The sequence below is a fragment of the Helicoverpa zea genome, chromosome 15, assembly GCF_022581195.2.
Source record: "Helicoverpa zea isolate HzStark_Cry1AcR chromosome 15, ilHelZeax1.1, whole genome shotgun sequence".
NCBI lineage: Eukaryota > Metazoa > Arthropoda > Insecta > Lepidoptera > Noctuidae > Helicoverpa > Helicoverpa zea.
Genome location: NC_061466.1, coordinates 3,592,124 through 3,736,302, shown reverse-complemented (window position 1 = coordinate 3,736,302; position 144,179 = coordinate 3,592,124). Strand labels below are relative to the sequence as shown.

Below are 144,179 nucleotides of genomic sequence, written 5' to 3'. Positions count from 1 at the left end.
TCAGCTGAATCCGGTTAGACTGGAAGCCGACCCCAACATAGTTGGGAAAAGGCTCGGAGGATGATGATGGTATTAAATAGAGAGAGCTCCCATTTCTTATCTGCACTTTGTATCGGGGCTTGTTTTTAAAGCTACAGAATCCTACATTACCTTCCTCACGCTTAGCAGCGCTTGCGAGAGATAGATCCTCATTTCTTCTAGGATTAAGTTTACATATTTTGCATCAGAAAAAATAATTAAGGTCTACTTAATACTACTCACTCAAAGTACTTTGTTTTAAGGCCACCACATTAGTGGAAGATAAGCTAAACTATGTTTATGAAAAAATCCTGATATGAACTCTATCTGTAACTTTAAATGATAATTAATTGTTCCACTAAAGTCATCATTTTTGACATAATGTTCAAAAAATTATTTAGATGGCACCTTTTTAAATTTGGCCGAGAACTATTAATTTTCCTTTCATCAAGGTAATAATTATAGTTGGATTTTGATGTGGCACGGCAAACTGACAAACACTATTGAAATGTCTATCGAAAAATTACACTTCGTGTTAAAATATGGTGAATTACGGAAAATACACAACTCCATCTGTTGAAATAATAATCCTCTATAAAGAATGTATGGTAATATTGTCATTTACCACCTCGCTCCTTTGACAAATTGATGATGTATTTTATTTACCACAGATGGAGCTACTTTAACCTTGGCTAAACAAAATTTTCATTTTTTTTTTCTTCCGATGTTACTTATAAAGGTGTGATTTTCGGTGTAAAGATTAATAATAGGCCGATCAACTAATATAAGTACAACATTCAAATGTACAGTTATGACAAATAGATTGCGTGTCGTAATATTTTACATCTTGAATTCACAAAATTAATCATATCTTTTGATAGAGTGAATCGATTTCGATGAAACAAAAACTAAGTAATACCCCAAGTTACGTAGAATTTTTGTATATAAGCATTGTCTGCATTTAATTCGTAGATTTTACGTGAATCCCGAACAAACAAACAGATAAACAGACAAACAGACAAAAATGATGGAAATGGGTTCTGTTAGTTATCCTTTAACATGCTGGCTATTTTTTTTGTCAATTTCTTCAATGTACAAAAATTACTTTTCTACAGATTTATTATATGTATAGAATAGAATAATTGTCATGGATCTATAATACCTACATATTTAAGTTTTCCCACTTAGTTTTGTTAGTATTAACTAACAGCCAGTTTCTTCATCAAAAGTAAAAGCCAAAGTAATGTCTAAAGTAAAAGTAACGGTCAAATTATTTTTTTCTATTGGTTTCGCTGTCACTTTAGCCTTGAAAAAACGAATTTGACCGTTACTTTTACTTTAGACATTACTTTGACTTTTATTTTTGATGAAGAAACTGGCCGTTAATGAGCAAAATGAACGGCATTAAGAAAATTCGATATCCATTAATTAAACAAAATTAAGTAATAGTCAATAAAAGGAAACTATTCGTAATTAAAACATTACAACCCCCTCAACTTCAACATTCACAACATAAACTGCATACTCCATCCACTTACTCCTCTGTCTCAAATAACATGGATACGCCCATTCTACGTGTCCATACAGTCGCTGGACATATCTCATAGCCAACATACTACGGAATATAATCGCGGAAGCATTTCTGTGGGCACGGTCTTATGACGTCCACTTCGGTTCGAAACTGAATAGAAATGGAAAAGTTGCCTCAGAATATCTGGTGTCGCAACTCGCCTTTTTGTTAGAACTTAGTGGGAAATAAATTTTTTGTTACCCGGAAATTCACTTATCCTTGAAAATTTGTGTCTCTTATCTAGATTTCATAATTTTACTTCTTTAGATTTTTTACTAATTTTACTTTTATTTTTTTCGGTTGAGTTGCTTATTAAATATTGTTGTTGTGATTTTGGTTTTGATTTTTTAATGAATAGTATACAATATAGGTGGACAGACAGACAATCTGATAAAGGTCGCCGGAAGACGCTGGATGTAGGTCGCCTCCAACAGGTATCTGTGGAGATCTAAGGGGGAGGCCTATGTTCAGCAGTGGACGTCCTATGGCTGAGATGATGATGATGATAGTATACTGTGTTAAATTGAATATTATTCGGTCACAAAGAGAGGAATTGTTTTAATTGTTTGCTTCAAAGGACAGAAAGTATTTATACTATCCAATTTTAACTGAAAAAAATATCAAAGAGAATTCATTACTTTTATTTATTTTATTTACAAATTATGTTATAAATTAAAAATGACACAAGCCTATTTTTTTTTTTACATATGAAAATAATCTGCTCTTTTGAACGATATACCTACCTATATTTTTTTATGGATTATTAAGCCATAAGTTATTTCCTTTTATAAGTCCCACAAGTAACAATAAGTGAGAATATAACCTAAGAGTTCGTAGTTGGATTTCAATCGCGGTGACATTTTTCAATTGGAAACCGTCGTTGCCGACCGCGTAGTACTCGTAGCAGTGACGTCACGTACCGCGTAGCAAAATCGTAGTATAGCCTACGAAGTTACTACGCTTCTAAGCCATATATTTTATTGTGTCTTTTGATACACAATCTCGATGATTACAGTATGATATATAAAAATAGTCCTCTAAGCTTCCTCCTACATTGATAGTCCTATTTTTATCTCAAGGCTGAACCTCTTTCGCCAAATATATTCCATTCCACAAAAGCATTTCAGTTGAATGAGCATTTCAAATACGCATTACGAACCTACTTACTCGCGAACCTAAGATAACATTATAAAAGAAATATTCTATTAAGGTTCGAAAACAGGCTTGCGAGGTCTTTGAAAATGCCGTTTGCCATCAAACAGGTGTTCTTAAGTAGCAATAACGTTTTACCCTCTATTAAATCAATTTGTCAGTCTATTAACCCTACTTTTGCTTTCCTGTTATATTTAAGAAAATGGTTCAGGAATAATATTGTGGGAAGGAGTGTTCTTTTTTATAATGTGGATTTTACATAAAGGTCGCTTACAAATGTTTGTATTTGATACGCAAAAACTGTTAAATCGCTGAATTTATTCGCGTAATGTCGAAATGTTCAAAGGGAAAGACACGAGACATTTTGTTCAATTCAGATTTCAATAATACTACCCACATTCCATTTTATCAATATCACATTTCCATACCTAAATTTAGTATCCTTTTTTTATATCCAAGAATAGATTTTGTAGTTGTTATGATTTCATATTACTCAATCGATCCTGGCCTGAGAATGAAAGCCGCTAAAATAACAGATTTAAAAAAGATTTTATTAATCATTCAAAGAACAAATATCTTTTTAAATTGTTACATTTAGACAAACACACAATCTAGTACTCAAGAACGACAACTAAGACAGTCAAACTTACTACTAGAGTAATTAATGCTAAGTGTTCAGTAACACCGTTTGGTTCCCGGCTGAGTAACCCCGCCCCTTTGGTGTCGTAAAGGGATTAGACACCACCAACCCCTGGGGAACTCATAACAACCACGTGAACAGTAATCGACCTGCTTGCGAGGTGATTATTAGCTTCTGGTTGCGTAAATAAGGACCAGAGTGTGTAAAGGACCAAAATGAGAAAAGGACCAGAATAGTATGTCAAGACCAATGACCTGGAGAGTGTTTTTTGTGATGTATGTTAGACAATGAAAAGTAGTGAAGTATGTAAGCAAGAAAGAAAATACTCATTCACTGAATTTGATTCACGCAATTTACACAAAAGATCTCTTTTACTTAAATTACTTCTTACGAAGAATATTCACATTAAAGTCATATGTTTAATGAAATCACTTGAAAGGTCCAAATCTTTCGATCATTGATTTTGATTTAGCTCAATTAATATACGTAGTCATTGTTTGTCACATTATGAAGTCATAAGTATTTAAGGCCTCGTTCTATCCAAAGAAGTCATGAAGTGCTCACTGTGGCAAACCTTAAAAGTAAAACAAGTGAAACAATAAAGACTTTAGAACATTCTAAAAAACAAAACACAATCCCAAAAAGACCGCTTTCATCTTGAACTTGCTCACAAAAAAGTACCCAAGCAATAAGTTCCTCTGTTGCTCACAAAAAGCGAGATACAGACGCCAGCAACAGACGGACTGAATCAAGTTTAATGATATTTTATTTACCGCAAAGATTACTTAGGAGCTTATAAATAGAAACAGTAATCAATCACTTGGTAAAGGAACAAATCAATCATACTTGCCTCAGTAATTGGATTACGATTGCCACGAACTTCCTTTAAGAGTGACATCGAAATGTACAGTAATGACTGGTCAAAAGTAAAAATGGTATTTTTGCTATTTTTGTTTGGAATCGCTACCAATTTTTTGTGTTTTTCTGAATCGATGTTTCCTCATGAATATAAAGAAAATGTGAAAACATAACTTCATTTTCTTATTCCAAGTCTTTCAATTTTCAAACGAGATGTATTTCTTCTTTATTCTACGTAGCAATAACCTGTAATTTAATTCATTTCGCAACTTGAACTAAAATCTTTGATATTCTATAGTACTAAGTTAATTAATAAATGCACATTCAATTATATTAAAATACCATTAATGTGCACTTTGCCAATGTAAGTTTATTATTCTCACGAAGCATATTTTCGTATCATCTCTAAAATGGATAAGCAATATTGTAGGATAAATCACGAGGCAACATTAATTAAATGTCATAATTGGTTAATAATGGCTTGGCTTGGATACCGTTTATTGCATTGCTATTGTACATACCAAGCGATATTCGAACAGTTATAGGTAAGGATATCTGCGTCAGTGGAAGAATAGTACGAGAATTCAGATATGTGTAATTGTGTATAAATAATCATTATATTAACTAAATGGCTCTGATTATTACATTAGTTTTATAATCTTGCTGCCAGTTAATCGAAAATCTTGATATGTATACCTACAAACTATATAGCGTTGCCAGATTTCTCTGTTCCCGAGGTATCTATTTCATCCAAATCGTTTCTTCAGTTTTTAAATAAAAGTGGTTACAAAAGGTTATTATTAACGCAGAAGTGAGTAGTTAAAACTCAATTTTGAATTACATAATATCAGTAGTTGCTAGCTTCCATCAGCATTTTCACTCGCATCCAGTAGACTACCAGTAGTCTACTGGATGCGATAAAGCCTTCCTGGACCTAGATCACCATAAAGCCTTCTTCTGAAAGTATTTATCAAAACGAACCAGTAGTTCCGGATATTAGCGTGCTCAAATTGCTCAAGTCAACAGCTCTACAATATTAGTTTAGGATTAATTACAGGATGACAAAATCCTGAAACTAGTAATACCAATTGAAATTAACGTAGTTAGGAAACCCGAGGTGGGTGTTATAATGTCTTGAAGTCAAATATACTTATAGTTCGGCCATTCAGAGAATGCGTTCCTGACACGTCGCGATTGAACTGACGACGTAACTTTGCAATGGCGTTGCAGTTACGATAAAAATATTTTTGCTGGTTGTTTACCGTTTTAACAATTGAGGAGCATTAAAACAACATTATTATATCAATAATCAATGAATGTTATAATTCAGTCAGTTCAATCGCGACGTGTCAGGAACGCATTCTCTGAATGGCCGAACTATAACTGTTTATTTATTCAGCAGCTAAGTTGCTAGTTTAAGTTATAAGTTTATGAGACATGTTTTCCGATATCGACATCTCTTGAGGTTGCTCTGTAGAAGTTGGTAGGGTTGGTGCACAAAAACTATATTCTAGGTTTTCAAAAGTGAGAGAAAGTCATAACGAAATTGACTAAACACAATAAGCTCTTCACCATATAACGCTTAACACAAAAATTGTTTGCATATATTTCTTTCAAAATGCATAAAGAAAAAATAAATAGGTACGGATTTTACCCCACCTCTAACAATGGAATTTTTGTAAATATACCCCGTACAAAAAATTGCAGTGTAAATTTTCAAAACTTTATCTACACACTTTATCTACATCAGTTGTGCCGCGAACACTTCACCACTGCTACCGCTGTCGGATATCTGTCATGCAGCGGCTAATACGACCGCGTACTATAGTTGGAGTTTTTCTAGGAATTTTTACCTTAAAACTTAATAATGTCAAGCTCGGTTTTTGGTCAAAGGATTTGACTGTTAGGCTCACGGCAATTATTTCATAATGGTTATTTCAAATGAAGGCAGCTTGTGTCGTCTGCTAAGGCGTTTCAAATGCACTCCGTCACTAAATATTATGTCTTTGGAGTTGAACCTTGAACACACAGATTCGAACCTTACAAACTATTTTCAGTTTTGTGATAATATAAAAAAATATGTATCTTAATCTATTTTTAACCGACTTCCCAAAAAGGAGGAGGTTCTCAATTCGGCCGGTATGTTTTTTTTTTTCTATGTATGTACATCGATTACTCCGAGGTTTATAGACCGATTTACGTGATTCTTTTTTGGTCGACGCGAAATAACTGCCAGTTGGTTCCATAGTCATCAGGTCAGGATCTGATGATGGAAACCCTGAGAAATCGAGGGCAACCTTCGAAAGTAGTAGGCATACATAGGGTAAAAACTTGACACTCAGGTATATGCCTGAAAGCACTATTCAACAGTGAAGGTTTGGAGCTAACCTGATGATGGAGACCAGAGAGGGTCGAGGGAACTCGACAACTGAATATGTAAACTACCTCGTGTTTGGGCTTATATTATTTGTATTGACAAGACCTTTGCAACAGTGAAGGTCTGGAACTGACCTGATGATGGAGACCAAAGAAGGTCGAAGGAATTCGACAACTGAATATGTGAAATACCTCGTATTTGGGCTTATATTCTTTGCATTGATGAGAACTACATAAAAAGATTGATGTATTTACATGTTGTTTGGGTGAATTCACAAAGGAATTACTGTTTATTTTATGCTATAAGGAGAATAATAATATTTAATACCATATTACCAAGTAGAATAATGTATAATACAATAGTTGTAAATAACGTAGTTTTTAAAATAATGTTAAGTAAGTTCTTAGCTATCGTATTAGGATAAGTCCTGTGATGATAGTTTTAAGGTGGTTTAATAAATAAATAAATAAACTTTCCACTTATATGGATAGGGACAACTATTCGTATCACTGAAAAGCTGTAAATAAAAAACTTTTTTACAAAAAAATTAAACCGACTTCCAAAAATACTAAAAAGCAAAAAAAAAACTAATTTTAGGTGCATCGGCCTAAAAGTTGGTGGCAAAATTAACTTAGTAACATCGATTAGACACCTACTTCTAGGCCGATGCACCTAAAATTAGTTTTTTTTTTTTTGCTTTTTAGTGTTTTTGGAAGTCGGTTTAATTTTTTTGTGTTTAGAGTACTAATTGAAAAAAGAACAGTTTCAATTAATTTAATAGTCTTTTATTGACACAAACTTTTCATCCAATAATTGTATACATTTTCAAAACATCAACATAATACCAATATCTCCTTTGAAGTATTTGGTATTCAATTAAAGTGAAAGTTATTCGGCCGCCTCTCTTTGCATACTAACGAGTCGTTACCAGTAATCGTATGCCGCGGTTAGGCCGGGAGCTCGTTAATCATAAGAATTTGTTGCTAAGGATAACATTACGGCCTTACATTGTAAGCTGAACCGAAGTATTATACGCTGATGTTTGCACAGGTGGTCCATATTTTTACATCGCGAAGCTCCGGAGATTATAAAACGGCTTTGGTATATTCTCCGCTCAATATTTTAAGCCGATAAAAATAAGTGAGAGGCTAATGGAATACTCATTGTTATATAATCGATCGTTTCGTTGTACCTTTTTCATGCCTTTTTAATGTATGTACTTTAGAACGATCATAGACTTTACTTCAGTAGATTAACCTCCGCTGTATGACTTTTTTTAAATTGAAGACATCTCAAAATGCGTCCTATTAAACCCTTTTTCAATCTCTTTGTTATAGGCATTTAAGTTGATTTTTATTATTTTTACGACGTCGTCGATTAGTTGGAACGAGATCGGTATTAAACGATCATCATCTCAATAGTGCTCTGAATCGACATTAAACGCAAGATGGCGTACTAAAAGTGCAGAGCAGTAGCTTATAGGAGAATGAGTAAAGAGAACTTTATTGAAGAAGATAGAACACTTCATACAGAAGCAAGTAAATAGTGAGTTTAACTTAGTTGTCATTACGTACCTATTTCTTTTTAGTTGAGTTGTTATGGCGTACAAATACATATATTATACTTCGGCCGTTCAGAGAATGCGTTCCTGACACCTATCAGTTAGTCACGACTAGTGATGGGCACAACATAACACTGAGTTCGTTACCGTTCCTTCAAAATGAACCGCCGCATTATTTTAAGATTATTTTCGTTTTAAATTGGCGGAATCATTTGTTTTATATTTTAGTTATTTAAGTGGAAACCAAAAAAAGGTAATATTCATATAATAAAATTGTTTTATTTATTCTTTGTTACAAGTACATTGAATTGAATGTGCGAACAGAATATTAATCAGACTCCGATTTGCTTGAGGAGGTGGTGTCTTCATCATCATCTTCGCCTACATGTATAATTATATTATTATCAATAACAGAATCAATCCTGATATCTCGGTCTAACAAAAGCCGGGTAATCAAATAAAAACAGATCGAAAACACTTGAAAAACGTGGTCTATGCGCACGAAACGACAACGGACGACTGTTTTAGCGTCACAAAATGGCGGCCCATAACGCCATTTGGGGTTACCATTTTTAATCTAAGTATAAAAATTCGGTTTGGTCATAGTTTTATTTTTATATTTCATAAACGTTATAATTAAGTCTTATAGTCCATTATTTTCCAATTCTTAAAAAGAAAATCAAAACGTATTATTTTATATTATAACTGTATAAGAACAGATTACGATACTTGCCTGTTATTTTTAGCACAGCACTACAAAATATAAACCGCTGACATAACCTTGTAATAGCGCAGTATAGATTTAGAAAAATATTGTTTACCAAGTTATTTGACACTCAGTTTGGCACAAAATTATAACATTCATTGATTATTGATATAATAATGTTGTTTTAATGCTCCTCAATTGTTAAAACGGTAAACAACCAGCAAAAATATTTTTATCGTAACTGCAACGCCATTGCAAAGTTACGTCGTCAGTTCAATCGCGACGTGTCAGGAACGCATTCTCTGAATGGCCGAACTATAATATCATTGAGGACTGACTGATGTGTTAGGCATAAAAGAGTTTGCTTAGAAGTAGGTACCATTGTGCTACCACAAAAATCTACAAACTTAGTTAAGCAAACCCCAGCTATCGAGTTATCTTCGTAGCGGTAACAGGACAGTGTCATTTGCTGCAATTCAACCCCACCTCTCGAACGCGTCGCCTGCCTCGAGGTACCTCGGTGCCTCGCTGCCTCGCCTCGTGCCTCGGTTCAGGCCATTAGCACGGTTTAATGTGGCCTTTTATTAGTTTAATAAATGTCTATGTTCTCGCCAGCCATGTGTGAAAGCGAATTTTTATTCGAGTTTTTGTTTGTTAGGAATGTCGTTTTAATCGCTTTTGCAGATGAAGCTATTATCGTTTCGTTTATGGAGGCAGTTATGCAAAGGAATTTTCTGATGGTTTTGAATATGAAACTTACTGTTCTTGTGAGTTCTGCAGCGTAGTACCAAAAGTAGATTTAAGTTTAGAACAGATTATATATTACTATCTAAGATAATACAAGACGTATCTAACTTACTCTGTCGTCTACGTAAGGACCTCTATCCACATCGAGGCTTCAAAAAGTCTGACATCGCCCACCGCATTCTGCAAGCGTAGCGATATTTAACTTTGTGTGCCAGTACCCTCCAACAGGACCTTACAAAAGGCTCATGATGACGCAATGTGTGTCTATATATTCCATACATAAAAACCACAACTTCCAACCTTTAAAAATCACTTATGCAAACCAAGTCTCCTGCTTTACATACACACACTACATCACCAAACTCCTTTCTTCTCTCCGCACTCTTCCACATTTACATCAATACCACAAATTGGTTCCGAAAAACGTCAAAACACAATAGAGGAACATTCAATTATCTGATAGGAGTTCCGAACCTATTGTCCGGTGTTCGGGTCCTATTCTCGGTTCCTTTCAAATCATTTCGTCGCATAATGTCCGTGCCTACATATTATCACGTGTTCGGCACGTTGAGTATTTCTTGCTGATTTGTATGGTTAATTGTGGGGATTTATTTTTGTTAGTATGATAGATTTTGCTCGCGACATCATCAATGTAACTTCAGCATGCAACATCTCTTTATAGATAGGAGTTACTTTTTGTCAACGTTGCCAGTTACCACCTCTATTCATAACAAATCTCATCTCAAACTAACTTAGTGAAAATCGAAATTGCAGCCAAGTCTGAACAAAATTCTTTCAGCTGGTTTTATGTGACAGAACACGAAACATTAACATATGCAAACCTTCACGTTAATAAATAACAGTCATGTAATGAAGTGAGCTTTTCACAGAATATTGTTTATATTATTGTTTCATTAACTGAACGTTTACTGAAAAATACCTGAAATAACAAGAGTACTGATACACAGTTTAAGCTTTAACACTACACCGAAGTACTGTAACAAAGCTTCATATTGTATTGAAATATGCATACAAATATTTCTTAAATATGCATTTCTGGTCTTCAATTGGAACACATATATATTTTAAGAAAAAATCTCTTTAGAGTACGAGTACAGACGAGCTTATTTATACTCCAAGAAAAAGGTAAAAAAACAAGAGTATTTTCTCTGAACCAATTTGAACGAGAAAACCCAATTTGAAATTTATAAAAAAAACACGCATTCTCACTTTCGCCTAAAAGCTTCTGATACAGACAGTTCGATGTCCTCACCTGTTTACCATAGATAATTAAACCTTTCAATATAAGGTTCTATCAAAGCTAGTAGAGTGCTCTTTTTAATTAGGACCGATAGCGATCGGCCAGTGACGTCACTCCAAAGTAGAGCATACTTTAGCCCATACTGGTAGCAAAATACTCTTCTTTGTTTACTTTAAAGCAGGGATCAAAGGGAAAGTTGAGACTAGTTTAAATTTGATGTAGCTTGCAGCTTATTTAGGCTAAGTTGCACTTGTGTTTCTAGTATGCGGGGTCGATATAACCAGAATGGTTTTTTTGAGAGATTGTGCATTTTCTCTGGGAAAAGACGTTACATAGACGTTTTTTTAAGTGAATTAGTTATACGCATACATAACTAATTGACTTATGTAATTCAAACCAAGAGAAACATTTTCATAAATTACTGCGCAAATATAACATGTTACAAAAATATAAAAAGCTACCAGTAGGTACTGTTTATTAGAATTTAATGTGCAAAGGCTTTATAACCTAAACAAAACCTTTCACAACTTTATAATACAAATATGACTTTTATTACCCAGTAACAACATATGACTTGAAAAAATACATTACTTTTAGATTGAACCCCATAAACATCATTTGAACTTCATAACCTCTGGACTTCAACGAATCTTTCAAAGACGTCACATTCACAGATAGCAATAAATATAAGACTCATAATAAACACTAATAAACAAAACAAACTAAGCAAAGAAATTACATAAATGAAGTTTTGCCAATAAACAAGTTTAATTAAAGTGATTATTACCGACTCGTTCTTAATACTGCAATATACTTCATAATTATGAAAACGTCTGGCCATTCGACGATGCTCTTAGTTTTTATTAACTTTAGGAACATTTGATACCTGAAAGTCTTACTTGAAAGTTTTAATGTAGGTATTAAAATTAATAAGGGGTGTTTATGTAGCTACCTACATCAACCGTATACCGACATTATAATGATGAAGAAATTATTAAAGTACTGGTAGACGCTTCTCACAGGAACGACTGGTCTTTTTTCAAAAAAATATCTCTATATGTCTTCTTTTAATCGGGGTAAATAGAATAGTTTTACGCCACCCGGTGAAACCGCTCGCCGAAGCTAACACCTAGCATTCAGATCATTCTCAAGATGTCACAAATTGATGATGTCCTCCTAGCCGATTATCGGCTACGGCGGCTGTTCTCATGTAAGGAGATTAGCCAACTACCCACGACACGACCAAAGACCGAGAGATCAGGCGCAAGACCGACATTTACGTGCTCTCCGATGCACGGGTGTATCAATCACCAGCTTCCAGGATCCGGACTGCTTTGTGAAAGTCTTCTAAAACCCACAAAGCGATTTCGGCCCGACTCGGGAATCGAACCCGAGACCTCGTGCTCAGCAGCCACACTTGCGACAGCTAGACCAACGAGGCAGTTACACAGAGGTGTCACAAATTATTGATGGAGTAAGTACCTAATCGAAAAAGAAACATAATATTTCCCTCTTTCATTATTTTTTATCCGTCTTTGCATAGAGTCATTTCATTATAGTATTCAAACAATAGTCTCACTAACAGTTCACCTTTACCCATAACATTGAACTCTCAATAAAGGTTACCTTCTGTGTCGTTCTATCAATAATTAAATATCAGATTGCCAAATGAGAACGTCCGGTGTCATTGCCCGAGATCTCTTATGACGCATACCTTACTTAGAAAGGGCATGAATACATGGATTTTACTGAAAATACACCTTTTATAGAATCTTGTCACGTGTCGGGAGAATCATGAGTGCGATTCATCATAGAAATAATTCCAATTGATTTTTAACACACGTCACGTTTTATCTGTTCGCACTGCTTGTATAAATACTAGGAATATTTTATAAATTATTTGAAGAACGTTTTTAGTAGTTGATACGAAAAAAAAAATTGAAAATACTAAGGTGAATTCTGATTCAAAGATCACAAAAAAAGTTGGAACTTTGGATAGAGAACTGTACAAACTCTAACCTATTAAATTGTACAGTTGTATGAAGATTATGGGTAGCATCACAAACATTCCGACATCACAATTTGTAAACATTTTACAATCAAACAAATAATTTTGTTTTTAAATCGAGCCACAAATTAATTGCGTACTTGAGCATAAATAATGTCATTTTTCCTTCACGATTCATCGCTTCGTTGATACAAACATCAGAATCAAATTTTAATTATAATAACTGCCTCAAGGCTGTTGACAATTAGAACGAAACTGTTTTCCATGTTTTTCTTTCATTTTTCCTTTCTACCGTTCTTTATTATTTACTTTTTTTTTTGGCCTTCGGCGCTCATCAGAATACAGGAACAAATTAGTGACAGTGTCTTGGAAGCCTCGGGGGACAAGCCTTGGTAAATTTTGGTTTTGAAACATGAATTTCTTAAATTTTGATAAGGGTGTGATCCCTTGGTGGGTGGATACTGCAAAAATGGAGCGCCACCGCTATGAAATAAAACGGTCAAGCGTGGACAAAATCTTCTTTTGAAACTGCCACAAAAACTCTTAAATCTAGATATTATAAGAAAATTGTCTCATTCTAACCATATTGTAGTTGGCTAGCACACATCTTCCCATATTTTTTTTATTATATTGCAATGATGACCTCCTCTGCTTATCACGGGGCTCATCGATAGGATAGATTTGACTTCATTACCATCATCATCATCATCATCTCAGCCATAGGACGTCCACTGCTGAACATAGGGCTCTCCCTTAGATCTCCCCGTGAGATTGACTTGTGTCGTCATATTACATGATCAGATTACCAGACCCAAAAGTAGGACATCAACTAGTAACTTTTTTAGTATCAAGGCAAAGGGAAGTTAGTTAATGATAAAAGCTTTTATCACACTAAGTAACTCATATTAATGGACAAAAGCATATTATGTTACAATAATTAATGTACTCTACGAAAATAGTTGACCTAGTCTATGAATAGATTAGTCTACTTCTGGGGTAAAAGCTTTGTTCCGATTTCACGGGTTCGAAGATAAATAATAAATTGAAATATCACTATTATTTTCTTTATTATGATTAAGTTATTATTTTAAAGCACTTATTTTAAGAACTACTTACTCAGTCATTACCTATCAATAAAATTAAACACTGTGCTAAATTAATATAATTGCTAGACAAAGGCACAAATTAATTTTGCATTAAATACTTTTTTGTACTTTACACCTTTTCTATACATATTGCGCTTGAATGCCACCACATAAAAAAGTAAAAGAACAATAATAATTCTGAATTCAAAAATCGACTTTTCGATCACACTTCGTAATCAGCCAGTGTTGATCAATAGCCCATTGATTAACAAGCCATTGAGTGCATCTTCAGAACTCACTTCAAAACATTGACCGGTAGGCAACTTAGTTGCAACGCCATAATTATAATTAGGTTCAATCATAAACCATCAATATTGCCAGTTAGCTGTTGCCTCATTAACTTTGTCAAAGGGCCAATTTGTCCTGTAATTACCTGGAATGCAATATGCCATATTATGCAGTAATTATTTCAATAAGGCTGTAATAGGAAGTATTTTGTGAAAGAACATAATATTATTTATCTGTATCTCATCTCATTCTTTTTGAAGTTAGTGTTTTAGCTCCCTAAAAGAAGGTCTGATTGGTTAAATATTGACTGAATTCTCATACAGATTCTAGATTACAATTATATCAGTAAAATTGTAGTGGTATTCGTAATGATTGATGCATACAAGACGTCTGTCAAAATATATCATCTCTATGCTAACTCTGCAAAAAGCAAGTAGCAACATGTAGGAGGAATATTACTACGAATGGCCAACAAATTGCAATTAAAACATAGATTTTTTTTACATAAATCATGATTTGTTGCCCTACTTTTACTCATTTAAAAGATTTAGCTTATTCAATAAAGATACATTAAAAAAAGAGGTGGATAATCAAAACTGGGAATAAACTTAAAAATAAAATATAAGCTCCTTAGCATTATGCAAATGTTATGAAAAGCGTAGTGTAAGAGCCTGCCATTTTATGAATATTCATCTGGGAGTCATTACAAAAGTTTTTTTTTCGTCCGTTCGGCTTTTTACTGGCCAGCTATAAATAGAATTGGGAACTTTACTTTGTAGGTAGATTTTTGATTTTAATGAAAGTGCCAGTATTGGTTTTGCCTAAATTGAAGCTGTGGGTACATTGGTTGGTTCAGAATAGATATTTTTTTTTTTCCTAAATGGTTTTGGTATTAGATGATGATGTTTATTGACGATTTTTTTCTTAAGTAGCAGCCAGAAAATAAGTGAATACTTATCAAATTATTGTTACTTATCAAATTACAGTTAAAAACGTGTTTTTCCCCTATAATTCCAAATAACTATAAAATATTACTACTTTCGAGCCCAATTTATTTAGCCCAACCTATATATTAAATAAATAAAATTTGTATAAAATCCAAATTAATTTACGCATCAGAGAATTACGTCACGCTTAACTGGCGTTAAAATTTTAAGCATTTTTCATAGGCTTGTTTGTAAAACAATATCGGCCTGTTTTTATTACTTCCCTTTTTATAAAACAAAAGAGTTTGGCTTACGGCTGAATCCTAAACAGATGCCTAATTAGAATTTTTGTTTCATTTTTGCGACCTACTTATTTTTTTAATATATTGTTTTTAAATATCGTTTTGGTGGAATTATTTTCAGAGATTTAAAATATTTTTTAACTATTGGGCTTTTTTTTCGTTTCAATTTATTTATATGCCAAGGCTTGTCATGTGCAGATTGCTGTTTACGTAACAGTTCATATTTTCAATATTATTTTTTTCATCTGTTTTTTGTTGTCAGCCGAAAAAACTGCTGGACAAAGGTCTCTCATCAGCTGTGGGATTTACCCATACCTATAGCCATGGGAATAACAGATTTTACTAATGGAATAATCTAGGCTAATATATTTTTCACAATGACGTCCTCCTAGCCGATTATCGGCTACGGCGGCTGTTCTCATGTAAGGAGATTAGCCAACTACGCAGGAAATATTATACTGCACGAGCATTTGCGCAGACACAGGTGCACTCACTATTCCTTAACTCTCATAGCCCGATGGGACGGTAATCCGACACGACCGGAGAGAGATTTTTTCACAATAGACTGTGTACAGAAGTCATGCCATAGAAAAAAAATCGTTCCTTTGATGCACCATATTATAAAAACATATAGATTAGCCGGCTTAACTGTATGCAGTTTTCAAACCCACCAGGCCATATATGTAGACTTAAAACTACAAATAAAAAGTTCGAAATATTGTCATAGAAGCTTTCAGCGCGTTCCGAATTTTATAAAACCTCTGGATTAGCTATAGCCACAAAAATGCAATTGTTTTTGTTGTCAGCTAAACCCAATATTGATTGATAAGCTCTATATATTTTTTTAAACTTGCACAAGGCTTAGTTATTTAAATAACGTAAGACAAACACACATGCACGCACACACACAAATATTATAATCATTTCGATCAATAGGTAGTTATCAAATGAATTAGAAGTGCGGGTCAAAAATAACTGAGTATAAATAAGTATAGATCTTCAAAATCAGAATCTATGAATAGGTACTTACATTAATTAAGTACATTACCTAATAAATTATTAGATCAAATAAGATATTGGCGTGATTACTTATGTAGGCTGCAAATTACCAATTTTCTCATGATAACTTATGTTCAGAATAACAGATAAATAGCAAAACTTATCTACTTATATCACATAAATATGTGTGTAATATCTTAGTGGGTTCCCGCGGGAATAGTCGAGGAGACATGTTCACAGTCGGAGAGCTCGCGAGCTCGCACCAATTTGTTCTAAAAGGCAGCCCACAAAGTGTTTCGACTTACAAATTGTTATATTGTAGACTATATTTTTATTCATTTTTATGCACAGTTCATATAATTGTTGCAATGTTTTTCTGTTTCATTGAATAACATCTACGAGCTGTTTCTAAGATAAATAAGTCTGATAAAAAGTTTTACAGAAAACATGTATCAGCCCGCGATTTCTGCAAAATTGCTGGAAAGTCACCTCATGTAAAATAATACGCTCAAAATTATGTTACTTGCAAAGAAAAATAAATATTTTGTTTACTCAAGAATTCACCTAGTTAAATCTATTCAATTATTTTTACAAGATTTAAAGATTTGAATTGAACTAACTGGATTTTTCTCAGAATTTGTTTGTACAATCCTCTTGTCAAAGCAACGGATTAACTAAAACTAAATCCGATTCGCAGACATAAAAGTGAAAGACTATTTGTAAATAAAATCTAAAAATATTTGCTGTATTGATTATGGCGGATTATATTAAATCGTTGAATTCTAGATTTTAGAAAGTAAAATTGACCATTTTGTTACAATGTGACCACAATGTTTATCACATTAACCTGTTTAAATATACTGATGTCCTCCTAGCCGATTATCGGCTACGGCGGCTGTTCTCATGTAAGGAGATTAGCCAACTACGCAGGACATATTATAGTGCACGAGCATTTGCGCAGACACAGGTGCACTCACTATTCCTTAACTCTCATAGCCCGATGGGACGGTAATCCGACACGACCGGAGAGAGATCAGGCGCAGGACCGACATTTACGTGCTCTCCGATGCACGGGTGTATCAATCACCAGCTTCCAGGCTCCGGGCTGCTTTGTGAAAGTCTTCTAAAACCCACAAAGCGATTTCGGCCCGACTCTGCGTCTTTGGTCTAGCTGTCGCTAGTGCGGCTGCTAATCACGAGGTCTCGGGTGTTTAAATATAGTAAATATGCGACGCTGTGTGCCAATTTTACTATTTACTGACCACTACTTTTCGTCCACAGCACCACATGCATTGTACCACAAATCATCGATACAAAACCTCAGGAATAGTGCGGTTCTAAAAAAAATAAATGAACATCGTTTTACAAATGTAAAGCATTGAAAACATATCTGGGTACTAGAGTATACTATCATACTAAACGTCAAACATTTTTTTTGTTAGTTTCTTCGTGCCCTTAAGCCCGATTTAAAAAATTCTTTCACTGATGAAAAGCTAGACTTTTACCGAATAACATAGGCTATATTTCCTTGTTACAGTCAGTAGTTCCCAAGGGAGGTGAGCGAAACCGAGGGAAAACAGCTAGTTGATATATATATAGATATACCGCTGGTATTTGTGTACATATGATGATGATAAAATCCAACATAACCATGGTAAAAAAAAACCTAATACGAATGCAAAAGTCAAATCAGATAACAGTTCGAAGATTTCCCGCTTTACATCAACCGCTTTAATTCAAAATGAGGTAACATTACACCCTTCGCATTGCAAACTAGTCGAGTGCAGACAAAATGAAATTAGAGCTCATTTAATATGGCCACACCGCTCCCGGCGGTCTAAGGCTACTTAGATTACTTTACCACCGACAAAGTTTATCCAAACCTAGCCTTTCGTTTCTTGATTACCGTAGCGTAAACCAACTCGCTGTGACGCACCCAAGAGATTTTTCTACCGCAGCCAAGGCGGAAAATTATTGCTGAATACCCGCAAGTTAGTCTGTGTTATCCAGAATTAATGTGTACGTCTTCTTAGTAATACCAGTTCTTGAGATGGTAAATAGTGTTGCTTTTGTTTTTAAAGCTATGGAGTGAGTTTGTGGTTGACTGTTCTAAGTTTGAAATAGGCATATACTTACTCATGTTTGTGTATGAACGTGACTATAATGCTGGCCATCACTGATTGCCTCCACTTATACAACAGGGATGAAAAAGACAATGACAATAAGTTTGATTTAATTGCCACCGAAGTAAAGTTGAACACTTCCGAATTCAGTTCTACAAAAATAGTATAAAAATAATAATCATGAAAATTTAAATGTGTTATAATTTACCGAATTGAGAACCCCTTATGTTTTAAAGGAGTTTATTTTCCCTATCCATTATAGTACCTACTGAAATGACCCGTAACCACATAAATACACATACATGCATACGTGTATGTATTGCAACACAAACAGCAGCTGTCTGCAATGTTGGTTCAATCGGGGAATCGAAACTGTGACCAGCAAACAGACACACACCGCTGTGCCACTTGAGTTGATTGGATCACAAATATATATGGTACACGTACTTAAAGCTAACAAAATATCATATTTATGTGGCTTTTTTACACTTCAAAACATGTCAGGATACAAGGGAGGTCAAAAATAGTTTAAAACTTACTTTTTTGCTTTAATTTGCATTATTTATATAAATTATTTTCGCCTTTGTATCATTAATTCAAAAAAGTGCTGATTTATCAGCAAAATCAAAAATAAACTTTTTGAACATATCTCAAAGGCGGATTACCTTAAAACATACGATGGTACTGAACCAAAAATTTACCTCTAACACGGAATGTACCACGAAACCTATTAAAATAAATCTTGCAAACCGCTTACATTGGAGATTCCAACTCTACCGTGAGATTGAAAAACTATTTCGTAACGTTTGGAAAAAGGTGGGAATACCTACTGAGTTTCGGCAGCTTAGAATGTTTTCACACTCGCGCATTTCCCGCGCGGCAACGCTCGGATCGTACAGGCTAATTAACAATTGAATAAACAACTGACAACTACCAATGGAGGTACAAATGATGACATTTGAAACTGCTCAGACACTTATTTCCATACTGTTTAAACTCAAGTTCAAGGAAAACTTAAACGATCATTTTTCTTAAAAACTGTTTAATTTGAACCTTGAACATGAAAATTCTCTGCACCTAAACTGTTGTTTTAACAAAAACTGACGTTTATGTTGTCAGTGAACTTGCACCTAAGACGTAAGTAATATTTTATTTGTCACTTTAAAAGTACCGAGCCGTCTATGAACGCCGGCCCTTAGAGCTTTCAATTGCAGGAAAGTTTTGGGCCAAAGTGGACGTAAAGCGTGGTGAACCACTGGTAGAGTGGTCCGAAGTGCCGAATGCCTAGCTCTAACAACGCATTAAGCTTGTATTGTTCCAGCCCGCGGTTTTTTGAAATTCGAATTTAGAATTGCAGTTTCTTTTGTTTTATTTTTATTGTGTGTTTCTTTTTTTAACATGTAAAAGACTTTTTTGTTTTTGACTGTTTAAAGGTGTGTTTCGAAAGCTAGCTACCGACTGTAACTGCCGACCGCACTTGCAGACTAAGAGCGACTGCACGTGCTGCTGCCACTTCGATCCCTTACAGTTTCATGTATTACATACTAACCAGTAGTGAAGCTGCGGTAGATTTCATAAAACCGCAGCATGTGCGATCGGCAGTTGCAGTCGATATGTAGAAGTAGGATCCGGTATACATTTAGAAGTATCATCCTCCGAGCCTTTTCCCAAACTATGTTGGGGTCGGCTTCCAGTCTAACCGGATTCAGCTGGGTACCAGTGCTTTACAAGAAGCGACTGCCTATCTGACCTCCTCAACCCAGTTACCCGGGCAACCCGATACCCCTTGGTTAGACTGGTGTCAGACTTACTGGCTTCTGACTACCCGTAACGACTGCCAAGGATGTTCAATGACAGCCGGGACCTACAGTTTAACGTGCCATCCGAAACACAGTCATTGGTGTCTAAGATATACTTAGAAAGTACATACAAACTTAGAAAAGTTGCATTGGTACTTGCCTGACCTGGAATCGAACCCGCGCCCTCATACTCGAGAGGTTGGTTCTTTGCCCACTAGGCCACCACGACTTACATATACATTTAGAAGTATGTAAGTTCATATTTAGGTCCCTAGTGATACGCTTTTTGTGTCACAAAGAAAATCACTGCAACATCTATCTACAACAACATATCAAACACGTACATAGTAACAACAACACTATTACCTACGATCGAAACCCCCACCAAATATCATTTGCAAGCTAAAACTATCCCATAACGATAATAACCGTTATCATAACTGCTATAACTGTAACAGTTAACGTTGCTGTCTTAAATAACGTTACGTTAATTAAATATTGCACGCGAAACCCGTGTTAGTAGTTCAACCTTCTTTGTAAGTGAACGGAAATGTCTTTTGCTAGTCTATGGTTTTTGTAATGGCCTATTAGATGGTAAGTGTTCTAAAGTGGCTTAGGACGGTGTATACGTGACTTCATTATCATGCCTCTGTATTTTGAACTCCTTGGTTCCAATACAATCTTATTAAAAATCTTGTTATCCTCTACTAGCCTGGTAGACGCATGGTAGACTTGACATATGCTTTTTAAGTAAAACTAGTCGTTACTGTTTTATAGGAACCAGGCATATGCTCAAACAGACAGATGGATAGGTACATACATACGTAGGGAGTATTCACATAAAGCAGTTCAAAAGGTATACAGATTAGTACCTTAGTGTCCAGGTAGTAAACCTTTTCTCTACCGTTTCGTGGAAAACCAAATAACCGTAAACGACTTAATTCCGATTAAAACCGTCCATTATCTCCTCAAATTACGTTAATTACCAAATAAAATTAACATGCCATAAAACGAGCTGTTTTCGGTTACCGATATAAAAGCTGTTAAGGCTAATATTACGCCTATTATATTAATTACTCATATCGCATGATTATCTGCTAATTAGCTTTGATTGTTCATCATTGCGAAAATAACTAAATATCGTATATACAAATAATTTTACGAACATTCATTCCATTGTCGAACCTATGTATCATGTATACCAATCATGATGAATGGGGCCTACTAATTGTAAAAGCATTTTTAACATTCAACCATTTGACTATCACAAATACCTACACAGTACGTAGGGTACGTTTATATGATACGATAGATCTTAGTGTCCGTAACCAAACGAATCCTAGCGTCAGATTCTTCTCAAATCCGCCAGGAACCCTGTTCCTACATTACATATTCATAATTGTTGTGTGTATTTGTACTGCCTCGTTGGTCTAGCTGTCGCAAGTGCGACTGCTGAGCGCGAGGTCTCGGGTTCGATTCCCGAGTCGGGCCGAAATCGCTTTGTGGGTTTTAGAAGACTTTCACATAGCAGCCCGGAGCCTGGAAGGTGGTGATTGATACACCCGTGCATCGGAGAGCACGTAAATGTCGGTCCTGCGCCTGATCTCTTTCCGGTCGTGTCGGATTGCCGTCCCATCGGGCTATGAGAGTGAAGGAATAGGGAGTGCACCTGTGTCTGCGCAAATGCTTGTGCACTATAATATGTCCTGCGTAGTTGGCTAATCTCCTTACATGAGAACAGCCGCCGTAGCCGATCGGCTAGGAGGACATCATTCATAATTAAATTAAATATTTTAATAGCAAGTTATGATTGTCCAATTTGCTTTTAAAGTAATATACACACAAACTTGTCAATCTTATATATTCTATTATATTATATATTCTAGCTTATATATTCCGACTGGACGGTTAATTACTACGCAAGTGTAAGTAAATGAGAATTCTATGAAGCGTAATACAACAATAGAAATGTCACAATTACTGTATGAAATCACCCGGAACGGCCGCTCCACGGACCCTTTAGAAATTATCAATAACCGTTTCAAACAATCACATATTGGTTTGTTACCACAATTATCCCGAATGTATCGTACAATACCGAATGTGAAACTGGAAACATTGAAACAAATGAATAACACATAAGTAAGATATTGTTCGATGTTATTGAACGAATATATGACGAATATCGATGTAACTCGCTCGATTGTTTTGTTTAAATCGAGTATTTCAAAAATATTAAGCGGAATTCGTTTAAAGATTATCGAGTTGTTTTTTTTTTGGTATTAGTATTTTCAATCGTTGTTACTTTAACAGTTTTACAGATTTACAGTCCCATAGGGATATAAAGCGATTTTTTAAACTATTTTTCGAACTTAATCGTGTACTGTTAACATACTGAATCTCTAGTTCAAAAGCAGGCAATCAAAAACACATAGAATATAAATATTAGAGGTACATTTGTAGGTACTACAATTTCTCCAAACGACAAAGTTTTGGACTTCCAAAGTTTCGGAACCTTTTCATAAATACGTTAACAATGCCTAAAATTTGATCTAGATGTCTACATAGGTATTTTACTTTGATAACACTCAGGACACTCATATTTTGCACATTTTGACTTTTACTTTGATATAGAGAGAAAAATCACTGTCAAAAGGAATTGGTAACATATCGAATAGTACTAGAAATACTATCGTCCTAGATACAGAGATTGTATAAGTGACGTCATTCATATAGGTCAGGTGCACACGTGACGAATAGGAGGACAAACCAAGATAAGTATCATTGAAAAATGCGTCACTATCTGGTACTTTAGATCATTATTGCAGTTTTGTACCGCCTCATAGCATATCACTTATCTTGTCTCCCTAAACTTCCACAAATATTTTAATACCAAAATACCTGAACCAATAGCCAGTCCCTAGTTTTAGCGAGCAATTCTTGTAATAGATACATAATAAGAAGAAGAAATAAGAAGATAAGAAAGAAGATTAAATACATTTCCTTCATTCCCTATCAGTTTATAATCTTAGCGGTTCAGCAGACTTGAATTCCAAGACGCCTTACCCCAAGATGCTAAGTCACTACTGTTTGTCTTCATCACGCCATCACGCTCCCTTTGTGTCAATTTCTAGGACGTATACCGTACATATTGACTCTGAGCAAAGAGCACCAACAATTCTTAGTAGTGCTCACGAATTATACGCTGCAAGTGAAGATGCCCTATGCACTACCATTGGCTTCAGTCTGTAACTTTGTTACTTGATATTGTTGTTGTACGTAGGTAGTGTACTATAGGTCAAGTGGTATTGTGTGTAGAAGAGGCCTTGTCGATACTTAATATAATAAAGAGAAAACATTATGTTGTCTGTTTGTTTGTTGCCTAAAGGCTTCGAAACTACTGATCTGATTTGAAAATTACTTTCACTGTTTGAAAGATACACTCTATCCGGGTCATGTCGGCTATATTTTATCCCTATTAAAATGGCTAGTTGTGTATTTAAACCGTATCGCGTACAAGAGACCCCTTTTTATTTATTTTTTTTACGGAAAATCATAAAATAACTACTCCCGCTGTGAGCTAGCAGCGTGAGGACTCAGACTCTTACTGACTAAAACCTATCATGTTCCTTCTTAAGCCCTTTATGTATTAGGAACGCGGTAACTCTCTCAATCCTGCAGCTGTATAAGAGACCTTCCAGTTAATTTTTAATATCAGTTTAATACCTACTTAACAAAATATTTCAGTTCTAATCGACCAGTACATGTTTTTAATTAACATTATGCTCATGATCACTCTACTAAGTAATATAATATTAATGTCGCTAAAATTAGTTCGCGTCAATTACAAAGCCAGGCTAAACCTATATTTTACACGCCAAACGGAGCCAAATTCAAACGGAAAACATAATTAACTCTATTAATTAGATAAACTCGATTAATTTGATTATTATTATTAAACATACAGGCTTTATTAATCCAACAATAGATGAGTACATTTGTGTAGAAATAACTTGTATAATTTTGATTTTATTCAGCCGAACTGCACCGCCCATTTTGAAAAAAAAACTAAACAGTAAGAGTACACTGCTAACTTTTAGTCATCCTATAGTTTGTTTGGGCTTAGAAATCAGTATGAAGATGAATGGAAGTAAACTCGTAACAATGATAAAAAAAGTGCTTGCCAACCATCGGATAAACTGTAGGCCAACTGTTAAGTCTGCAGTGTGTAAAAGAATATAAAGATGCCATATACCGAAAAATATACAAAAAAAAGGTTTTATTCAAACACCTTATCACAAAAACATGTAGCTAATTCATGTACCGCATGCCGAATTACGAGTACCTAATAAAGATGAAGACGAAACTCACTCTGGGTATATCTACTCTACAATAGGAATATTTCCCATTGAGCTGAACCAATGAAGTGTAAACTGGATAACACGAATGCCTTCACGACTAACAAAGGATTCCTTGTTACCTTAAGCTGGGTGCACAAGGATTGCAGTGTTATCTCCTTATAGAATAACGTTTATGGATACTTTCTATGTATTTAGATGGCAGCGTCTGGCGTTGATATTTTAATAAAGGCTGTTTGAGTTCTATAGCAGCTTTCGGTAAGGCAGGCTATACAAGACATGCTATTTGTTTCAATATTTTCAGTATTTTACGCACTAAATTGCACACTTCTTTTTCCCACCAAAAGGGCGGACGTTTTGGTGACTGTCTTTTTATATATTTTTGACGTCAAAAAGTGTTGATTCTCAGTCTAGTTTAACTTAATGATTTTGACTTGTATTCGGTGTCATTCGTTTTCGTGTATATCTTAAATACTTACCCATTTTATGAGATAGACATCAAAGCTAAGTTTGTCTTTTGGACACAAGATCTGACGGGATTCATTCCCTTTATAGAGACGAATTAAGTACTGTTTGGCTTTGTTTATATTAGCCCTCAAGCTTCTAGTCTAAATAGTCGGTCCCTTATTATTGTTACAGTTAAAGCTCATTTCGTTTATGTAAATTACTATAATTTGTTCATAATCATGATTTACAATCCATCTTCTATTTTGAACAAAATTAAATCTCACAGAGTTTCTAAACTCATTTCCCAGTTCTAAATACAAAACCACACGAAAATAGCAACACCGAAAATAAAAACGCAAATAAATCAATAACATAATAAAGATTACAGGTCGCCGCTTGCGAACTTCCCAAGTGAAATATATTGAAGTTTGTGCGAAACTTCTGGCAATAGCAAGCTGTTAATAAACAAATACTCGCTATTCGATCAAGGAGGTCGGAACTCGAAGTATTCTTCCAGTTTTCAATAAACTTTTAATGGCAAATATGATTGAAACCGAAGTTTTGGCGAGCGGCGACCGTTACTTCCACTGAATTAATGACTTGTGTATTTTCTTGTAAAATTGATATTGGCGTTCGAGTTTATCAAAAAAGTTTTGTTACGGTTATATTTTTCGGAAATAATCTTTGTCTCGTGAACATTCTGTTTTGGAGAACAATTATTACTTTATAAAACAGATTTGAAGTATCAAAGTGATAATAACATAAATTTTTCGAAGTCGGTTTTGAAAAAAGGTTTTCTGATCACTTCAATCCTGTTTACTGTCAAAAGGAATACGAAATTCAAACAGCACAAGGACCAATCACTCCAAATTACTATATCGCACCCCTAATTCTAACATTTCAATCTCATTATCGCCTAACCGTCTCACGAACACCGTTGTGCACTTACCTTATAACTAAATGACAAGCTCCCCAGTAACAACATAGCAGACAACACCGTTACCAACCAATTTCATTTTATATATGCATGCAAAATGCATTTTTGGCGGAGCATGGCCATACTGATGCTTTTAAACCCGATATATTGAAAAGCTGCCGATAAAATCTTTCGCTGATACTCCCAGCCTTGTTGTGCTTCTCGATGCCATATTTTACGATGGATATCAGTTTCCTAGATATTCTCCGGTTTTTGTAGTCGAAAAACTTAAAGACCTGATACTTTATGATAAGATCATATTGACCAGCTACATTGTGCACAAAAAAACACTCAAGCATCTGAATTGAGAATTTCATCCTTTTATTTAATTTGGGTCCATCAACCATTGTTGCGGCACTGTATATGTGTAAGCAATAAAAGATATAAAATTACATGAAATGTCTCAAAGTCCGTTACAGATGAACTCAGGATGCGATAGGAAATACTTAAATTAAATATAAATAAACCTTACTTGACATTATAGTTCGGCCGCTCAGAGAATGCGTTTCTGACACATCGCGATTGAACTGACGACGTAACTTTGTAATGGCGTTGCAGTACGATAAAAATATTTTTGCTGGTTGTTTATCGTTTTAACAATTGTTGAGCATTAAAACAACATTATTATATCAATAATAATCAATGAATGTTGTAATTTTGTGCCAAATTGAGTGTCAAATAACTTGGTAAACAATATTTTTCTAAATCTATACTGCGCTATTACAAGGTTATGTCAGCGCTTTATATTTGTAGTGCTGTGCTAAAAATAACAGGCAAGTATCGTAATCTGTTCTGGTTGATGGTTCTTATACAGTTATACTTATAATATAAAATAATACTTTTTGTTTTTCTTTTTAAGAATTTGAAAATAATGGACTATAGGATAACTTTTATGAAATATAAAAATAAAAGTATGATCAAACTGAACGCGCGAAAGAAAGTAGCATTTTTATATTTAGGTTGAAATTGGTAACCCCAAATGGCATCATGGGCCGTCATTTTGTGACGCTAAATAGTCGTTTGTTGTCGTTTCGTGCGCTAAGACTAAGTGCCCTGCCTCATTAGGACGCCAATGACGACGTCGCCGGCTACGTATCCAAGCAGTTAGTATTGAAATGTATGGAACGTCGCAACGTCGCCAAATTGGAGGCGTGGCCACGAGCTACAGTTCCCTATGTGGCTTCTGGCTACCGTGGCAACTTGGCGACGCGACGTGGCCACAGTAGCCACTATAATGTACACGGTAAAGCGCACCTCCCTCACACAGTCGCCAATGTGGTCGCCAATTAGCTTGCAATTTCTTGAGCGACGACGTAAACAATTGACTGTCGAGACGCCATGGCCACTCGACTTGGCGACATTTGGATGCCAGAAGTAGCCAGACCTGTGCCGCTTGCGACGTCGCCATGGCGTCCCAGTGAGGTAGAGCTCTAAAAACCTGATTTTGGAAGGTTTTGACCGAGATATCAGGATTGATTCTGTTATTGATAATACCTAATATAATTATACACGTAGGCGAAGATGATGATGAAGACACCACCTCCTCAAGCGAATCGGAGTCTGATTAATATTCTGTACGCACATTCAATTCAATGTACTTACTTTATTGCATAGAAATACAGATTGTAACTTTGTAACAAAGAATAAATAAAACGATTTTATTATATGAATATTACCTTTTTTTGGTTTCCACTTAAATAACTAAAATATAAATTTTAAATGATTCCGCCAATTTAAAACGAAAATAATCTTAAAATAATGCGGCGGTTTATTTTGGGGGAACGGTAACGAACTCAGTGTTATGTTGTGCCCATCACTAGTCCTGACTAACTGATAGGTGTCAGGAACGCATTCTCTGAACGGCCGAACTAGAAAAAAAAATACAAAAAGTTATTGGAAGACTTTAAATAAAACAAAGCAAATTCATAACCCAGGTAAAATGTGAATTCTATTAGTTTGATCGATTGCATGCTAATACTGGCTGATTTAACTACAAATTGGTATTCTACGAATAGTAGGCAGACTGCGTAGTTCATAACTTTAAATTCAATAGAAGTTTCAAATTAATTACTAAATTCTATGGAAACCTAGAAGTTTTGTCTCAATATTAGTCTTTGCAAATAATACCGACGATCCAAAGTGTTGCTCCTCTGCATAATATTTGCATAAATCAATCCTAAGATACGGCCTTAAGCCGTAGCCGAAGGAAATTTACATTTCTGTATTTAAAAAGAAAGAAAGCAGTAACGTTATCTTGCCATATTAAATACAAAATACTTGGTACAGTATATTCAAAAGATATAAAAAGAATATCAAATATATGCGTAAAAAACAAGCAAACATCTTTCTCATATTTGGAAAATCTGTTGAAATTGAGACGAATTTATATGTTAGTCGATATTTTCCCGCGGTCATACTCGCGTTCCGTAGGAGCATTTCCCGCTCTGCGATAAAACATAGTCTATGTTACTCGGAAATAATGTAGCATTCCAAGCTTTTCAAATACACTCAATAGTTTCTCTCTTTATTATTTGGTATAACCAACTACCTACTTATTAGTACCATTAGTATTTCATACAGGATACACAAAAGTCCTCGCTTAACTTACTTCCTTATCTGTTGTGTGGTCTGGTGTGACGTGACCTTTTCTAAGGACATCTTCAATTAGGTCAGTAAATGTCATTCGGACATATCCCGTCCTACACAGTATGAATCTTTTATCTTGTGTCCTTTACTAAGGCTTTTTGCAGCCCTTGTGAGCTGTCAATATTATGATTTCGTACGTCAATACAATAACTAATGTCGATGAGTGGACTATATTTAGATAATCATTGGAGATTATTACCCTCAAACTTAGAAGAGATGGAAATTTCAAATTAATTCCTTGAAAAGTTCTATGTTCTAGATCCTCGTCGGCTATTAAGTTAAAATAATACTTTTAAGTTACTTCCCGATTTTCTCTATACTTCTCTATTTTTTGAGCCCCATAAAAAAGGTTTACAAGGTTTACCCATAGAGTACTTTGTAGCCTCCTTCACAATTCAAACTCACCCTGTTAGCTAAATTGAAAATGGAACGCATTTCATCGAACATTCAAATTCACATTTACAGTGGAAATGGAGTATCAGAATTGTAATACAAAATAAACATATTCTTAATTAATACTCCTTTTATTAAGCGACCAGAGTGTATAGAGAGCACGGTTACAGATCCCACGAACGCATGTGTTCCAAATTTAAATTTGGTGCAGAACATTCAATTTTATCGAGAATCGAATCAAAGTTTAATTCGTTTTGTTTGGTAGGATATATGGACTGATATTAAAACGTTTTGCAGCTGTTTTTTATGTCAATTTGCAGTCCCCATAAAGCAAAAAACAAACTATTATAACTGCATCTATTTTCGAAAAGACTAAACCTACTCGCACACTATAAACTTTTAGTCGGCCGATAGTTGATTTGGGTTCATATGAAGACGAATTGAAGTATACACGCAACAACAATTAGGTATTTTTCCGGTATCAAATCAATTAAAACTTTGCTTGAATTCACTATTTTATTTTTTATTTTTTTTCACTATGCTAGCGTAAATAAAACTTCTGTTTCAAAAAACACCGTTTTTCTATGAGCACTTAATAAACGCTAGCGGTATCTTTACAATTTGTCATGGCGTTGACTCCCGATAACACCGAAGTTTATCCCATGATTTATGGTAGAAAAGTTAAAAAACTTTCTCAAGAGGCCTTGACGTAAGGCCAAGAAGATATCAAAAGAGGGGGGAAGAGAGGACGTAATTACGATTGAGTTTAGAGGGACAGTTTAAGTGTTCCATCATTTAGTATTTTTTTCTAATACTAGTTATTGTTGTTCCCCGTCTTTCCTTTGTTTCGTTTGTACCCTGAAAGTTCCAAAACTATTGAGAAAAATTATTTCACTGTTCAAAATCTACACTCTTCCCGAGTGACATAGGTTGTATTTTACGCCTTTACAGGCAATAGGAACGTCGGTGAAACCGCGGGAAAATGGCTAATTTATATTAAAAAGACAACACTTCAACAAACTATTCCATCCATACACATGTTTCAACTATTTCACGTGAACATTAAACATTTTTATTGAAGACGCACATTTTAAAAAGCGAAGAAACATACTATTATCATTCTATACGGTTTATATGAAGTATACGAGAACAGACTGGCCGCTGTTGACTTGATTACTAGAGATAGAATTTTGGCATAGGCCCTATAGGTACAAGTAATGTCAAATTCCTATCTATAGTAAGCATAACCACACATAGATGGATTATTGAGAACGGCCGTTATTCAATGGACCTGACAGCTGTATTGAAAAATTTTGTGATTACATCCCACGGAATATCCTTGAGGCGTAAGAAATTACGTACTTCCAAAATAATTTTGTTGTTTCTCAATCAACCTTAGTAAATCGCTAGTTTCTTCTAAGGTACCTCAACGGGTTTTGAAATTTTGAGCACTCAAAATTAATTAACAATTTCGTTTTGTTCGAAATTACAGCAAAACTTAAATGAAAAAGACGCCGACGATCTTAAAACTTGTTTTACTGAAGTAATAAATTAATTAAATTAATAATATGATATTAAGCTTAAATGAGAAGCTGTATTTTATTTAAAATACGTTCAAAAGTATTTAAAAATATGAAATATATTACCTACAACAACTTTTTGTTTTACTATTAGTAAAAGAAAGTCCAACTTGACAGCCGTGAGAATCTGACCTCTGCTGCAGAATTGTTTAATATAATGGAGGAATATTTTCCCAATTGGCACAATTCAATCAAAGATAAATGCAGAGCCGTTTATCCACACCATCTATGGTGGATTATCAAGATAGACAACCCAATAAGAAGAATTTCTTTACCTCTACACTGACAGACACTAATCTTAGTTTTTATAGTTATCTTATAACTAGGTACCGGCACCCGTTTTGCCCGTATCCCTTGAGAACTACAGTAGTTCTACTCCTCGAACTTGGATAAAACGTACCTGAAAGATTTTTTCAAATAACCCAGTATTTACTGAGATTAGCAAGTTTAAGTAAACAAACAACCATACAAAAAACTTCAGATTTATAATAAAGATATTGTTTTTAACCAACTAAAGTTTAAAAAATAAAACCTTCCCAATACATTCTCAAAAATATTTTTGGCAATGCATTCGACAGTTTTTCATAACAAATTTAATAAAGTGAAAGGGCGTGGCCATAATATAGCGCGAACATTCCCGTTTTGTTATGACGTACGACATGACAGATCCATGCGCTGAAACAAATTCACATATTGAATAGACCTTTCACTATGCCTCTACACGGTGGTAAATTATTTTTTTGCACGTAGAAATATGATGGTTGAAAGTTTTTAGAGTAGTTTTTGGAAATATTTGCTTGGTTTAGCAACAGTTGAATTTTTTGAGTTTTTAAAAGTGAGAAGTGGGTTGATAAAATTTTAGTTTTACTAAAATTAATTTTATAGTTTAGGCTATAATGTTTTATAAAGTTTTCCCCCTTTTGTTATGACAGATCCATGCGCTGAAACAAATTCCCTATTGAATAGACCTTTCACTATGCCTCTACATGTTGGTATATTATTTTTTTGTGCGTAAAATGTGACTGTTGAAAGTTTTTAGAGTAATTTTCAGAAATATTGTTAGGTCAATGATTTTTTGATTTGTGAAAAGTGAGTTAGTGTAGTACACGATACAGATTTAATATAATAATTTTCTTAAAATCAATTTTATAGTTGACTCTAGAAAGTCTTGCAGAAATGGATTCAACACGATCCATAAGAAAGTTTCTTAGAAAATGATAACGATGACTTTGGAGCAGTTTACGTTTGAAAATGTGAAAACCCCTCGACAGTCCCCTATTGTAATTTCTTACAACATACGAAAGTTACATAATTTACACGGAAGCAACATACAAGTGTAAAGTTCCCCATGCAAGTATGCTATTTTTCTTAAAAGCCCCGATATGAAAAAGTAGGTTGTCCATCCATAATTTATTCCTTTTAGGGTGCGATAACTGAATAACCAATATCGGCACTGATTAACTACAATTTTACAAAATATTGGAAGCAAGGTAAAAACGAGGTAGTATATTTTTTTAATAAAAAACTTCATTGGGGCGTAGGTACCTACAATCTACCGATAAAGTAAAGCTGAAAATTTTATGAATGTTATAGGCAGAATATACCTAGACGGTTATAATTTTTTATGAAAAACAATGTGTTTTTCGATTTAATCGTAAAAAAGCTACAAAAAAAAGCACTGAAATTCGTTAACTGTTTTGTATATTTTAATTACATATTTAAAAAAATACTGTGATTGACATCGTCAGAAAAAATATTAGGGCAGTTTTAAAAGTAAAAAGAGATAATCACACACGAATTAACGTCACAAAAGAATGAGTATAGAAACTCAAAGCGAACAAGACAATCCTAAACTAGCTGGAAGTTAAGAGAACATCTGAACTTCGAACATAATGTACAAACAAACAAACATACATACACATGTAGGTGCATGTACCTACATATTTACATGTGTCACCGGCCATAAGGGTCGGAAATAACTACTTAAGTCCACAACTTAATCGCATTGCTAAGTAAACACGTCACTACTTGAGCAAGCTTCTAGTAATTTAAATAATGTCATTAAAAGTTTAAATTTAATTATATTGTCGGCTGAATTCTGTACAGAACTTAGTTGTCCCCAGTGTTTTGTGTACCCAGCAGTGTAAATTTAGTATAAACAGTAAAGTAGGTAACTTGTCTTCAAATAATGACTATTACTGTTATAGCCTTTTTATCATCCCACTGCTAGGCACAGGCCTCCTCTCACACGAAGAAGGATTGAGCATTCGAATAATTATTAAACACTAGCTGACCCGGCGAACTTTGTACCGCCTAATTTGGAGGCATATTTAGTAAGTCACAAACACACGACACAATACTTTTTTAATTTTCGCAATTTTTCCTTATTTGCTCACCGTTTAGACCTGGACTACGACAAACATTTTAAAACCAAAATCAGCTCAATCGGCCCAGCCGTTCTCGAGTTTTAATCAGACTAACGAACAACAATTCATTTTTATTTATATAGATAAGTGTGCACAAAAGGAGACCACTGGATATCGTCATAACTAAAATTTTATAGCAATAACTGTGCTTTTCCTGTTAATAAAACACGGTTGTATTTTCATTCGGCAATTTTATTTCACCAGCACAAAGAATTATTTTTAACTTTATATAAACTGTCTTCTCATTCCTAGAATAAAACGACAAAAAACTAAATATGTATTTAAAAAAATCCTAACTAATATTATAAATGTGAAAGTAACTCTGTCTGTCTGTCTTTCTGTCTGTCTGTCTTTCTGTCTGTCTGTCTTTCTGTCTGTCTGTCTTTTCTTCACGCCTAAATAATGGACTGATTTGTGTGGGTACAGACATAGTCTGGAACTTGAGAAAGGACATAGGATAGTTTTTATTACAAAGAAATACAAAAATAAAAACAAAATTTATTCCGGACATATACCGCCATCTATTGGTCAAACCATAAATCTGCCGCAAGTCACTATTCCACGCGAACGAAGTCGCGGGCAAAAGCTAGTACATCATAAAAGAAAAATGGTGTGTTTTTATTTTTGTTTAATTGATATCGTAGTCGCCATTTTTTACCTGTAAAGGATTTACAGCATCGCATCGCTTCAGTTGACTTTATAAAGTCATTTATCAATATTATATTCCCATCGGCACAGAGAAACGACTTATCTCGAATTATTTTTAGCTATTACATAAACTGTCTTCGAATTGTTCCTAGAATGACGATAGAAATAATCGTCTCAAGGCTCCGGTATTTCTGAAGAAATCTAACAAAAGTGTTATTGAAACTGGTAACGCGTTCCACAAAGGCGCTTATGGATATATCATCTTAGCTATTAGCTACTTTTCTCTCTGCGCATCCCTTAGGACAGTGGCTCTCAACCATTTTGATTAAAAAACAAATTAAAGAAAAATGTTAGTAAACAAAGTTACATCGATGAGTGTTTCAGTTATGCTTATATTTTAGTTCTTCTTCAGTAATAATATTCATTAACATCATTTCTTTCTTTAAAAAAAACATGCCTGAAAAATATTATCCTTCACTATTTTCGCTCCTAACTTCAGTCTACGATTAACATAAATGTTACCTTCCAAATTACTAGGAAAGTACATGATTATACAAGTGTGATAAGAATTTTTCTTTACCGATTGAGCATTCAGGTTATACCTAAGTTAGCTAGCGCAATAGTCCTTAAAGCAAATAAAGTTTGAGAACCACCGTTCTTAGAGCTAAGTAAAGCATGGCGGAGCATAACTTGTCTGAAGAAGTTATGTCTAGCCTTTCTTAATTTAAACTAGCTTTACTTTCAGACTTTAGACAATTTTTCAAGCGTAATAGTTATAAATGATATCTTTACTGTACTACTTTGTAACTGGGTCTGTGTTAGTAAGTAATCATTATAAGTGATAATAAGTTTTGTTGTAATTCTAACTATATTCAAAAGAAAATAATACGGTACCTACCGTTGTTTTAAATGATTCCGAATTTCCGAAGCTCCTATGCGGTAAACAATTATTTTCTCACTTAAGTTTGTTATCAGCTTTTTAGGTATTTTTTTTTGTTACAGTATTTTTCCACCAAGCACTAGAAGCACAATAACAAAAAACCCACATAATTGCTCACGTGCCTTAAAAACTGATTTGCTTAACATAGAAAATAAGCAAAGGCAAGGAAAAGATGCAAAAATGTTAGCACTCGAACCTTTTTACTGTCGCATAATGCCTACACCTTTTACGAGCCCTGACTATCGATAAACACGTAACTTTACGAAGATCCATTATGTCTGCCAAGAGTACGAAATACTAAACCAATCTCTTACCGTCAACGAGTCGCTCTCGACTGTACCTGCCACGAAGAAACGAAAGATGAGCGGAGATGCCATAAGGCAGGTACGGGTTGCGCCTTCTTGTAGGTCAAATACTGCCCAGTAGGCGTGACCAAAAAGACCGATTACGTCTGAACGAGGTGTTTGGGTTCCTTGAAACCACGGTCAAAGGTAAAGACGTATATAACCAGTACCGTTCCTAGTCCCCCGAAAACCCGTATTTTGGAGACGCAATTTTCTTAGGAGATTTTCCATTACGACAGCTCCGCTTGTCATTTTGTTCACGATGGTACTACGTAACCGATATGATGTTTTCTTTTCATTGCCAGATGTTTCTGGAAGGAAAACGAATACGTGCCCTTGGATTTAAAAAAACATTACAGTCGCGAAGTTAAGGCCTCTTTCGTTGCGAAGATTGGGAGTTTATTTTTTATTAATTTTATTCAAAAAAAATGTGAAGAGACTTCTACTGATAGGAATATTTTTTTATCAATTTATTTGGTTAAGTGTTCTTGAAATGTAGTTTTAGATGGTATTATTTTTTGGTATATTGTTGGATGTTAACAAAATGATGACGAAATACTTTCTTAAAAATTGGAACGAATAGCAATGAAATAGGACTCGATAATTTTACAAAACGTAATAATGTTTGATTATTTTAGAATTTGGACATTCCAGTGAAGAGATTAATAGCATGGAAAAGGGATGTATTTTTTCAGATTCGTGTAGGTACCTATTTTTTGTCAATGCCAGCGAAAGGGTTAAAACTCGTTCAATTTGTTAGGATCAATGCCAGAATTTCTATCCACCTGAATATATTTGGACCATATAAAATGAAAGAGAAATCACGATTTTATTTTTCGGACCATTTATTTTATCATCCCACTTGTTTCTTTCAAACCTTTTATTACTACTCTAACCATTAATGCACATTTTCCGATGAATATTTTCAGTAATAAATCAACTTCAATTTCAATGAGATTCCGACTGTAAGATTGCTAATTCTACAAGATCCACCTTTAAATAGTAAGTTGGTAAATAAGACTACTACTACATATGTATTATATAGGCAATATTTAAAATAGATGTTTCTACGAAAGTCTGCTAAGAAACTCCACCATTACAAAACTTAAATCACGTACTTCCAAAGTCCGTAAGTCTCCTATCAAGTAGTTTCCAAAACACCGTTTAATTATTTCTAATGGCTATTACACTATATCAAAGTAAAATACGCCGAAATGTTCGGAAAATTCGCAACAATGGAATTTCGGCAATTTCCCATTTAATAGAATTCATGTTGGCAGCAATCGTGCTGGAATTCACTGGAGGCACAAATTTTCTCTTGTCTTCTTGCTTTAGTTTCCTGGATTTTTCACGGTAGAACCTTCTGACTATCACCTACAAAAATTCGGTCCAAGCTACATAAAATTGATGTTCTTTTTTTTCTCTTTTCGAGACCTTTATTGAGCACTTGTTTGTGAAGGTTAAGTACACTTCAATGAATTAGTACACAAAGGAAAATTACGGACAATGAAGTAGCAAAATAGATTTATTTTTTTGCAACATTTTCCTCGACATGTTATTGGATTTTCCATGTGGAATTTTTCAGTAGCGGCTATTCAAAATGTGGCCCGGTTACTGACAATAGGTTCGTACTTATACAAGGTACTGGCGAAACGAATGTGTTACCAATATATCTAGGTCTATATATAAACGGTAACATTCTCGCTAATGTTTATAAATACTTACGTGATGTTTTCTAGGAAAACCCTTGAAGCATTTTAGATAAAACTGATATATTGTTGGCTACCAAAAAAAGTACACTTTTGTACAAACTAAATAACTTGAATAAAAGCGGAACCATAGGAAAAAGCTAGTAATAAAAATGAGCGCATTAAGAACTCCATAAGTAGTCCAACTTAATTTTTAAGATCGTACATCTAATAAGATTCGTGTTGGACTAAGATATTCAGGCAAGTTAAGTTCGCCGCCTGACCACGACAGAGTAGAATGATTGGGAACTTAATTAGTTCGTGACCTCGATCCATGAGAATGTTTTTAACAGGATTTCAAATAAATCTAGAAGAGACGCCGGCTTGTGTAATTGCAAACTTATTTGTAGTACCAGTTTGAGAAACTTATTTGAATGAATAGAATTGTGATTTAACTTTGGGAAATAGAATAGTCTTTGTTGTATTGAAGAACAAAGAGTAGAGGAAAGCAATTATTTTTTAGTTAAATTGACAGTCTATTTGCACGAAACATCTTCCCATGTACTCGTATATAGCAACACGATCATCAACAAAGTTCGGCAATCTTTCTCTTATATCCAGGTTTCTGATATACCTTTTCACATTAAGCGAAATAGAATAGAAATTGCTAAGGTATTTGTAAAGTTAAATGGTACTTACGTACGCCGGATTTAATACCCATACATAATCGTGCTTAGATTCAGGCTCCTTAAACTGCAGGTCAGCATATTACTGAATTCAGAATGCATTCAAATGTTGAATGAAAGCGAGGCATTTCAAAAACATATAGTCGTCTATATCTACTAATATTATAAAGAGGTAAACTGTATTTATGAGTTTGTGTACCTACTTAATCTGCTACAATAATATTGGAAATTCTTTTACCTTTAGAAAGCTACATTATCCAAACAAGGGAAGTGGTATCTCGGGAGGTTGTACGTTGGTGAAACCGTGAATCACTTGGCTATGTTTGTAATTCTAGATCAATATACATATATACTTTGTTTTTAATTAATAAAAAAATCTAAAGAAAATCGATCTTGTCATTAAGAATATACCTAGTGAAACACATACCTGTTTTGAAGAAGTGCATAGAGGAACATGTATTGAAATACTTGCCAAACTTCGAAACCCCTCTTAGAACACTAGCAGAACTCCCCCGTTCAACCCAATTTCTAGGTCAAACAAAGGACGTTATGCACCTTGCACTCCCACAGCGTCAGAATTAGATCATCCCATTGTATGTGTTATATCAAGCAGTTAGACATGTGCTATTAATTACTATATACCGATCTATACCGATTCAGCAATTACAGGCCATCAGTCAGCCAAACGCTCTATGTGGTTACATTGGTTGAACTTCAATAGCCTCTCATTGTAACATGGGAGGCCGCCATTATCTGGCTGTGGGCGTGTATAGATTGCTATTATATTGATTGTGTAGCTTGGGACATCATGATATACAATCTGTGTTGGGATCTTCACGGGATGTTCCGTGAATGGGGTAGAGTAGTGGGGTCAGCGGCATTGACTTCGGACGATTCGCGTCTTGCCATGTTTTGGGGTGTACTTTCTTATGTACACGGAGCCTCTTTTGATGTTTTTAAAGGGACGTGTGACATTTTATCCATTGCATATAATGAAATAGATATCTAAAAGAAACAGAATATCAAAGTCGTAGTCGTATTTCATACTGATTCACTGTTATACATAGGGCAACGTGCCCCACAACAGGGCCTCGTAATGTATGCCATATTGAACTATCCTTTGCTAGATGCATCCAACTTATACTACTATACTAGTCTTGCATACACAGACAGAAATATATAGATATATGTCATAAAATAGAGTATCCATTGTTATACCTAGCTAACATAACATTACAAAGTATTCCACAGTCCAACATTCTTTAACAATATTTCACAAAGATAATACCACGATCCCCGCATCACGTTCACATACGGAACAAATTCGAAAAGCACAAATGTTACACCCGCAAAAAGTTACGTACACAATTTAAAAGAAGTTATTATACCTAGGAATTTATTTAGTCATGAAATTTCACGGATTCTGGTCACGTTGGCGCGTACAATTCATTTTTATGATGTCGGAGCATCAGCTGTAGGGCATGCGATATGCCGACTGAGCTACGGTTGTTTGCTCCGTTCAGTTTGCGTCCTGCAAACACTAGCTTCGGAATAGTATTGGCAGAACTATGAGGAGCTAGATATGTTCATGTAGAGCGCATTCATGCGAAGGTTCTAGTATTAATTTAATTGTTGTGTGTTTTATTTTGGTAATTTTTATACCTTTTTTTTTTCTAAGTTTGTATGTACGTTTTAAACATATCTTGGACACCAATGACTGTGTTTCGAAGGGCACGTTAAACTTTGGGTGTCATTTAACATCCTTAGCAGGCGTTACGGGTAGTCAGAAGGCAGTAAGTCTGACACCATTCTTACCAAGGGGTATTGGATTGGTTGCTCTTTTTTGGCTGTGGAAAAATAGATCTCAGTGGATACAGCAACATTCATGTGTAAACATTATTTATTGCCTAATAAAAAAGGTTTACCTGCTCTATCTCATAAAGCTTGGAGGCGAAAGGTACAGTATAAAAAGGTTTAAAATTAAAAAGTTATAGACACCAACATCCATAAAAACCAAATGGAGCTAAGTATATATATCGTATGATGTATATATGTATGTATATTCAAATATTTTCGGTTGCCTTTATATTCCATCAGGTAGCAATCTGACACTTTCTCCCGCTGCGCTCACAGCTAGAGGAGTTATCTGATAATTTCCCACCACAAAAAATCACATATCTATCTCATAGCTAACAACAATAATACTTAACTAACAAATGACTTGTAATGAGTAAGCAATATTTAAAAGTCTTCAATACAAATCACTACATCACTCGCGAGTTCAGAACGATTTTTTCCCATCTCCTAAGTAAAAAGTTCCGAAGCAAGCGTTCTGATTTATTTATGAGAATCCTTCGCAGATGTTTGTCTGTTTCAGTTTTCCTTTTTCTATAATCGAATATGAATCATATTATTTCGCGATTATACCCGAAGTAAATGATCGAATAAAAGTACTAGTCCCGAGTGAGTAGGAATCAATATCGACAAATGGGTTTATTTTTGATACTATTTGTTTTAGCAGCCGTGGATGACTAGGTATTGTTTTCTTTCGGATGTTTCGTCTGAAAACATTTAACATATATGCTCCGTTGAATAGCAGTCTTCAATCTCAAATGTATCAGGAACTGTGGTGAACCATGATTGAAAATATCAATCAACAGACATTTTCCCAAAAGCACTTCTTAGTTCAGCGGTAACTCAATCTCAAGCTTATAATTATCGTGACTACTTCCACGTATTCTGGGTTCAAAACAAAACAAGGATTGTGAGTGCTAAGTGAAAACAAATGAAGTCCGATATACCTGGAACTCTTGCTACTTCCAGGAGTATTGTAATTGGAATACTCCATAATTTGTTTTTATAATAGGAATACTGGCTTTAGTCTTGTTTAAGTTCGTTTAGTTCGTTGTGAAATTAATTTTAATTGCGGAAAGGTATTAGCGTGGAATTAAATTCTCATAAGTTCTGAAGAAGGCATATTGCGCATTTCTGTCGAGGCATCAGCTACAAAAAACATTGTTATTCACGATGGTCCTCGCAGCAGAATGGTCTGACTTCAATTAACGATGACACGATTTATATTCATCCTGTGGATTATCCAGCTTTGCCTCTGTTTTATTTGCATATTTATCACTGTAACTTTATTTTGTTCTTAGTCGTCGGAATACACAATTACTCTTGGTGTTGAATTAATTCGCTCTGTCTTTTTACATCCAATTACTGCATCGTTTATGATAGAGCTTTCACGAAATATTTCATATTTTAAAGGGTATGGAATTACTGATTTAATGATACGAAACCGACGCAAGGACATAACTTTTATGCTTTAGTTTTCCAATATACATTGTTGGACTTTTCATATTTTGGCGTGGTTATTAGTCCAGATTTTCCGGTAACCGCAGTACCGCATGCGAAATACACAACATTCGGTAAATCTGTTTAATCACGTGTCAATTACAAAACTGAAACGTGTTGTTGTGACTGTACACAATTTATAATGGCCCTGTTGTTATTCTGCGAAACTATATTTTATTGCCATAATGATCTAACAATAATATGTCATAACAATTTATATTGTAACCCAATTAATTAATGGCCTTCGGTTGACTACTGATCTGCGTAAGCTCTTCTTATAGAAATATTTAAACGCATTTCTATATAGTACACATATTTATTTAAACAGCTTCAAGCACACACAATAAAGCATTACACAAATATCAGGTCTACATGCCCTGGCTATACCTTCGATTATAACTTATTTACATAGATCGCTATCTATAGGTACAGTAACAAAAACAAAACAATAACGAAATAGTTTACATAAAGCAAATCCAATCAACAACACACTGCTAAAAGCTGATCAAATGCAACTTCATACGCTTGACATTTTGACAATTTGTGTTACAACTTCACAGTTCGGTTTTCAATCGTCGAAATAACTAGTAATTTAGTAGCTAATATCACACATACGTGTCAAGCCAATCCTTTAGACACATACACCCGCAATGCGGATTACACCGTGTCGATTCGTGTCAATGCAACTCAATAATTCATCACCCAGAATGGTCCCGAACACGACAAATATAATTTAGATCGATAGCTGTAGTAGGCACTTCGATATGTTATTACCTTGGCAGATGACTCCGTATTTCTAGCAGCTGTAATATATCTGTGTTATTAAAGTGCTTTGTAGGGATGCTCATTCCAAATTCGAAATTTTTTATTCTTATTCCTTACCGGCATTTCATCATTATGTAAATAAAACATCATACCCTAATAATAAAACAAAAGAACTTCGAATTCTATAACGAAAACTATTTTCAAGAAACTCCTCAGACCTAAAACTTGACGAACAATTTTCATGTACACCACGTTTGCAAAAAAGGGGTCTTGTCATAGTAAATCTCAGAAAGTAAAATTGAATGAAATTATAACTAGGCTGTAAGCCCAAAATAAGTGCGAAAATGTTGCCAATCCGTTAGAACGTGCTGCTAAAAAGGTTCAGCGAAAAGTTTCGCGAACTAGACTTGAATTCGTAATGCGGAAGATTATAAAAAGGTTATTATCGATTTAGAATAACATCGACATTACTTACTTGTAATGTAGTTATAGATTTTTTTTCAAACCAATAAAGAGGAATTGTATATTTTGATAAGTAATTATTAGCTCTTAAAAAAACCAAAGCAGTGATGAACTCGCATGGTATTCCGTAAAGAAAAAGTGTCGAAGTAAACGTTTTGGGCAAATGGCGACTTTTTCCGAGAAGGTTAAATCACGTGCTTGAACGAGATTGAGTTATCTTATCGACTGATCCGCTTATTGAACGCATGAATATTTTGTTTCTAAACGCAATGCAAATAGCAGCAGAAGGATCATTAAGAATATAAACAGTAATTAATATACATTTGTGTGTACAACATATAAGTACACACATGGCCAAAGTCGGAGACAATAACCAATTAATTATTTATAATTGCTGGCGACTTAATTGATTAATTATAGCATCAGAAATTAGCGGGTGAATGCTGTAGTACTATTACGTTAAGCACACTTGATTGATCTTAATACATCTTGATGTTATTTACGAGAAATACAGAGTGTGATTAATACTCTCTAGAGTTAAATGAACTTCCTAGTAATCTTTAAGTTCAGGATACGATGATCAAACTTAGAGTTTTTTAGATCACTTTAATATAAATCTTGCAAGCAACAACTAATGAACAGATATGGAGAAAAAGCAAACAGTTTATGTATACACTACACTTTGGAACTGAATGACATGAAGCCATGGCTAGAAGATCGTACAATATTAATGAGAATACCACAGTCGGTCACAGTTGGTCACAGTGAGTTACTAAGTTTCCATTTGATAAATAACCACCTTTTAAATAAATTTAAAGATATTGCATGCAAAAAACGCCAATCTTCTTTCTTCTTTCTGCTGCGCAATATGTCATTTTCTTCCATTTTCCCCCGTCACTCGTCATACTGACACTCACTCCCTTCCTATTCATGTCATCTTTCAGGCAATCCATCCATCCTTTATTTTAAAAAAACGCCAATAGAAGTGGCTAATAACATTTTTTGAAAAAGAAAAACCTACAAAAACGAATGAAAATTTAATTCTAGACTGTTAACCAGCCGTCCCAGTGGATCTATTCAAATGAATTTATAATGAAGTCCTTCGGCAAAACCGATATTCTGAGAACTTTTAGTTGTAAACCTCTTGCTTCGTAATACACGTGCAAACAGTCCTTTCATTGTGGGTTTCACACAACTTTTACACCCACGATCACTGAATCTGGGTCACTTGAAGATTTTGCGAAATTTAATTCTGTTCCAAAAAGTATTTCAAGATTATTTTTTTGGCTGATTTTTCATTTGAATTTCTTAATATTTTTGTTAATAACGAGCTGCTGAAATAACAGAAATGGCTACGTGGGTATTACGGGGGAACACGCGGGTATTATAAAATATGCAATTTGCCAGAATTTATTGTTTACTAGTGTACTTCAACGATTCATTACGACCCAATAAAAAAGTAGATTATATTTATTATGCGTTTAGTCATAAAAAAGGTACCTCATGCAATATTTATTCAGAGAAAATTCAATAAAAAGTAATTTCATTCGAACAAACTACCTAGGAGTTATACCTAATACTTACTTAATATGTAAATAGCATGATGCAGTTTTTGAGACTTCTATAAAAATGTGGAATTGAATCTTATCTAACTTAGATGATGGCGGTTTCATTCATTGTAGGTATGCCTGAAAACACCCCTTATACACATAATGTCAAAGATCACCTGAAACATTTTCAGGTACCTATGTGTATCCAAATCTAACTTCACTATCCTCCTCAAACAGATAATCGATTCTAACCAAACAATCATTTCGCAATCAAGCATTTGCGAGCAAAAGCGCAATTCAAAGCATACACGGTCACACCACAAACGTGCCAATGACCACTCAATCAGTAGAAGTTTTACCCGCGTCACATCCATCGAATCACGCAATTAATTTAGAAGGTCACCCGTCTCTGTTTGCTTTGACAACCCCTGTAATCGAGTTTCGAGCGGCACACTCCCAACGGCTGTAAATCATTAAATTTAATTCCGCAGCGACGTTTGCATTTAAGGCCAGTCTTGCTAGTTCTAGTATTGACGTGTTTGCGCGAAATTAAATTCTCTTTCGACTTCACAACACGGTTCTACTGTAAAATGTTCCAGACTCAGAGATGGATATGAAATGTTTTCATTTTTTCGCCTGTCAAGTGCAGGTTAAATACAATTTTACGAGTAAGGTTTACGTATGTTGCGAGGCGCGCATACTAAGTTGGTACGCGGTTGAACATTGCATGCTCTCGTTGGGCGGAGTTGGAAAAGATTGATCATGTGTTCTGTGAGCTAAGCTCAGTAGTTAGTTTAATTAAGCGAACACTGATAGCTTTGCACAATTAACCCCATATTATTTGTTTGTTAGCACTTCATCTTCGTCTAGGCTTTTTCGTTCAACCTGATTCTGAATCAGATTAATTACCGAGCCCAAAGCCTTAAAATTCTTCATATGCTTATAAAATAGTTTAATATTTAATGAGTGGTAGTCTATCTTTGTCCAAAAATACTGAATTATTAAATTATAAAAATATTACATCGAATTCGGCACTACACATACCAACACAATTTCTCAAAATCACAGGTCTACCGGGAAACGATCAGTGATACCCGTCCCATGTAATGCAATTATCCCAATTACTGCTCAAACCGGGCATAAAATTGTTTAAACTCTCGCACATAATATTTGCACTTATTCAACCGTATTTTTGTATTTCCAATCATCGAACAGAACCAACCGTATTCGTATATAATGACTAATGGCCGATCCGTCCAGGACGAAATTGGAACGAATAAACACAAGCGGCTCAACGGAAAAAAGCGAACGAGTACAAAACCTTTCACCACATATTTTTACGTGTAACAAACAAAAGGAGCATTATCCTCCTGATTCATGTCATAGATAAAATCTATTTGTCTGAGTATTTCACTTTGATCTTTGTTTATGCGAAAGCTCTCTGAATCCGTATTGCAAACTTCTGAATCTAACTTATCTCATCTCTTGTTGGTGCGGATTCAATCAAATTCGGTCCCCTATCAGTTTCGAGTCTGCTTTTTGCTCTGAAATGTCTGGCTGACCATTCTTCGACAAAGCTGGCCACTGTCAGTAATAATTGGATGTCGATACCATAAACTGCTGCTGTCTCTTGACAAAAATAAAGTTTTCTGCCAATATTCCTTTGCGTTCCAGTGTTACGTAGTTTCTTTTTTCAGTTCAGTAAAGTAAATCGAAATACCTACCAATATTAACAATGAGAATATTTTTATACGTACTACATATCATTACAATATCTATTTGACTAATGATTTCGGTATAAGTAACTAGTTATTCAACTCTCTATGAAAATCAACAAACAGCGAATGAATTAGCATTTTTTCAGTGGTAAAATACATAGTTATTATTATCAATAATGTTTAGTCATAATGGAGATTTGTGTGCTTTTCACTAGGGACGGTATATTTATTTTTTATATTGGCATTCATATTTTACCGCGCGTTATATACTTACACCTTAACATGTATGAATGCTACAATACTTCACAAACAATACAATCACACTTCATTCCAAGAAAAAACAAACGAACAAAAATTCCACAAACTTGAATCAAAAATCGTACAAAGCCGAAATCGTAAAACAGTTTCTTTTGTGAACACTGAACAACAAAAAGTCTTTATACATTTTTCACTGTGACACTACGGTACACAGAGCTTCGTAAAAAATAGACTGGGCACCTGGTTGGGTGCAGACTTACATGGAAAAAGTAGTGAGCAACGGAACGCACGCGTCCGGTGTCGCGGGGAGGATCGGTCACGTATTGCTACAACGTACGCCTGGAGGCGATACACTGTTTAATTTGGTGGGAAGTTTAAGGCATGAGCGGTAGCGGGGACGATTTATAAATTAAACCTTGCCAGTGGATCTTTTTGGCAGAGGTAAAACAAGAGGACACAAGACATGAGCATTAAATATCTCAGTTTTGTTAATACTGGTTGAAACTACGTATGTACGCAAATCCCCTTAGTCTGGCCTATCCCTTAATGTACGCATTGTCTACATCTGGGCTCGATTCGGATGACTCGGCTATATAGTTCTGACCGCTTCTGAGCTTACGCATATACAGACAATGTGTATGGTACAATTATGCCTTATCCCCGCTTACGTGAGATACAACACCTATAAAACTATTCATTGACTACATTGGAAGACTTTGGAAGAAGAAGTATGATGTTTTAAATACATTATTTTCAAAATCGCTTTAAGTTTAATACTTGAGTAACAAAATAAAAGTTCTGTGTCGGTCAGCATTATTAACTTACCTTGCAGCCGTGATTGAGTCACAAGTTGTTAATTGAACAATTCTTTTCTCACGTTTCGCTTCTGCTGGCTTTTTTATTTTAATACAATTCAACCTACCCCTACAATTTTTACGTAACCCCTTTTCTGTTTGATTTTCAAACGTTCTTCTTATAATACACGGGTAATGTAATGTGATTTTAGAGAGAATAAGATTCGATTTTTTTTTTAAGTCATATTCTGTGAAATAAAATCAGTTTTATATGCAACTAGCCATTCTTTTGGAAACTTCTGCCCGTAACACGTTGAAATATAGCCTATGTTAGGGTAAACTGTGTACGGTTGTGCCAGGGTACGGTAGTGACAGTCGCAATTGTAACGAAACTATACGTAATACGGGGGAGTGGTATAAGGGAGAAAGACGTGGCTTACACGCCTAAACACGTTCCCCAGTATTGCATTGCTTTAGCCGGCGTACGACGTTGACGTAAGCAGGAGCCCACATTGCTTTTCAACAATCAAAAGTAAGTATTTTTGTTCGATTTCTTTTCCTAATTACTATTATTTTTATACAGATAGATTATCTTGCAATTTTTTTTCTTTAAAAGTTGAACGTTAATATTTAATTATAAGTGATTTCTTTTCACGTAAAGTATTTGGTAAGATCGTAGCGATTTTTTATTTTCAAAATGATGCGTTGGGTACGGTTAGTCTACCCTACTCGAAAATAGTGAAGCTTTCCAGCAGTAAAATAATTTTTCAAATCAGTTCAGGAGTTTCGGAGCCTTCTGGGTACAAACAAGCATAAAGCAAGAATAACATCGCTTTACTTATATACTAAATTCACATTGAATTGCTGAAATATCAACGACATCATAAGAACATTTCTTCTTTACCATCACGAACAAAATAAAATTTCACCGAAACAAGTTAACGATTTTAATAGAAATAAAGTAATTGTGTTCAACTTTGTTTAATTAATCGGGTCTTTGACGAAGTTAACTTTGTAAATGTGAAACAGGACCGTCATCTTAATTAATTTCAAGGAGGGTTTATTACTTTAACTTCAGTTATGTTTCTAACCTTCGATTAGCATAGTTACCGTCGTTTACCTGTCTTGTCCGCTGACCATGAATATTGCACTAAGTTTTCCACTCGGCGTCACCTTCATTCGAAAAGCAATTAATATCTTAAAAGTAAACGTAAAGGGTCGTTCATCCTTTATGGTTTTGCATGACTTAAATTACGTACAATATGTGATAAGTTCATCTATTTAATTTACGCACCCTTATCTCGATAGGGCGATTTCGACCCCAACGACTAGATAAAAGAAAGTTTTCATAAAACAAGCAAAGTTACAGGAGTCCAAACAACGATGTTGTAATGTGATCAAGGATAAGTCTGAAGCCCAAACTGACAACATAAACATCCTTTTTAAAACAACTGTTTACTTTGAAAATTGATCGTTGAAAATTATAAGCGTTTGCGTAAGTGTAAGCGTAAACGTAAGGGTAACCGAAAGCGTAACGGTAAAGGTAAGGGTAAGCTTAAGCGTGCAGCATATATCATACTACATCGTACAGCATAAACTGTGAACTTGGGCCAAAAACCAGCGATACAGAGTGGTGTTTTACAGCTCAATTGAAGCGCCTGAAAAAGCAATAGGTTTTAATTATCGCAACAAAGCGATTGGAGTGACGTGACAAAAAGGGGGATTCGATCGCGTTCCATTCTTTCACGTTTATTACGATGTCCTGTGCACAAGTGAAGTCGTGGTTTTGAAATGTGTATGCAAGTTTGTTAGTTATGATTTTTTTTTAATATAAGATATTTTTCTTGTGTGTAAATCTTACTGTCCTCATTAATTTCTAAAATTAGTAGAGTTTGTATTAAATTAAGTTAAACAAAAAGAAACCCTTTTCTTAAACATTTTCTTAGCCAGAAAAAAAAGTTAAATAATTAAAATAAGAATTACGTACTGAAAGCTGTTCAAAACCCCTTAAAATAGATAAGAATTACTTACTTATCCGCATATTCCTATTCAGTACCACACTACTCCCAAAATTATGAGCATATTCACAAACCATACCCAAAAAAATCAACGATACAACCCAACAAACCCCTGCAAATCGATCCTCATTTCATGTTCATTGTCAAGCTATACTTCCCCCCTTCCCTTCCCCTCCCAGTTACGACATAAAACGAGAAGCATCCAGGCATGAAATTAAACAGCTTGCACTAAGTTGTTAATCGTCTGGACTGATGCCAGGGACCAATTTGAAGACATTGCTGACTCAGCTAAGTTTCGGCGACTAATTGAACTGAGCTAAGGTAAGACAAATATTTTTGATGATGATGAAGAAATGTTTGTGGGAGAATTTATTTGGTGTGTTATAGTTATTTATACGTTACTGGTTTTACCTACTGTTGTGTATGATTTATATTTTAGTGATTTCACTGCCGTGTATGAAAATTGAGCTTTGGTCTTACAAAACAAAAGACAACACAGCTCATTCAATTTGAAGATAAGAAGCTGACCGGACGCTAGTATTCTGTTGAATCCGTGCAATGACATTAAGAGGCCGTAACAGATTGCTGCCATTCGATGAGCTACTCAGAACTTCGTGTTGAGTATACACTAACCGTAATTCAACCTTTAACACTCTAAAACACATACCTTTATAAATCCTAACTACTATAACGTAATCAATATTTACGATCCCGCCTTAATCACCGAATCCCTTTAGATCAACCTTTTTCTCTTTACACGGAATATCGAAATCAAACTGCGAATTAACAGAATTGAATGTTAACGGACTAACAGATCCTTAAAGGTACATTTTTGAGTCAGGCGTATGTCGCACGTAGCTTGACTGATGTGTCTGAAAACGAAAATGTACGATGTTTTAACCGTTATACGCCACAGTCTCTCAGACACATGTAATTTTTACAGAAAAATTAAAGACGATATTACATCAATACAATACAACATTAACATGCCCATCTCACAATACTCCAGAGTACGGTCAGAATCTCTTTCCAGTTGTTTTAAAACAAGTTGGGCTTGGCGTCCAAAAGTATGTTATGTACTTTGCTTTACGAGAACGCCTAAAGAACCTATACCTCTTCTACGCTATTTAGCGTATGATCCTATAAACTTCTTCAAAAAAAACATGCAGCTTAAAACAGCCAACACATCAACCGCAAACAAAATACCTCGGGCATGCACCTTAAGGGCTATTATCCAGTACCCCTATCAAGTGAGATCCGATGTCCAGCAATCATCCGATGTAGATGTCAAGTGTTTCGGGGACGACAAACGTGAACGGAACGATAATATCGGATATCGGATCGGGGTACACTCTGACACTATTTAAATGCGGAACAGAAGTTCAAAAAGGATTCGAAAGATTATTGAGATATTTATGAGTTAATTATAAGGATTAAAATGAATTCTTAGCCATCGTTAATGAAGTCAAATAAAATAGGTTACTTATACGATGAATTCATAACTCCAACTTAATCCGTACCATCTATGTATAAAACTTTTTCGGAAAATATTTTTGTAAGTTTTTTTAACTGTTAGTCCGAGTACATGAAAAGATTCTAACTTATTTTTACTCGATTGCCAAAGAGTTAAACCTTTTTAAAGTCCTGCTATATTATTACTGTTATTCTAACACCCACATACTGGTTTTCCATTCATATGAAAGTTCAAACACGGTCACAATGTTAAATTGATAGTGAAAAGAGCGAATTGATAACATTATTTCATTTCAATGTATGTTGCGTGTTTCGCGTATCGTTTGATTGACGTATTCAAATATTCATTTTTCTATACAAGTTCATATTTTATCAAATATTTTGGTGGATTTGTATGTCGGCTAAATTAAATGTTTTATGTTCAGTGAATATAGGTTAGTTTTTCTATGCACTCGTTTTGTAACGCTTGTCATCGAATATTGATGTTTAAAAAACGTAGGCTGTCGGCGTGAATAATTTTTTGCAATATATTATTTCACGTAGACTTTTTTATTTATATAAAAAACAAACACAGTCCATGAACTTTTGGTCAATTAATAGGTCTTTTTGAATGTACTACTATTATTATTTATTTATTTATATTAATTTGTATGTGATTAGGGACAAAGGAGCCGAACGATTACCTGATGACACTCGTCAACACAAGAGTTGCTAGTGCGTTGCCGACCTTTTAAACCCTAACACTACAAACAACTTTTATTTTCCATATTACCTTGGCGCTTTTTACTTAAAATTCTTTTACTTGATAAATTGGTTTCCGAAGAATTTCCGACCACCGTTTACTCGCTAAACACAAGCTGTCCATATAACTTACCGGTGATTTGTGTACTGTGCTCCGTCGACGAAAACCGTGTCTAGAATTTTGGCTTACACCTCTAGAGGGGGATTAGCAATGACAGCAAGCCGTCAGGGCAAGCTGCCAAGTGCCAGTCCAGCAGAAGGAGTTTTTAAATTGGCCAAACTTTTTTAATGGAACGGTTAAAGTCATTATTGAAAAATTTAAATTTAGAATAACCGTGTGTGTTCATTGAAAACAAGGTACCTACAGGTCCCGCCCTTGTATGTCGGAACGAAGATATCCGCGAGACACAATTGATTTTCTATTGTTTTTGTTCTTAAACCGCTCTGAAGTACGCTGCTATAGTCAAAATCAAAATCATCGAAAGAAGCACAAAAGTTTTTGTCAAATAACTTGTACACTCTGAAGTCAGCGATTAGATGCGCTGTTACATCGATAAAAATGAAAAAATCGTTTAATAGTATTATTACAATATCGATTATTATGAAAAGCTTGAATTGACTATAATTTGCCAACTTCTCATCGACTTAATTACATGACGAGTAGTATAATTATGCGATGACTTATTTACAGACATCAATATATTTTATTTTTCCTTGGAAACAAAAGTGTATCTCATGCAGACATCGTAGAACGAACTAATTATATTTTCAACGGCTCTTGTTCAAGAAATGCACAAGTGAACATAAAATGCAGGTGGAGTTTTATGAGAATTTATATATTTGCTGTGAGAAAATAAAAGGTAAATTAAAGAAACCGTTGGTTTATAGCGCACCAGACCCGAGAAACAAGATGATTGTTTGCTGGTAATTTAATTTTATTGAGAAATAAGAAATATTTTTACCATCTCCCTGAATATTTTACTATCTTACCTCTTTATCGAAACAAATTCTCCGAATCGTTAAATTCATAAGTTTTACGTGGAACTAATAATAAATGGTTGGTATTGGTATGAATTTTGCCCTAACGAAAAAAATTGCAGTAATTTTTTAAGTATTTTAAAAACTAAATTGGTGCTAGTTCCATTTTTTACTTAGAATTATTTTAAAAACATGTACCTACATGTTTTTAATTCTATTAAAATAAAGCATGTTATTTAAATAATTATACCAACATGTAGCCTTATTTTCTAAAACAAAATAATGTGCATTATGTTTTTAGTAACATTTCATAACTCTTTATGACGAAAATAATTATAATCCTACTCAAAAGCGCCAGCGACATGGTATCTCCAGAACAAAGGGAGATAAGCACATTATAGTAAAATATTAAATTATTTTGTACGTATTATATCTTTGTAATATTCAGTAGAATTTTCAGTACATGCAGTACGTTTCATTCTTATTTCTGAAAAGAGTATTAAACCTGTATAAAAAGTTTCATTTTCGTCATTAGTGTTAGAGGTGAGAGATAGAGACATTTCATGGTCCATTATCAGATTAAGACTACACGTATACTGCAAACTTTTAGTCAGCCGATAGTTTGGTTGAGCTCATAATTCATAGCCGATGAAATCAACTGCAAAGATATGGACTAGAATCAAGATTCTTTAAAAAACAATTGCCAACCATTGGGTCAACTTAGGTTTAGTCTGCAGTGTGCTGGTACAGTCAACTTCAGGTCAGTGGTAACAGTTTTATAGGAAAATCGTACTTATTACTATTGACTTAAGGTGCATGACAGTTACCACTGATGTACAGTCTACCGTACTCTAAGGATAGCAAGCAATATCTTTTGTCTGCTGATCAGTATGCAGCAAAGATCACTGCTCACCAAACAAATAATAAAACCCCATCGTCTTTACGGCACCTTCAAGAAGAGAGTGTAAAAATTAACATTTTTATAGTATTTGTGACCTCTTCGGAAGACCCTCATTTATTCATTTTATAGAGCTCAATAAAACTGTTAAGTAATTTTAGACCCGATTTCCTTTATCTATACTTACTAATATTATAAAGCTGAAGAGTTTTTTTGCGTTGTTTATTCGTTTAAAATCTCAAAAGTAATTAATAGTACCATATATAACCTTCCTCGATAAAGGGGCTATCTAACATTAAAACAATCTTTCAAATCAGACCATTAGTTCCAAAGTTTAGAGCGCTCTAGCAAACATCAAATCTTCAACTCTAGAGGTATAATATCAGTGTAGATACATACCAAGAAGTAACGTTTCCTCTCTAACCAGCAAATCAGTCACAAAAAGGCCAAATTTTCAAACGCTACAGCCGGAAACCAAATTCGTACATTCCACATTCGGGCTTCAGCTCAAAGACCAAAAAGAAATTTGCATAACGACTCCACCTTTATATCTGGGGCCCGATTCTCCTAATTTTACTTAAGCGTCATACAATTCACGTTCGACTGCGATCCAATCACGACTCGATTACGATTGATGCGTAGTGGCATTCCACAATGTTTTCTTTGAAATAAACGTTTTAATCCTTTTCTGTCAATCAATAATGAATAATTTTGTCTGCAAATGATTTACGATTGCAATATGATTGTAGAGCAAACTACCGTATCTACACCAAAATCACCAAAATAGCAGACCAATCGCAAACCAATCGAATGTCGTTGGAATACGATTGGTCTTATATTAGTAGCAGAATGCCCGATATGGTTAAAACTACTATTGCGATCATATTGCGATTCGATTTCTATTAGTTTTTGACATTATTAACTTAGGAGAATCGGGCCCCTTTCCACGGAAATATAGTTCCGCCGTGCGAAGTGGCGTAATTTTTATGATAAATATCCACACTTTGAGGCAATGCTTCGGAACTTTTTGATGCAGGATGTGTTCCGAAATGCGGGGTTAGAGGTTATTTTAGAAGTTCCAGCTTTTTTTTAAAGAGCTGTTAACGTATGATCTCGCTTTATTGGATTTTAGTTCCCTTTGTTGGTAGCTTAGAATAGAACGGAGTGCAAGTTTTGCAGTCTCATAAATGTAGACATTGCAGGTCTTTATAATTATTTATGTTGCTTTCTCGGCAGTAAACGAGAATAAAACAAGCTTTTACCACCGATATAAATCAAGCGACATTTGATCTCCAACATTCCAATTCTTACGAATATTTCAAACATTTTCCAACGAAGCGATTCCGAACCAATTTAAAAATACTTAGCAAAAGAAAAAATAATCCTCCTTAAACTGAAGCGAAACAAATTGTTTAACGAGCCACAGCAATACCGTACACTTCTCGTACTCGCTTCTTGAAGAATTCTTCGAGTAATCGATTCTACACTCGCGGAGGGCACTCGGAACGAATACAACGTTCTATTTGATCGCGACGAGTTTCTCTTGGCCACTCTAGCTGCTCGCTCAACTGTGTTCGTTCTATGAACTACCGTAAGTACTTACTGACAAATGGACACTTACATAAAAACGGACGGAACCACTCTGAAAGTAATACAGGATCTGTGCCTGACTTGCTGTTAAAGGCAAAAAATCTCGGCAAGTTATTGTTTTGGTATTAAGAATGCCGTATACTTGCCACAACTTCATTTAATGTATGTATGTACCTATCAGAAGGTACTTACTCCCTTTTGAAATATATATAGGAATAAAACTTAAAGAACCAAAGAGAGCAACCATTTCAATTATGACTAAAGCTATAAAAACAGGTTAATTTTATTTAACCAGTATAAGATTAGTGTCTGACCCGTATTCATTGCTTCGAGTATAAATTACGGTCTAGTTTTACACTTCCCTCAATTACTGGAATCACGAGCAAGAAGCTTGTTTTTTGTTCCAACTATAAAATTAATGCGCCAAACTTTACGAAATGGCAGTGTTCCCGAGCATCGCGAGCAAAAACGTGCTAGTTTCTTTCATTCGTCAGGACAGGAGCACGCTGTGAATAAATTCACAGTTCTCAGTGGTTACTTCAACTCATAATGTGGCCGCGACGCGGTTCCACGAACTTTCTAGAACTTTAACTCCAATTAGTCATAAAACAACTTACGGAACGAATCGAGGTGTTACCACTTTACGGCATGTTTGATTTATTTACACACGCAACACGAAACAAGGGAAACTTTTCTAATATTCATTGATGTTGCGTTCGACTTTAATTTTGTTAGCCGATATTAAACCTTATGGACAATTAAATTGGAAAGTTTTGCTCGCTTCGGTCTCATTACAAATATTCGCTTCTTCGGTTTAATGAGAAAACGTTTGTTTTCCAAGCACGAATGAACGTGGAAACTTGTGAAGTATGGTTCACTTTAGCTCAATAAAAATTAAAAGTTTTCATTTTGGTATCTAAAGATGTGTAAAGATACATATTGTTACTGAAATGGTACAAAATAAAGCCACTCAATTCATCAAAAGCATTAAATAAAGATTTTACCACAAATATAGGCATTGTTACTTGGCAATTTCCTACTAAATTGGGTCGGTGTACCGTCATTTTGTCCTCATTTTCGAATCTCTACGGTAACAGCAGTTAGAGGACCCAAATCTGGGTTAAGCTCACGTTTGTGCCTACATACATTAACGGGGTAACAACTATCATGTCGTAATTTCGTCTAACTCAACACACATTAAAAGTGTCTAAAAGGTTTTGGTTACTCCTTTTACAAAGTAGATGCAGTGACTGAATATTAACCCATTGTATGTCGAAGCGTATATCTTGCGTGTATCTGCATATACGCGAGACATATGTATGTAATTGATTTTCTATTGGTCATTACATAATGGCGTCCACGGCCGATTTCGGCCACGGCGGCTGTTCTCATTTTAAGGAGCCAGCCAGCTGCGCAGGACAGGTGCACTCCCTATTCCTTCACTCTCATAGCACGGTGGGACGGCAATCCGACACGACCGGAAAGAGATCAGGCGCAGGACCGACATTTACGTGCTCTCCGATGCACGGGTGAATCAATCACCAACTTCCGACTACGGGCTGCTTTGTGAACGTTCAAGAAAACCCACAAAGCGATTTCGGCCCGACCCGGGAATCGAACCCGAGGCCTCGAGCGCAGCAGCCGCGCTTGTGACCACTAGACCAACGAGGCAGTCAAACATAAACGAGTGTTCGTATCACATAGATGATAGTCACCCATCCACTAACTGGCTTCTTAACCACAATTGCCCCTGTGTGTCTGTTAAGTCTGTTTACCAATTAGCGAAGTCACAAAATTTGGAAAAATTTACGAATGCTGCTTTTTTTGCAATTATTTATTTAAAGCATGTCACTTGTCTCTCTTTTCCTTCAATATACCTGCGTTAACTTCATGTTATATGGAAAAGTTAAAGGCATAACAAAGAATACTCTTAAAATGCCACAGGTTTGCTAAAATACAAGATAGAAATACTGCTTTTTTATCTTTTTACCTAAGACGACAGTAGTGCGTGTTTATTCCCTAAAGAAATATGTAAATTCAAGAGTACTTTGTCTTGATTTCGACAGTCAACAAATATCCTTTTGTCAAATCAATCCTGTGAGTAAGTGACATGTTGAACATTCGGAAATTTCTCATTCCAGAATGTGAGGGAAAAATCCTTTAAAAATGTTTTTTTTACCTTTTCCTGTGATAAGTATTTTACGCCTTTGTTTTGATAGATTTTTAAAACAAACTAAGTTTGTGACATTTGAAAGTTTTGTGAGAAAACTGAAGACCACAAATAGAACGGTTTTTGTTAAACTTAAAAATTTGGTATTTATTAATTTTCGACAAAGCACAATGTCTCAAACCGTGTGTTTCCTTGCGTAATAGATCAAACCGTTGTCATTTCCGATAGACGCAAATAGTCTTAGCCTACCTTGTTATCTATGTGATGATTGCAAAATTACTGTAGGTAGATATGGATTTCTAATATAAAAATATAACACCAATATTTAAATTACTTATATAAAAGGCAGTTTTCAAATCTAAGGCTTTCAATACACCTTATAGCCGATTTGTTTGTTAAGAATATCAACTTAAGTAAGTACGAATAAAACTTAACCAACCGCAGCTCGCAGTTTGCTCGCAGTGGTTAGCTAACTTCCATACACATTTTACATAATACTAAAAGTAAATTAGATATTACAATATAAGCTAACGTGCTCCAGAGAACTAAATGAACTAAAATTAATTATACTAATACGAACCGCATGCCTCTGTGGAAGTATAAGTTAAATTAGACCTCATTTTATTCACGACAAGCTAGTTTTAATTAATTATATCTGCAAAACGAATGTACACATTTGTTTGGACCGCAAAAATCTAAATGTATGTTGTATTTGTTTTTAAATAAGTAGCTGTAATGAGACAGATTTGCTAGATTTGTTTTTTTTTGCTTGAACCCGAAATTTTAGGAATTAAAAGGTAATTTGAAAAACTCTTTCAGGGCTAGATACTTAGCCCAAAAGGCCTCATGTATCGAGCCACATACAGTTTCATTGTGACTATAGGGCACGTAGGCCACTGGCCGTGGTAAGTCACTAATCCTACTAATATAAATGCTACTTTCCTACTAATCCTACTTCCTACTAATATTAAAAATGTGAATGTTTGTGAGAATTTATGGATGTGGAAAACGGCTGGACCGATTTGGTTAAAATTTGGTATGTAGATAGGTGATACCCTGGATTAACACATAGGCTACTTTTATCAACACCACGTGGGCGAAGCCGCTGGCGGAAGCTAGTATACCTATATTATTACACCAATAATATAATATTGGACATCTCAATATTATATAAATGAACGTAGGATAAATTAGTTGTGTCTCTCAATCAAAGAGCGTCTTCAGGGAATGTTTGGTGAGGAACTTGCTTTTGGAAATCGTAGTCAATCCCTAGCGAACTTTGAGTGGATAATAACATTTATAGGACTTATAGCTGCTTTGCTCACTGTAACTACCGGTATTAAGTACAAGTAAATAGAGCAAATTATGATCTTCACAACACAAATTATACATACAGTCAATAAACGTAGGTACTTGGTACGTATGTATCATTGTTCCTTTTCCCTACTACTTATATGTTGAGGTTAATTTGTAGGCTATAATACCCTGACCTCCTCAACCTACCGAGCTACTCGATGCCCTCTGATAAGATTGGTTGTCAGACTTCCTGGCTTCTGCTTACTCGTAACAGCGGGTACAATTGTTCAATAACAAATGGGACCCACAATGTTACGCGGCTTCTGAATCACGGAACAACTCATTATGACATGAATGGTCACGAACAAATGTCAAGCGTTGCTTGACCTTGTGAACGATCCCATGCAACAGTTACTAGTAGCACTTCATCATCCTCCGAGCCTTTTTCCCGACTATGTTGGGATCGTCTTCCAGTCTAACCGGATTCAGCTGAGTACCAGTGCTTTACAAGAAGCGACTGACCTTCTCAACCCAGTTACCCGGGCAACCCGATACCCCTTGGTTAGACTGGTGTCAGACTTACTGGCTTCTGACTACCCGTAACGACTGCCACGGATGTTCAATGACAGCCGGGACCTACTAGTAGCTCCTCATTGTACATAATATTAACAAATTCGATTATTAGTACTGCTAGGTACACTCGTTGACGATAAACATATAAAAATTAGCCATATTAAAGTGTTGCGTGACATAAAACAGTTCCTATAGATATTGGTTGTTTTTCACACCTCGTTTTCCCAATAGGTTAAGTTTCCCATTACGGGCTTCATGAATATTAATGATCATGGCAATATTACTTTAACATGAACATTAATTTGGATATAGTTTCGCGAGATGACCTCGTTAGAACAAAAGCTCTCCTGAGTATGGAGAATCGTGTTTGATGCCTATTCGATACATGGGTATGATGTAGGCTTCCGCTTTCAGATATTTCTCAGAAGCAGCTTATGTTCTAGGTGTGTTAGAAGGCTAACCTAAATGGTTAACCAAAAAAACCGTTTGGGCTCATAAATCATTATCAAGATGAATGGCAGTACGTGCATTACATAGAGCAAGTATTTAACCAGTATCAGACCGAAACAAAATTTTGATTGAAATTAAGATTTTCAACTATCGGACGACTGTTTAGTCTGTTTAGTATGTGGGTAGTCTTAGAGCCCTGCCTCACTAAAACGCCATGGCGACGTCGCCAGCGGCACAGGTCTGGCTGCTTCTGGCATCCAAATGTCGCCAAGTCGAGTGGCCATGGCGTCTCGACAGTCAATTGTTTACGTCGTCGCTGAAGAAATTGCACGCTGACTGGCGACCACATTGGCGACTGTGTGAGGGAGGTGCGCTTTACCGTGTACATTATAGTGGCAACTGAGGCCACGTCGCCAAGCTGCCACGGTAGCCAGAAGCCACGTAGGAAACTGTAGCTCGTGGCCACGCCTCCAATTTGGCGACATTGCCAAACCGTCGCCAAGTGAGTTAGGTTCCATACATTTCAATACTAACTGCTTGGATACTTAGCCGGCGACGTCACCATTGGCGTCCTAATGAGGCAGGGCTCTTAAGGTCAGTATTTAGAAGGTTACTGTGGTTCCAATCAACGATCTGCAACAAACTCAATAAAAAACATTTATAATGCAGTTTCTATCACCATTAGAATCTACCGGCTTTGTGCAACGCTAACTGCACTTCATCACTAAACTCCGTCAACTTTACTAACTCGTTAGCCGAAGATTAAGTAAGTAAGAACGGTTAATGGAGGAACGCTTTTCAATCGCAGGAGTTCGCGCTGAGCCCTCTTGACGCCGGCACAAAGGCGAGTATCGTAACAGCCAATCTCTAAGGATCTCAGTCCGGTTAGTCCTCGACCAGCTTTGAAGCCAATTCTAAAAGCAAAGACTGGTTCACCAATGATTTGCAGGATTTTACCTTCAAAAGGTAGGTTTTGGTTATGCTCAAAAAATCGTAGAATGCCAAAATATGGTGTCAAAATTCATCATATCCTTGCCTTTTCAAACATAAAGATATAAAGGGAACATCCATTTCTTTTGAAGTGAACCTAAATCTAATGCCTACGTGGTATTAAGCTGAAAACAGAACTGGAACGATATAATGCCGAGTGGGACTTAAAGGATGTTTTTTCTATAAACTTGATCGAAATAGAATCGAGTCATATGTCTTTTTGAGCTTAATCTCCTTGACATTATAATTATATACCAACAAATGCCCTTAATATCCTAGTCTTCAAAGGTAGACGAATTTTGTTTTATTTTTGTATTTTGTAGGCGCAATCCTTTTATTTCGATGTCAATACCTACTTATTCTCCGTGAACGTTACCTAGACTCTACGTACAAGTAGTACCTACGAGTTGGTTTTTACATGAATGACTTTTTATCTTTTGATATCTTTTACCTACAATTCAAAAATATTACAACAATTAACTGCATCAGGAGCATTATTTCTACTGTTAAGTAGTGCTATGTTGTAAATTTGATCTTGTACTTAACAAAAACAAAGAAAGTGGCAAACCTTGTTGTGTTTAACAACATTCCTCTCCTACACTGGTCACTTAAAATGTACCCAGCTGGGTAAATGTGGTAACACCGGCACACCTCTACCCAACACACTTCCATTTGCATTCACATAGTTGCAAGCTTATAAACACTGACCACTAAATAACTCCTTGCATAAATTACAATTTCGCAAACAATAGAAGACGTTACACATTAACATATCACTTTCGTGAGCTAGCTACTAGTAGGTACTCCAAACAACACTTGATGTAGAATTAACCACGCCTCTTGCATTAAGCTAGCTTCGAGAGCCGAGAGCCAGTTATTATGGCAACATAATACGAAGCCCCAGCTAATTGTAAGAAGAACGTGCGAAGAATAATAGCGTTCTTCATGAGATATTGCCCGCTCTTGCGCGTACGCTTTTTATTTTAATTCGTTTGTTTTGTTTGCAACTGAAATGTGTGGTGCTTGCTAAGAGGTTTTCGGGATGAGAGAAATAAAGCTCCTATTTGTGTTTTGTTTTATTTTGCTGTTTTTGCTTTCTCTGAGTCTACGGAGTGCATAACAACTTCATGTTCTTTGCTTTTTACTGAAGGTCAGACCAGACCAGGATTAAGAGGCACTGCTGCTCGTGAAGAATAACTCAGAAGCAGAACAAAGCAGATAAGAGAAAAAACAAAATAAGAATCAATATTTTTTACCACTAGGTACATAACCATTAAGACATGAGAAGTATACATAAGACATGGTCATCATATTTTATTTATCAATCAGTGAGAGCACATAACCGTACCTACCTATGCTATAAACTGTGAAGGAACCTTCACAAAAGGTTTTTATGCAACAACTTGGGTTTGTCTTATAAAAATCTTCAGAGGACAAGCTTAGCCACAACTTTGTAACAGCGTTACGACGTCAAAACTTTCCCATGACAAGAAAGTATTCGGAGAAACACTAAATGTTCCCGAGGCGTATCTTACAGACTATACTACTGTCGCAAGTTCGTTATAAATTTTACGACGTGAACGAAAAGAACTTAAACCAAGGTTAAACTTGAATCTTCTCTTCATGTTATTTTTGTTAGCTAAACTGCAACTAAGTTACGTTAGATTTTAGCTAAGTTTTAAGCACCGACGTTAATGACTACCTGATGAATATTTATGCGCCGTATATAACTTTCAGTGTTAGGAACACACAGCGCTTAGGTAGGTAAGTATAAACAATTAAACCAGTCGTGAAGCGAAATATTTGCTTGTTTACAGGTGTTAGACGGAGTGTAAACAAAATAAAAATAATTCAATCGGAATAATTTGTTTATCAACCCTTTTTGGGGGTAAAATAATGTTTTTGTTAACAAAGTCTGGTCACGTTACAATAAGAAAGTATGGGTACCTACCTACTTGGTTATAAAATTAGTTTACCTTGCTAAATTCGGTCAGATGATGAGTCAGATGATATTGACATTCACTAACTAAGACTACAGCTAAAACTAAGGCAAATGTAAATCGAAGTCCAGAACCATCTGTCATTTTTTATAGAAGTTTTATTTCATCGACATCATCATCATCCTCCTGCCCTTATCCCAATTTTATTTGGGGTCGGCGCAGCATGTTTTCTTCTTCCATACTCTTCTATCTGCCGTCATCTCACAAGTAACATTCTTTCTTACCATATCTACTTTCACACAATCCATCCATCGTTTCTTTGGTCTTCCTCTTCCACTATATCCGTCCACGTTCATACTCATCACCTTCCTCACAACATGACTCTCATCCCTCCGCATCACATGCCCATACCACGACAGCCGGTTTCCACGCAGTTTTTCTGATACCGGCGCTACTTTCAAACTTCCTCTTATATACTCATTCCTCACTCTATCCATTCGCGTAACTCCACACATACCTCTTAACATTCTCATCTCTGCCGCATGCAATTGTCTTTCATTCGTCGCTTTTGTGGGCCAGCACTCTGATTGTGGGCCAGCACTCTATTCTTTATTTCATCGACAAGACGGCTTAAACCATCTACATTCTACACGAAAGAAGAAAACTGGCCATTTAGAAATATGGACTAGAAAAACATCCAATATGGTTTTTTCCACTCCATGATTTTCTTTACTCTCACATTTTCATAATAACACGTTCTGACACTAAGGTGCTTACACTGATATCGTAACTTACGTTCATTTTATTTTTGCCAAATTACCTTTACACGCACATCTAGGTGACGTTATAACCTTGGCTGGGTGATAATAATATTTTATTTTATGTACATTGAAGTATGTATTTTCCTAAATTATGAGTAGATAGGTAAGGAGTAGGTAGGCACATAAGGACTTGTTAGTTATTTAGTAAATAAATCATCATATAAAACTTAGGTATTTGCTGCTTAATAATAAGCTTAATAATAAGCTGTCCCAGAATATGAAGCAGACTTCATCTTTCAGTGAAACAGCCCAAAAATTTTAAATTATAATGGTTTTCGTGTGATGACCAGTGACTGAAAATCGCAGCATAGGACGACCACCAACGTCTTGGTTGACAAATATGAGAATGGTGTAGGTGGATGGTACGCGTACGCGAATTACATTACATTTTGGAAATCGATAGGAACGCCTAAGTTCAGCAGTTGGGCGTCCTATGGCTCCGATCATGGTAATGATTCTGATCGTTTAAAAGTCGTTGAAATTTAGTTCAAGCTCCAAATAGATTAGCCTGCAGTGTTAGGAAAGCCTGGACATTTATTTAGGTCAAGTCTGCGCTCCGGTATTCGAAAGCTCGCAAATAGGAATGCCATTTAAATATGAATCAATTTCTCCCAATATTTCCAAAGTGACAGTAATGTTATGGAATTGGAACAATCTTTGAATCCCCAATTCTTTTTTCGTCGGTCAGCAGAATATCGTAAGATTTTTTTAGGAAGTCAATTGGGGATAAAGTGTAAAACTTTCCAGTCAACACAAAGATATACGTAACAAAAATGCACATGAAAAGGACCAATCATACCATCTTTCAGTAAAAAGAACTATGAGAACGGTAGCAAAAATAAAAGAAGTTGAAACTGTAGGTCTTTATGGGTAAGCCTTCCAGCAAATCCCACAAACGAAAGAATCTATAGAATCCTAAATAAAGAAACCTGCTTTCTATTTATTTCCTGAAGCGAAACGAAGAGAAATGGGAATTTGCAATGTATGCATTTTTGACAGCACGAGGTGTACCGAGCAAAGCAAAGTTTTGTAAGTAAAAAGACGGCGTTGCAACGCTTTTCTCGTGTTGTGTGGCAAAATTCAAATCTGTGAAAATATCTCACTCCAACTTCTAGTTTGGCTGAATTTGTGCTTGTGTTTATAAATGTGTCCCCTTTATTATACGGCTTACCCAACCAAAAAATTTGTTACTCTCTAAATAACTTTAACATATTTTTTGGTTCTAGTTTTGAGTAGTGATTTGCAAGAATAATAAGCGGTGTAGAATGTTAATATTACAGGAACCTAGTGAAGTTCTAGGTACTTCTGAGATAGAACTAGGTATGTACTTACCTACAGCATGTTTGTGTGTTAAAAAATGTATAATTCTATCAACAATCCAGCATTGATATAAGGTAAAGAAAACTTGAAATAAGATTTTATTTTTCTATAGTTCAAACCACATTTACCTAAAGCTGAAAAATTTGCCCTGGTTCGAGTTTTAAAATTCAAAAGGTGCGGCTATTCAGTTGTAGAATAAAAATATGTTTATTCTTAAGAATTCAAGCAGCACCAAAAATCTTAGTAACTATGCTTGAATATCTTGCATTTGAATGAACTCGTACAAACCTATTTTACAGGAATGCGTGTTCAAACTCACTTTTGAATAGGTAAGCTTTAATACTAGATAAATTTTCCAAGGTGCCTAACAACGTAGAGAGTTGCAATATATGAGCAACACAAACGCCTAATTTTAGGCAAGGTACTAAAGTTCAAAAAAAGGGTATGAATACTCTAATAACTTATCGTCGAAACTGTGTTTATCAATTTTGAAGATTTATTCAGCTAGGCACTTAAATGGATGTAACCTACGACCGTGTAACCCTTGGTATCTCTATGAATGTGATTTATTAGTAGTGTATGTATGCACAGGATTTCCCATAATTATCACGTGGAAACCCGTACTTAGCAACAGCGATTGCGGTAGCCCCTAAAAATCGCCTCAAATAACATGCTTTCTATCAAGTAACAGTAACACAGTAAGTACATTTAGGGAAGTGTCGGTTTAAATCATTTTAAAGGCAGTCAGGAGCTAAAGGAGTTAGCCGCGGTGCAGTTTGAACACTAGCAAGTTGGCATAATGGGCCTCCATCTGTCTTTTTAAGCGTTGCATTTAAGTCGGGCTCAGCCTGCGCAATGTGAGCAACTTCAGCATTCATTTCAACTTGGATTTTATTATAAATCTTTTGACTGTGAATAATTTAGTTCTCCGGCGTAGTAACCTGTATTCTTCAAGTTATTGTTGTGTATAATAAAATACGATGTTTCATGTAATTAATAAATTCACGAAACTCATTCATTCATCAACCTTTTTGTCATCCCACTGCTGGGCACAGGCTCGGGCCTCGTCTCACACAAAGAACCAGGTTTCTTCGAGATGTTTTCTTACACTTAGCAACTTAATTGGTGTCCAAGATCTATACTTTGTTGTGAGATTGGAGTCGACTAACATAGGTTTGATCCCCGCTGTTCTAAAGTAACACCTTCATAAGCGTTAAAACATTTTAGTGCTTTATTGAGGAAATTATTTTTGCAAAAAAACATATATAATAGGCATGATGACAAATTTTTAAATTCCTTTGTATGATGTAGGTGTACGTCTATTTTATATGAAAAATTATTAATTTTAAGAAAATGCGAAGTTTTTTTATCAAATAATTGCATTTTTCTCTGTCCACTTTGAATCCGGCGCGAAAACGCTTGTCAGTGTCATGTCGTCACTTGTGACGTCACGACTGAAATTACAAGACGCAAGTAAACAACGCTCGTGCAATAATTAAGTTTTTTGTGTTATTAAATATGAATTCGAAAGGGCATAGGTGCTGTGGGGTCCCCCAGTGTAAGAACACATCCAAAACAACTCCTAATAAGTTATTTGTGTACGTTCCTCACAATAAAAAAATACGAAACAAGTGGCTTAAACTTGCAAGGCGAGATTCAAAAGCAATATTGCCCAGGGTACAACTTTATTTTTGTGAAGATCACTTTGATGTAAGTTATTACATAGTTCTCTAGATTCTAGCATAGTTTATAAAGTAAATAACTATTTCGAGGTTAGGTTTCATCTCTCATTGTTTTTTAATTAAACTAGTATACTTACATGGAAGTTTTAACATTTCTAAATTCAGCTGAACAAAAATCTTTATTTGATGCCAAAAACTTTCCCAGCATTATGATATCAATTCTAGGCAAGTAAGCGCTGTTTGCCTTGATAAATCCGGGCTCCATAACTCGTGTTATAAACAATTAATTAATTAAAAACAAAGATCGCAGTGGAAGTTCACTATAACGAAATGTGACTTTTGCGCGCTTTCGCGCGAGTTGTTTTGAGAAATGACGTCACGAGCTCTGATTGGTGTTCAAGATATCATGGCGGATTGCCTTATTTCGTAATTTTATTTTATAAAAATACATATTAATCACATTATTAATAAAGAAAACAATGCGCGTTTTATATTCCAAGCTTCAAGTTTAATTTAATAAATATATTATTTTAATGATTTTTGATTACTGTCATCATGCCTATTGCCTTACGTCTGTTAGATTTCAATATTCATAGAGCATTTATAACTATAAAAAAAAAAATACTTTACATAACTTACGGCCAGTTTCTTCATCAAAAGTTAAAATTAAAGTAATGTCTAAAGTAAAAGTAACGGTCAAATACGTTTTTTCAAGGCTAAAGTGACAGCAAAACTAATAGAAAAATTGAATTTGACCGTTACTTTTACTTTAGACATTACTTTGACTTTTACTTTGGCTTTAACTTTTGATGAAGAAACTGGCCGTAAGTTATGTAAAGTAAATTTTTTTTTAGCGTAGCGTGCAGCGTAGTGCGTAGATGCGTTTTTTTCTGTTGCTTGTAAATATCTCCGTTTGTATGGAAAACACGCATAGTCCAACACACTGAAAATGCATCCACGCGCGTTCATGCGGATCACGCGCATACACGCGGAGAAACACGCACCCCCGCGCGTAGGTGCGGGGCGAGACGCAAGGTATGAAATCCCGCAGTGCCGCGCGTGATTTTGAATGGGCGTGACTTGTATATTTGAAAATGGAACTCGATGAGAGCCGCCGTGTGTGAATTTACAAAACGCACCTACGCGCGTGAGTGCGCAAAAAACCCGCACGATGATGCAGATCTGCACTCCCGCAGGAACGCGCGTAGGTAGGTGCATCGACACGCAAGATGCAGCGTGATGCGGGGCAGTGTGAAGATCACCTTACTTTAAAAAAACATACAAACCACGAACCTCACCAACATTCACATAGTGACATCTGCTGCTTATAACTTTTACTATTAAGAAATTTAAGTACAACAGCGACATCTATGTATACCATGCATTACCATGTCGACTGTCCAATGTATTACCACAGATTACTAAATAGTGTATATTACCTACACAGTGAAACTATCATGAATTTATTATATTTGTGGTTCCTAGTATTACAGGTTATAATCATAAATATATCAACAAAACAAGGACAAATTGCTGCCCAAATTGGAACTATATAATCGCGAATTCAGGCAGACATCTTGAAACAATTTAGAATGGAGATGAGAAAATCTCTTTACTCAACTCTTTTATATTTTTAGATAATCTATAATAAAGATTTTATCTCAAAGCTCTTATTATTTTACATATATTCTCACTATTTTATTATTATCCAACTATAAACTCGAAATAAAAATGATAGCGGCTACTTTGTCATTTTTTGTAATGGCAACATTTGATTACACAAAAATCTATAAAATATAAAAATAAAATATTTAAAACATATATTATAATGAAATGTATACAAATTATATATTTTTTAAACAAAATTTTGCTAAAATATTGAAAATTAACCCTTTCTTAAAAAAACAATACTACGAATATGAATGACCTTTGCACGATAAAAAAAATAATTGAGTGGCTGGAGCGCCCTCTCGCGGGAATTTCTTCACGAAAATACATCGTGAATGTGGCGTGTGTTGTTTGGAATACTGTGAGTCGTAAATAAAAATGCTTTTGATGCATAACTAAATCTTGTTATAAGTGAACTTCGTGTGTGTAACAACATTAAACAATCAGGCGGCTTTCTGTGAATAACAAAATCTGGCGCTATAAAGTGATTTACTTTTGGTATTTTGTCATATGTTGCACGCCTGCCTTGGGATTTCAATGAAGACAAAAAAAAATAATCAGTAATTCCGATGCTTATTTGATAATGCTGTAAGTTTTATATTATTATTTATGATATATCTCACAAAGAATAGGTAGAAAGTTCAAGATTAACAATCGAAACTGTGTTTTTCTGCATTTATTATTGGCAGGTTACCTAAGTTAGTGTCAATCTTGGGGAATCGTAAATTCGTAACCATCATCGTCAACAGAATTTTGGCGATCAATGAAATGAAACACCATAACGTTGTGCAATATCACTTCTGTAGAGTATCATACTTGCAGTGAAATTGTTTCAACTGTAATATTTTTTTGTTACAGAAATAGACACAACCAGTCTTCCGGCACGTTATTGCGCTTTCTCGTGACAATGCGGTGCCTCTTGTGCGAATACATTTTCTAAAATGTTCATGTCATTGATTCATGATGATGGTTGTTAGAGCTGAAACTGAATAATATCAGAATGAGTCACAATCTGGCTGGAATGCCATCCTACAGGCTGCCAGGCCCAGGACTAGGGCCTCCAGACTTCAAGCCTCCGATGGACACGCCGACACCGCCGGCGCCAGCACCAAGCAACCCTAAAAAGAGAAGGAAAACTTCAAATGCTAATAATGCATTAACGCCCCCTCAACCTCCTCCCACGGCACAAGATCTTCTGCCTCCTCCTCTAACAGGATATGGAGACACTATTGTTGCTTCAAACCCCTTTGATGACTCTCCTTCCACCGTATCACATAATGGCCCCATGATGAGTCAGAATGGATCAATGATGAATCAAAATGGTCCAATGGGAATGATGGGGCCAATGCACAGTATGGGTGGCCCACCAATGAGACTCATGAGCCCGCATGGAATGAACCCCATGAACCAGCAAATGCCTCCTAGAGGTGGAATCAGTCCGATGGGTAATATGAGTCCTATGGGACATATGGGTGGTATGTCACCTATGGGAGGCCCCAATATGAGTATGAGTAACCACAGTATGGGGCCAGGAATGGGCCCAACATCTAGGTCAATGGGCAGTCCAATGAGTCCCATGAATTCTATGCCAATGGGTTCACCAATGTCATCTGGACCTATGGGAAGCCCTATGAATATGGGGTCAATGGCAGGCAGTCACATGAGCAATAGTCCTATGGGGCCACCAATGCACAGTCCTCTCGGGGCTGGATCTATGAATGGACCAATGAATGGTCCCATGGGTGGTGGAGGACCAGGCATGAATGTCCCACGCATGAACGGACCAATGGGGCCTAGTTGCTCTAACGGTTCAATGGGACCTAGTAATTCAATAATGTCTTCTAATCCAATGCAAGGTGGTGGTATGGGACCTGGGCACTGTGGACCCATGAGACATGGAAGTCCAATGCCCTCAGGCATGGGAAGTGGACCAATGGGTGGCAATGGTCCAATGACATCTATGGGCCCAGGTCCCCCTTATTCTAGCAGTCATATGGGTCACGGAGGACCGATGGGTATGGGAGGAAATGGATCTATGGGGATGGGTCCTGGACCAGGAAATATGGGAAATTGTGGACCACTTGCTGGAATGAGTGGCATGGCAATGGGTGGTCCAGGAGGGCAAGGAGTGGGTCCAATGGGCCAGAGCATGGGTATGTTTGGACCTAAGCCTATGCCAGTGAGTGCTGGTAAAGTGTACCCACCTGACCAACCTATGGTGTTTAACCCTCAAAACCCTAATGCTCCACCCATATATCCATGTGGAGTTTGTCACAAAGAAGTACATGACAATGATCAAGCTATATTGTGTGAATCTGGATGCAACTTCTGGTTTCATAGGTATGTATTCTTTATGTAAAAATATCTCAATCATTTTCTGTGATTTTCTTAATCATAACTGTATGTAATAACAAAACATTAAATTAACATTTATTACAATTTAAATGTTGATAAAAAACCCCTACTTTGTAGCTTTCTAACAAATGTACCTACTTACTTTATCAAGAATGTACAAATATGATATTCTGTTCAATTTTGTTTTTATAGCATCTTGATGATAATAAGAGTGATATAAATCATTCAGACAATTAATTTACATGTAAGAATGTGTTTTACTGATTAGTGAAACTGACGCATCACTGGTAAAACCAAATAAACTGCCAATATAATAAAAATAGCTTATCAAGGCTGTGCTTAAAAAAACATTGAGTGACACAGATAAATTAACTCTTTTATCAACTACATTTCAGGGGCTGCACAGGCCTAACGGAGCCAGCATTCCAGTTGCTGACGGCAGAAGTGTATGCGGAATGGGTGTGTGACAAGTGCCTGCACTCCAAGAATATACCTCTGGTGAAGTTCAAACCATAGCGATGCGCCGTGCCCCCCTCGCCTCCCCTCCTACCACCCATTTGAGTCAAAATCCCTTCCTAACATCACAACATATTTATTTCACTTCATCAAATGAGATGGACACTGTATGTGAACACAAGTATAGTATATAGGCTTGGGCATGAAGTCGGTCTGTCTGATCAACTTAAAAATTGGTCTGTTGGTTCCCTAGCTAAGAAAGATCTCATGTTGGATAGTTACATTAAATTAAGAAAACTAAAATGTATTGAAGACTTAATCAAATTTAATATTATGTTAAATCAATACACAATTTGATTGCTAGTAACTCCAGAGAATAGTTGGTGAATAGGTTATTGATGAAAGTGCAGACGGTCCTGTTATGTCTAGTCTGTTATGATTGTCATTTTATTTATTTTTAACCTAAATCTAAGAAATTGTGGTCAATAAGCCTTGTATGGAATATATATAAAATGTGTTCCTCATAACGCATATCTGTTGAAGCAAATAAATGTTTAAGTATTGGTAGCACATAAATGGATACAGAACTCCAAAGTATAAGCAATAAAAATGGCTGCCCAAGAAGTTTTTGATGCCTGTTATGCGTGTTGCTTTAGTCTCTGTGCATATTGTAAATATTTTTTAGATAAATAAGTTATAAACATTCTCCGCCTTATGAAAATGGTGACCTAAATGTGTACATCAATCAATGTTGAATGTAGTGCACATCAGATCCGTTGTTAGGTCTTTTACACATTGTATTATTGTAGTCAGACTCAAAGTTCTTGTGTTGACTATGGCAGCACAGTTTGTAAGACACCTTAGGCGATCCTAGTTTCACTATAATGATAATAATGTACTTATTATTTTGGTGCCCTAGTTTGCATGTAACATTACGCGCGTTATCTTTATGTACTTGTAAATATGATGAATCCATACGCTTTGTTAAGTATAAGGGTGTTAAATGTGTTTGTCAATTTTTTAACTTTTGGAGATTTTTTTAATAATAATTAACATGTAATATAAGCTATGTAAATATACAAGTAGCTTAATAGTGAACTGAGATTATACACCGGAGATGCTGGCTCCAAACTTGCGCGTGGTTGTGACGTCATGAGCTCGCGTACTCTGGATATCGCAGCTTGTTTTATTTTTAATTTACCGAATCATAATTTGGAGCCAGCTCATACATACACATATAAAGAATCTTTGTTTCAGTCATTTTATCAATTTTAATTATATTTAATATATACTTTGGAAATCAATTGACATTTCGCCCATACAAAGTGGTTCGAAGATAATGGCTTGTTCATTGGTAGACAGATCAGCATACTACTTTATATCACCATTATAAGAACAAACAAATATCTGGCTACATCATATAAGATAAAACGTATAGAAAGTACAACTGCATGACGTGACTCATTTTACAAATGTTATCTTTCATCCACTCAAATTCCGTACCCTCATTTAGTTAAAAAGCTACGACTGTTCTGTTTCTCACATACCCGGAACAGGACAGGACTGAATCAGGAGTCTATTTAATGTAAACAATTCTTTCCTAGAATAAATCAATCTGGTCTCGTCACCTACATTTGTGTAGCCTTTAAAATTAATAATATACTTAATTTCTTCAGTGCACAACAAAATCAGCGCCAGTATCATTTTTTTTACATAAATGTTATGAACAGTTTTGCAGATAATGTCCGAATGCTCAAATATGTCCTGGCTATTTTAGCCAGGTATAAAACTATTTTATTTTAAAAGCTATTTTTTTTTCGAATGAAGAGATACCTTTTTGTTGTATGTATAGAAATCTTAATCATACTTTATGTTTTAACAGTTAAAATCAATGTACTTATAAAAAATTACGAAAAATAAATCCTGCAGTCTTGTCAGGAAATAACAAACTGAATCTGTTATCAGTATCAATAAAGTACATAATATATTTAAAATAATCCATTATGTTACACATATGAAACTGTGTTAAGTACAAGTAGTCAAGTATGTACTTTTTAAATTGGCCATTACTTGGATATAAACGTTCATAATAACTTTACAATTTAGTTTTAGAACTTGGACACGCACTTAATCGTTCGATTACTTAGGTTGTGCGAAGCATGCAATACTTTCGTACAATTAAACTGTGTATTTATGTACGACAATGTATGTTAATTACTATTACATAGCTTATTAGTAAATTATTTTGATGATTTTTGTCTTAGCTCTGATTCTAGTGAGATACCATCAGTGAAAAATTAAAGAAATGTTAACCAGATGATCTATCTTATTTTTGTCATATTTTATATCAGGAATCTTTGAAGTGTATTTTTCAATTATTTAACGTTCAAAAAACACAACACGTTTCATTTTACGTGTGAAAAATATTACAGTGACCATAATTTGTAGTTTTACTTATTCAAAGTAATTTGTGAATGTAGCAAAATTCTTTTTTTTTTCTATTGAATCTTGCTAAACTAGTTAACAGTTTCTTGATTTATTTTCACAACCATGACATTGAATTAAGTACAGAAGGTTTTATGAAATAAGCATACTTATAATTTTGTGGAAGATTCTAGGAATTTTATATTTTGAGAGATTTACATCTTATGTAAAAACATTTCTATTTCGTGCTTAAAATATTTTTGTCGTTCTAAAACTATTGGTAATCGAGAGAAATACATAAGTATTTATAATTGTGTAAATATATTTAATATGACTCCACGAATAATTTCTGATAATTGTACAGTTACTTATAATTTAGGAATTTATATAAGATATTCGGCCATGAATGTAATAATAATTTTAATGCGGTGAGCACATCACAATAATTAGTTGACGAAGGGACTGCTGCTATTGTATATTAATTTCACTTGTAAATGTTACTTACGTGTTACACTACACTATACACGCATCGCAACAGTTGTGAATGTCAGAGTTGTAATTCAGAATATTTTATGAAGTCTAAAATAGAATATCAGTGGTCTTAAACTTGTGCATAGTTTATTTTGTATTATGTGAATAATAACAAGCAATAATAAAATTGTTATTGAGGAATTTTATTTCAATTACATATCTGCCCCATACCATTTAACTACACAGTTTAGCATTTGAATAGTATTGTATTACTGAATTGATAAAAAACCACGTGATAGTCATAGCTCTCACGAGTAGTTTAGTAGTAGGAGTTTTTAATTTAACTACGATAATGGATTTCAGTAGGTTATAGCTTTCAATAAAAACCGCGTCCAAATCGGTTCATCTGTTCTTGAGTTACGGTGCCACAGATAGACACACATCGCGGTCAAACTAACCAGGCTTCCATTTAGATTTTTACGGACAAGCGACAATACAAACTACATTTACTGTAGATTTTGGTTAATTTCGCTATTGGGATAATTTTCCACCAAATATTTGATTGCATATAACTAGGTGTTTTTTTCTGGAAAGAGATTTTAAAGAAAACAATCAATAAGCGATCAAATGTTCACTGAACAAGATCTTATAACTATAAAAGGTACCACCCTGAGTTGATCCTTACTCAAAAGTAAAGTCTTATTTGATTCAATGTTTATTCGAAACCCAGATTTTGTATGAAAAGTATAGTAGGTTGCTAAATCCTTTTAGACAACCAATAAAAAGCATTTACACTAGTACCACAATGGGCGAAACAACAATAGCAAATTGAGAATAAATAACAATAGCAAACCTTGGTTGAGTATCATTTTATTGACTGTAATGTCAGTATGGCATACATTTACACTAACACTGTTATAAGAGTACCTACTCTTTACTAAAAATATTTGCATGAATATAACAAATAAATCTACTTTCAGTTAAAATTGTAAATTATTTTAAAATTAAAACATGACAACAAAAATGCATTGACCATACACAATAACTTTTTATACAAATAAAAACCAAGATATACCAAAAATTATAAAATTTAATCTAGAGATTACAATAATGGACAGATTACACTTAAATGATATTGGACAAGCCGTTATTAAAATATGTATTGGTAATGTAAAAAAACAAAGTCCATTTCAAAATCAGTCACTTGATATGTTTCAATATTTTGAAACTTTTGTACTTCACTACAACATTTAACACCAGTACAGTACACACGAATTTCTCTCAGATTTCTTTAAAATTATAATAATAATACACTTTATTTACATGAAATTGGAATACATATAGCAAGTAACAGATGTAAACTTGGGGATAATAGTTATTATGTTTAAAATACTGATTTTATGGCAGAATTGCACCATTGTATAGTTAAAAACTATTTGTGCCTATTAAGTCTTTAAAAGCAACATATACCTATAGAAATATAATTCAAATTTTAATTGAACTTTACAAGTATGAGTAATTAGCCATAATCGCTTCCAAAAGTGGTTAATCCTCTACTCTGAATGGCATATAAAACTGCTGCATCTAGGAAATCACAATGATTGTCACCCTCAGTGGCAGCGTCAGTGGCATCATCAGTAGCATCATCGGATGCCTCATCAGAATTATTTTGATTCTCATTTAGATAGTCAAATGATTCATCATTGTTGTCATCCTCGATTTCCATGTTGTTTTGGTTACGGAGATTCTCAGCAAGAAATTGATATGATAAACTGGCAGCACCCGGAAGCATTGCATAGTCAGTTTTCTGGTCATCTGAATATGACCATGGCATTTCTAAGTCAGCTGAAGAAGTACCAAGATGACATGTATGATTACGATTGACTGGGTCCTGAGATTCATCATCCGAGTTAAAAGGAGATAAACATAATTCAAGATTGGATAACTGTTCATGTGTCGGAGATTCACGGAATTCATCAAAGTCTGGGTTTTGTAACCCATGTGCAGAGATTGCCATAAGTATCCCTTCATTTTCAACACTGTTGTCTGAAGGGAGGTTGTTAATAAAATCTGCTACATCAAGAGCCAGGGTCCTGGTGCTGTTATGTTCTGGCGGCACTGGGACATGTACCCAGGTATCCAAAACACGGTTTATAGTGTTGTCAACAACTCCTTTTGCCATCTGTGAAAATAATAATAAGTTTGTAAACACAACAATTTTTAATCAAAATAGTAGTTTGATTCTTATTAAGTTCTTAGTTGATTTGATATTATAAATAATGTTATTTATATACCTGTCTGGCCTGCCACCTTGCTATGCATTGATCTTCTGTATAACACTGCGATGGAACTAATGACATAGGAACTGACTCCATTTCATCATCATCATTATAATTATAATCAGTCTGCAAAATATGTCTTGGCAGTGCTTCAACTCGAGAGCTTACATATCTTGGGTATTGAAAATTATCAGTTGCACTTGGGTTGAGATGAGAATTGTCAGGATCTGCCATAACAGAGTCTAAAGTATTGAAGTCTTGTTTCATTAAGTAATCACCCAGTCTCTCTAGGTTTTGTTCTGTACCTATGTTGTTACTACTTCCACTGCCGAAACCAGCTGAAGAACCAGCTACGGCAGGTGGATCGATGGATTCTGTAGTAGATGTTTTTGGTTGCCCACTTGTTTCATTCTTTAGGTGATATTTCCCTTTAACTTGCCACGCAAAACGTGCTTTCTTGAGTGGGCGCTCGGAACCATTCGATGCGTCGCCATTTTCTTGTCCTTTACTCGACGAACATCCAGCAGATTCGTCTAAGTTCATAACGAAAACTTAGAAAATCTGCACTTTTTTGCCTAATGTTTCATTAGTAAACAAACTGACATCACTTATAATTGCTAACATATGATTGACAAGTAGATAATTACACGATAACTACGGCTGTTAGCTTTCCTAATAATGAAGGGCGCTTATAAATTAAATCACACAAGAACTGTAGTCTACATGTATATTATAATGTTTATCATTATTATTGAAGTACTAATTTACAAGATTAATTACTATTGTTTTACTGTCATTGTCCAATATTGTATTAGAAAATTGTTAACAGCAGCACACTATCTATTATAATCTGTGGTTCACACCGACTGATGTCGTCTCGAGAGCGTTTGCGAAAAGTTTGACCTCGACAACTTTCTCTATGTCGAAATAAATACAGGAAGCTTTTTTGTTTACCATTTTTTTTTCAATTGTTGTTTAAGTTATAAACTAAAAATGCTGATAATGAATCCAAAATATTGAATCCAATATTATCACACCCACTAGCGCCATTTTTTCACTAAAAGCATAGACTAACTTTTTTCGTGTTGAATCGAATACTGACACGTAGTCTATGGATTTCAAATACTACCCGCCAAAGTCAAATATTTCCGTCTAAGCAGCTTCAAACAGGTAGGTACGTTATTTATTAGAAAAAATACAAAGATTGCGCTTTCTTTATAATTGAATAATGTGCAATGACGTGTAGTAGAGTCAATTTTATCGGAAAGAATGCGTAAAACAAATAAAAACTGAGAGAACAATAATTTTATGCTTTATTATAATGATTAAAATACCTACATTTAAAGTACTCTAGTAAATGTATAAATCAAATACTATACTTACCTACTATATTGCTTATTATAGGTAAAGTAAGTGCCCTGTGTACTGGAAGGTACCAGTATCACATAACTCTCGACAAAACTCTCAAAACTCGACAAAACTCCCACTGTATCCACAAGCTAAGTATGTACCTACCTATATTTACTTTGTTAGCAAAATTACAATGTCGGTAATAATATTAATTAATTTAATAAGGTAAATATTACTTATGACCGTTTATTTAACCCAAATCAAACATCAGTTAAGCCAAACCTGTGAAAAAAATATCACGTTTAAGAACCTTATGGTCTTAGATTTAAAGGAGCCCTCTATTCATAGTTAATGACCACACAAAGAGGGGAGGGCCACATTCCCGGCTACAATATTAACACGATCATTGTGGTCAGTCGCTCCCTAATCGTTGGTCCGACGTAACCCAAATATTTGACACCGTTTTCTATCCCAAGTTCAGTGATAAAAATTTAAATAAAATCCGTGGAAAGGTGGGCGTCAACGATATGCAGGTAGGAATAAAATATAACATTATACATTTTTATACAGGATCTTTGTATCAAGGTTTCGTAAAACGAAAAGTGGTATTCCCGATTTCACGTTCCTCGTGTTACTTACTAAAATATTGCGTGGTTGTTATTCAATCGGTACTAACGGAACTTTGTAATCATATTCATTTAAAAGCAAATCTGAGTGAGTCATCGACGCCGCCGCCGCCCGGGGTTCATGGCTTTAGAAATAAAATTAAGAAAAAAATACCGTTTCGATCCCTTTTGTTGTGGTTATCGTTGCAATAAAAGATGTAATGTCTATTATGTATTGTATAGTTCCCAATTTATTTCTCTTCATCCATTCGATTTTCTGAGAAATAAGAAAGCATTTGACCACGATTTGAATTTCAAAGAAATCTTTGATCGTAATCGATTTGCTCAAAAATCGTGTTTACATATTACCTACGTCATAACTCGTAATTTTAACAAGCCTTATTTTTAATTTTTAGTAGGGAAATGTAAAAAATAGGTATTTATTTAGAGATTTTCCCTTCCCACTGGCTGGAAATAATCTTAACCGACTCAAACTTTTTACAGGGGCCCGATTCTCCTAATAATGTCAAAATCGAATAGAAATCGAATCGCAATATGATCGCAATAGCAGTTTTTACCATATCGGGCATTCTGCTACTAATATAAGACCAATCGTATTCCAACAACATTCGATTGGTTTGCGATTGGTCTGCTATTTTGGTGATTTTGGTCTATACAGAAGTTTGCTCTACAATCATATTGCAATAGTTAATCATTTGCAGACAAAATAATTCATTATTGAATGACAGAAAAGGATAAAAACGTTTATTTCAAAGAAAAAATAGCGGAATGCCACATACGTTTCAACCGTAATCGAGTCAGGATTGGATCGCAGTCGAACGTGAATCGTATGTTGCTTAAGTAAAATTAGGAGAATCGGGCCCCAGGTGCCTCAAAAAGCCATAAAAACAAAATAAAACCTGTCCAAACCGTTCCAAAAAGGCCTTTGTACCAACATCAACCTTTTTACAGGTCGTCGTATTTTTAAGTGTCATCTGCGTGGGTTTAGTGGCCGGGTTGCATGTGCAAGCGGGGCCTCAAATGACAGACGCGCAATTAGATCAGACCCTGGCTGATAAGAACACGATGCAGCGACACATCAAATGTGCACTCGGAGAGGGGCCTTGTGATCCCGTTGGCAGACGACTTCGAAGTGAGTTTTAATTTAGATAAGTACGGTAATAAAGGTTGTGTATGACTTTGGGACGGATTCAGTTGTAGTAGGTAGTAGTAGGTGGCCTAATGAATTATTATGTCAGGACATTTATTAAATTAGATAAGTATACCTGTGTTTGAGCCGACGATTTCTTTTAAAGTAGGTATAATTCTTAACAAGCCCGAATATTTCTGGCCAGGATATTCTTGGTAAGATTTCAATTATTCCCAGGCTCGTACCTGGATATTCTTCAAGAAAGTAACACGCAAATATCGGTATATAGGTTCCACTTACCTAGTACGAGCATGGGACTTTACCCAAACGCCATCATAATATTAGCCATCCCATCGTAGTAACCTTCGTGGTTCTCTTATAAAGTATTATTATAAGTCAATTTGTTTTATTGTATGAACCACTTTATGAGCAATTGCGGTTATAAGAAATATCGATACAAAGAAAAGACTTACCTGCTTAAGTTATACTTAAGTAACAGGTACAATATTTATCGACTGTTAGCAATCTTTTTGTGAAAAAAACGTTTTTCCTAGATTCCAGTTTATGCACCAAGCACTTCTCCCAAATCGGCTCAGCAGGTTTTGTATCTAATAACAGTTTTGAAAATGGAAAATACGATTCCGTTTAACATTGGTTTAAACTCCCACCTTCTCTGGATTATCTACCTGATTCTTGGTTTCCATTTTTCTGGAAAATGTCTATGAGTTTTAATTTAGGTACAGGACAGCATCCTTGATCCGATATTAGTCTCGAAAGTCCACAAAAATAGTCGTTGATATTTATCTATCCTTAATCTCTAATATTACGTCTAAATTATGAATCAATTAAGAGAAAAAAATCATAGATTTATTAGAAAAATCCCGGGGGGGTTAAGAGTTATGTTTATTCTATCTTAAGCAAACACAGTTGTTTATTCATACCAGAAAGAAACTAGTAATATACTGGTCTCTGGTCAAATGTTAGGATCCTGGTTCATTTGTAAGTGTCACTGGATTTTTCTGTTAAGTAACTGCGGCTTTTTTCACTGGAGATTGAATGCTAACATAAGTTTCATATACATACCTCTAAATTATATCCATCTCTATATTGTTATCCACAGTAGGTAAGACAAAGGGGATTGACTGTGGGATTGTGCGTGACTTAGGTAATTCTCGCTTTTCGTTATAAAATTTGTTTTTATGGGAAATAAGATAGATAATATTTTAAGCAATAGACGAAGATTATTATTAAATGAGGTCACGATGATGACCACCTACTACGATTTCTCTGCCTTTTTTAGTATATTTCAGAACTCAATTCGACGTATTTAAGCTAGGTCTATTTTCTCTGAAAGCCTAAAATATTGCAGAATTCGGCTTGGCTCGAAACTAGGTGAAGGTTGACAATAACAATGTTTATAGATAAAAAAAATGTTGAATTTCTTTATTTTGGTCTGTTTTCCTGTTAAATATTTTACAATAGCGGATTTTGTTTTATTGTTGCGTGTATAGTGGTTGTGGTTATTTGCTCACCTATTGAATAGGTAGTTTTTAGTACCTAGTGAATGCGCTCTTTTTTTAACGCAGAAACTCCATGCCAAGTTGGGTCGTATCCATCCAGTTTCCAGTAGGTATCGATATTACTGGCACAAAATCAGTGGTAAATGATATAAAAGAAAAAAGAAATGGATTATTTCGTGGTCATTTTTCTCCAAAGATACTACGATCTTATTGGACTTCAAGGCGTTACTTATTAATTAATCCAGTCATCTGATAATATGCTACTGGTCGATCAACCCTTTCCGTTTTTCTTTCAGCTCTAGCCCCGTTGGTTCTTCGAGGAGCATGCCCGCAGTGCTCTATGCAAGAAACGCGCCAAATTCGACGCACCCTTGCCTTCGTACAAAGAAACTATCCGTGGGAATGGGCGAAAATCGTTCGCCAATATGGTTGAATTCAAATTCAGAATTTCAAATCAGTCCTACCAACTAAACAATCTAACTTTATTTTTTTTTTATAAATGGACTAATTTAATTGAAACTGCACATCATCCAAACGAATGGAAATTATTATTTTTGAACGCATTTTTCTTAACTGCGTTTTCCATGTTTAACACTTATAAGAACTGCGGCGAAATTGAAAAGATTTGTGCAATCATTTATGACAATCATTCAATAAAATAATAAAACGGTATTATATTACCATAGAAAATTGCAAACCTGACGAAATAAGTTACGACTAATCTGGTCTAAGCTGACTTCTACCAGATTTGTCTTCTATTGTAAAATGTCAATAACATTAGACTATAAGTGGAAAAAAAACGAAACCTGTTTAGTTCGAAGCTAATGACCACCATACTTATCTTTTCTTTCCTATTTAGAATTTTCATGATTTATTACCCGCGTGCATTTTAATATTTTATTAATCGACTTCCTAAAAAGGAGAAGGTTCTCAATTCGTCGGTTTTTTTTGTAATATTTCCATGTATATAAGTATTTTGAAATTTTCACGCAAAATCTATGATTGTAGCTTAGTTTTTTCCTCTATTGCATTTACCTACGGCATTCGTCATGTGACGTGCGTATGTCCTAGTTTCAAAAGGTGAAGTTTCATATGATCGCGATTTGTATAAGAAATGAACAATTATGGGAAATTTTACACGTTTCATTATTATTAATTTTTCTCTCGTTAACCCACACGCAGAGAAAATAATGATTACTTCAGTACGTTGATATCTACCGAATTAGAGACGGTGTTTCCATGAATTTATTTAAGTTTCTTTGAATAAAATACGTACCTAAAAAGGATTAACAGTGAGTAAGTAAAAAATATAATAATACTATTTAAATAAATACCTTCTTCGTAATTTTATACCATAATAACTAATTAGGTTAATGACATCTGTTAATTAAATAAACAAATTAAAAACAAAACAATTAGTTTCGACTAATGTTAGCCTTTGGATTAGCAAATATTAATTAAGTTTTGTTTACCTAATTATCGGTCAAGTTAATTGACCTAGTATAGAACAACAGTGTCAACAAAATGTTATATCTACACATCCTATTGTTTATGTAACTCATTGATCACACAAATTGTAGTACCCTACTAAACTTTTACAACGCCAAAAACCCAAAACAAAAAAGTAGGTTTGTTGTCTATGTAACGTGCATTTATCTGTATTTTGTCTACCATCACACATGTAACTTAATCCGCTTCCTGTTCTCATTAAGAGGCTAAAATAAAATAATATATGAATACAATAATTAGTGTTTTATTCACAGTACGAGTCACGTAACGTTGACGCACAATCGCGGTGCAGCACGGGCTGTGTACGAGTCGAAATAGGGGGGATTGTCGAGTTAAGTAAGAGGTTACGGCACAACAGCTAGCCCCAGCATTCTCCTACCAGACGCACGCTTAAACGCTTCACTGGCTTCGAGAAAATATCGCGAAACACTGTAGAAACTCATAACACTGAGATCCAGGTCACTCGCTAACTAAACGGCTCACAAGTGCAACGAAAGTAAAAGTGTTTCGATTCTTCGAGCTCCTATCTAAATAACGTCACTCCTAACATGCAGGTAAGTTGCAATTTCTCTATAATATCTGTTTTCCTGTTGGCGACACGTTTCGAGCTTTTGAGTATGTTGGTACACTTGAAGGACAGGCAGTTTCTCGATTTTAACTACCTGTTAAAGGTTTTTACACTTTGACTTTTTAAAAGAGTAACTACAAATTCTGTTCATACTTATTTACGTTAATTTATGCATGCCTTTGCTCATAAGTAAAATAATTGTTGATATAAATAAATCTGTAAATATTAAATTTATTAGCGATAAAGGAAAACTAATGGAAATGAGGTTGTGTCAGTTATCTAATTTCCTAAATTATTTACGATATAATTATAGCAATCTTGTGCATGCTCGTTAGTCTGTATTGGTCAGCCTAATGACCACAGTTACATAAGTTAGTCAGGTGTCCTAGTTTAACTTGTATAAGGGTCTATAATCCGCTTGGTCGAAATAAATTATAAGTCTAAGATATATTAAAAAAAAAAATCACTAAGTTCCTTATTTACGTAACTTGCGGATAAGTGGTCGCGACTGTACCAACGAGAATTTGTCAACATGTAACATGTGCAAATTGGCGCGTTCCAAGAAATTTTGGCTATTGTTTACAACCAGTTTTGTTATGGTACCTACGCTTAGATTATGTACAAGCATTAACGAGATTTAAAGAACAATTTTCTTAGAAACTTTAATACTTACACATTTTTTCCAAAACATCCTTCGAAGTAATGTTTAAAGTGCGCTTTTCGAATTTATTTGTACCTATATTTTAACCGACTCCCAAAAAAGGTTATTGTCCTCGAAAAATAATCCTTATTTTATGCGAAGGCCCTCCCATATTTTTAAATCTTTTGTATTTGCTAACCCATTTATCTTCAATACTATTTTCCTTTAGTAGTTTGGGTTGGGTGCCATCTTTTTTTAGTTTATGTTTTTCCTCCTTGAGGTTTCTGACATTACTTACAACATAAAAACGTGTAAAAACGATCTTTTCTATTCTTATTTGAAGGTGAAGCCTTCACTTTGTTTACTTTTTACACAAACGAATGTGTTATTGTTAAGCGCTCAAGGAATAATACTTGGACCGACGAAAGTTCTAATCCTGTGATCCTATTATTTTTGGCACCTAATTGGTATCTATCGCTTTACTCATTTAGAAGATGAATAAAAATATTCTTACCGTCTTCCTACTTACTAGAATTAAAGTACCCTAATGTGGAATTGTACCATAACATAGACACGTTTTTAGGAAAACTATTTTTATCCCACTGCTAAAGCTTGTAAATAATGACGTCCCCTTGCCACAAGAAACCTTCAAGTCAGGTGAAATCCAAATAATCTTCTCGGAATGGCACGATTACCTGAACTACTTACGTACTTTGAGGTTCAAGATAATACCATAGCTAATCCTCCCATTTAAATTCTACCACTAATCTAAAAGTAGGCGAAGGGCGACAATTTCGTTCATTTATCACGTCGGAGCAATTTTACATTATTTGTGAGAACGATAGAATGATGGGACCTATTATGGGATTGTGTGAATGTATTACATGGTCGCAGTTTACAAAAAACATGAGCATTTACAGAATAATTCAAGGCTTTATTTGTGTATGGTCGAGTGGAGACGGGTGTGCCAATTAATTGTTGAAAAAATAGACTTAGAATAGACAAGTCTCAGACGCAACGATAGGTAAATGACCTATCTATAATGAATGACATATAGCTAAAGATGTAGACTATTAATAAATGCAAGTTTTCTTCCTTGTTATTTTCGTCTCCAATGCTAAGCAAATCTAAAAAATGCATAAATCCTATTTAGTAGTTCAAAACAATTTGAGCTTATTTTTGAGCGAAGGATCAGAATTCGCAAATCGATTTCCATAGTGACTCATAACTTTTCCAAAGTTTGTTTCACAAAAACTAACAAATAGTTTCAGTGAGACTTTCTGTCAATATTCCGTTACACAGTTCTAATAATGAGACAATGAAAGAAACTTGGTTCTTATGGAAATGTCTATTCTTGTCACTTGTCAGCCAGTTTCACCGACATGCGTCATCTTTAAAACTGATTATTTTGTTTTAAGTAGGTATTTGTGTTATTACTTTTACCATCGTTTCTGTACTCGACCAAAGTAGGCATAGGTACCTACCTTATTCTACCTTTTATCGATATTGCTAGGTATCTACCTTTTCTATAATTTAACAGCCTTGTTCTTGTTGGTGCGGCTTGTCCGTTTTCTTATACGTCCTCATATGTCACAAACTTTTATATCCACTCGTATCGACCGTAGCAACAAAAATGTATGATATGTAGGTACATACCTACATATATCAATCTATGATTCTCCACGTGTCGTAAGTTAAAGAAAAAACACCAAACAGTATTCTATGACGCGATCTCGAAGCAAGAGTTACTTATAATAAAAAGTAGGTTCTTAATAAATAATATTCTTAATTTAAAATTCAAATCAAGCAATTAAAGAACACGTGTCGCAAAATTAAAACCATAACAAAAGCAAACCGAATGTATTTAATAGTGCGTAACTGAAAACAGTAATTAACATAAATATTGCTGATTTAAAATAGCATGGTCATTTATAAATAACTTTTTGACGCTTAAACAACTTTTACCATAATAAAATAAATTAGGTACGCAATTATAATATTTGTCTTTATTGGTAGGTAGGTACTGCGACTTCAAAACCCGAAGATTGTCAATTTAACTTATTAAGGGAAGAAAAACCGTTTAGACTGGGTTTCTTCTAGCTCTACTGCAGTCTTTATTTAACCTTAGGTACCTACTTTTTGATCTAATTAGACATTGGCAGCAAAATGCGAATTGATTGGCCAATTTAATTTTAGAATTAGATGAAAATAATTTAGCTCTTCTGCCTTCGCATTAAGATACAAGGATATAGGAAGAAGCCAAAACAATAGGGTAACTCTACTACGACCCGACACTACCTACTAATAAATATATAGCTGAAGCATAGATCATTTTGATTACAAATTCATTAGATTTCCGAGCACGTGCGACTCGATAGCACACGATACTCTTTTATACAACCTCAGAAACTGGACAGTCCTATTCAGAAAGTTATTTCAACATCAATATAGGCAATAGCGATTAATTTTCATTTCACAATGACGTTTATTTGTACATAACAATCAAAATAAAGTACACAATATTGAATGATTTATGTCGAATTTCCGAACTCCTGAATTAAGTACGTAAACCTGCATCTTAGAAGTCGGAGATTTAAAAGTAGGCCCAATTACGGATGTCATTTCTCAGCCCTCACTAGGTACGTAAGTTTCAACTCACATATGAACTCTGAACACGGATATCCTATATTCAATGATTTTAGTAATTAAGTAGATAGGTAAGTACCTACTACGAATCTTTTCCGCATTACAACGTGTTTTCAGAAAGTCATGGCTTTTCTTTAACGAGTTTTCTTGAATGAAATGAAAAAAATAAGTTTGTTTATGGTTCTTTGTTGGAGACTGTACTCGCTTGCAATTTGGTCAGTCCTTACTAAACAGCTTTGTCCTTAAGACTCGTGATCCTTGTGCAATCATTCCTTATACAGATCATTGGAGCCTGACGTATCAATTGAATAAAATTCGTGCCTCCAAATATCATCAATTACCAGTTGACTTGCCTAAAGTACCAACAAACCTGTTCGGTGGCTACTTCGGTGTTAAACTACATTTAAGAACAACATTGAATATTTAGTAGGCTGCTAAGATTTATTGAAGTTTTTTACCTAAGTATAAGATCAGTTTCTGCAAAGGCCTTTCTTCACACAAAAAAAACTCGTGCAAATTTAAATAAACTAGGTATCTGTTTATGGATTTGTAAACTTCCAAATTCCAAGGTTATCTGAAACTTTAATTTCGAAACACGTAAATTCCCTAAATATCGCAACAATGGATGGTGCACAAGCGATGAATAATAGATCGGTAGTGTCACCGTCTCATGACGGAGACGGACGTGGCCTGACAGCGATGGAAACTCCTCGAAATCAATAATACGTATAGTTCAAGGGTCGAAAGTGTGTTTGGAATAATAATGTATGAGGCAGTGTTAGCGAAAGAATAGATCCTATGTATTCTTTACATTTTGACACCTGTCTGGCTTGATGATACCGGCCGATCAGTTGTAACTTCATCAATGAACCTGTTAGTTAACGTATCTGTAAAGAACGGCAGAGGAGACTGGCTTCTTCCTAGTCCTCGAGTGCTTTCCTTACCACGAACAACAACGATTTCATCCCACCTAATCTAGCATCATCAGACTCCAGACTCCACATAAGACATACGTGAGTTAACCACAGGTTCAAGAAATGAAAAATTAAAAGTTAAAAACTCATTTGGGTTTGATTGAGGGTTTGACCAATAAAAATTCTAATGTCTATGGTTGGACCATAATAATTTCGTCGAATGTTAAACAAACCATAACAAACACATACTACAATACAAGCTGTTGATTTGCATCCGTGCCATATTCAAGGACGTAATTATGCTAATGATTCTCGACCCAAATCAATAAAAAAATTGGTACGTAATTTTTTTTCTTTAATTTTTTTTCGGAATTCCGTAAATGTCATCTAGCCTTATTTAAACTTGTCGCGTATGTTACTGGCGTTAAAACCGTGCTGCACCCCCACACAAACGCAAACACAAAGCATACGCAACGATCACTCATAAATTTCATTCATAAAATTGGATTACTTCGAAAATACCACGACATTACAATGACAAAAAAAGCAGTGCATATTAGTTATTTCCCATCTACTGTAATTCCAATCGATTATTTACGTATTGTATGTCCTCCTCCTGAACTATGGCACAAATGCAAATCAACACCTTGTATAATAGTTCCTAACTCGTCATTTTTGAATGTGAATCATTAATTAAATAACGGGCGTTAATAATGGGCGTTAGCTTTCGTACCAGGTACAGTATTAATCAAATAAAACTCCCACAAATAAACACACATATTGAATCACATACATACAGCACACTGATAAAATTCTCCGTGCACTGATAAATAAATAAATGTAATTTGTAACTCGATCGAGGTCTGTTATATTGTAATTACTAATAAATGTATATAGGTAGGTATCTACAGTCTATATAAACCTATTTACAAAATAACGCATCAGACACTTATATATGTGGTGGCCTTATCGTAGACTTGACCACTTCATGAAATGACTCGACCATTTCATGAAATGGTCCCGTTTCATGAAATGTTTCACTGTCTATTGGCCACATCATGATGTGGCTTGGGCAAATCAATGATGAGAAATCGTTTCTCGATATGTGCAACTGAAAGCTCGGCTTCTTCATGAAATGATCAAAATTAATTGATCACATCGTAAAATAGTTATGTAAATTGTCCCTAGGGGCGCTGCCAGCGCTTTATTTACGTTTGAAGATGGCGGCCGTTGACTGCAATGAAAATTCTCGCAGCGAAAAATTGAATAATTCTTTTGAGGAAGAAATTGACAAAAGAGTGTACGACGAAAATAATAATAAAATAAAATAATTCTACGTTGGTGAATTATAACAACTTTTTTAAAATTATAAGGTTATAAAACAAATCAAGAACAGTAGGGTGACCACGCCAAAGAAGTCCATGGACTATTACTGGCTGTCAAAATATGACGTTATGGAAACTGCAAATGAAGAATATCTTCTATTTAAGAAAAAATGCGTCGACGATCCTACTATCCGTATAATTCCGATGAAGAAATATTTTGAAATATTAAAGAAAGTTCATAAAACTGTTGGACATGGTGGACGACTAAAAATGATTCAATACATTAAAAATAAGTTTATATCCCAAAGAAACCCATTGCGCTATTTATTGACTATTAATGTGTTATTATAATAATATATATGACAGGAACATACTTTGTTGTTTAATTTGCTTACTCCAAACCCCATGGAATTATTTACCAGCGATGTAACCCTTATAACCTCTTGCGAGTAGTAGCGAGTGTAACATCCACCAGATACAAGAACCCACCGTTCTCAGAACGCATCCCAAACGAGCCAGCTGAGCGCAGACCTAGGTAAGGTGGGGAAACTCATCTACCCCGATAGTCTGCAGCATAGTATGCAACAATAATTTCCTCTTAGCCAATTATCGGCTACGGCGGCTGTTCTCATGTAAGGATAGCCAACTGCGCAGGACATATTATAGTGCACAAGAGTTTGCGAGTTGACACACAGACACAGGTGCACTCACTATTCCTTCACTTCCATAGCCCGATGGGACAACAATCCAACACGACCGCAGAGAGATCAGGCGCAGGACCGACATTTACGTGCTCTCCGATGCACAAATACCAACTTCCATGCTGCGGGCTGTTTCGTGAAAGTCTCTAAAACCCACAAAGCGGCTCGACCCGGGAATCAAACCCGAGACCTCGTGCTCGACAGCTGCGCTTGCGACAGCTAGACCAACGAGGCAGTGAACCTACAGGTTACGTCATTTTAGATTACGTCTGTTCTATTTTAAGATTCCTGAAATGTTACTAAAGTTCCTATTTTATTTAAATTATTTTGTATGTCGGACTTAAAGTGAACAAGTTCTTACTCTTAATATTTGCAATTGAAGTTATGAAAAAAAACTAAGTTTTTTTGCCTCCTGACAATTTTGAGCTGTGAAAAATTTCACAACTACCAGATTTTATGAAATTAAACTCCAATGGGTCGACCCAAAATATTGTGGATTTATATTAAATATTTTATGGATACCCTATTATACCATACGGCCAGACGTGGATGACTAAATCGAGAAATGTTGACGATTTAACGATCTGGTCAAATTAACATGAACACTTCATGAAACGCAACCATTTCATGAAATGCTCAAGCTTTTCATGAAGTGGCCAAATCTACGATATGGCTACGACATATACATAATATGTATATAAGTGCAGAGGTTTCTTGCAAACCGAATAGAAATAATAAGGCAACATTAAAACTTAGGATAATTTTAAATCCCTAAGACCTACCTACCTAAATTACCTACCTCCTGTTTATACCTCATAGATACTTTTGTGCTTATATTATGTTAAAGGCGAGCTATCTAACAACGACACATATACGTTATTTGTTACTACGAACCCACGCGTGTGCAAAAAATAAAACTGCAGCACGTGCAATTGCATTTATAGTTACTGAAGTTTTAGTAGGTATATGTAGATGTTGTAATTCTTAGGTAGATATTTATACAATAATACTGACATCACACTCATCTCTACTTAGATACTATCACTACTACTAAAATATACAATCGTAACCGTAATAGGTACACCCGTAGGTACAACAAACCCACAACTGGTTTCTCATTTAAATTCAAAAGTAAGTTAGGTACAGTTTTCTAACAGAAAAGCTAACAAAAAATAGACCCAAATTAATTGTTATTTTTCTTATTTCCAGACCAGATACGCTGTCGTGTTGTGTTGCGTGGTAGCCGCCTGCGTTGCGCAAACGCAGCGACCGCCCGTCTCAGACAGCGCGCTAGAAGATGCACTACAAGACAAACGGTTCATTCAGAGACAGCTGAAGTGCGCTCTCGGAGAAGCCCCCTGTGATCCCATCGGAAAGAGATTGAAGAGTAAGTAGACCTGGCTACTATCTTCAGGATGTTGAGAATGATTCATTCATGTGCATGGAGAACATTCTGTCCTCCGTGATTATGTGAAATATGGCTGGACAGATTATTCAGACTGAGAGTCCCTCACTTTAGGCACCTTTCACTGTTAATTAGCCAATGAAACTCCTCTTCAAGATTCGCTGAAGCTATGTTTGCGAAACGCTTCATGGCATTGAATTGTCAAATGATGGTTAAAAAGCCTTTGAAGATAATGTCCTCAACCCGAAACTGTAAAGATGTTGGTAAAGCCAGTCTCCTGACATCTTAAGAGAAATAATCTCCAAAATCTTGCTGAATATTCCCTATCTTCATTATATTAAATAAAATTCTTTATTGTTCAGCACTCGCGCCACTGGTGCTTCGTGGGGCCTGTCCTCAGTGCACGCCACAAGAAACCAAGCAAATACAGCGCACTCTATCGTACGTGCAACGAAACTTCCCTCAGCAGTGGGCCAAGATAGTCCGCCAATACGCAGGATAAATACAAAAACATAAAATGTAAAGGACATGATCGGATGAAATCATTAAAATTGTGATTTTAATTGTGATTTGTGCATGGTTATGTTTTTAATGTTGTAAATTTTAATAAAATCGTACGGCAAAATTCATGACACAAATCACGAAATATTAGTCCAAAAAATATTAATGCTCTTATTTATAAATTAATAAATCCGTAGATCAATATGAAGATTGTTGTATTTAATAAATAATTATGTACTTAACATTTAAAAATCTTTAACAGCACAATCTAGTTTTAAGTATTTTTAACTGGTTTCATCAATTATATAGCGTATTTTACTATGTATATTTTTAAGTAACATGGGCAGGGTATGTCGGTACTAAAGCAGTACTTGCCTTTAACGCAATAAAGTTAGATCCACCTAAATTATAATTTTGTAATTAAATTATATTTCTCAATAAAGAACATAAAAAAAGAAAACATACTCGTTTATTTATTTTTTCACAAAATATCTATAAGAATAATAACGTCTAAGGGTGCGTCCACATCTGGCGAATGCGCCGCGAATGCGCAGCACGCGAGCCGATCGCGAGCTGTCCGCGAGCTGCGCGCGTGCATTTTTGTTCGTGCGCCGCTTCTGCGCCGCCCGCGCGCAGCTCGCGCGCGACCTAAGCGCCGCACGTGAGCGGCGCGCAGGCGGCGCGCGACGTCTGCCATCTTCGATAGTACTGAGCCAATATACGGAACTGTAAGGGCGAGAACTGATTGCGCGCAGATCGCGCGCCGCTCGCGCGCTCTATACGAGCCCTGCGTGAGTTGCGCTAAAGAGGCGCACCGAACTATTGCAGTGACTGCACGCGCGCAGCTCGCGGACAGCTCGCGATCGGCTCGCGTGCTGCGCATTCGCGGCGCATTCGCCAGATGTGGACGCACCCTAAGACGATTTTCAACCATAGCCGCTGTTTACTTAGGAGTACAACCAGCTGTGCAGGATATATTATTGTATAGCGTATTCCCTCACTAACATAGTCCCATGGAACAGAAACCCAACAGTAATCTCGTGATAGTAGTACACAAAACATTTTATTTCAGGATATTGAATTGCTTTCGAAGGTTTCAACAAGAACTGAGACTTTTAGTTTAGTAGTTAGATTTTTTAAAATTTAAACCTTTTTACGGTTTTAGTAATGTTAATTAGTGCCATTAGTATGCAACACATAGATGTAATATAATAAACAAGATTGCGCACGCTCGAAATATATATTTACGAAAATGAACTCTATTCCAACGCAATAAGGTGCTAAATTTGTTGCATAATACACAGAGGCAAATCCGAGCCGAGAGGGATAGTTAGAACGGAGGCCGTTTGTCTCTTTCTAACACCTTGCCAGCATAAAAAATGCTGTCATCAACAGTTTTGTCTTCCCAAAAAAACAATTGAATCACATATATTTTTATCTTATTTTAACAATTGTAAGTCAACAAATTAATAAAAATCGCATTAATTTATTATACGAATAAATTAATTATTTAAATTATTATTCTTAAAACATAAACAACATAAATTTTTATTTTGTTTTTTTTTTTCTGGCGGTAACCCTGAACATTCTTGGCGCGTAATCAGCATTTAAAATTTTGTTTATATTATTTGTATTAAATCAATTTAAACTATTTAAATGGTTAAAAAGTGTGGCGTTTATACTTGTAAAAGTGAATCCTATGGTGGTTGCAATATATCGTTCCACAGGTTAGCTAATAATAACATTTTCGTAAACCAAACAACTAGGGTGCCCATGAATTCTTGTAATGAGTGAAAATATGGGTGATGGATTTTAAAACTGTTGTACTATTGTTATAGCTTCCCAAAAAATGAAGAAAGGCGACATAAATGGCTCAGCAGTCTATATATGAAGTAGAAATAAAAAAAAAAACAGTTTTTACTTCGAATCTTCCTGCTTTTATACTGCTAATTCCCGCTAATTATTAAAAGCCTTTATAAGTATCTTATGCCTGTAGCACACCTCCGCTGCGAAACCCAAAGGGCGATACCACCATAGTTTCGCTGTGAGTTGTGAGTTGTTGGGCGGCGAAACAATAGCGAAATTCCCTGCTCTAACGTACAAAACTGACTATGACGTTGTCTCTTTCTAACATGATTTCGCTCATTTGCTTAGGCGCCGTCTACATCTCCGCCCACAACGGGCGTCATAGTCAGTTTTGTACGTTAGAGCAGGGAATTTCGCTATTGTTTCGCCGCCCAACAACTCACAACTCACAGCGAAACTATGGCGGTTTCGCCCTTTGGGTTTCGCAGCGGAGGTGTGCTACAGGCATAAAGGTCACAAACTGCGTAAGTTAAAACTTCAATACCAATCTGCGTTTAATAATCTTAGCAAATTCGGATTTGTCTCACATAGCTTAATCTCATAGTCACCCTATTAGAAAGGGACAGACAGCCTCCGTGCTAACTGTTTCACTCGGCTCGATTTTTGGGTTTATATGCGCAGTCCTGCTGGCTTATTCGCTAACTTTCGAATTCTCAGATGTCAACTGGCCTCAGTTGTCATCGGAACTTTGATGTCAACCTATAAGTTCAAAACATTGGTATTCTGTATCGCATGAAGTGGATATCGGTGGATATCGTTACACGGTTGCTGACGCCAAAACTACGATGACAACTTGACAACTCTATTTTTTTATCGACTATTATACTGCTAAGTAGGAAATACCCTATTAGCATTACATTACTACGTTTGAGAGAACGCTTTATTTTCAGCGTGTTATATATTTAAAAACAATCTGTGGCGGTAAAATTCAGTATTTGCTTTCTATTGTGTGTGAACTTGGTGTCTAAAGTTCCGTGTGGTTGAACAATATTTTAATTGAGAATATTGTGAGTATTGTATGTAGTTATTATAAATTTAACAACGTAAACAATATTTTGATACGTAGATTCTTATGTTTTGCATGCAAAAAAAAATTGGTACACTACAGGAAGGTAACTTTACGTACTTGAGTAGGTCGTCCCATACATTGAGAGCATCGGTTACCTCACTTACTAAATGAAGGTTGAGACATGCTGCAAATTAGTAACATCAAATTATGTAATATTGGTATTTATTTAACTTTTTACGTTATAAATTCTTACTTTTAGCTCAATTGCAACAGCAGTGTTTTTTTGAGCACGTTGCAGAAACGGACGTAACTCTGCTGAAACTCGCTGAAACCTTGATTTGTTGATACGGAAATTTGCCATGAATTCCTTCTCCCGTAAATCCAGAGAATTATTGCAATCTCGCATACGACGTTTCTGGATTCTGGATAAACTTCGTTTTGTCTCTTATTCCACAAATGCCAGCAAAAATACACGCGAAATTTATATTCCACACAAAGAAATATAAAACAAATAAAAATAATACAATTAAAAATAACACTATCAAAAAATAAAGGAAATGACTCAGGGTTTGTATTTCTATTGGAATCGCAAAATTAGAGAAATCTAATATGTCTGATGCAACAATATAGTATAGACATCCCAGTGATGAGGCATAAAACACTGCTATTTGTAGTGTATTTCAAAAAATGACATTGGCTATCAATTTGATGTCCACTGGGCTTACGGAATCGCAATATAACGTTTATCGATACAGAAACCGCTGTCAAAATGAGTCATGGTGGATATCAGCCTGTGTCGATGCTGATGACGTCATCTCATTTGGTAACTGGCGTTAGCGAATAAGAAAATAGCTGTTTGACAATATACTGATGTACACTTTACCAATTGATGATATCTGCGAGCTGTCAGTGGAGTTAGCGAATAAGGCTACTGTTTACTAATATTATGTCTATGATGCAACATCTCTATTTAAAAAAAAATGTTGCTTCTCTATGATTTTTATATTCCTAGCAACACTAAAAATTAATTTGGGTGGATTGGTATCTGCTGACGCTGACCATTTTGTACATTTCCGGCGTAAACGTTTATGATCTGTTTCTTCTTATTTACATTTCAAGTTAATTTCACTCGGTTTATAAGTTTAATTAATTATGAAAAAATATATTAACATACTTTGATTACTATTGTAAACGTAAATAGCTCTATTGGCATCTTCCCATTAAATCAATGCTGCCAACATTCGTATGAAATAAAATAATTTCGTACGCAGTCGGTGATATTTACAAGTAATATTTTGCTACTGTTTTGACAAATAAAAGACAAATTAGAACATTTTCTTTTTATTGAAGACACATTTGATCGCCTTAGTGTCTAGATATTGATATAAGACTTGATTTGAAGGAAATGTTGTAATAACTGTTGCACTCGGCATCCAGTGACTACTTGACAAAATATGGTCGTGCGTTTTGCTTGAACATTTTAAGTGGTGATGTGTGAAAACACCGAAGTTAGTTATTTGGATGGGGAGGTGGTATGGGTGAAGCTTGGGTCCTGTTGGTGGCCAGGCGAGGTGGTCGGCCCCGAGAAGCTGCCACCAGATGTCCTGCCATCATTTCGGAAGCCACCTATAGCTGTTGTCAAGTTCTTCCAGGAGGACACATAGTAAGTTTGCAAGTATAACCTGAAGCGTCCAGGCGAACTAGCGTCGCAATCCAATAGGGCTGGCCATTGCATGACACACGATTTCTTTGTTCTAAAAGTTGACCAGGACGATATTTACATAATTAAGCTAGGCAGAGCGCATTCCAGGCGTCCTGAAAGATGATTATTTTAAACATTTTAGCAAACGAATCTTGTGAGCCATGTTACCAAACCCTATTTCATCCACTGATACTATTGTCAATTAATATAATTTAGCCTTTTATTTTTTGTACCAGACAATAAAGTTGTCTGTCCCAATAAACATATTAAACCATTCATATTGAAATTAATGGATGCTTTTAATCTAAGTAAACAACATGTAAATAGCCCTTGTATTAGATTATGTCAAAACCGCATAGTATGACTGTGAAATATTTTCTGCACGGTAGATTATGTATCAGGAAAATTAATGAACATTATTAATAATTTTCCATGCATAATTTTAAACATATAAATATTTTTTATTGATAAGTATGCTCAAAAACTAGCCAGTGTTTTTGTTTTAATCCATTACCCAGAATAAGATTCATATTTATCTCAAATATACTTCTCTGGTTTTGATTGGTCAGTGGGTCGTCTTACAATCACAATTTGGTATCCCAGACAGCAGTTCAATATTGGAGTAAGCAGCAATGAGTAATTTTTTGACAGCAACTTCGTAATACTTCTGTACCACCCTGAAAAAGAGAGTAAAGTTATACAGTGAACATATTACACCACATCTGTTGGATTCAAAGCATGCATTAACATACCCTGTTTTATTCTCCATAAGTTCTAAAAGTCAAATGCGAACATTATCATATTTCACATAGACAAACAGTTGAGCTATTCAGTATTCTTGTGTTATCTCGGAATTTGTAGGATGTTGTTATTTAATTCCGATACACTTCTCACAGTTCTGTGTTCATGCGTTATGAATATAAAGTAAATGGTTTACCGTTGCGGACAATTTCATCTTTTCTCCTTTGAATATACGTGATTCGGATGCAGTTTCACAGTTATTTTAATGAATATTAATGTAGACAATATCTGACAGAAGACATTAACATAAAGTAGGTTAATTTCCTTTTTGTCAACAATGTTCATATCAAAAGAAGGACCCTCGAATACTATAACCACAATGGTCTTCAGATATCAAGCAGTGAACGTTTTTGTGGAATAATAAATTTCCAACATATTGAACACACCAAAAAATATAACAATTTTACAGTGACTGACCACAATCTAAAGGTCAACATTTTATCTAATCGAAATATTTTTCTTTATTTTTCAGTGAATATGTCAAAAATGCCAGTGCGATTTTCAAATATGAATGCAGTCGCAAGAACGAATTCATCAATAAAGGATTATGTAAGTACCCTTATAAGTAGTTACCCTTATCATTTTATATATGTTACAAATATAACGTATTATGTGTTACGTGTTATGCCTTTTTATCATCCCACTGCTGGGCACAGGCCTCCTCTCACACGGAGAAGGATTGAGCATTAATCACATAAATATAATATTCCCTTTTATATAAACTTGAATATTGTTCTCAGATATGTTCAGAACAAAAAGGGGTCACATGGAAAAGTTTCCGGAAGATGTGATCCGTGCAGAAACTGCTGTTGGAGGTGACATAGAAATCCTTACAAGAGATGAGTTCCAAGAACAGAAAAAGGAAAGTTATGCTGGCATTTTTGGTGACCCTCAGAAGAAAACTCCTGGCTCTAATAAAAAAGGTAACATTTTAACTAACCAAATGATTAGTTGTGTAAATTGAACTATTTTAAAATCTGAAATTAATTATTTATGTTGTAGGAAGAGGCGGGCGAGGAAGATCTGCTGAACCAACAAGGATTTCAACTCCATTTAGAAAGGTACTTTTTCTAGCCATTTTGTACAAATATTTTTTTGACTGATTTTACTACTGATGAAGCTAAAAAAATGAATGAGCGTGACAGTGGCCACTAGAAAAATCAAGTAGGAAAGCAAAGTAATCAACAATAAAATTTCTTCTATTCCAGGGTAAAGAAAAAGTAGACTATAAAGTACATATTCTGGTACAAGGAACAAAACCGAGTTCTGATAATGGAACTGCAGAACCTACAACCCCTACGCCATCTACAAGTGCTGACGCAGGATCAGATAGCAAAGACGACATTGTACAAGAAACTGAAGAAACAGAGAAAGTAGAAAAGATTGATGAACCTACTCCGTCATGTTCAACTCCTACTGCTTCAACATCAGCCGCCTCAACACCAACATCTTCAAGCTCTGGAATATATTCCTGCCATGCATGCCCCTTCACTACAACACGTCTCAATGTTCTAATTCTACACAACAAAACACATAGTGTTTCGTTTACACCATATACACCGTCGCCTGTTAGGAAAAAACTTACAACTAAGTTATCAGCCAAATCCACTCCAGATAAAAACAAAACTCCGAAACCCCGTAAACCGCGAAAAGAGAAAACCGAAAAAGAGCCCAAGAAAGCGCCACCAAGTAACAAAAAGCGTGTGGCAGAAGAAGAAACCAATAATACTGAAACGAAGAAAGTTAAAACTGATCAAGAAATAAAGAGCAGTCTTTTGGCCGACTGGGATGATGGCGATGAAGAATCTAATGATGAATCCTCAATTACTGTTATGGCAGGATCACCAGAAGTGCCGGAAGCTGCAGAATCTCCAGCTGTCCCAACATCGGCCGAACTGTCGAGTGTGCAGCTATTGAATGAATTATCATCACCAACTGAAAAGAAGTCAAACAGTTCACCTGCAAGTGAAAAACCAGAGTCGTCGAGTGACTCTAAATATGAATTCTGTGAAGATGAAGACTGGCCTTTAGAAGCTGATGGGGGTAGAAAAATACCTAGAGTTAAGAATCCGAAACGCAAAGAAGACACAAAGAGCATAAGTTTAGATGACGATGATATGGCAAGGGAAGTGGCAGAACTGCTTAATAAAACGACTGTGCCTGATTTACCATCAGCCCCAGAACCATTGAAAGTAGAGGAAAATTTTCCTGAGCCTTCTATCGTAAAATCTCCGGACAAACAAGAAAAAGTGCCTGAAAAGTCTGAATTGCCTCAAGCAGAAACACCACCAACTAAAGCAATTTTCAAGACGAAAACATTTTTTCGAAGCCGACATTCTAGAAGCCAAGATGCAATCGGAAAATATGTTGCAGAACAACTAAATGCTGTTGAGAAAATGGATATATCTGAAAGTGAACTTAATGGTTCAGAAGTTGTCTCTTCACCAGAAGCTAGAGAATCTCCTCCGATTGAACACGTAAAAGTTGCACGCTTGGCGCCAAAAATACAACTTAAGAAGATGAAAGCTGAGTTACGTGAAAAGGAGAAAAATAATTTCGAAAATTACGGTGATATTTCTGATTTCAGACAATACACAGATATGGCCGTTCCAAATAAAACCAGTCCACCATCAATAACGTCACCAACCTTAAAAGATAAAGGAAGCAGAATCTTACAAGATGTGTTGTATCCAACACAAGAAATAAAACCCGTAAATACTGATTTACCTGATCCGGTTAAATCTAATATTCATAGAGCTGATATTATAGAGGAGGCTACGAACAAACCAGATATTTTAGGATTCACAACCAAAAAGCCGGAGAATAAAGAAATAAGAACACATGAAATTGAAAACATAGATAGCAATATCAAAGCAAAAGTTATAGACGATGTTACTAACCTGAAAGAGACTATCTACTATGATGATACAATAAACATAACAATAAATGAAACACCAAACAAAATCGAAGATATAGTGAATAAGAACAAATCTGAAATCACGGAGGATGGAATAAATAGACTCGAAAAGATAGACGATAATACAAATTTGATGAATGAAGACTTGATAGATCACGAGCTAACTAAAGATCAGAATATGGATGCGTCATTCAATAAAGTGGACGAGGTAGAATTATCTGAACATGTACATGAAACAGCCACAGAAGAAGTTGTAGATGAAAAAATGGACGATGAAAATATTAACGAACTAGTTGATGATCAAGTTGCACAAGTGGAAGAGAAAAATACGAATGCAACTCAAAAGCTCATAGACGAAATAGAGAATCCCGTTCAGTCAGCGCCTATTATTCCCGAGAGGACTAAGAAGTCGTATAGCGGTCCTTACATGAATGAATCTACCGCGTCGGCCGTTGACGCCTTACTAAGTGTATCGAGAGAAGCTGATAGAGTGACGAGAGTCATCAGTGACGACCCTCCCGAAGATTTGTTCGAAGATGATAACAAAGATAACAGTGGGCCGTCCAACGATAACGATTTCCTTGATAGTGTGAATCTAGACACTAGCGCGAACGGTGTCAAATACGCAGAACCAGAGAAATATTTACAACAAACTACAGAGATCGCAAATGAAATGAATATTATTACGAGTGAAGTTAATTCAGAAGTTGTAGAAGAGACAGTAAGCATGTCCGACGAAAACAATGTAACTACGCTTAATGATATGGACACTGTGACGACTGATCAAAATGAAGCTAATAATGATCTGATAGAGAATGTTGAAACCTCAGTTATTGATAATACCTCAAACAATGTTGCTGAAAATATTCCGTCTGAATCAGATCTCCAAATCGCAGAAACGCTTATTAACTTGCCATCAGTAGCCATCCAAAATAAAACACATACCACTATTCCCGCCAAAAAGTCAAAATTATCTAAGGATGTTATTCAAGAAGACCTTCCTTCGACTTATTCGACAGAAAGTATGGTGATAGAAGGTAAACCCGAAGAATCAAATATTGAACCAGAACCAGTAAGTCAAACAAAATCTCTTTTAATTTCTAACAATGAAAACATTATGCGTTTTGAAACAGAACAAGAGAAAAGTGAAAATTTGAATGCTGCCCAATCGCTTGTCGAGATGTCAGAATCGATAGACCACAAAATTAATATTGATCATAACTTATCTAGTACTGTAAATAATAACAAGGAATCACCCTCAGGTGAATCTTTATCAAAAGGTTTATTTAATGTTAAACAAAATAATAGTGTTACAGTGGAACAAAAATTAGCTGTCATGTCTAATGACAATAAAAGTGAGAATACAAATGGTAAAAGTACTAAAATGGATACTTCATCATCGAAACTTCTGAAAATTTTAGAGGAGCCATGCACTCCTAAAATTTCTACCAATAAACCAGTGTCCACGAAAACAATTGTAACTGGTAAAGAGAAGATTTTGAACTTTGACGTTGCGAAGTCATCGTTCAAGAGTAAGCCGGAATCCCCTAAACAGAAAATAATAATACGACGAACTGCGCCCAATAAAAATATTATCAACAATATGAGTGAAATAACAACACCGGAAAAAATAATTCTGTCGCGTAGCAACAATCCCGCGCAGGATGGCACGGTACAAACATACACTATACAGACTTCAGCAGAAACACCTTCTGATGCCAATACTATTATATTTCAACAGAAGATAAGAAAAATAGCAAAACCCCCAGCCAAGATACAAAAGATTAAGCCTTCTAACTCATTGATACCTCCCCTAAACGAAACGTCAAAAGTAATAAACGACTCAACCGGTGATGAAGCCATGTTTGATATAAACTCCATGCCCATTGTACTGTCCGAAGATCTGTTAACTCCTGAAAATATAGAAAAAATGCCCATTGTGATGTCAGACGGCAACATTATAACGCATACACCAAATCCACCCAAACTTGTGAAAACAAAGCAAACTGTTGAAAGCGAAAAAATTGCTATAAGCGGAACCCCTAATAAGCCTGAAATGAAAACCTTACTAATGAATCCTGTCACCGAAGTAAATAAAGTAAGTGTTAATACCCCAAATATTCTTTCTAAATCATCAAAGCTACGAGGGGCGAAGCCTATGCTAGTTATTGATAAAACTACTGGGAAGCAGAAAATAATAATGACTAAAGGCGAGAGTAGTGTTAAAGAAGTCAAACAAACGCCCACCTTATTGCAATCAGTGCCGCAGACTACAGCGAAATCCGAGAAGTTTATAATCTTACCCACGCCAAGTTCACCGCGTCCCGGGAGGACACAAAAAATTGTAATAGATCCACAAACTGGAAAGGCGCATGTTCTTGTCGCTAAGGGTTCAGAGCCACAACTAACTTCTTCCGATAACAAACCTGTGTCAGCCAAACTAATTCCATCGTCAACTGATGCCAGCAGCCCCGGGAACACCGTGATGATCATAACGAACGCACAAGGTGCGCAATCTAGAATAGTCCTTACGCCAGAGCACGAGAAGATGCTATTCCCAAAGAAACAACAGCCTAACGTATCTCAGTTAAAAACCATAACTCATAGGATATCGACAAATACAGGTGCTGCGCAGAAGACAATAGTTACTACGATAGCCTCAGGAAAAACCCAAAATGTCGGCCCAGTAAAGACTCAAGCTAGATTAGGGGCAAAACAAAAAAGTGCAATAATTACTTCAAAAGGACAATTGATAGTAGGCGGCAGAGTAACCACAACGACACAGAATATTGCGCCAATGCCAGAAATAAGACCAGTCCCTAAACGGATAATGGCATCGGAGCCCAGAAAACTAGTTCAGACCATTCAAAAAACTTCTTCAGAACCACTAATCTTTTTACAACAGAAATCTGGTGCGGTAATGCAACTAACGGCAGCGCAATTTGAACATCTACAGAGAACCGGCCAAATTGTACAAAAGACAGCTGCGCCGCCCGTACAAGAGAACAAAGTGGTCGTTCAGAAAACAATTACCATCTCTCCAAACGAGGCGGGTGTGACAACCGTGCATAAACCGAGAGTACGTAAAACAGTCACAGAATCACCATCACCAGTGAAAAAAATGAAACAGGAAATAGCCATAGCACCCGCGCCAGCGACCTTGTCTCCTATGCCCCCGGCTCTAACACCTTTCAGCAATCCTAATCCACCCATTGTGCCATCCGTATCAAACACAGTGTCTGTTGCTACAACGAATGCATATCCCGAATTCGATAACTTTGAGGAGCTTTTACCTTCGACTGCCATCGTACGTCAGCAGCAGGAGCCCGTCGTGTCGACAGTGTCGCAGCCCGAGCCGGCCGCCGCGCCACCCGCCGCTCTCGGGGACAGCCAACTGCTAGCCGTACCAGGGGAACACTTCGGTGGTCCCGTTGGATCGTTTTACCTTTGCATCGAAGATAACGGCACATTGACTCCTGTTGACAACCGACCTCTAGTCCTAGATAATAATCAGCTTGTACCGATGCATGCAGAACCCCTGCCCGTTCTATCGTCGCAACCTGAACGTCGAGACATACTCGAGGCGGCGTTAGCTAATAGTGACGTTTTCCACGCGGATACAGCTCGAGACGATGCCCCCGATTTTCGTGATTTGAACGCAAATGTGTCGGTGCACTGTCGGGTGTCTGAAACGAGTACAACCCTGAACCAGCCTATCATGACACCTGTGGAAGTTCCCACTAAAGGAGACAGCGAACCAGCTGTTCCATCTAATTTAGAGGATGGTCTAGCAGTAATCGGTGTAACTCCTCCTACGATACCGACTTCATTAGAATTACCCATCACTGTGACGGATCCTAGAATAGCGCCTGCGAAGACGACGGATCCATTGAGCAATAACAATTATGGCACAAGTACTGCTCTCCTACCGTCACCTAGTACAGAAATGAGTTTCGTCACTAGTGAAGAAGCAGACGTGCCTATCGGTGGACCCATCTCAATGCCTTTACTTACGGAAGAAGATTCAGTGGGCAAATCTATGCCGATATTGACAGATGACATAGCTGAGAGGACAGTTTCTTCAGTGGATTCCGCTGTTGGATCTCCGTCGTCTATTGACGTGAGGGAGTCGGAGACGGAAGACGGAGGTCAATGGACTCGGCGACTGCTCACTCCTGGCTCCGACACGTCGGAAGCATCGGCGGAGATTCCTCTGCAGCCGGCCATACAACTATCGGTGAGCGAACTACCTCGCCACAGTTAAGAGGCACTCGCCATCTCTTTTCTAATGAAAATACTGTTTCTCAAATCTCAGTTCAGTTGTGCCCAACAATGCAACATAACGCACACTCATGAATTATTATTGGACGAAAAGCAGGATCGTTACTGTCTTATAAAGATTCTTTGGTTTAACTGAAATATTTTTTGTATAGAATACAATCTCTTAAATCTAAACAGCATTTAATAAAATATCGGAAGTAATATAATTTCTCTCGTTTCAGTTGTTAACTTTTATTTTAATTATATTAATGAATTCAGTTTATTAGAAACATCGTAAAGTGACATGCTTGTTGTACATTTGAGAAATGCTATTTCGATGTAGAGAAGAGAGCTAAGGTTTACCTCGAGACCAGTCGAACACTAACATCACTTATGGTTAAAGTTTGGCAGTTGTATTTGATGTTCTTAGAGTTTCTATTTATTTGTGCCTATTTCATAACTTTCAATATGTTACTAGTGCAATAGAATGTTTAAACTTGTTTCTATGTTCGATCTTGGCATGTCAAGTCTATATTTTATGTCATAGGAAATAATTTTATCTGTTGTGGAACCTTATGACCGAGTTTAATTATAAATGGTGCCGCTATTATCTGAGAATGCTTGTGAGCGTTTGAAACGCGTACAGACAGTTGATTGTAAATATATCTAGATTATAGAATGCAAAGCTGACGTATCTGAACCGTTTTTGGGCTGGACTTGTCATATAAAACAATTAAGTATAATGCAATTACTGCATACAATATTTAGGTTAAGGATTTACGATTGTAAATTTAAATTGAATTATGATATTTGTTGGATCGTATGTGTAATATATAAAAAAGTAGTTATATATTATTTTTATAACGTCTAGCGAGGTTGGGTCGAGACGCCATCGCGGACTTGTAAATGGAAAGTGCTGTTAAGTTAACGTGAACTATGTTCACTCGTCAAGTAATGTTGGAGTATAAGAGAGATATGTGAGTACGGCTGTCTACCGTCAGTTAAAGAGGATAAATTTCTTATATCAATAAAGTAGGGTTAATATTAAGTACAATATTGTTGAAATAATTTTTAAACATAATGTCAAAAGCACTTATTGGTTTGTTTGAGTGATCTAAGTAAAATCTAGATCGGACTATAAAATGGAGTCTTTAGTAATAACCTCTGTGTAGTTTTATTAAATAAATTTTAATCAAGATATTGTTGTTATTTCATGATTGACTCCTTACCTACTCATCGGAAAAAGAAAACAAGGAATTGTAACTTTGATGATTTACTCATTTCTTTTCAGGTGACATCTTACTTATATAATAATAAAACTAAGGCACTGAAATGAATTTAGGAAAATATATTGCATTGTAATTAATAAGGTGTTCCATGGTTTTGAAAAATGCACTTTATATACAATGCAAAGATTTGATACAAACTTTATTATATCACAACTCGTGTTTTTATAATTTTACTACGTACTACTCAACTACAAACTACGATAACAATGATATTATAAATTCGTAATATTAAAATAGTTGCAATAATATACAACATGGTGATGAAATGATACTTATCCTATAATACTTTATCCATTAAAAGATCTGACGCAAAGCTTTATTCTGGTTTACAATTTCAAACAAATGTATAAACGTAATAAGTTATAACAACCTACAACAGTCAATTACATTATTTACTAGGAATATGTATCGTTCGTACTTTCATTTAGTTCATAAATAAAACATTTTTCATTTAAATTAATATAAAAACTATTGTACAAATATGTAAAAAAACTAGTTACATCAATGGATCTTTCGATGAGATTTAACGCTTAAAATCTTAAAATAATGTTTATATATCACATGGCAGGCCAAAAAAAATCTTATAAAATGCCGTTAGTCTTTGAAATTGACGTTTATGCGGCAAGAAAAAGATGGCGGTGTTAGGAGAGGGCCTGCCGCGTGGTGTTGGGCAGGAAGAGGCACATGAGACCGCCGCTGGCGAGCAGCACGGCGACGATGAAGGTGGGCGCGGGGCAGTACGTGTCCAGCAACGCCGCGATCACCACGTTGCCGATGATGCCGCCCAGCCGAGCCGCCACCATCGATACCGCTACACCAGTAGCACTGGAATCAAATAATGAAGTTTAGCATGATACGAATTTTTATATAATATGATAAATAATCAATCATGTATAATGTTCATTCTAACTACTGAACCAATTCTAGTGGTGGAAAACAATGGGTAATTCTCCGTAAGACCTTTGCTACCTACATCCTCATTTTCCGCTATTTATCACCAGTATTTTCCAATGGCTTTAAGCCAATCGGTCAGTGTGTTCAGTGATCCCATAGAATAAGCCATAGATGGACTGGTATACTTTTTTATAGTACCTAAGTTAGTGGAATCTTACCGTAAGTTGGTAGGGAAGACTTCTGTGATGAGGCAGTCGAGTGAGGCGTTACCGCAGGATATCACCGAACTGAAGATGGCGCTTACGATTAAGTTGTTAGTCTTATTGTACACGAAGTACATAGCTGCTGAACATAAGCCAGCGGAGAATGTTGCGAACACTGAAAATAGAAGAATTTTATATTAATCATACAGTCTTATTATCCCAGATTCATCCAGTGCAGGGCTGAGAAATGAGATTGACACAACATAAAAACTTAGTATCTGAACAGGATCATTATGTGCAAAGGATGTAAAAGAAGTAAGTTTAACGAAGTATCTTTCTTCTAGTTATGGTCATGTCGTAAACAAGCGAAGTTCAAAAAATCCTTACCAAGGAAAAACTTCCTCCCGAGTCTGTCCATGCCAAGCACAGCGAATATATTAGATGGTATGGCAGCAGCCACAGTGATGAGCGACTCCATGAACACATCGGAGTGTATGTGGGAGTCGCACTGCGCCGCTGTCGAGTGCGTGCCGTACTGCGTGACGTAGTTTGTCACCATGCAAATGTCCGCCTCTGCGTTGTCGTGCGTACGGGACCACTCGTCGAAACGGTTGAACATCTCGGGGAACCACATCATGAGGCCGTAGTACCTGTTGAAGTTAAATATTTGTTAGGTGCTTCTATTTTTTATGTTTCTATGGACCATCTAAAAGTTGAGAGGATTTATCTGGTTTAATCGTAACTTATTTGAACGTTGCAATGTCCAATCGATTGGCTCGATATTTAAAGTTCTTCTTTTACATGGTCATACAGGTATCCTTAAGGCTTTCTTGGGTGACTAGGATAAGGCCTTATCTAGACTTTTGTTACTGGCTTGGATTTCAAATATAAACTTACCCAATATGGAATGTGAAGTTGATTGTGATAGAGATCGTAGTAAACTTGAGTATAGGCGGCACAAATAGCTGTTTGCTGTGTTCCACAATGTCGCTGAACATTTTCCTTATCTTAGATTTTGGTTCCTTAACTTCGATTTGTTTCTCCGGCTTAGTGTGGTAGCACTCTTCGATCAGCAACTGTTTGACTGGGTACTCCTCTTTGCTGCGGCCAGTGTTCATCATGTAGATGCCTTTGAATACTTCCAAGGCTTCGTCATGACGACCGGTTGATATCAAGAACTTGGGAGACTCGGGCAGCAGGAACAGTAATGCGGCTACCAAGAACGAGGGTAGTGACATTACAAGTAAGAAGATACGCCATGAGTTGTATACGAAGCCATTCGTCACTCCTCCGATTTCTGGAAATGAAAAACTCAATTATATTTCGTCCTACATCGTCCCGCAAAAATGTGTTCAAGGCAGAAGGATCATCGACTAATTGTAGAAACTGTTGATAATTACCGCTAGGGATGATGACCCACGCCAAACCAGCGACGAACAGGTTGCCGAGCGTCCAGAAAGCTGCCATGAAGCTCAACATAGCTCCTCGCTTGTTCTTCGGCTGGAACTCCGCGAAGTATGACCAGATCACGGGACCTGATCCTCCTAAACTGTTGACAAGGATATACAGATTAGGTAATATCGTTTGCTTTTCACCCTGAATTCCCTAAATCGAAACAGGCTGGTAAATAATTCTATTACCTATGTAATTATGAAACATAAATCTAATTGGAAGGATTTAAAATTAATTAGGCAGCTTTCATAAAAAAATCGTCTTCTACATTGTGTATCAAGGTTAACTTGAAAAAGTATTCTGGCTCGTTACCTTAATCATATCCTGAGGTATACGACTACACTACATTACGAGATATCCTGCTTGTTGCAAGCGATACAAATTTTACTTCTATGTTAACTGAAAACTCAAATTTCTGGCAAGGCTATGTGAAAGTTTTTAGTCATATTGTGTTTTCACGCCATATTAGGTCGATGTCAATTGACTGTTGACTATTTAGGTTAGGAATACTTTAAACTTAGTTGAGAAAAGAAAAACATTTATTAACATAACAACACAATTAGAGGAAAAGTGCATAAAAAATAAATATCCAGTTCAGCATTATGCCAGACAGCCAGTGACCGTGTGCCCGACCGCTGGTTTTCTAGCCGACTTAAAAGGAGTAATAGTAGTAGTGGTACCTATCACAGATTACTAAATAGTTACTACGTGGTATTTAGTTATTGAAGTCTAAGATACTTACGCGGCACCATTGATGAAGCGGAACAGCATGAAGAGCTCGTAGTTCTGACTGAAGGAGGAGGCGACGATGGCGAGCGCGTTCACGACGGAGATCGCGATCAGGACGCGCTTGCGACCCAGCGAGTCCGCGACCGAACCCCATGCGTACGCTCCCACCATCATCCCGATGAAGATTATACTGTTTAGCCATCCCTGGAATCAAACAAATGAAGTTGTTAATTATTTCGGCCCTGGAGTTTGGTGTAATTAAGTTTTTTTTATGCCATTGAGTCTCTGAGAAGTCACACTAGTAGTACGGATTGAAAAGTGGGATAAGTATCTACCACGGAGAAAAACAGGCAAGAAACTCTGTGGTAGTTAGCATGGCGCAGTGCCCCTAATGAAAAAAATAATTGATCCTGTGGTTTTGGATCGCACTGGTTTGTTATGCAATACTTAAGACCGAGTTATGTAAATAGCCATAATAAACATTTAATCAATGTCTATGCCAGCAAAAAATGTTTGCAAATAATTTGCACAGTGCGGAATATTACAACTCAAGTACTTCTAGGTGACATCAGAATTATTCCTTGCCTCAAACTGAGAAGTTTACAAAAACAGAAAAATATTTGCCAATCAATTTACTTTTCCTCAATTCCGATTCTCGGCAAAGTTTTTCTTAATATTTACGCAACCTTCGATTTAAGAAGTGATACATGGTGATATTAATGTGGGATAATGATCTATGTACATAAGTGTGGACAGTGGGCATGCCCACAACCGTTGTTTATTTGAGACGTCACACTTATCTCTTTTTATGTATTTACTCCCCCTATGCTTTTGAAAGAATAGATCCATTTATCAACTATGGAAAAATACTCACGAGAGGTTTTCCCTAGAAAAATATAAGACTGCAATGCTAATGGATTTGTACTACTTTATTAATTAAAATTCACAACTGCTAAACACATATGTTTGTTCATTGAACTGGGGTAACACGTGAAAAGACATATGTGTCAACAGGGACATATGAATGAGTACGAGTCTCCAGACTCGTGATAAACGGTGGTTACTGGTCAAATCGAGACCAACGCAGTTCAGTTCCTACGGGAGAGGAACCCCAGCACAATTGTAGAGGGGACAAAATATATTACAGACGGACGTCAACAAGAACATTGTCTCTTGTTACTCATAGAAGGACCATTTCAGCATAACCAAACGTCAGCCATCTATTTACCGTATCTGTGGCCGTCAAAATTTAACTACGTCTATAGCTTGTATACCAGAGTTCTATTTTTGAATGCTAATTTATTTTGACTGTGCGCTAATAGATTTTTTAAATATATCCGTGGCATTGACTTATCTATACTTGAATGTATCTATGACCATTTAAATGGATTGCTATTCATCAATTATACAACTATTTCAAAAGAAAAAGCGATTCGAAAACAAGAGTGGAAAGAATGGGTAGACTTAACTAGTCTACCTGAATATGTTGTACGTATGTTATGTATTAACTGAATATGTTAATACGAAAAAATGTTCTTCAACAACATCCAAAACAGCGGTGAATACTCATCACTGGGTTGAATTGGTCAGATGGACAGTCGCTTCATAAAAACAATAATAGTCAGCTGATCCTATTAGATTGGAAGCCGACCCCAACAGCTGGGAGAAGGCCAGGCATAAGTACTTATGATGAACCTGTTCCATTAAAATTGGTGTAAAGAGGACTTACTTTAGTCTGCGTGGTGAGGTCTAGGTCGCACTGTGCCGAAGGGAGGATGAAGGACATGGAGATGACGTCCATCTCCTCGGAGGTGCTGACCAGGCCGCACACCGCCAGCAGGAGGTAGTGGAACCGTCCATATCCTGAACAAATATAAACAAATACAATTTGCAACTTCCTAGGGCTGAGAACTACCGGATTACAACGACTAATTGTTCCGAGATTCCAATACATCGATTGTGTCCGATTTCAAAACAATGAATCGAATAGGTAGACAAATTCAATGATTTGATGACTCAAACTTATTTACTGTTATGTGGTTTTTGTTTCATAATAATATTAAAACCGTTAATGAGGCATTTAATCAAATTCTCGAAAAAATATCTTCCGTTAAGTACCACACTACGTAAATAAAGTTCTTAATTACTACGACTCATCCTGTTGTTTACGACCAAGGAAGTGATAAAAACAAAAAGACAGTTTAAAAACAAGCCCGAGCTCGTGTAGGGATTCATATTTCAATCAGGGAGCCTGATTGTACGACATGGTTCCTGGTAAATGGTGGCGTGTTTACACCTCCGCAGCGGAATGCAACTTGATCGCGACATTCGCGACTCATTCATAAAACTTCGTTCAAGTTACTTCATTATTTACGAACGCAGCCATATTATATTTCGTTATTGTTTTTATTGCGCAATTGTATGTCAACAATGCACTGTAATTGCGTATTAGAATTTAACTTTTGTAGGTCGATGGATCGATTTACAAAACATTGAGTGACATCCTTTTCATTTGAGACGATATTTGATACGATTGAGCATTGTTCCTTTACTTTGTATTTATGTTTACTTGGGGAATTAAGGTAATTGCGCGGTAATTGCTACTTATTCAGCGAAATGATCAGTCATATTTTTATACAGAAATGTTTACTGGTCATCAAAGTTGTTGTAATATTTTTCGACTTATTATTTACTTGGATGAAGGTGTCCCTTAATATTTAAGTAAACAAATTCAGGTACCTATTGTTTTTTTATGAATTGTTTTAAAAGCACTTAATCATAAATAAATCAGACTTAACTAAGATTGACTTACTTATTGATCAATATGCAAGTATTTATGTTTGAAATTGTACAAAAATAATTCTACAATTTTGATGTATCTTACGAATCTTTTAAATGGTCAAAAATTCTATTAATTACTATTTCGTGATGATCATGAACTTTTCTGATGAATGCATAAACTAACATAAACAGCATTTAGGTAATCTAACGATTTTTACTTTCGAAATACCCAAGGCAACCTGCATATTTATTAAATTTTAGGAGATGTTTTTTTATAAAACTTAGATAATATTAGTTTTCTTTATTTTTTTACTAGCTATACCCCACGGTTCCACCGCGTCCCAAAGGAAATACTTCCCAGGCTTCTTAGGCTCTCAGATTTTGAATGCCATCAAATCGGCTGAGTAGTTTTGTCGTGAAATCGTGATAGACCATTCGACGAGACTTGACAATCCATTTTAAACAGTAATAATAACTTACCGGTTAATTCGATAGCCCGTTCGAAGTCAGCCTTCTCCGAGTTGGAGCCTTTCTCGGGGTCGAGCTTGACTGCTGTCTTCAGTGACGGTACGACGCCTGTACACAAACAAACAAGTATTAAATATTATATCAAGGAATTAGTTAAAGTGTAATTTATTTATTAACTCATTGATGTTATTATAAGGAGCCCGTTTATTCCTTCTTGTATCATATGTCGCTAATTAAAACAAAAGGAAATCAGTTGTGTCTCGCGTAGATCTCCGCTCCGACAAACAATAGGTAACCTGCTATAACACACTACCATACGTTTTTTACAGACATTATAAGCTACCTTAAGGTATATTATTTGCAAACTAGTGCCTTATAACTTTTATTGTAGAGTAGACAATAACATGTTAATTAAGTACTCTATTAGAGATTACTTAGAGATGTCATTTGTTTCGATAAAGATTTGGTCCTCTGTCAACATTTCTAGTCGTTATGGAAATGTCTAAGATTTGTTTATTACATAATTGGGGATTTTTTTCTACCCAATTGAACATACTTTTTCTTTATCCAAAAATGGATATTGGTGCAAGAACAAAGACTTATATATATTCTTTAATCCTATGTATCTGAACAGGTTAATGTAGATAATTGTTGCGTGCATTTAAATAAAACGCGAATAATTGCATTAATTAAAACTGCATGTGGTCTGATATCAAAATTCATATCAACAAGTCAAGAACCCTATCATTAGGTATTGTTACGTTAAAATATAGTTTCACCGGCGGCCCAGGGGAACTACTGCCCTTACAGGGATAAATGTTACTCAGGAAGATTGTAGTTTTCCAGCAGTGAAAGAAGTTTTACAACAAACAAAAAATGTTTCCTTTTATTATATTACCAAGATTACTGAAGTAGAAGTACCTACGCCGAGTAAAAAAATGTGATTGTGTGTAGTGTAATTAAATAATTTGTAATTAAAATAAAACGTGACTTACCAAGCTCGGCGGTTTTGGAACCTGGGCCGTTTAGTTGGAGGTCCCTTTTTACATCACAATCTGCAACAAACAGAGTTTACATAAGTTAAGGAAATTAGAAAACAAAAGACAAAGCAACAAGTAAGAAAACACATTTTCAGGTTTTCATAAACTGTGGACATGTTATGCCCAAAAATATTTACACGCGTTCTAATTGAGAGCCTCCTTCTTTTTGCAAACTCTTTAAAAAAAAGCCAAAATAACTAAAGTTTTCCGTAGATTTTTTAAAATTATATCCATATATCTTTCCATAAAGTTTCATTTAAAGCAAGATGAAACGGTACTGCTGGTTGTTTAATAAAAATATCTATAAATATTTTAAATGTCGATCTTGCATGCGCAATATCATATCGTCTTCTAAGTATAATAATATATATTTATAAGCTACTTCTGTATTGCACGTGCCCTCATTTGTGATTGAAGTATATTTTAAATAGGTAACAGAAGATGCGATTGCAACATTACCACAAACTATTTGAGATTGCTTTTTCAGAGAGAATCGTCTTAAAATTTTTAAGTCTCATTAGGTACCTAGATATTTTCATAAGTATTAAACCATTAAGCAGTGCGTAAGACGTGGACAAGTCCAGAAAACTAGTTATTTTATTTGAGAGAAGAGTGAATATTTTTTGTAAAATCTAAATTTTTGCTCTTTAAAAAGTTTCTCCTGCCTTCTCTACCGATATTTAGATGTTTATAAACACTTATACGTGACGTAGTTATTGGTAGGTGACCGGCACTCAACAAGGTCTCGCTAACAATATTTGGCGCAGCCGCCACACAATATGCCAGGACACAGTGTACAGACAGCATCATTCCAATAAGAACAGTTAACTTCAAAATATTCGCATTCTTAGAACATAGAACCCTAATGTTTAATGTAAAGACTGTTGATTAACGGTTGATATGTTACTTTACGAAATGGTTTATCAACAATGTTATTTAATTAGGAAGTCTGTGTGTGAAGAAATTGACATTTACTTAATTATATTCCTGTATGCTATGCGTATCATCAAGTCTAAAAAAGAACACGATAGTCGGTTGTTACAATTTAAATATTCTGCCACCCAGTATGTATTTTGTATGGAGTATGTATTTTGCCAACTGTACTCACTATGACATGATTGGAATACTTTTTTATTAACATTCTAGCGTTAAACAGCTTGTCAGTACTTCATTGTTGCCTTGAGATGTGCATAATCCCGTGTGAGGTCACAAAATGTACAGGTGGCATGATTTTAATGAGTCCTCTATGTGGACACTTGCAAACAAACAATACTTAGACATTCCTAATTGTGAGTCACGGTAGGACAAGAAGGTAACCAGGTATTTGAGTTTTGTGTGGTTTAATGTTTCATATAACCTGATATCCAGTTGATCTTGAAAGAACAACGAGAAAATTCGATGAAATAAATGAATAACGATATCTCCGTTCCGCTTGAAAACTCGGAATGCATAAAAAGTATTGCAATTTAATTGTAGGTAATATATATTCCCATTCGTCATTAGACAAAATAAATACCGTCTGACCTGAGGTTTTCGGATACTTATTAATTTTTCACACATATTTTAATTAAAATAATTGTACACAGGAAGGTTTAAGGTATTTGTACTACATTTAAGTTTTTGTTGGTTCCAGTTAAGTTGTTCAAGAATAATATGTAGACTAATCTTTGCTTGAAAAGAACTGGTCTTAAGAACAGTAAGGTTTTCTTTTCAATATTAATACCAGGACTATCCAAATTTAATACCTACCAAAACTTGCTAATTATTTTTAATGTGCGCTCGTTGACCTGTTCAGTTCAAATTCGGGATCAATCGACCCGGGAATTTTACATGTCAGTTAAATTATAATGTCGCTTACGTTATGTTTGAACTTTTTTTTAAATTTTGCTTTGTTTATTCATCCTTATGAAACCCCTGCTTAAATAAAGTTGTACTTACTGTGAGATTTCTTGGGCCCGGGGTCAGTTTCTACCATCCTATGCGGGCGGGTGTCTTGGTATGTCGGCGGTTGCGCGGACGAGTCTAGTCTTACTGGGTTGTGGGTTGCTTACAACGGCGCACGGCTCGTCTGAAACAATCGCAAACTTACATTAATTTAAATATACTAACAATATAAAGCTGAAATTGAGGAACCGTATAATCTTAGAACAATATGTAGATGCAATTTGAAAAATTCTTCAATGTTGGATAACCCATTTAAGAAGCAACCTTTCTATCCTCATTCGGGAACAAGGCTCACGTAGGTGATGTCACAGGGAAATATATAAATTGTATTTAAAGTACTATAAACTTTAAAAAATATTTTTGTAAGGAGACAAGTAAACTCTTCCTTCATGTTAGCATAATGCGATTACTATTTCCGACACCACAATGACATAACACGAGGTCGCTTATATGAAGCATTGTTATAATGATTTATAGACAAACTTGCCAATCGGACACAATGTAAGTAAAGTATTTCAAATGATATCATTGTATTTATGTCATGTGCTTTATGGAAAATATGAGGTAAATCTTGAGATATATTAGTTTTGGGTGTCATATAAACATCACATCAGGTATTAGGTAAATTAATATTAAACTAGATCTATAAAAAGGTTGTAGTTTACTAGCAACTCCATATTCGACAAAAGTAATATATCTGGCTGAGAATTTACAGTTTAGTAGTTCCAAATTCAAAAAGTGACACGCCTAGCCCTATATAGTTTAGGATACCGTGACAATTTAAAAGTTACAAGGTCCTATTTCCTCCACCACATACATAGTGTGTCAACGAAAACACGTTTATTACTACAAGTAAACGGCCTTGATGTAAGTATAGTAGTATAGACAAAATGTAGAGCTATGCGTAGAAATATTCTTTTGAGATTTGAAATTGGTATAATGTAAGCCAGTATTTAACAGACTGGACAGCAAGGAAATTATTCCTTATGTCTTTATAACTAACCCCCGCACTCAGAGAAATTTTATGTTGACGGATTGTCAAAGAAATCCACTAACTAAAGAACTAAGTACTTCAGTAACCATTAAATGTCTCTGAGTGTGGGGGTAAGTATGCCAATTTTATGTTTATATTATAGAAAAAAATATCATACTACAATGTGTAATCGAAACGCGGACTGAAAAGTAAACTATAAAATATGTGAAACAACGTATCGTTACTTGAATAAGGTGTGACTCAATGTCCCTGGTTTAATTTCACGGTTCATACATCAAACTGCAACGAGTTAGTGAACGGAATCTTTCAGATTGTCTTTTCAACTTTACTAATCTACACTCCTGTACTGTTATTATAAAGAAGATTTTTTTTAGAATATATTTTAGTAGATACGCCAGATAGGCGTAAATGGAAGGAGCTGCGCCGACAAGAGCTGGGCTCTTAAATTGATGGTGATGATATTCTAGTACATATACTAATGTTATCAGAGGAAACATGTTTTGTTTTTAAGTAGCCTAAGGCTTCGAGACAACTGAGCCGATTTGAGAAATTCTTGCACGGTTGGAAAGTTAATATAGGCATAGGTGTAGTATAACACAGGCTATATTTGATCGAGGTACTGAAAGAAGTTCCCACGGGAAAACGGTAAAACCGCGGAAAACTGTCAGTTGATTATTTTTCCGTAATATTTGTCGGTTTTGCATTGTATGCAAAAACTTTGCAAATATTCGCCCGTCCGACCTGTGCGAAATAGTTCTAAATTGGGAACATCAATCGGGTTTTATAGCCTTAACATTGAAATTATGATGAGAAACGTCAGTCTCGATCGTAAAAGTAATGGAGTTTTTTGAGCAGTATGTACATCGTATTTTTCCAGACACCCCTTGTAAATAAATGTAAAGTAAATGCATTTAAACGCCATGTTTATATTTAAAACAAAAAATGCGCAGTGAAGCTATTGCTATGGTTTGGTTTTAAAGTTTGTTTGTTTATATTCGTTTTATGATGTTTTGCGTCGGAGATATAATTATATACTTACTCTAGCTAGAGTTATGTCAGAGTATTATATAAATTCTTTTAATAGTTTTCATGAGAGTGAAAATTAGGAAACGGCTATTTTCTAGATGATATCTTGAGTTTATCATACATTTGATTAATACATACATGTTTTTTACCATATTGACTGTTTTGGGTCATGAAAACAAGTTTATACTTAATTGGCCCGAGAGTCAACATATCATCAATTGAAATTAATTGATCGAGATATTATTTAGTAGGTACCTATCTTTTTAATGCGTGTCAGAAATGAGAAATGTCGCTTAACTGCATATGTAAATAAAACCGTTTAAAAAGACTTAATTGGTATAAAATATATGGACTACAATTTCCATAAAATACTCTTAACTTGAAAAGAGCAATGACTTGCCATTACCAATACAAATGAAATCACAAAAAAAAATACAAAGCATCTGTTTGAATTAAAACGTAGCAAGTGACAATGGCGCGAAAACTCACCAAAACCAAATTGGACAGTGATTTAGCGTGATATAATAATAGGTTTGTACATAAACCTATTTGTTGCGTACATTCTGCGTGTGGCATACGTCATGTTACATAAAACTAAGATGGTGGCAGTTTTGATGAGCCGCGCATGACAAAAGGCGGGAAGCAGCCGTCAACACCGTCGGACACTACACGCTGACTCCAATGCTGTTTGTACCATTATTTTACTGACCTTTCATTGCCATTATACTCATTTCTTATAGTAAAATTATTATAATTAATCCATCAACCTTCCATGAAGATCAAACGGCTTACAGAAAAACAGCAGACGAATGATGATTTCAGAAAAAAATATGTTCAGCCTCTATTGTTTTTGCTACAAAAAACAATAAAAACTTGTAAAAGGAGTTTTTGTAGAAACGAGGCTCAGTGAAACCAAATATTCGTTGTCGTTCCAAACCGGTTTTGGACCTCCACTATCAATTGGTTAAAAAAAACTCGAGTAAAGTAAGTTAATTCCTTTCAACATTTAAAGTGTACGTAATTGTTTAATTAGCATAGTGCGGCCTGTTGATTGTCTGGTAATGTGTTACAACAGACTGGCTTCTATCAGGTAGGAACAGTCCTTGGCATTGCATGCATCATGCGATTATGCAGTTAGGAATTCTGAACACACAACGATGTATATCAATTTCAGATGTGCTTAGTAAAAACTGCAATCGACCTTCTGACTCGAACAATTAATTAGATACGTTTGCATCAAATAAATGAAGAATGACGCGGTGTCCTGCGTGAGCGACGAACGCGACGCGACGCGACGCAACACGACGCGACGTAATGCGACGCGATGCTATACGCGACAGATGTCCTACGTGATTTTGGTCATTACTTCTCAAATCATGGAGAAGTTGTGTTACAATTTTGCTTGAAAGTTCATATTTAAAGTACAGACAGCAACAATCTTCCAACTTGTTTGTACTAATAAACGATTTCTTTAATATTTATGTTTTTTTTGTCCCACAACAATCAACGCTTCTGAATAGTTCGCGGTGTCGCGTCTGGTCGCCCTCAAAACAAGTACGCGTTACGTCGCGTCTCGCCGCAGACTGTCACATAGGCCGCATGTAGGGAATTCCTTTGAGTTGATCGCGTTCGTCGCGTTCGCAGCGTCGCGTCGCGTCGCGTTCGTCGCTCACGCAGGACACCGCGTGACTCTACTTGAACCTGGTTTTATCTTGTTTACCCTAAAATGTTTAAAAATAAAACAAATTTACCTCTATGTAAAAGCAATTAAAACAAATTGCATTGCAATGTACCTATTTATATTTACAAGTTCAGTACAAATAGATCTTCGTATACTTAGAGACTGCCACGTAAAAAATGGTATTTTCTGAAGGATGTTCTGTAGATGTTGGTAAAATCAACACCTACGGTTTTTACATTATCGTAATAAAACAGTAATTGTGGTCAAACGAGTGCTTAAACAATTCTGGGAGTTAAGCTGTAATAATATTACCGAGTATAAAATGCCACTGGATAAAGTGATTAATGGAGAGCTTATTATTTTTTTATTGCAGTTACTGAGAAAATGGCCAATCTATCTAATCAAACAGTCCTTAGTAATTTTACATACCTGTATGATCTATTATTATAAATAATGGTGCTGTGATTGACATGTTGTGTTGGTACGATCTTTAGGTAATACAGGAAAAAATATCGCAAAAGTGATCACAAGTTTATAGACTTATAACAATTTTAATTGTCATCGCATAAATAAGTAATTTTAACTTATATGACAGATATTCTGAGAAGAGTAAAACGATCTGAAGGTTAAAAGGTTACGATGCATTTGGCAGCCATTGAGCGAGAATTTGAAAAGTTTATTCTATTGAATAGTTGCATTGAACCGCTGGTTCATTGTGTGCGTTCTAGTTTCATGATACGATCGTATTTACTTATTTGTGGGCTGGCCGAATGGACGGCTGTAGCGTCACTCACGCAGCTAATGTTATGCAAAAGTAAACAATAAGTCACTACATAGACATTTTGGCAATTTTTAACGCTAAAAATAACGAAAAATAGAAAATGTATAACAGGACCAAAAATTTTTGATCCTAATATGACAAGACGATATTTAAAAATTTATGTAACTCATGGATAATTTGAAGAACATGATAATTCAACTAAGGAAAATAATAGGTAGGTACTTCAAAACTGTATGAATTATGGAATATTTATGATGAATGAACTGGTAATCTTGAAGTGATTGGACATGTGACACAAGGCTGTGAGATACAAGCAGGCGATGTGATTTATCCGCTAATGAGCCATGGCCGTCTACACTAGAACATCAGAATAATATAACAGTAAAATATTTATTTTAAAGTATATTTTTAAACATAATTAATCAGATCGGAACTGTATTAAATTTGTATTTTTACGTCATTTAACTACAGAAGACGTAAGTAAACGGCATAATTTTAAAGTCACGTTTAAGATTTCATCATACTGGATATATTCATCTTCAAATTATAATTTATCAATTAATCATGACCTAAAATATTTGGTTTAATCAATCAGCCAGTTGCCTACTTATTAGAATATTTTTAAATTTTCAAATGACCTCTTCTTAAACAGTAATTTTAAATTTGACGCAACTAATATTTGGTATCTATATCTAAAATTATTTTTCAACATAACAAATGTAATTTCAAAATGGCAACCTGATGGCAACTGCTTGACATAACCTTAATAATCTTAACCTTTTGGTCCTTTCCCTAATCTAAAGGACCAAAAAGACCAAAATGGGCAAATATTGCAAGCGACTACCAAACAAGCGCAGCGTAACAGCAAATTCTAATACCAACAACAACAGGTGTAATAGACTAGATATTTCATAACAACAGCTGCACGTGTATCCGTTGTGGCCAATGAATTACTAATTACAACTTTCGTGTGTAAAACGGCTAAAGGTAAAAGGAAGCTAAATCACGAGACGTTTAAAGCAACCAAAAGTATATGATCCTTCTAATACTATAAACGCCAAAGTTTGTATGAATATTTGTACCTCTTTCACGCAAATTTTGATGAAACTTGGCAGTACATATAGGCTACTTTTTATCTATGTGTGGGAAGCCGTTCCTTCGGGAAGTGGATGAAACCACGGGTGTAAACAAGTAGTTCATAGAACCGCGGATGGAAGGACCGGTTTACACTTTGTGTCAAATTCTGTAAAGTGAGTTACACCATTTAACTATAACAACTGAAATTAATCATTTTCAATTGTCAAGTCGCCAAATTGATCAATTAGTGACAGCTACGGCTGGTTATGGTATGGTTATCGTTATAAATAGTGCAACTCACCCTTAGTTTTTAAGTTTCTTTTACACTAACTGTCAAGTTACGCTGGTCAGTCTAGATGTCGTGCTCACTAGTTCAGGGTTACTGTCACACGCGACATTGCGACCAGATTACAGGCTTGGCTTTATATTACGAGCTTTTTATTTTCTTTCTAAATTACTTTAATAGGCAGTTCGCGAAATTTTATGATGTCAAGTTCAAATATTATTATTTATTTTATTTTATTTTATTCATCATGGGACAATAAACAGCTACAATATAAATGTTACAAAAATAATTACATATAATTAAACAATATTGCAGCCAACTACATTATCCACATATTAGCAAAGATATGGTAATAATGGGTGCCGCTAGAAAGGCAATACAATAAAATTAAAGTAGAATTAAAATTAACAGTACAATAAATATGAGAAAAGAAAAAATAAATATCATGCAAGTAACAATTAATAAATTAATATAGCATGTTGCTTTAATTTATAACAACAACAACAGCTTAAAGTAACAAAATGAGTGATTAACACAGATATTATTTCAAGTTGAAAGAGTTTTCACAGATTTTCTTGCCTTGAAAGACTGATTAGCTGTTTTCCCGGGGACACCGCGTCCCGTGAGAACTACTGCCCATATCGGAATAAATATTGAGAGGCATTTTTCAAATCGTTTCAATAGTTTCAGAGCCTTTAGGTTACAAACTTATTATATCGCTATAGATAGATAGATAGATTTAAGCCATAATACAATCTTTTTTTTTAATTGGTCATAAAAACAATAACTTCAAATTCCTGTTTCCTGTAAATAAAGTGATATTTTCATAATCACTTTATTTACACAGACAGAATACAACATAATAACTAATTGACTACTACATAGATCTTCCGAAAGCAAAAACTATTGATGGCCGCAATAAAATCGATTAGTAGCACGTGTTTCATGTGTTTGTATATTTTATAATAATTACTAATAACATACACAAGTGTGACGTAATTAAGTTAATCACAATAAAAATTTGAATAATGGCTAAACCAGTTTAGATACAGTTCCATAATTGTGGTGTCTACGTGATTATATAATGCATGGTATATGGTATTTTGTAATGGTTTATTTGTTGGACAAATACACCTTTTTTAGCGAAAATTAAGTACTTATTCAACACTTAAAAATGGAAATCGTTGCCGTTATAATTTTCGTATTGTCCAATCCAATCATGATGGCAAATCATTTTGATGTATTTTTGTATGTATTTTTTTTGTTTACTTGACGTTGATTAAATGTGATTCAGCGAGAAGTGGGGATTTTTATTATGATGAAACCTACAAATTCAGCTACATAAAATGTTTCAGCACTATTATCGACTGAAAAAGAAATAAAATGCAAGTTATGGTACTAATACTTTTTTATCACTCCTGAAAATATAATAATCAACTTGGTTTATTTTTAACGCTTCTACCATAGGTATAAAGATTATAAATCATATACACAATGGTAGGCAATCGCATACTTTTTATATACGTAATTAACTTAACATGATGTTAGTATAGATCTACTTGCAGGATAACCTCGGAAAACAAACGACCGATCAAGATAACTTATTCCGCATTTACAGGCAGGTAATTGATATCTACGATTTATGTTTTTCTTACGTACTAAAGCAATATTGAAAAGCTTCTGTTTTCAACTTTTTCGGAAGTATATTAAAAATTATTTACATACCATGTAAGATAATATACCTATGTAAAATTAAACGAAAGCTTTGATCCCGATCGCTGAGCAATAAGGCAATAGCATTAAATATGAAAACAAAACACGATCGAAAAATGAAAATATACACGATTAATGTTTAATACATTTTATAAATGAATCACAAATGTTCATAGCGTTTATTTAGCAAACTTCAGGCATTGTATGACATTGTAGGCATATTAACTACCGTATTGTTTATTGGGCACACTACTTATAATGTGAAAATTAGGTCAAAATTAAGTACCTAGGCTTCCAATTAAATGGCTACTGATTGTGAAGTGCATAATGTTAATTTATGCATATGCAAAAAATATTTACCTACTTACCTAAATAAGTTTTAAAGTGCAGTAGATACTTTTTCGAAAATATCATCGAAATCGCATGTGAAACATTTAAATAAAAACACGCAATTAAAAAAACTATTGACAGATAGAACAGCGAATTTATTATTATTTACAATAACCCATAAAAACTATAAAATTACACTGTTAAATTCAAAATATTTTTATTCTCCATTGTCAGGACCAAAAGTCGTGAATTAATTTAACAATCACACACCACTCTTATAAAAAAGTAAACAATTAAAAATATACAGCAAGTAGACGACAAAAAAATAATTGCAGTGAGATATAAAACGTATTTTAGAAAGCCGTTAAGCAGGTCTTTAGATGAATGAATAATAAAGCTACCTGCATGGCCTCTACAGCGTGTATATGTGTTTTGTATAGTGCTATAATTACTGCAGTACTTCCTACTCAGTAGGCGTAGGTCACTTGTCGACCTACGGGCCCTAAAGAGAGGTCACCGATTCTAGGTATGCCGAAAGTAATTTCAGAAAGTTGTTCCACAGATAAAATTAGCTTTGACGCAAGATGCAATGTAAACAAGATAAGGATGAAGAAGAATGTTTTCTAAGTATGTTTGTTTATGTAAAATATTTGATGTTTCGTTTAAAAGTAGAGGTGACCAAACGAAAGTCAGTGGGAGTTTTTATTAAGCTGTCGCTACGTGTGGGTATATTTTATTAATCACCAAAGAAAATGCAGTATTTCAGTACCTACATCTACTAGTATACACAGATATTAAATCATATTGGACATAAACAACTTATAATAGTATAGTAGTTATCTAGTTTCGTCAGAAGTCACTTAAACAAATGGTTGGTTTTAAATTAAAAGACACGCAAAAAATGTGGTGCATTAATTGTCATTTTCCGCGCGAAAATCCTAACGCTTAACTTGCAGGGGTTGCAAACCACAAACACGTTTATTACATTAGAGGAGCTGGGTAATAACTTGTAAACGCTCTTGTTTAAAAATATACCCGTTGCTTAAAAAGTCCTCCGTTCTTAACAAACTGAGCATATAGTATACAAGCTGTTGATTTGCATCCGTGCCATATTCAAGGAGGTAATTATGCTAATGATTCTCGACCCAAATCAATAAAAAAATTGGTACGTAATTTTTTTTCTTTAATTTTTTTTCGGAATTCCGTAAATGTCATCTAGTCTTATTTAAACTTGGCGCGTATGTTACTGGCATTAAACCCATGCTGCACCCTCACACAAACGCAAACACAAAGCATACGCAACGATCACTCATAAATTTCATTCATAAAATTGGATTACTTTGGAAATACCACGACATTACAATGACAAAAAAAGTAGTGCATATTAGTTATTTCCCATCTACTGTAATTCCAATCGATCATTTACGTATTGTATGTCCTCCTCCTGAACTATGGCACAAATGCAAATCAACACCTTGTATATTTTATTTACCGTGTAATCTATACATCTCTAATTAACCACGCTTACGAAGAGCAGTAATGGTATCGAAAGGGATCTTTCGCAGATAGACTTTACTCATACGGTAGATTATGGAATATTTTGCCCAATTTGTTCAGTTAGTTTTCCTGCTTTTGCCAACTATTGTCACAACATAGTACATTGTACACACAATTGTTGTTATGGAAATAATTGCTGAGGAACCGCGAAGTGACTCTATGCTCTATGTGGAATCGATGTACTTAGTTTTTACAGTATTTTAAACAATAGATATTGAACGACTTTTATTTTTAGGAAAATATTTTAAAGGTGTTTTCTATTACCTACTGTTTTGCATTTCTACGTGTTAAATATATTAAGTGATACACATGTTGTTGATTACTACTACGAGTAGGTAAGCTATAGTACCTAACTACTGTAATTGATGTGACGTATTTTTATACGTATATTGGTCTTGATATGATTTATATATCTAAAGACAGGTATTTTATAGCAAACGGTTGCAGTTTATAAGAACGTAATTGTTGCGGTTATTTTAATTAAATATTGTGCGCGTACGACTGTTGGAAAATTCAAATCCGTCCAATCGTTGGCATATGTAATTCGTAATGCTATTCGTTTCCTACTGTCTGCGAGCATGACCACTGAACCATTCAGTTTTAATTTTTCAGGTATAGCTAGGTAGAGTATGAATGTAAAATATTCAACAAAATAATAACGAGTTCTCTTACCAAAACAGAGATGCACAGTCAAAATGAAATACGATTATTAGTCAAAAGTTCCAAATATGAGCATTGTTTCGTGAAGTGAGAGAAATGCTGAATGTCACAAGAAGTGATGAAAACTCGCGTCAAATAACACTTTCGTAAAACATTTCACGACACTTCCGATGTTGAACGTCCGCATAGAGGGGTATGTGATCCCGGGGCTCGCGACTGGCGGAGGCTGCGCGCACTGTTTGTTGTGGTCGAGTGGCGAGCGCTGGCGGGCGAGTGAGCGAGCGGGCGAGCGTGCGAGGCGAGTGCTCGGGCAGAGACGTCGCGGGTTTCTGAAGTTTGGAGTCTCGCGACCACACTTTTGCACCTCCTGCCGGCCACCGCCCCACTCTCATATTGTTTGTGATAATTAACTTATTTTAAGGTTGCAATGGTTTTAGTTCCGCGAGCCATTAAATGATTATTGGTGAATCGCAAATAGGAAAAACGTTTAGATTCAAGGTGTCATCTTTGCATCACTCGTCTTCAGGAAATAGATTGACTTCGATTATTTATTATTTCTCAATTTTTAATCAGATACCAGCTGTGTGAGGTTCAATATTGCGTCTTAAAATCTATTTTACATAGCTTTAAATATTTCATGGTCAAAAAAATATAACTTATTTTTTAATTCCATTCACGGAAATCAAATCAAAAATATAATAAGTACCATGAGTTATCGCTGCCTACGCTAAAATTGTATTAACCAAATAACAAACTCATAAATACAAATATTGACGATGATTAATTACCTCATTAGTCAATAGTCACTTATTACCTTTCGTTGAATATGAAATAGTTACCTATGTATCTAGTACCACCTTTATTAGCACGCAATAGTATAATTTAAAACATAAATCAAAACGGAATACAAATATTATTATTATTTAAAATTATATCCACTACAATTCGCATAACAAATAAATTAAAATATTCATAATTATTAAAATAACAACGATTCGATTAGGAAGTAAAATTATTTTAATAGATGTTAATATTTCATGGGTGACCTGAATCCTATGTGGTTTTTGAAAAGCAAAACTACTTTAATGAAAAATTATGAGGACGAAAAGATTTTCATAAAGTTCCATACACAAAGCTGTTCACATAGAAATTACAATTCAAAACAAAGTTGAAATCCGATTTAAAAAAATATGATTTAATTTTAAATGAACCTCGTGACTGTCATGAAGTCATGAAAAAAACAGGTTAATATTTTTTATCAGATTGACGCCTGGCGCTAACTTGAAATCTAGTATTTACTAAGCTCTTGTCAGTGACATATTGGGGTTAGATTTTATATGAATATTGCATTTGTAATTATGCATAGCATTAAGAACAGCCGTCAGAGCAGCTTTAAAAATATTAGTAAGATCTCTAGTTATCCTGAAAATAAAGACGAGTGCATACTAAATCAATTTTGGCAAGGTTTCTTTAAAACCTGAATGAATAAGACTAATGAACTGAGACATATGAGATATTAAAATTATTTTGAAAAATAATGTAAAATTCTAGATTAAAGTTATTACCCCCGTGAGAATAAGACACGCAAACGTCAACTTTTACAGTGATTATTCCTAAGTATTATTCCTTCTGTAAGGTACCGTTATGTAGATATTGCCCAAGTTAGCATCCAAATTGGTAACATATCTTGTAATACAGTAACTGTTTAGTATCTTCGAGTACAATACAAATAGAACGTCTCTACCATATAAAACTTTTATATCTTTTCAAGTGCCTATGGGTTCCTCCCTAACCGCAAGCTCCAACATGCACTTACTTTTGTTCACATAACATTATAGTAAATAAAAATAGTAAGAAATATTGTTATGTATGATCAAGTTCACTGTAAGGTCAAATAAAACATTATAGATCCAAATAGAGAACTCGTGATAGGTAACTTAGATAGTGACGGTGTTTTTCGCTACATTCAAAACAAGTGATGATAATTTTATGAAAAATGTACTGTTAGTACTATAGACCACATAGAGTATCGTTTGACTATTATAAAGTTAGTTTTATTTTGCCTCCTCGTTAACTTCAAATAAACGACGTAGCGCTTTCCAAGGGGTTCAGGCAGCAAAAAACTTCATGCAAACATGAAAAGTAAAAGAAAAATGATTTTATGAACCGAAAGCGATGCAATTAAGTATGCATGGATATCATTTCAGCGCAACTTAAGGAAAAACCTCGTTCCAAAAAATAAGTGTCATTTGTTTTTTCTTCCGAAATCTGTGCTATTTCAAAGAAGTTCTGAATTTCCACAACTGTAGTATACACAACTAAGTAAGGCCTTAGGAAGGCCTTTCAGGTAGCGTCATCCGTGCGGTTTCGGTTTCATTAACAACTACCTTTTTAAGATTTATGACGTGAAAATGACGTGCATTTGACAGTTATGGACGAATCTGAGTAAACTGTTCTTTATGTTATTGTAAACAATGGTGATGTTGATAATAAATTGTTGTAATAAAAGAAATAAAATTATTATGTCAGTGAAGATCTAAGCGAACAGAGTTTTCTTTAGTATCGGCTTTTCATCAACGAGTTTTCTTTCGTCTTTTTTTTCTGAAATTATCTTTTTAAACCATATTTATTATTTAAATGACATTTTTAGTACCTAGTAGATACGATTATGTGATATACGAAATAATAGTCGTTATTTGTTGTTAAATAAAACGTGAAAAAGTCAAAAATCGATAAATCTATTTTTAGGGGGATCGGCCTAGCAGTTGGGTCTAGTGGATGCAGCTACGTTTATAAAGTCAACTCTTTTAAGGCAAATCTCGTATTATAATTTCTTACATAAAAAAATCCTTGACCACATTCGTGTATTGAACTTTGGACGGACTTTGACTTGGTTTTATTTTCGACGCATTAGAAAGTGCTTGGGAAATCCTTACCTACATACTAAAATTATACATACAAAAACATGCCATTTGCCATGGCCAGAAAAATCAAGATGTTAGTGGTAATATAAGAAACCCTACTCTCGGTTCTTTAGAATCCAAGAAATACTTGGTGAGAAACAAAATATTTTCTTGCAATCAAAACTTCTAAGGCGCATTGTTAAATCTAATAATAAATCTAGCAAATGTCTATTTATGTATTCAAGACCTTAAAAAATATCAACAATGTTTATTACATTGACATTTACAATTGACAAAATGATTAACTCGTTAAAAAGTTGCGACAGTCTTAAACGCCTGACAGATTTAATGGATTTAATTTCTCTTATCCGACCTTCTTTACAATACAATTGAAAGAAAATTATAAATAAATAATAATAGACCGGCTAAAGGAAACTAAATCAACAGTTTTGTATTGAAGTTTTTTAGTTTACCATTGATTTATAAGAACCATTGTCGGCGTAATAAGTTGTGTGTTATTGAGATTAATGGTGGATAACTTATTGAAGTAAGCTGTCTTTCTGTCACGCCATTGTTTTAATTACAACGATCAAGATTTTCTGGTAATGTTCAGTTTGACCTTTTGATTCATTTATGCGACATTAGCCTTATTTAAACTCATTACGCGGGATAAACTCGTCTATTTTCATTATAACTCTATTGATTATAATGGAACTGGTTACATTTCTAAGAATGCGATATTAACACGAACAATTAGTCGTAATGAAATGTTTTGCTTAAATATTAAGTTTTTATTGAAAGCTAAAAAGGCTTGGCTATTCAGAAATGACTGATCGTACACTGATAGAATTCCACTATAATTCTATACTAATAAATTTTGCAATAAAGGTAAATAGTTAATAAAAAGTTTTATTTATATTGAACCGCCATCTCAAATAGAGCCAATAATCTGGAAAAGGTGGAATTTCCACCTTTGTAAAAATATTATTTGACTGAGATTTCTTCTAATGAAATGACGACCAGCATTTAGCCGTGTATATTTACTTAAAATTTGCGATACTTGAATTTAACCACAAAGCAATGATTCGTATATTTTATTTGTGGTTAGAATGTACATAATTGGTAAAATAGGGAAAAGCCCATTGGGTATTACGAAATTTACTACATATTATTCACTACTAAGTAATCTGTTTGTCTGTCTGTCGCGCTTACTCGCTAAAACCACTAGGTTTAAATGAAATTACATAGATAATCTAGAATCTAAGAAAGCAGATAAGTAAGCTTCTTTTTTTCAGGCTGCGGGAGACATTTGCTCCGGAACGCGAGTGGATTCGTGGGAAACAGCAAGTAAATTATGAGTTGCAAGTCTTAATGCAGTATTTTTTTTTCATTTGTGTTGTTTCTATAGTAATTACTGAAACTTTTTGTAAACAGATATTGGAAGAAATCATTATTATTACACCATTAATTCTATATGTACCTGGTCAACATTGTTTCAAATAAGCTTAATGAACTCAATTAATTCTCTAAACAGGTGACCAGATTGTCTTCTAAGTATAATAAATACTTACCTTTTTGTTGATTATGGTGGTAAAAAACAAACAGTGAACAATACCTATCAATCATCAAATCGTAAAAAACATATTAGTTTTAAGCAAAATTGTTTTCATTGTATTCCTAGGAACTTTGATGAAATAAAAGTAAAGTAGTTAATATTTTTTGTGATAGGAGAATTTCACGTAATCTTCAATCATTCTTAGTCTTTGATAAAGCTTGATCTAAAATTCAACAACATTCGGAAATATTTGCCGATAAAACTACGATTTATTTACAAAGTCAACGAATAGGTAGGGAGTTTCCCGGGACCCCTGAATATTCTGTGTCTACGGCAAAAAAATCCAGTTAGATGCTCGAAAATATCAATCAAACATAAAAAAGTCACCGATTTTCCTAATGTTTTGAATTACCTACTTAGATATTTACAACACAAAAAAAACGATCCTAGTAAAACAATTAAAAAAAATACACTATATCTAAAAGGCGTCAAAAAATTCATCCCCATCGCTGTCAACTGGGAGCGTACCCAAGATGCTGGCAGCATTACCTCGTTGGATGGCCATGCTGATCCTTTGTCCGAGGTAATAGCCAGTCTTTTGGTCACGAGAAGCGTCAACTAGCCGCCTAGACAGATCTTTAAATAGGGTGTGCGCATTCGGACCCCACGATTACTTACTTAAATTACATAATTCAGCATGTCAATAATATTATAAAAAAAGCGTTACATTATTTAAAAGTTATGTATTATTTAAAAGGGCATGGATTTTAATATTATTTTTAAACAATCATGGAAAACAGCGCATAGATAAGCATATCTTTCTCACAGTGGCCAAAGGCCTTTTATTATATTAAGCACGGACACATTTTGGGATTTTACCATAAATATGCACATGTAGCAAACAATGTAAGTACAAACTTAATAGTAGTATATAGTGTGAACGCAATATATGAGAATAGTACCAATCCCTACTAATATTATTAATGCGAAAGTAACTCTGTTTGTCTGTTACGCTTTCAAGTCTAACCACTGAACTGATTTTAATAAAATTTGATACAGTGATAGAGTTGACCTTGAGAAAGAACAAAGGATAGTTTTTATCCCGGACTTTTGAAGAATTCTCTTAGAAACGCTATATTACCGAACTCTACGCGGGCGAAGACGCGGGCGGAAGCTAATTGTATAATATTTTCAATTTAAATAACTAGTTACAAACTATGTTAAAGTCAACGTCAATTCAAATAGGGTTGGAAAAACCCCACGTGTTGTTCTAACAAGGTGCAACACAGGGATTGGTGCGTTACCCAGTGGCACCTAACCAGGCCTAACTAGGCACTAACTAGGTGCCATCGATCAAGCACGACCTCGCGTGTCCCGCACGTGCTCTGGTCGGGAACCGCCTAGCAAGGTGAAGGTTACATGTAGGGCTATTAGGATAGCTAGTGGCTCCAGGACTGACAAAGGAAAATTCTGGGTGTTGAGTGACGGGCGTATTGTAATTGGGATGCCTCAAAAGGGTTCAAAAGGGGTCAGAGTGAGGGAAAACCTTGGTCTTTTATTTCGTCGTGATGCCTTTTTGGTATAGGTATAATGGTTTTATGTTTCATTTAGTAATCCTCATACTTAGTTAATAAGAAGAATAAGTCAATAATCACAAATTTTAATAGTAAGTACTTATGTAGTCATAATCGAGTCATCTATCCTGTTTTGTATAGGTATAAATTATGAGCACAAAGCTGTTTTTCATAGGGATTACAAAGTTCTTGTAGTGATAATAGGGATCACATTTTGACCGCATTATTTTACAGACCGCTGAATTTTTGTAGTAATACGTACGTAGATATCTTTCCATACAATTTGTAGGTGTAATCATATAAATGCCTTTCAGGCATATGAACCATTTGCCTACAACCTACACACAAAAATATAGAAAAAGATTCATTGGAAAAGTTTTCCATTTTATCTATCTCATAAAATTGAGTGCTTTCTATTATAACTTTATGTTTGCTGAAATATTTGATTGTAAGATGTTTTCTGACTCATGGTGGTAGTATAGGTAAAACAAATAGGAAAGGATGAACATAAATTACATTTACTGATCAGATTTAAGATGCTATGAACTTTATAAAGGTTTAAGTTTTCTTCCCAAAGCAAATTGAATTAATTTATGAATGAATAAACGCTGCGTAAAGAAAAAGTTGTCGTTTAACCTACAGAATACGTGTATGTTTAAGACTCATAAAACTCTCGTGAAATTGACCCTTGTAAGATTGAATGCTAATAAGATCGAGTTCTAAAATAAGTTCTAGAAAGCTGTTTACAAACTAGACTTTCTCAAATAAATGTTGAGATAGAATGATTTTTGGGTCATTAACTTCACCTTAAATTGTTATGTGTCAATTTAAAATAAATAATGATGATTTATAAAACCAAACTTGCTTGTATTATGCAAATGCAAGGATTATATTTGCATATCTATGACTGGCGCCGGCGCCAATTGACAGCAAGTCTTTAACAGATTATCCAATAACACGTTTAGAAGATAAAGAAAAAAGTGCCAAACACCTACCAAAAAATTAGGTTACGAGATATGAGAAGTCAGTAGGTAAAGTCATTTAATGAAATTTGCGGTTTCAAATCCCGTACCAAAGTCCGTACGGAACAAATATTTGTATGATCGGACTACGGTATATTCCAAATTTTATTTTCTATATAATAAGAAAGTAGAGTAGACAAATAAGACCATAATAAACATCAGGTATTTTCTTTTGCGTTTTTTTCATCCTTGTCTTTCAAAACAAGAAGTAAAACAAACAAAGTGCTAATACGTTTGACATTGTTAATTTCATAAGAAAATTCCGGTCCGTTTTTTGTCCTGATCGGTTAATCGTGATGCAACTGTGCCTTACAGCTATTACGCCGTTATTACTTATTACGAGGATATAATAGTCTCGCCTATTGTTCTAAATGGAACAATTTTCTTATTTTCATTGCGATAACATTGCTCGCGAACACTTTGTGCATCGTGGTCTTATGCAACGGCTAATTGGATTCCTATTAGGTCAGTCGAATGCAATATGGTCACGTGATCGCTATTATATCCGCGAAATAGATCAGTTAGCACGATTTCAGGGGAAGCCACGGTTCAATTTAATTATGCTGTATTATCAATTATTATCAGAACTCATAAAATAAGGAGTCTTATCAAGATTTTAAATGATTCATTTTTTGTTTTGTTTTTCTCGTAACATTAATGGAGACTTGATGACCTTACAAAGCGGGCTGGTTTGTAGGTCCATAATTTTAGCAACAGGGAAATTTCACTGCATTCATCATAATAAAGTACGAAATAAATTCATGAATGTGACAATTAATTTGAGGAAGCTGTGCTTCGTCCTTAAGACGTGACTCATTCTTATTTTTTTATGTTTGTTGTAATATTTTTTGAGCTATATTCTTTATACGACGTATATCCCTATGAATCACTGGAGATTTATATTACCGCGCGCCTACCAGCACTCATTCAATGTTAAGCCCATCTGTTACTTCTACCTACTAGTTACCTACGTATCATCAACAGAAAGATTTTTAAGTGTGACGTCACGATATTTAGTTACGTAGTGTTTACACACGAATCTATGTTTACACGTATTGAAAACATCTATAGCCTCTAAAACTATTGAGCTACTTTTCTGTATTTTCTTGCATTTGCACACCTCGGGATGCGGTCGAATCCTTCTTATTAGGCTCTTACTAAGTTCGTCTCAATCCGTCCTAAGATTGTCTGGGAGAGATTGCCCCTAGCGATAAAAGAGCCCATTATATCACCTACTTTAAATAGTTCTTCTAAAAATAAAAAAATGGTATACCTTATAAAGTATATGTATCTATAAATCTAGTTATACTTAGATATCATCAAAAAGTAGGAAAGATCGAGTCTGTTTTCGTCCGCGGTTACAAGAATATTGACTCAGCGCTGTGTGCCGCAGTGATTTATCATTGTTTGTCGCTTACACCTGTTTGAGATCAACTTGTTGATCAGAGATAGTGGCAGGATGCTGTCGCTCCTCCGCTACCGAAATGACATTCGAACGCGAATCAACAACTGATAATTACTTACTTATGCGCAAAAATAGAAGTTTATATAATTACTTTTACACGAAGTCAATTGAACATGTCTGATTGCATTGTTTTCGTGTCTTCAATTGAATGTTTGAGGGGTTCATATTTATATCGCGAATATACCTAGGTAATAACAAGGTATATCGAAGTTATATGTTTTTTCAACACAGCAAGCAATTACAGCTTCTTGATTTATTCTACATTACGAAGATAAAAATGTATTCAAGCTGCGTGTCAAGACGGTAACTGAATCAGGTCATTCAGACTAGCTAGAAACTGTTTGTCTAGTAGATCTCGTAGTAAATGCGTTGTAATAACCCATTAAAGAGCATTTTACACCTCCGCAGAGGGGTTTTATACCTTGAATCATTTCAAATGCGTCATTTTTCACGAATTTTACAATTACGTGACGTTGAATAGAGTTAACACTGACATAATGGACGATGTAAACTAAAATATGGATAGTAATGGTGACAGAACAAGAGCAAAACAAACCGAAGATGATTTATCTGGTTTCGTAAAGGAAATATAAGGTCCTGTCCTACATTCATCTCACTAAGTAAGTAATGATAGATAATAAAGAGTGAAGACGCTTTGAAATAGGACGCACTGGTCGTTCGTAATGTTTGTAGCTACGTGCTCTGCCCGCCGTATCTTTGCTAACAGTTTCAATGTAACAACCAATATCAATGTAAAACTTGAGAAAAATCATGTGCAAGACATTAATTATGTTATTAACAAAAGTTAAACAGTCATTTTACACGTCGTGTTTAAAACTTTTGTAATGATTAAACACTATCTTTAAGCACGTGTCAAACGTTTTACATTTTTGTAATGACACCATAAGATTTTCACTAAATTGCAGAAGAAGAAGGAAAATTTAAGTTACGTTTATAAATATGACGAAGATATGACACGAAATGGCGGCACTTTTGTGCAAAATTTTGCGAATGACTAAGTCGATGCTAATGGTTAGACAGAGGTTTGTGTGAGCGTCGTGAGGGGTCAATTATCGAGGTTCACTTACCGGTCGGTCTGCTGTGCCTCTCCTGCTTCTTCGTGAGGTGAAGTTGTTCCGCCACTGATGTGGCTATGAACCAATACTTGGATGAAGGGTGAAGTGAACTTAAGGCTAGAGTCGTCGTCTCAGAGAACACTCTCGAAAGAGTGTGAGGCCACACGTCGTATCTCCTCTATATATCGAGCGACAGGCCTCGCAGCAATCAACATCGACGATCCTAAGGCAAATACTACGCAAAACACCTAAATACTATTTGTATAAAGATTTATTACGTCGACGTTCAGTGAAAACTGAGCCGTAGCTTTCTGGGGATTTGTGAAAAACTGATTGTAGGACTGCCACTGCGTGTTTGTGTTCCTATTGTTAGACAGAGTCGTAGATATAGGTGTTAATTGTACATAGAATTGTACATAATTATGCAATTGTTTACTAACTGTCTCATTTATTGATAATAGATACTAGAATTCATATTAGGTATTTATCGTGCAAAACGAACGCCAGAATTCTTCTTAATTGATATCCAAAGATCTTTAGAAGACCTTACCGTCGCGCGTCTACCGATTCACAAAATTCTACAGATAAGCATATGAAAAAAACCTTTCACTCTGCCAGCTTGCCATTATTGTTACAAATCTTTTTTACCAAGTTCTTAAATTTTAAAATTCTACGGTCCTTGATATATAAACTGGATTGCTATTATCCTTGATGTTCTGTGTCTCGAACACAAACATAGCATTAACAATATAATTACACTTCATTCAGTAGATAGGTTGTAGGTTGTAACTTCTTCGGTTGATTAATTAATCGCTTAGGTATAATTTATAAGCAGACTAATTTATATAGGTAACCCGATGTGGGTCAGTTGTATTATGTGCCTGTTTGCACGTAGCAGCTGACGTGTTTCTTAAGGTGTAAGTGACTATGGTAAGTCCAGGTAAGTCCTTGTCTTTATTGTATCTAAGTAACCGCATATTAATCATACCTTCATAGGTACTGATATTGTTGACAACACTACCTTTAGCCTGACTTTGAAAAAGAAGTTTGTCTTAAAATCGATTTTCTTTTCCTTATTCTGTGTCTATAGACTTATCCAGTTATGCCTTTTTATCAATTGACTTTTACTTAACCATTGTTTTTCTACAATATTTAGTATCCTTGAAACCGATGAAACCATGGCTTTATCTACTAGGTACTACTTATTGGTATTTAGTGCTATTCTTCGCTATTGACATGATAGACACACCTATAAATACACGCGTGAATTAATTTCCTCAAATTCGAGGAAGTAGGTACTCGTAAGCGCGAGTGATCGAAGGAATTGATAGGTGTCGCTAATCAAAACATAACAAATCGTTGTCACTTTTAGAAATAAGTGTGACAAACATGGAGATTCCCAATTTGTTCACGAAGTGTTTGTAAATCAGACTTAGAGTACCGTACTCGGCAGACTAAGCAGTCAGCCAATAGTTGACCCAGCGGCTGTCATTTTTTTTTAGTTCTAGTATTATAAGAAAGTCTAAAAGAAGTTCTTATCAAAGTTTCCAGTCGGTCTGATACCTGATTTTTGTAATGTTCGTACCATTCATCTTCATACTGATTTAAGAGCACAAACCAAATATAAGCCGACTAAAAGGTGCAGTGTGCTCTTACTTTAAAGAATAAGTGGATTTTCAAGGTTCAGGTTTTTAAGTAGGACAGTTTCGGGTTACATTGTATGGAGTTACTTAATTTAAATTAGCTACCGATCGTTTTTTATTTGTTACACGTTTAATGCGACTTGATAAAAAAACCTGTTTTGGAGTGCGTTTGAAAATATGTTAGTGATACACAATAAATTACCAATTACGTATTATCTTGTAATTTCAAAACGCATCCCATAATTAAAAAATATAGGGCACAAGTACAGCCTGACAGATTCTAATTTATACTTCAACCTACAAAATTACGATATCTAAACAGTCATTAATATTAATTTGAAACTTACTCAATGAGAGCCATTGTTGAGTAAGCTGTTTAAACGATTCAAAACTTTTTTTCTCCCATTCATAATAAGAAAGGAAAACCTTAGTAATAAATTAAGTACTCGTGATATATAAACAGCTCAGTTGAAAAATTATAGCAATTACAATTCAGATGTCAGCCGTTGGACGGTTAACAACATTTTAAAGGCAAAAAGTGGTCCATTGGAAAACAAAGAGACGCAAAAAGATATTCCCCCTTACTTATAAAATCTCTAATCACCTTCTAAGCAACATTTTAACTAATCACTACTTAAAGTCTTAAGTAGTGATTAAATGTTAGTTAAGACACGCTTAAGCATGGTTTATAAGTAAGAATTTTCTTAAACAGCCCTTAAGTATTACTTATATTTAATTCACGTTTATAAGTAAAAGGGATTGTTAGTATCTTGCTCTATTCTGGCTACATAGGTTGGTATTTTATTTGGCCTAGATATATAGAGCAGAATGCTTGAAAACCAACTTCTACATCAAACATTTTACTACTCGTAAATGGAAAATATAACACTAAGTATTTAAAAAGAACTTTCTGCGGACGTTAAAATCTTTTACAAGTGACATTGGTGCATCCCATAGTTTTTCCCGTTTTTTAAACCAAACCAATGCCATATTATAGGTAAACAAATTACTTCAACAAAAAGTTGTTATTGCGTCTAGAATAAAATCTAACACCCATAAATAAGTTCACGAAAACTGTTTTCTATCAGTAAAAATATTCAGTAAGCACACTTAAATATTTATTCAATGATAGAGAACAAATACCGTATTAATTCTTTGTAAGTAGCCCTAAATTGTAAGATAAGAGTTCGCTTCCAAAACAAAATACGTTGTTTCAATAAAATTTGAAGAATGATAAGTGACATCATTATGAGTGTACACTTATTTTTATCTGCAAAGCCTCGCTAAATGATGACGATCTTGCTAAATAAATTTAAGGCTTTCTTTGCTACGTACGTATGCATTGAAAACTTAAATTATTTGAGCAACTGACGAATGACTGCATTGTGGATTGGATTTATTTAATACTAAAACAAAACAGGAAAGGTCATTTACTTAAATAAGCTCATTAAAAATTGCCAATCATCAAAACTTTTGAAATCATATGATAGATTTACAATCGTTTCAAATACGTAATTTAGTCTGAACTTAGACAATAATAGGTGCATAGTAGACAATTTGGTATCAAAAAAATAAATTGCGCAGTCAAGCTGACTTCAAACCCGCCAACTTATTTCGGAGGCAGAGTCAGAAATTAAAAAAAATTAAGTACTTAATATTTGTCTCGGAGTTTTATGGCAACAAACATTAACTCAGAACTGAAAATGGAATCCGAAAATAAAGAGTTGCAGAACATTACCTTAGAAAATCAATGAAAAGCTCCTGAATTAGAGGCACTTGTAATGTGGTAAGACATCGTGCCCCAAAATTGTAACGCGCTTATCAATTGGAATATAATGGAGCGGAAGCTTGTCCTAATTAAACCTCTACGAATGCAATTCGTACAATTTCATCCATGAAGAATCTACTTATCATTTGCAGTATAAACAAAGCCCCGAAATTAAGAAGTAAGTACCTCACCTAGTGTAAACAAGATATGTTCCCACCTTCCTGCTGTATTTCTGAGAAATATGTCATTTGTGCTGATTAAAATTTCTTTGCAGTGATTCATTTCCCTGTACCTGCTTGTTTACAAGCAATTTCTGAAGTTATCCTACGTTTAAAAACTTGTGTTTATATGAAACCAGTGATATGTCTAAAATTACAATGTTTTGCTCAATTATGCTCTCTAAACCAACACTGGTGACGGCAAGTTACGAGTATGTGTAGTTTTAAGTATACCAAACTATCAAACGCTCCAACCAAATCCAATTCTTTCCAGTTTTACTTCATTGCTCCCTGAAACAGGCTCATGAAACAACAGGCAGTTTAACCTACTACACGTAACAACGTGCAACTCACGTGACTTACTCGAACTTATCACAATAGAGGGCTATCCTGTGAACCTATTGTAAAGTCTAATATGCAATGGAGCCACAGGATGCATGTCAAGCAGTGACAGAGTGATAGTGACGTCCAACAACTTATGACTTAGTTATTTTAAATTGAGCCGTCTCGGATAGGAACCGTCGTGTACGCAACATTTACCTACGTATCTACTGGTTTAGTACTTCCTTAAGATGCAGTAAGGATTTCAATTCATTCATTGATAAAGAGGATTTATCCAGCTCAACTGACGTCATTTGTTTCGCCAAGATTGCAATGGCTGTAACAAAATTTGACTTTGGACAAAAAATGCAAAAACAGTTTATAAATATCACGCGTCACGTTGCTAGCTGCATCTGACGTTTATCTTGACAAAGTGACATTGGAGAATTAGCCAAGTGTTGCTGGTGGCTGGGAGGCTGCACTCGACGCGACAGGCGACAGATTAAGCAGCAAATTGACCGCGCGGCAATTTATCAATAACGACAGTATCAAGTGTTCCGGCTGCGTGAGCGCCGCGATTTCGGCCATCATCATCGGCTGCGTCCGCTTCGTGCTGCGAACATGCGATCGCGAATACTTGCCGTGATACTATTACTGGAATAACGATCTATCTTCTGGGAATAACAACTTTGAGGAAGTTGATGATGTTAGTGATCTTGTTGTTTGTGGTCTTAAATTTAAAAGGACACAAGATTGTCTTTGGAAAGATAAATAAAATAACGTTCAAGGAAATTGACACAACCCTTTTTTCCAAAAAGCTTTTTAAAGAGACCCACTCCTCTTCTTACATAAACCAAACTTTAGTTACTTACATTCCTACTCAAATCGGAATTGCGCAGCTTTTGTAAATAAAAAGAAGTATTATATAAATCAAGACTTGTCATAATTTTAATATGTCGATGATATTGACATAAAAACATACTCAATACCAATTAATCAAACCAGACTTTATACTAATTTAATCTGTACGACACTGGTTCTTAAGGAAGTGAGTGTAACTTTCTCGGTTCCGAAGAATTCAGTGCAACGACACCTCATTGATCATAAACAAATGAAGGCTAACGAGAACAGGCTGTTTATAAATAAATAATTATAGCTGTAGTAGAACGCATGATAGCTAAAAGTAGGTTAATTGTATGCGGAAGAAGGATTGCAGCTAGCTTTGTGAATGCGACTTAGTTCGAATTTGTTTTAGTTTAGTTCTTATTTTTAAGTTTTTCCTTTTCAATAGAATTATTCAACCATTAAGATATCCTGTAAAATAATAGTGGGATATTATTAAGGAAGCTCCGAAAGCCGTAAATTTTAAAAAATATTATCATGGGCGTAGCGAGGTACGGGCAGGGAGGGGCAGCTGCCCCCCCCTGAGCGGGATGCGGGTCGAGCGAGCGAGAGCCGCGAGAGGCGAGGCATTAGACATGGGCAAAATGTGTCATTGAAAAGAAAAGATAGATATGCATCTTTCAATCACTGGGATATGAATCACTCTTTCATATCTTTATATCAGTAGCTCAGTATAACTCAGTAGCTCGTTTAAACTCGCAACTCGTGTGCGGCTCACTCATTCAAATAGATCATTCAGATATAGTGATAGGTTGGTTGTTTGCATCTTTCTGATATATTGAGCGGTTGCGATTTAACAACTTTTTTTCTAATTAAAAAATATACTATTCTTATGACTGTAGGTACAACCTACTTCTTTTATATTAATTAGTTCAATGAATAGTCAATCGCAATCTAGTATTGAGTATAAGCATTAGTTTAGTAAGTATTAGAAAATAAAAATGGAAATAGCCTTTTGATTTCCCTTCATACTTTACACAGGCTTAGGACTGTCTACCTACGTAATTATTTACGTGAAAATTAAATTGCAAAAATATGATCCGAGAAGAATTTCTAGGATTCGTAGAATTGATTGCAATGGATGCTAATACTATAGCGTCAGAAATTGATAAGTTTTTAGAAAACGTAGGACTTGAACCTGATAGGTGCATTGGTCAAGGTTACGATGGGTGTTCTACAATGGCTGGAAGTATTGGGGGCGTTCAAAAAAAACTGAGAGAGAAATATAAAAAAGCCTTATATTTTCATTGTGCAAGTCACAGGCTTAATTTAGTAATAAATGATTTGAATCAAGTGCCAGAAATACGGAACACAATCGGCACGATAAAAGATATAATTAACTTTTTCCGAGAATCTTCTTTAAGGAGGAAATATGTTCCCAATATTCCGGCTTTATGTGAGACACGCTGGTCGCAAAAATATAAGAGTATTGCAATTTTCAACAAACATTTTGAAGAAATTATTAATGGACTTGCAAATATATCTACAGAAGGAAATGCTGCTGCAAGAAAAAGCGCCTATCAGTTACACTGTGGTGCTATTAAATCAGTATTCATTATATGCGTTACATTGATAGCCAAATATTCAAGTATATTGGAACCTGTTGCAAATGCATTACAATCGAAGAATATCGATATGTACACGTGTGTGAATCATATCAAGAGAATTATTTCTGTTATTAGAGATCATCGTGGTAACGCAGACAAAGAGAGTCAGATTATTTTAGACATTTCACGTAGAACTGCAACTGCCATTGGCAGTGATTTGCAAATCCCGCGTATTGCATGTCGCCAACAACATAGGTCCAATCACCCAGCTGAGAGTTTATGCGATTTTTGGAAGCGATCAATTATCATTCCTTATTTAGATTCTTTGATATCCGCACTCGACCAGCGTTTTTCTAATGAACATTTACCAGCTTTTAGTTTAATGTCGATACATCCAAGTTCAATGTTAAATATGTCACTGGTTGATTTTAAAGAAAAATCGCAAGATTTCTGCCAGTACTATGATCTTCTTCTTTTTGAGCATGAAGCGGAATTATGGTATAAACTTTGGAAGGATAAAGGTATGGAAAAAGATGCTCTAGAAAAATTAGATCTTATTGATGTATTAAAGGAGGCGGACACTTTCTTCCCGACAACCAAAAAAGCCATACTTATTTTGTTGGCACAACCGTGTACAACAAGTAATATAGAAAGGTCTTTTTCTACCCTGAGACGTATCAAAACGTGGCTGAGGTCTACAATGACCGAAAACCGTTTAAACGGGCTATGTATGTTAAGCGTACACCGGAAAATTGTCCAAGAAAAAAAAGATGAAATTGTAAGAGAAGTTTTTAATAAATTTTGTGAAGAACCGCGCAGATTACTCTTCAAATAATAAAGCTGTTTCTTATTGTTATATTTGTTTTTAATGTTTACCTCACCTCCACCACCAATGTTAGATACTCATATGTTAAAAATCACGATTAAAACAATGTAGTATGGGATTTTGCTAATCTGCCCCCCCCTGTATAGAATCCTGGCTACGCCCTTGAATATTATATGTAAGCAACAATGTGCGGGCATCGGCCATAGCCAAGGGCCAGGAATTGCCCAATTGATTTATTCTGCACAAGTACCTAAATATCCCCGTGGATACTGTATTTATATCTTATATTAAATTTATATATCGACTAACAGTGCTTACTAACATAGTAATAGAATATTTCCTATCATAGTGACGTTTATTGACAAACCTGCGTGTTGATTCAATTAATTAAAATTAAATAAAACAAACGGCAATCACGTTGAGGATTAGTTTACAACACCTTCCTTCGAAGATAAAGAGCATGATATAAGGAGTCTCGATCAACAAAGATTTACGGGTTATTAATAAATGCAAATAATGAGATAACTTCAGTAGTGCTGTGTTGGAAAGTGAATGGAAGCGAATGTTTATATTTTTCGGTTTATTTAATTGTAAGCGCTGAAAGCTAAATGAAAAAAATATTTATTAACGAACAAAATTTTTACAATGGCCCTAGATCCTACACTAGGATTCCCTGTGTTGTGGGATCTAGGCTCTGCGTTAGGCCTGCAAATGCAATGGATACGTTGCGTTCAATGTAGTAGTCTAAAATGTTAGGTACTTAATTTAAAACAATTCGTGGTTATGCAAATAATTTATTGTGATATTCATGAAAGGTGTTAAAAATAATTGTTTTGTTTTATTATTTGATTTATTAAATATTTTTTAAGATGTAGTATCCACCCTAGGCCCAAGAATACCGAAAACATAAAGGTCACTTTACTTAAAGGCGACTATTTAGGAACTATGATTTTTTTACGTGAAAGTTTCAAATTATAAACGGTTTTTGTTTTATTAATAAAAACAGACGTTTTACTTATGTTGTTTTGGCATTTTTTTTATATAAGTTGTCGATGAAAATGGGCCTCAGTGCAGTAAGGTAATAATAATATGTAGTTGAATTGATATTAAACTAAGTAGGAAGGTTTTATCACTCTTGTGACTCATGTAAAGGCCTAACAATTGAATTAGATACAATTTATACATAGGTAGCAAGAGTGTTATAAACCGTATCACAATACATGCGTCAACTGAACGTAAACGGAGTCTAGCCTTATTATTGTTAATATAAGATAAGGTCTACCTTATTTAACTACTTACCTACTTTATTCATAAAATAAGATAAATAGCGTGCTGAATAGGTACAAAGTTAACCTACAAGAAGGAGGTATTTTTATCAAAGCAGTCAATAAATTAATTTTAAAATTCAGTAGATCTATGTTGATGGCATCTACGGATCCACAGAGCTAACTAACAAACTCGGCCCAAATAAGCAATACCTAAATAATATTCAAATAATTTTTATCTCTACGTAAGACAAACAGCTCATTAAAACAAACAGAGAGCGACAAATGCAAATGACTATCTACAAAACACGTGAAGCATTATTTGTTCCGCTCGTGATTGATTCGTAAACATTCAGTCTGAAGAAAATATGAAAAACTTACGAGGACATTCTCTTTCTTCCAGGCGTTGAAACTGAAGCCGATGTTCTAGAAGAATACTGATAGTCCCAATACACAACCACGGCTATTTTCATGCCTCGTAACGAGCTAATATTCACTGTTAATCTGCACTAATTGAAATTAAATCGTATTATTAAATTTAAATGTAAGAAAACGCGTGTTAGTCTCGTGGTACTTGATTACAAGAGTGCGTCTGATGTGCCAGTCGTCGTGTGCCGGTAACCAGTGGGCCAACGCTGCCGTTGACTGAATAATAGCGCAGGATTGCACGTCCTGCCACGACCCTACATCATTTCACTTTATGAAATAATTTTATTATTACAAGTAGGTACATTACTCATACGTAATTATGGTCAATCAATCAATTACTGCCTAGGACATTTGTTTTATGTCTGACTCAGCTTCTGGAAGTGACTTGTTCGGCAAATGCGTTGGCAACTCAAGATTATTTGGAGATGTGCGTACCTACTTACCCAGTAGAGCTAACAATGGAATAGAAAACTTATCGTCAGTATGTCTTTCAGCTACTTATTGTGTGATAGACACGGTTGATTTTCAGGAGAACAAAGAGTCTTATTCACTACGTAAGTATCTGTCTATTTGTATATGTTGAAGTACCTACATAACAAATGAACTTTAAAATAAACATATCGAACATTGCCGTCCTCTAATGCATCAGCCCCCGGCACGAGCTTACCTAAATGACTCTATACAAAATCAGATGCTCCATCTTAGATACAGGTTCTGAAAGATAACGTTTACAACTTGACCAACGTTTGGCGAAATCGCGGGTGAAATATAAAACTATCACATTATCCGAAGTCAATATATTGAGTGCAAACCCGTGTCTAATCAGACGACGTGTTTCAAGTGTTCTTTAAGAGTTGAATATTTATTTATATTATTCATGGCTAAAGCACCCCATTAGAAATAAATAACTATTAGAATATTAGAAACATCATACAATGTTGTAACTTCTCTTACAAAGTAAGGATAGACAATCCAACAGTTGTGGTCACATTTGATACTTCAAGTGTTTTTATTTCGACATTTATAGCCACGTTTAGGGCTGGGAGAGAATTTATTAAGATAATAAAAGCGCAACTTGACTCAAGCAATGATCCGCTTCCGCTCACATAGTCCCGCCAACGCCGGACACATTTCTTAAATATTTTCCTCTAGATAAACATCCCCAAATAGGCTACGTAATAGGTTGCATGCTTTATTGTTTTAATTCACGGTATTGCTGCCATTCACATACCACGGAACTGCGTATTCCTAATTGTAAGGACTTATCGTGGGAACTTATATTTCTTGTAGATTAGCTACTTGAAACTTATCTCAGCAAAGAAGGATATGGAAGGAAGCATATGTTGTTGAACTTTTGGTTAAATAAATGACTGCAGGTAAAGCTTAGGGTGTCGGGTGGTCGCCTGCATATTCTATACAAATAGGTTCCCATAGACAAATTTCAATAAGTTTCCTAATAAAGTTATCGAAACTTTACAGAGCCAGAAAAGTCTAGTCAAGAATTTCCACTTCCCTTGCCTATGAAACTAGACACCAAGTAAATAACGTAAGGTTGTGTGCGTCCATACGGGCGGACGCTACACCCAATCTTCTCATTGCGAGTGACCCCAGTCACGCAGACCGCCGCCGCAGCCCCGGGACAAATCGTAAACGTAAATTGTTATTTAAGGTCAATGTTAATCCATACATTTGGTAGGTACCCGTTCGAGAATCTTAACACTACCTCGTAGACTAGTATCACGTACGTAGTTGAAGGTCAGATTATTGGAAGACAAACTGGGAATGAGAGCGTAGGTAATGCCAAATGACCTGAAATATATAAAAAAAAAGCAAAAATCTGATCTCCTTAAAAGACAATTTCCAGATTTCTAGCGTCCAGAACTGTGCAGTAACCGAGACATCCTTTCAAAACTAGATAAATCACAATGAACTCGTCCAATTGTTGAGTGAATAACTCTACTATTGGCTATACCCACTGCCCATAAACTAGCAATCGAGTTGAATGAACTGCAGTGTGTAGGTTTATGATGTACATAGGTACATTTGTTTACTAGCTTGTCTAGGATAAACCTGAACCCTGAACAATGGAATTGCAGATGTAAGAAGATATGGAAAGGGTCCGTGGGAAATTATGGCGAGTAGCGTAGCATGTTTTGATATACTACTACACACGTGACCGCTACGCCTACGTTACAAGTTTTGTTTGTTTAGAATTTGATTCCAACTTATTCCAGTTATGACATACGTTAAACTGATAACAGAATTTTACTTACACGTGCACGGGTCGACAATGCTTCTAAGGGCAACTGTTTGTGTGGTACCAG

General features: G+C 35.2%; 5 protein-coding genes across 6 annotated transcripts; 3 read left to right on the top strand and 2 right to left on the bottom strand.

Annotated features, from left to right (window-relative positions):
- Nucleotides 1-67,373: 67,373 nt before the first annotated feature.
- Nucleotides 67,374-72,968, top strand: LOC124636837 (protein pygopus). The gene is made up of 3 exons (XM_047173021.1): nucleotides 67,374-67,649; nucleotides 67,920-69,401; nucleotides 69,812-72,968. Exons 2-3 carry the CDS (start codon nucleotides 68,062-68,064, stop codon nucleotides 69,930-69,932), a joined length of 1,461 nt encoding a protein of 486 aa, XP_047028977.1. The 5' UTR covers nucleotides 67,374-67,649; nucleotides 67,920-68,061; the 3' UTR covers nucleotides 69,933-72,968.
- A 653-nt stretch (nucleotides 72,969-73,621) lies between these two features.
- LOC124636838 lies at nucleotides 73,622-75,944 on the bottom strand. The gene is made up of 2 exons (XM_047173022.1): nucleotides 75,062-75,944; nucleotides 73,622-74,949 (listed from the first exon to the last, which is right to left on the bottom strand). The coding sequence occupies exons 1-2, from the start codon at nucleotides 75,587-75,589 to the stop codon at nucleotides 74,287-74,289; spliced, it is 1,191 nt and encodes a 396-aa protein (XP_047028978.1). The 5' UTR covers nucleotides 75,590-75,944; the 3' UTR covers nucleotides 73,622-74,286.
- Nucleotides 75,945-76,823: 879 nt separating this feature from the next.
- On the top strand, nucleotides 76,824-90,340 carry LOC124636997 (ejaculatory bulb-specific protein 3-like). The gene is made up of 5 exons (XM_047173297.1): nucleotides 76,824-76,929; nucleotides 77,974-78,154; nucleotides 79,968-80,086; nucleotides 89,184-89,361; nucleotides 89,742-90,340. The coding sequence occupies exons 1-5, from the start codon at nucleotides 76,924-76,926 to the stop codon at nucleotides 89,879-89,881; spliced, it is 624 nt and encodes a 207-aa protein (XP_047029253.1). The 5' UTR covers nucleotides 76,824-76,923; the 3' UTR covers nucleotides 89,882-90,340.
- A 3,480-nt stretch (nucleotides 90,341-93,820) lies between these two features.
- On the top strand, nucleotides 93,821-103,633 carry LOC124637092. The gene is made up of 5 exons (XM_047173424.1): nucleotides 93,821-94,418; nucleotides 95,731-95,807; nucleotides 95,999-96,181; nucleotides 96,261-96,319; nucleotides 96,467-103,633. The coding sequence occupies exons 1-5, from the start codon at nucleotides 94,246-94,248 to the stop codon at nucleotides 102,437-102,439; spliced, it is 6,465 nt and encodes a 2,154-aa protein (XP_047029380.1). The 5' UTR covers nucleotides 93,821-94,245; the 3' UTR covers nucleotides 102,440-103,633.
- A 59-nt stretch (nucleotides 103,634-103,692) lies between these two features.
- LOC124637093 (synaptic vesicle glycoprotein 2C-like) lies at nucleotides 103,693-133,100 on the bottom strand. 2 transcript variants are annotated; one of them, XM_047173426.1, is made up of 11 exons: nucleotides 132,948-133,100; nucleotides 113,230-113,359; nucleotides 111,247-111,306; nucleotides 110,264-110,359; nucleotides 108,732-108,865; nucleotides 107,016-107,206; nucleotides 106,222-106,370; nucleotides 105,719-106,118; nucleotides 105,209-105,471; nucleotides 104,837-104,996; nucleotides 103,693-104,549 (listed from the first exon to the last, which is right to left on the bottom strand). In XM_047173426.1, the coding sequence occupies exons 2-11, from the start codon at nucleotides 113,264-113,266 to the stop codon at nucleotides 104,366-104,368; spliced, it is 1,674 nt and encodes a 557-aa protein (XP_047029382.1). In that variant the 5' UTR covers nucleotides 113,267-113,359; nucleotides 132,948-133,100; the 3' UTR covers nucleotides 103,693-104,365. The 2 variants fall into 2 exon arrangements, with proteins under 2 accessions (XP_047029382.1, XP_047029381.1); XM_047173425.1 differs by lacking the exon at nucleotides 132,948-133,100 and adding an exon at nucleotides 123,353-123,641.
- Between the last annotated feature and the right edge of the window lie 11,079 nt (nucleotides 133,101-144,179).

Excerpts from the sequence above, each read along its gene's own strand:
- LOC124636837 (XM_047173021.1), top strand. The coding sequence starts at position 68,062 with ATGAGTCACAATCTGGCTGGAATGCCATCCTACAGGCTGCCAGGCCCA. Across the intron at positions 69,402-69,811 it reads TGCAACTTCTGGTTTCATAG|GGGCTGCACAGGCCTAACGG; the intron begins GTATGTATTCTT and ends ACTACATTTCAG.
- LOC124636838 (XM_047173022.1), bottom strand. The coding sequence starts at position 75,589 with ATGAACTTAGACGAATCTGCTGGATGTTCGTCGAGTAAAGGACAAGAA. Across the intron at positions 74,950-75,061 it reads CAAGGTGGCAGGCCAGACAG|ATGGCAAAAGGAGTTGTTGA; the intron begins GTATATAAATAA and ends TTATTTTCACAG.
- LOC124636997 (XM_047173297.1), top strand. Across the intron at positions 78,155-79,967 it reads CGTTGGCAGACGACTTCGAA|CTCTAGCCCCGTTGGTTCTT; the intron begins GTGAGTTTTAAT and ends TTTTTCTTTCAG. Across the intron at positions 80,087-89,183 it reads CGTGGGAATGGGCGAAAATC|ACCAGATACGCTGTCGTGTT; the intron begins GTTCGCCAATAT and ends TCTTATTTCCAG.
- LOC124637092 (XM_047173424.1), top strand. The coding sequence starts at position 94,246 with ATGTGTGAAAACACCGAAGTTAGTTATTTGGATGGGGAGGTGGTATGG. Across the intron at positions 94,419-95,730 it reads TTCTTCCAGGAGGACACATA|TGAATATGTCAAAAATGCCA; the intron begins GTAAGTTTGCAA and ends TTTATTTTTCAG. Across the intron at positions 95,808-95,998 it reads ATTCATCAATAAAGGATTAT|ATATGTTCAGAACAAAAAGG; the intron begins GTAAGTACCCTT and ends TATTGTTCTCAG.
- LOC124637093 (XM_047173426.1), bottom strand. The coding sequence starts at position 113,266 with ATGGTAGAAACTGACCCCGGGCCCAAGAAATCTCACA. Across the intron at positions 106,119-106,221 it reads GTGGGTCATCATCCCTAGCG|AAATCGGAGGAGTGACGAAT; the intron begins GTAATTATCAAC and ends TTTCATTTCCAG. Across the intron at positions 105,472-105,718 it reads AACTTCACATTCCATATTGG|GTACTACGGCCTCATGATGT; the intron begins GTAAGTTTATAT and ends TAACTTCAACAG.